We start from the raw sequence: 144,179 nt of genomic DNA on the forward strand, positions 1-144,179 counted from the left end.
ACCACAGGGTGATGCTGATATCTCCCACCAGAAATGATGGAGTAATTGCTGCAAAACTAAGACTTTAGAACCGTGTGTAAAGGTAACACCATGACAGCGGTTGATAACAAATAACAGACGTCAGATTCAGCAACAAAGGAAACACTAGCATTCTTAAACTTTGGCACGACATGCAACTATTGTGGATCAGACACTCCTCAAAACTAGAAATGCAGTCAGACCAGAACAATCGTTGAGAACCAAGCCAAACAAGTTGGCCAACTTATAGAAGAGAAACTTAATTTCATATCTTGTAAAAGTTACATAAGTGGTACGGTATGTTCCAAGATGCTAATAATTTAAAAACAACGACAGAAATTTGAAGCATCCAATTCCAACAGGTGAGACTGGAGCCCAATGTGGGGCCCCCCTAAAAAAAAAAAAAGGCACACACATGGAGAGCATGGAAACGCACCCAGATCTGCCGGCCCAGCAAACTTCTGCGCTGGGGCAGATGCTGAGGGCGATGGCACGTATACAGCTGGACCAGGTGGAGGTGGACAGGCAGATCCTAGGGACGCTACTGGCCCAGGCAGAGAGGCAAATTTACGCCAGTAACCCGTAAAGTTATCTCAGTGTTCTTGACATGAACTGGGTGCCCTGGTCAGTCAGAATCTTTCGGGATTCCGACTCACTCCACTGACACTATGCACTGATGTTTGAGGGGACCCCCTGTGCGTTGGAAGGGGTGCCGGGGTTTGCTGGGGTAGAAGGATTGTGGAACAGAGGGAAAGGGGCTGACCGCGGGGCCGGTGTGGGCTGAGCCAGGAGCTTCTTCCAAGGGGCTGGTGTTGGCCGGGTGGTGTCCCTCAGCCGTTGTGTGTAGGCTAAAGGCCGGTCGTCGTGCCCCAGCGTGGCCTCACGGAACCACTGCCGGTAATCCTCCAGGGTCAGACCCAGCCGATCCATGACTGTTGATACATGATATGTTCGCATATCTTTGCCGGGCTGCTGGGGGCAACCCCAGAGCCGCAGTCTGCGGCTCCCCAGTGATCAGGGGCAGGAGGCGGACCGCCCACTCTGCTGCCGGCCCTCGGAGGTCGGCAGCTCCAACGGGTCCTGGACCTCAGGGTTCGGCAGCTCCGACGGGTACTGGGGTTCGGTGGTCGGCAGCTCCTCTGTTGTTCCTCTGGCTGTTCTGGCTCCATCCCTTCCAGATGCTTTTTCCTTTCCGGGGGCCCCACATTGGGCTCCAGTGTAGCAGCTCCATTGCCAGTACCCGTGGGTTTCCCCCACAAGCACCAAGGATCACCAGATAACAGCCAGATTCCGTTGGATATGATATTTATTATCACACACAACACAGCCCAGACCGCACAACGACACATCTGCTCACTCTCCCTCCCTCCAGCTCTGCTGCCCTTTTTATATGAGCAGCATCGGCTGCTGACTGATTGCCAATCAGTCAGAGCAGCTGACTGATTGTCAACCAGCCAGCAGCCGAGGCTAGATTGGGGACAGCTGCCACAATGTCCAAACTTAATTAGAAGGCCCAACATAGCATTGTATTGTACCGTTAATTTATATAGTTGTTTTATTCGTTGTACTGTTCTCTTCTCTTCTATCTCTGTCTTGTATTGTCCTTGAATAACCCACTGTACCTTCTTCTTTTAAATAATCTTACTTTAGAAATGTTACAGTACAAATGCTGATGGAGTCCTCAGTACTTTTAACAGCGTACCTTTTTTATCCATTTGTTTGGGATTCTCCCGTGATCTACTGTAACGTGTAACATGTTGCTATTACAGACAGTATGTAAAGGTTTTTAGAGCAGAATATTACAACAGAAAGACAAGGCAGTTTAAGAAGTCAAAGAACCATCTTCCTTGTGCATAACCAGTAACAGGTGACATGTATGAGTCATTTGGCCCCATTTAAAAACATGTAGGCTTATATAACAAGGTTATTATTAGCTTTCGTTACTGCACATTTCTCAGCCATACCTGTTCTGAAGTGAAAAAAATACATTGCGCAATACGAACTGTATGATAACTTTCATCTTATCATGGTGAGTTTCTTCATTTGGAAATGCTGAGGATTGTTTGACATTGTTTTCTAAAGCTGATGTCCACATAATTTGAATCAAACCTCGTACCTGTGAGTAAGGAGGGAGGGACGAGAAAGTGTTTTGATTTACAGTTTTGTGTATATATTTTTATTGAACAAAAATGACATTTACTGCAATTAGCTAAGGACATTAATAGTCTACAAAATGTAAAACAGGTGATTCAATATTAGCAGCTGTCATTATATAAAATGTTTATAAAAATTGGGGCTGCACGGCGGTGTAGTGGCTAGACAGCAAGAGGACCGTGGGATCAATTCCCGGTCGGTTCCTCTGTGTGGAGTTTGCATGTTCTCCCCGTGGCAGCGTGGGTTCCCTCCGGGTTCTCAGGCTTCCTCCCACAGTCCAAAGACATGCAGCTCAGGTTAATTGATCTCTAAATTGTGTGTGAGTGTGAATGGTTGTATGTATATGTTTTGCCCTGGATGGGCTGGCGACCTGTCCTGGGTGAACCCTGCCTTCGCCCAATGTCAGCTGGGATCGGCTCCAGTGGTATGGATAATGGAATGGAATAATATAAAATCAGCAACTTAATTAAATAACTTTTGACCGAGTTTCTTATTCAATTTCCCCTCCCCCCCAAAAAACGTTAATTAGAAAAATCATGAAATATGAGAAAAAGATAACAAGGATTACAACGTTTCCCTGAGCGTGGTAATAAAACTATGAAGCGCTTCTGTATCTGCTGCAGTGTCAACAAGTTAGTGAGGATTCCCTGCAACAACACAAAAACAAGACATCATGGCTATTTTAGGAACACTCCAATATAACCAGGCATAATAAATGTCAACCGTGTCACAATTAAACAACTTTTCTCATCTCTGTCTGTCAGCCTAGTTCTTAACATTTTCTGACATACTCACTGACAGTTTATTTCAAAAAGCTGAACTACGGATGACACATGGACATGTTCGTAACATATGCATAAAGGGATAAACACTATATAAGACACTATAATTGATCAACTGTCCCACTGCCAAAGAAACAAACATATTTGTCCATAGTCATCAATATTTAATGACATTTTGACAATGCATTAAGATATCCTCTGTTGGTGATTTAGTATTGAATTGTGTATTGGGGAATATTCAGTCCTATGTTGTTTGTGACTTTCTTGACTAACTTAGCCTATCATAACAGATAAACCTAGTTAAATATTAGAAGAGAGATGTGAGAATTATCATCGATCAGTTATCCGCCAGAATGTTTAGTATAGACCCGTCCACTGGTTAGTGTTATAAGCAAAGCCCTTGGATCCAATTAGGCTCCATGCCAGGTGCAGTGCTGACATATTGAACATCTGTCTATATATCTCATTGACATTAATGATATATGATCATCAACCAGATGCATTCAAGCAAAGCTATTCAAATCATACTTATTATTCAAAATTGCATTTGCTTATTCCTCTTTTTTTTATCATTTCATCCATTAAAAAAACATAACCAGGAAGTAATCTCTGGTTGTGAAGAGTGAAGCCAACATGCAAGTTTTTGTCTACTTTCTTTCTCTCTAATCTCCATCAAGGGTCAGATAACATAGAAGTCTTCGCTAATTACTTCACTTCTCATTTGATGTATTACCTGAGAAAACATTTTAAACATATGTTTATGCTCTCAATGGCTGATGCTCATTAAGTAAATGATGGTCCCATTTAGAGTAAAATAGATGATGAAGCAGAGTGTGGTGTGGGCGTGGCTACTTTGTGATTGACAGGTTGCGACCACGGCCTTGTCCGGAGTTGTCTGTTTCATTATATAACTTTAACCCTTTCACAGTGATTTTTTGAGTTCATGAAATTGTGTTTTTGGTTGCATAAAAATGTAATTTATATAATTATAAATATTGGTCAGCGTTTGTTTGTACTTAGCTCCACCCTCTCGGGTCATTTCTCATTGCGAAAAGTTTGGGATGGACACAATTCTGAACTCGAAGCTTCAGAACTGCAATCCACAAAACAATAGGTGAAGGTATATTGACTGAATCCACTTCTTATATAACAACCATACTTTTGTTCCTGCAAAGACTTTCATACCACACTGACATGGATGGCTGCTAAAAAGGAGGTTGAACCCATTCACAATGGGTTGTCTTCATGAAAAATGGTTAAAATCACAAATCAGCCCTATTCCCCTTATATTTCCCATTGGAACATTTCCCTTTTCCCAATACTACCAGCAGATAGCAGTAAAGCGCCAGTCAGACTACACTGCACAACAGTACAGCTTCTCCAAAGATAGATATTTGCTGGATATCTCTTCCTAAGAGGATCTGTATAAGTTTTAATATGCAGCAGTTCGTACTATCAGGACATGATATTTACCAGCTGACAGTGTAATCTCCCTTTTTTTCCGAATCTCCTCTAAACAAGCATCATGACATCACAAAAAAAGTGTGATGAAATAAATCCATGTCAAAAACACTTCACATACCTGTACATCGTGGGGATTGATCACTCCATTGATATCCCTTGCAAACTATTGCAGCCGCACCCTTTAACTTGAAACCATGGTAACAGGAGTACAGAGCGACCAGTTTTCCATTTGTCGAAGACATAATAAAATCCCCATTCTTTATCGTTGGAGGAGCGCCGCACTGTTCCAAGTCTGGAATTGAGAGATAAAAGGATTTGCGTGTTAAAATTCAAAGAATCGTGTATGAATTTTCAGGACGAATATTAACACGGGCAGTTTTTTTCAAGCCCACCTTGGCTCTTCTCCTCTTGCCAAGCGTCCAGATTTATCGTTGGGACGTGATCACAAGAGACGTAGTCGTCGGGGTATTTCCCGAACCTGAAAGAGTCAGGAGGGACTTCCCTGATGTCACTGTTGTCGCAGATGATCCGAGACAGAGAACCCTTCAAGAGCTCCTCTTTCTGTGGCTGGCTGAACATCCCGTCAGCCTCCCACCAAAACCTGGGAATTAAAAACAGTTGATCTCTCCTTTACAAACAATTTAAGATATAAAAAGTAGAATCTTTTATCAAGTAAATATTAGCGTACCTATCGCCATCCCGCAGTGCCTTCATCTGTTTTCCGATCAGGCAAGCAAAGAGGGGACCAGTTCTTGAGCCTGGCAACATGTATTCAACGAGCCCTCCAAGCCACACGTCAATATTATCCAGATGTTTGTATATTTGTGCGATCTTCTCTGCAACCCTGAAGTCTCTCACAACCTCTTTGAAGCCATCCATTGTCTCAATGGGATCCAGTCTGCAGAACGATCTCCAGTCGTTGTATCCTGAAAAGTAATTTCAGCACAAATTAAAAGTAAGTTGTTCTTTCTTGTTGAGAGATATCACTCTCCCATGACTGTGTGATGTCTAAACCTGGCTCAGACTTCACCAGCAATGTAACTCGCCCACCGACAATTTGGCAAGAGATTCGGATGTGTACTAGCATTGAGCTGCTGGACTCAAGCAGATATGAGGAGTGGGCTACAGAGGTACACTCACTTATACATATGTTTTGTTTTTTCCTTTCAAAGCTTATTTCTTCAAGCCCAACCAAGGATTCATACAACTTATTTTTCCTCACAAATACAGTATGCCTAGAAGGTTTTACTTACTTCCCAAAACCTGGAAACAGACTGCCAAGCCCTTGTTCGCAAAATTACCAGAATTCAACCCCCCCCCCCCCCCTCTTTATCTCTTTATTTAATACCAAGCTGCTGAAAGGTCTTGCCATTGTCTTCTAAAGTCGGTGGGTATCTCCTCTAAACATCACCTCCTTTGTGAATGGTTCGATAGAGGGGAAGGACAAAGTAAGCTTTCAGGATTAACCAGCAGGTTGCTCGTTGATTGTCACACTGATTCGTAAGGCTTAGCTGAATAGCACCGGTGCAGCCGAGCACTTACCTGGGAGGGCGTGATCTCGTCCTCTCTGCAGGTTCAGGGACGCCAGGTCCATGGATTGTGGCACATTCAACACCAGCAACCTGTCTGTTAACTCCTGCGTCAACAGCATGTTTGCGCTAGCAGCCGATGCCGCGGTCCCAAACGCACCTCTCAGGGTTGGTTCAATTCCACCTTGAGAGAAGAACTGCATTGCATTACATTGCATATCATTTAGCTGATGCTTTTATCCAATGATTTTTATTATTACAATCATGTTGAATTCACAACACAGCTACAGGGAGCACGTTTAAGTGTGTTGCTTAAGGACACTTCAACTAGGGTGGGGATTGAACCTCCAACCCCCTGAAAAACGGACCTGCGAACCACTGACCCACAGTCGAACTGCACTAATTATTTGTTCAAAGTAATTATACGATTTTTTTTCTTCTTTTCCTGTGAAATGCAGTGATACTAATGTGAACATTTTGTGCACATCGGATGACACGTTTTCTGTTAAAAGTTGCACGTGACTTGATGTCGCTAAACCGCAAACAGTATGCTCACTTTGACTTGCCTGTAATCCCTTATCCCACACAGAGAAGCAGAAGGTATAGTGTGAGTACAGTCTAAACGTCACTGTTTGCTTTCTTTATGCCGCTCAGAACAAGGTTTGTATATCCCTCCTAAGATTAGGTTATTCTGCTTCCCCTGGGCTCACTGGGGTCCAACAATTTCACTTGAGCAAACAAGATGAGTGGACTGTTGGGGATGAACACTCCGTTTATCATAACAGGAATAGACGTGTGCTTGTTGAAAAGACTACTAAACACAACACTGTATATCAATGCAGCAAAATAAAAACGTATTTGTTAAATTCGTCTGTCGATATATACTCTGTACATACGTACATATTGATTGCCACAATGTACATATTAAAATGCCACTTTGCAGCAGAATTCATGAGCGAAAAATGTTTATAATGACGGGAAATGAGGTTGAAAAAAAGCAGAATTTGCTTTTCATTTGTCAGTTATAAGTAAGACTATAAATGTGCCTCTCCTGTGTGTGACAGATTATTTACTATCTTGCACATAAGTGTAAGTAATAAGTAGGTAAGTAAAGTGATGGATTGATATTTAATGGAAAAAAGGTTCTGGAGGTGTGTCAGATGGAATATTGCGTCTTGTGCAATGAGTCTTAAGGGACTTGGAGCACAGAATCTTGTAGATGTCACATACTAATTATGGTTATTCATACTGGTTATTGATTACATCAACGTTTCTATTTGATGGTCTTCGGCAAACGAGTCCCTTGAATTGCACGTAACTATTACACGGACACTTGATCAAGCTGACCTAAATAGAGTATTACTTAGTGTGCTTGCAGGATACAGTATTAGTTCCAATAGGCAGCTTCTTAAATGTGCACCGACCTTCTTTGACTATTCTCCATGGACTGAAGAAAGTGTTATGCAGCCTCAAGTCGGCGAAGTGCTCGTGCTCCTGGGAGCTCTCGTTCAGCCTCCTGAGGACGGGGGAGATGGTGGCGTGGCCGAACCGGAACGCCGCGGTGGCAAACACGTTGGAGGCAGAGGGGTCCGTGGTGGGATCATACCCCCGGTAGGGCCCTATGTAATAATCAAAGGCCTCCTGGCCGATGATTCTCGGAACATAATCTCTCATGGTTATGATCTGGGAGTCATAAAAGAGAAAAGGGGATCTCAGAGAAGCAAAAAGAATATTTTAAATATAGGCTTGAAAGAAAATCTCAAATCTGAGGATAACGTGCAGCTCAAGAACTCTTTGAAGCGACGAAGTTACAACATGAACCACTTGGAAATTATTAACAATATCTTGTGGTTTTTTAAAGGTTATTCCCACAGGATTTCCAGTGAGATGAGTATTTGTGTCATATCTTGGACAAATTATTGCATGTTTGTTCCCTTACAGCTCACCGGAGAGAATTCCATCTGTCCTTATCATTATTTATAAAGGCCTCAGTTCACCACCTGAATCTTAACACATATCACACAAAGCGCATAAACAAACACACACACACACGCACGTTCTAGTGGGATCACATGTGGTGTTGTAGCTTACAAAGCAAAATGGAGCAGTGGACTAGACACAGTTAACTTTGGTGTTGCTTTTGTGATACTAATGAAACAACATCTGCCTTTAGTGTAACGGCAGTCTGTTGAAGATCAACTTGTTAAGGCAAGAATGATGTCATAGACCGGATAATTTAACTTAATGAGCTGAAAACACTCACTAAATAGCAAGAGTCTGGCTGAAAAGTTTAAGAGCCGACTTATGTTTTCAGGTGGGGTTGTTTGAGGGACTGATCCAGTCAATGTATTAGCAACAGTAGATGGCGGTTAGCCCCCAATTGGAGAGGGGAGCAAAGCAATGTACTGCAGTGTTACTTCTGCCCCCCCGCTCACAGCGTCTGTAGGTGATACACTGGGTATGGATGAGTGTGTTATGCAACCTCACTTCTAAACATGCCAAATTCTCCCTTAAAACGTTTACACTGATACAAAAAACAACAACAACCGTGAAACAGAAAGTCAAATACACTTTTCTCATACAAGTTTTTTTTTGCATTAGTGACGTGCAAGCAGCATTCTGCACAAACTGAAGCTGAAGCACAATGTGTCAGCTGTAACAAGAAAACACAGCTTCGACTCCAGATGGCGCCGGACCGGCTGGCTGCTTGTCGGTGCTGGTTACCTTCTGCCCCCAATGGATGGGCTTAGATCACCCAGTTGTTGGATTACCTCCCCTCCCCCCTTCCTACTCGTTGCAAGTCATGTCTAAAATGTATGTGCTTATGTGCTAAGGTGTTTTTTTCCTGCTCCCACACTGTACCCCTCTCGGGGCATAGTCGGGGGGTTGGTGTTTTTTCTCGCCTTCTTCCCTCATGTTATGCTGTAATCTTTCATCCACCCTTTCTTGTAATTTCGATGCTTTTGTACCTGTACTCTGGCAAACGACAAATAAATATATCAATCAATCAATCAATCAATCAATCCTGAGCCTCAGTGTGGAGATAACTCTGGTCCCATCTGAGGAGCAGTCAGCAGACTGCAGTGTCAGTGTGTCTGACTCTTATTCTTATAGTTCGGGTTCATCCAATAATCCATGCAGTGGTGGAAAACAACTAAGAACTAGAATGGGCACTCGGTAGAGCACATACCTTCGCATATCACAAGATTGGGCATTGAATTATGAAAATGTTGGCATTAGTTGCATGCCAATTGGATATAAATTGACCGTGCTATGGTAAAAAGAAGATTTTGACCTTTCTATGACCTTGACCTTTGACCCGATTGATCCCAAAATCGAATCAAATGGTCCCCGGATAATAACCAATCATCCCACAAAATTTCATGCGATTCAAGAAGATTTTGACCTTTTCATGACCTTGACCTTGACCTTTGACCCGATCGATCCCAAAATCTAATCAAATGGTCCCCGGATAATAACCAATCATCCCACCAAATTTCATGCGATTCGGTTTAATTTTTGTTTTGTTATGCGAGGAACACGCATGCAAATAAATAAATACACGGCGATCAAAACATAACCTTCCGCATTTTCAATGCAACGGTAAATATTTGCTCAAATATGGAGTGCAAAGTATAGCAATTATAAGCTGCTTCAGTTGAACTTATTGTGGTTATTCTCCAGTACATTTACCTGACAACTACTTTTCAGGTCAATATTTGACATTAAAACATGACACATACAAAGTATTGTGTTGCCTAAATTAATCCAGTGTTGTTCTGGATTGTGACCACTAGAATAGAAGGGGGTTTTATGCAGCTTTGATTGATCAGAAACACATTTTTTCCATGAGCATTGTGTTAATGTTGTTTTCCATGAGCATTATGTTTGTGTTGTTTTCCATGAGCATTGTGTTCATGTTGTTTTCCATGAGCATTATGTTTGTGTTGTTTTCCATGAGCATTATGTTTGTGTTGTTTTCCATGAGCATTGTCTTCATGTTGTTTTTCCATGAGCATTGTGTTCATGTTGTTTTTCCATGAGCATTGTGTTCATGTTGTTTTCCATGAGCATTGTGTTCATGTTGTTTTCCATGAGCATTGTGTTCATGTTGTTTTTCCATGAGCATTATGTTTGTGTTGTTTTCCATGAGCATTGTGTTCATGTTGTTTTCCATGAGCATTGTGTTCATGTTGTTTTCCATGAGCATTATGTTTGTGTTGTTTTCCATGAGCATTGTGTTCATGTTGTTTTCCATGAGCATTGTGTTTGTGTTGTTTTTCCATGAGCATTGTGTTCATGTTGTTTTTCCATGAGCATTGTGTTCATGTTGTTTTCCATGAGCATTGTGTTCATGTTGTTTTCCATGAGCATTATGTTTGTGTTGTTTTCCATGAGCATTGTGTTCATGTTGTTTTCCATGAGCATTGTGTTTGTGTTGTTTTCCATGAGCATTGTGTTCATGTTGTTTTTCCATGAGCATTGTGTTCATGTTGTTTTCCATGAGCATTGTGTTTGTGTTGTTTTCCATGAGCATTGTGTTCATGTTGTTTTTCCATGAGCATTATGTTTGTGTTGTTTTCCATGAGCATTATGTTTGTGTTGTTTTCCATGAGCATTGTGTTCATGTTGTTTTTCCATGAGCATTGTGTTTGTGTTGTTTTTCCATGAGCATTGTGTTTGTGTGTTTTTTTTCCATGAGCATTGTGTTTGTGTTGATTTTCCATGAGCATTGTTAGGGTTAGGCCAAATAAAAAAGACAAAAAAATCTAAACTAAGCCCAAAATATAAAAACAAATGTCCGGATCTTTTCTCTCTAACTCCAAAGCTGCTCGTTCAACCCCTTCAGATGTATCGTGTGACCTTTTGGAGGCACCTGACCCCTAGATAGGGAATCATTGAATTTAATTATCTAAGGAAATACTAGCTACACCTCAAGAGTCAAGACACATATTTATGATATATTGATATTTTTTGTATGTTATGCAAATAATATTGATGTACTTTTACCGACGGAGGATTCGTACTTGTACTAAGGCTTGTACTATTCATTAGAATGTTGCATTGATCTTTTAAAGAAAAGGATGTGTCTACTTTTTCCACCACAACACCCGTGTAGTATTTTTTTGGATGCATCATGCAATAATAATGCATGAAAGGTGTGCAAATAATTAAATATAATTATCTGAAGACATTTCTACTTATTGAACAAAATAAATCCCATATAGTCTTCTTTTTTAATTCTGATTCAAGCGATTTCCACCTACAAACCGATCCGGGCCCTTAAACCTGTAAAAGCTTTTTCCTGCTTTGTCCTAACCACTTAATAAGTCATTAGAGCATAACGATAGCGTCCCCCTACTCTACGCACTGGATAAGCAACATCCTTGACTGCCACGCACCTCGATTAAAAAGCAAATCAGAATAATAAACTGATGCTTATGTAAATTTGTGTTTCCTGTTTCCTGCAAAGATAAGGCTTTCCCTCTCGATTCAAGTCTACCTGAGCTGAGCCGCTCCCCCTCTGTGTGTTGCTTCAGATCTTCTCCTTGCTTTGTTAATAGATGAGCCAGCTGAGCAGGATTTATTGTGCTTGTGAGCGTTCCCCACTGGCCAGCTCATGAGCGCCGCTCTGCTGCTCTCGTATGATGGTTTCAGCTGATAACGGCGTCCCGACTGACGTGGGAGTGTAACAACCACCCCATGGAAACCCTGTTAGCTAGAGTGTGTTGGCCATTCGTTGTCCGTGAGTATTTCTCCCTGGTTTACATTCATTGGTATTTCCCGCCACCCCTAGACCTTAGTCGAGGAACGTAACAACGCTTTTTGCGCTGTTTGCGCTGTTAGCGCTGTTGGAAACCGTTAGCTTTCAGAGGTCGGCCATGTTGAGAGCAGGGTAGAGGCAATCGAAATACTCCAAATGTTGAATCTTGCATCTTGAAGTGCATTGAAGAAGAAGAAAAAACATGGCATTATCATTATTATTATGGCATATGCAATCATAAAAGCAAGAGGAATAGAACATCGGCCAATACATTCTTGCAAGAACACGAGTTTGGCGGTTAATGTTGTGTCTCAAATACACACAGCACATTCTTTAAATCGAATAGGTAGACGTCCACTAAAATCCACCTCTATTAACAGTTATCTTTCATTTCCTGCCTAATTACACAGTACCCATAGCCTGGAAGTGTTTGCTGTTTTGTAAGTAATATACTGCCAGAAGATATTTATTCCTTTAAAACTTGCTTTCACAGAGATTTGTTAAGAATAATGCTGAATGAAAACAGCATCTTGCTGACATTCACCCTATGTGAGCTTATTTTCTGGGAACAGCTGTCTGAGGATTTAAATAGGGGCGGGGCTCGGGTAATAGCTGTTGGGGTTCAACCATATGGCTGAACAACAACAACAACAACAACAACAACAACCACAAGACACAACAACGCCACAGAGATCTGAACAGGGCTGCAGAGTTGGATAACTTGCTAACTTCTCTCATTACAGAAATATCAACATTAATACTGAAGCATTATACAATAACACAACAACGCTTCATTAAATGTTGATTTATGTGTTATCTAACATTCTGTAATAGCTGCAGTGTGTAGGTTTTGGCCACTTCAGGTAGATCGAAACCATAGAAAACCTAATTATTATATTTAATTTCTGCCAATTGATTTCCTGAAATATTACACAATGTCCCTGTAAAAAAAAAAGTGAGTGTGGGAAGAATAAGAGATAATAGCGGAACAACAGGGAGGACGTCATTATGAAAATGCGAGGAGCTTAAGTGCTCAGCTATCATTTATTTTTTTATTTCCTTTTTTTAAACCAATACGGTTCCAGTTTGCTGGTTTCCAGTCAAACCAGATGATGCCTCACATGTTACTCCACCTTTTTGGAATTTTCCAAACTCGTCCCGGTTATAGTTACAGTATGTTAATCATCTCCCAGCCGTTTGTACTTCATCTTCACAATTGACGTGTTAGGATCTCTGTCTCCCCTGCTGTTTTTCTCCTCTGTTGTCCCCTTACCTCCGCTCCTCATGTGTGTTGTCGTTGTGCCATGTGTTTTTGTTTTCGTCTCACCCTGCAGTTTCCCTCCTCCGAACTCCGCCCACTGTCACGCCTCCCTCCAGAAGAGCCAGCTGGGGCTCATCTCACCTGATCATCTCCAGCTGGCTTAAATACCCCGGCCCTGCTCTTGCTCACTGTCAGGTCGTTGGTTTACCAACCTGAGGCCAGTCCGTACGTCCACTCGCCCTGTGAGTGCTTCTTCTCGTCGTTACTCTGTAACCGGTACTTCGTTTTGTTTTTTCACTCAGTGTAGAGACACGGTCGTCACCTGAGTGAGGAGCCCACTTTGACTATTTTTTCCTTTTTATTGAGTGTTCGGTCGAGCTTCCCTCCCGACCTCGGAGCAAGAGACTTTGGTCTGAGACCCCTGCCTTTTTGTTATTTCTGTTTTACCTTGGTTTTGGAATAAAGAGCACTGATTCTATTCAAGCTGTTGTCCGTCTGCGTTTGGGTTCAATCTCAATACCAACACATAACAGAACGACCTGACCAACAATGGACTCAGCAGCGGCAGCAGCTTCCTCTGCAGAACATCTGCAGAGGGCGGTTTTCATCCAAGGTAACCTCCTGGGAGATCACCATAATCAGCTGCAAGACTTAAGGGAGTCTCAGCGAGCGATCGGGACACAAGTGACAGACATTGGGGACAGAATGCAGGAGCTAGCGCAGCATCCCATGCCTCCCCAGCAACCTGTTCGTGAGGATACAGCTCGCAACCGTGAGTGTTTTGTTCCCTCGCCAGACCCCTATGACGGAGCATCGGGAGGCTGTCGTGGGTTCCTGCTCCAGTGCAGATTTGTTTTTAATCAGCAGCCCCGTACTTATGCTTCGGACTACGCTAGGGTGGCTTATACGGTGGGATTGCTGCGCGGAAGAGCTCTAGTCTGGGCCGAGGCATGGCTCGACCGTCGTTGTTCAGAGCAGATCATCTACGAGTGGTTTATTGGAGAGTTTAAGAAGGTTTTTGACCACCCGGTTCACGCTCAAGATGCAGTTCAACGTTTGCTCCAGGTCCGCCAGGGAACTACCAGCGCCGCTGATTTCGCTGTGGACTTCCGGATTCTGGCCGCCGAGTCCGGTTGGGACGAGGTGCCACTACGAGGGATTTTTCGTAACAGTCTTTCAGACCGCCTGAAGGACGAACTCGCGGTACGTGATGAACCCGGGTCTCTGGATGAACTCATTTCGCTTTCTGTACGTCTGGACACCCGAATTCGAGAGCGCCATCGGGAGAGGTCCTACAGGTATCACAATCCTGTGCGCCCGACTGTCTCCTCTCCCAGTTTCCGGTTCCCAGACTCACCTCACCGCAACAGCACCGGTTACTCCCGCCCACCACAGCCGGTGGCGCCACCTATGGCTCTGGAGGAGCCGATGCAGCTAGGGCAGACTCGCCTCTCCCAGGAGGAGAGAGATCCGCGCAGGAGTCTGTCTTTATTGTGGTGAACTGGGACACCGCGTTCCAGAGTGCCCGGTCCGCCCAAAAGAGAGGGCTCGCCAATAAGACTGGGGATATTGGCGAGCGACTCTAAGCGAGTTCCCCACCCCAAGTCTCAGTCCCTGTTCCCAGCTACTCTGCACCTACCGTCCGGCCCTATGCACCTGTCGGTGCTCATCGATTCGGGGGCGGAACAGAACCTTTTGGACTCCACTCTTGTTGAGAGAGAAGGGATTCCAGTGGAGACCCTGGACCGTGCCCTGCTGGTGAACGCGTTAGATGGCAGCCCGCTGGCCAGGATCACACACCAGACCCGGCCCTTATCGCTCCTCGTGTCAGGTAATCACCGCCAGGACATCCGATTCTCGTGTTCCCTACGCCACAAGCGCCTCTGATTTTGGGACACCCGTGGCTCAGAGACCACAACCCCCAAATCAACTGGGTTGAGAGCAAGATTACTGGTTGGAGTCCCACCTGTCTCTCCCGCTGTCTCAGATCAGCAGTTCCCCGTCGGACCCCTCAGCTCAACCCACCGGACACCGAGCCTACTCTCTCCTCCGTCCCCTGTGAGTATCTGGACCTAAAGGAGGTTTTCAACAAGAAGCGGGCCCTTTCACTACCTTCCCATCGTCCCTACGACTGCGCAATTGACCTGCTCCCCGGCGCACCACTCCCTACTAGCCGTCTGTATAACCTTTCTAGACCTGAATGCGAGTCGATGGAGACATACATTACCGACTCTCTTGCTGCAGGGATTATACGGCCCTCTTCCTCCCCTCTGGGGGCGGGCTTCTTCTTCGTCACCAAGAAGGATCGGAGCCTTCGTCCCTGCATCGACTTCAGAGGTTTGAACCAAATAACCATTAAGAACAAGTACCCATTACCACTTATCACCTCTGTCTTTGAATCCCTAGCCAGCGCCAAGACCTTCACTAAACTGGACCTCCGCAACGCCTATCGCCTTGTGCGGATACGGGAGGGGGACGAATGGAAGACCGCATTCAACACACCCTTGGGCCACTTTGAGTATCTGGTAATGCCTTTTGGGTTAACCAATGCCCCCGCCGTGTTCCAAGCCTTGGTTAATGATGTCCTCCGTGACTTCCTAAACCGTTTTGTGTTCGTATACCTGGATGACATCCTCATTTTCTCCTCAGACCCACAAGAGCACAGCTGCCATGTCCGTCAGGTTTTACAACGCCTGCTGGCGAACCAACTCTTTGTAAAGGCCGAGAAGTGCGAGTTTCACGTGTCCTCTGTGCAGTTCCTGGGCTTTATCATCGAGGAGGGCCAGCTCAGAAAGGACCCCGAGAAGGTAAAAGCAGTAACGGAGTGGCCGGTACCCTCGTCACGACGACAGCTCCAGCAGTTCCTGGGGTTCGCCAACTTCTACCGGCGCTTCATTCGGGACTACAGCCGCATAGCCAACCCCCTGACTCAACTCACCTCCCCTAAGGTGGAGTATACCTGGACTCCTGAGGCCGACAGGGCTTTCCAGACCCTTAAGGAGCGGTTTGCCTCAGCCCCTATCCTGGTCCACCCCGACGAGACCCGTCAGTTTGTCGTCGAGGTGGATGCCTCTGACACCGGAGTCGGAGCCATCCTATCCCAACGGTCCGGGTCCGACTCTAAGCTCCACCCCTGTGCATTCTTCTCGCATAAACTCTCCTCTGCGCAGAAGAACTACGATGTTGGCAACCGGGAGTTGCTGGCTATTAAACTGGCTTTGGAGGAGTGGAGGCATTGGTTGGAGGGCGCGGTACACCCCTTCATCATTTGGACTGACCATAGAAACTTGGAATATATCCACTCAGCCAGACGCCTCAACTCTCGCCAGGCTCGCTGGGCCTTATTCTTCGCCAGATTCAATTTTTTAATCACTTACCGCCCAGGCCACAAGAACACTAAGCCAGACGCTCTCTCCCGTCAGTTTACCCGTGCCAATGGAACCCCCACTCCGGATACGATCCTGCCAGCTTCATCCGTGCTCGGAGCCGTCACCTGGGAGATCGAGACAGCAGTTCGTGAAGCCCAGCTCACCGAACCTGGTCCCGGAGGGGGACCTCCAGACCGCCTGTTTGTTCCCCCGCCTGTCCGTTCCCGGGTTCTGCGATGGGCTCACGACTCTCCGGCCACCCCGGTATACGGCGTACAATAAATTGGCTGCGCCGTGCCTTCTGGTGGCCTTCCCTCGAAAGGGACACCCGAGCGTATGTCCAGGCCTGTACCACGTGCGCTCGCAGCAAGACCTCACACCGGCCTCCCTCAGGCTTGCTAAGACCACTCCCCGTTCCCCAACGGCCGTGGTCCCACATTGCAGTGGATTTTGTCACTGGCCTTCCCCCCTCTAATGGTCACACTGTGATTTTAACCGTGGTGGACCGGTTTTCCAAGGCTGCACACTTCATCCCACTGCCCAAGCTCCCGTCTGCCCGAGAGACCACGGATCTCCTCACCCTGCACGTCTTCCGGCTCCATGGCATCCCTGCGGACATTGTCTCAGACCGTGGTCCGCAGTTCTCCTCCCAGGTCTGGAAGGTGTTCTTCCGGACCCTCGACACCACGGTCAGCCTCTCCTCCGGGTTCCACCCACAAACTAATGGCCAAACGGAGAGGTTGAACCAGGAACTAGAGGCTTCGCACGGCAGACCGGAACAAGAGGATGGCGGATCGACGCCGTGCTCCCGCCCCCGTCTACCGCATTGGACAAGAAGTGTGGCTCTCCACAAGAGACATCCCTCTTCATACCGAGTCCAAGAAGCTCGCCCCCCGGTACATCGGCCCCTCTCCCATCACATCCATAATCAACCCTGTCGCAGTCAAGCTTCAGTTACCCCGCTGCATGAGAATCCACCCGGTGTTTCATGTCTCCCTCCTCAAGCCCGTTATTTCCAGCCCTCTGAACCCTCGGTCCAAACCCCCTCCACCCCCCCGACTCATTGGAGGAGGCCCGGCCTATACGGTGAGCCGCCTCCTGGAGGTTCGTCGACGTGGCAGAGGGTTTCAATACCTTGTCGATTGGGAGGGTTATGGTCCCGAGGAGCGCTGCTGGGTGCCTCGGTCTCGGATCCTGGATCCGGCATTGATCCGTGATTATCATCAACAGAACCCCGGCAGACCGGGCGGTTCGCCAAGAGGCTCCCATTGAGGGGGGGGTACTGTTAGGATCTCTGTCTCCCCTGCTGTTTTTCCTCTCTGTTGTCCCCTTACCTCCGCTCCTCATGTGTGTTGTCGTTGTGCCATGTGTTTTTATTTTCGTCTCACCCTGCAGTTTCCCTCCTCCGAACTCCGCCCACTGTCACGCCTCCCTCCAGAAGAGCCAGCTGGGGCTCATCTCACCTGATCATCTCCAGCTGGCTTAAATGCCCTGCTCTTGCTCACTGTCAGGTCGTTGGTTTAGCAACCTGAGGCCAGTCCGTACGTCCACTCGCCCTGTGAGTTCTTCTTCTCGTCGTTACTCTGTAACCGGTACTTCGTTTTGTTTTTTCACTCAATGTAGAGACACGGTCGTCACCTGAGTGAGGAGCCCACTTTGACTATTTTTTCCTTTTTGTTGAGTGTTCGGTCGAGCTTCCCTCCCGACCTCGGAGCAAGAGACTTTGGTCTGAGACCCCTGCCTTTTTGTTATTTCTGTTTTACCTTGGTTTTGGAATAAAGAGCGCTGATTCTATTCAAGCTGTTGTCCGTCTGCGTTTGGGTTCAATCTCAATACCAACACATAACATGACGTAGACATCTCGTCTCTTTGTGATCCCGTATGTCTCTTTTCCTGGGTCACCTCCTGATATCAGGTGTTAATCCACTGCTGTGATCAAATGTCAGATCACAAAATCTGACAGTTTACAGATTTATTTCTCCTCAGAAACTTTACAGCCCAAAGTGTATACATTCATCTCCTTCACTAGAAGCCAACTAAAAACACATATTTTTCTGACTAGATAAACACTGGTATTACTTATGGTATAACTTATGGTATTAGTTATGTTATTACCCAAGGTATTACTTATGGTATTACTTATGTTATTACCAAAGATATTACTTATGGTATTACTTATGGTATTATCTATGGTATTACTTGTGGTCTTTTTATAGTTTGGCTTTCTTGAAGAGATGTTACTTTGATTCTTGTTGTCCTGAGTTTGTCCTTGTGTTTGATGCACTTACGTTAAGTCGCTTGGATAAAAGTGTCAGCTAAATGACATGTAATACATAATGTAATATATATGTGTTTAATGTAATCTTACATAATGCCCTGACAAACAGCTATTATAAATAACTCATCGCTATTAGCAACTACAAAACAAACCTCACTTAGAAACCAACACAATAGCAAGTTGACAGAGCAATCCTTTGTGCTCATGACTATTTACAGTATGAAGGATTATGACTTGACAGTCTTCCACACAGTTCTTTTTTTCAGTACCTGCCTTCTCTGCTTCAAATGGATATCAGCTGAGAAGAACATGGAAAGGCACATTTTAGAAACCACTGAGTGAGTTGTTGTCTAGGAAACAAATTGTTTATATCTAACACAATGTTTACACAGGAATAGAATATTGCCTAGCTGGTGGAAAGCAGTACATTAGCAGGGCAGGTATTTATCATATACTCAAAATGATGCTATGAGAGGGATGAAAGAGAGTTAAACCAAGTTACGGGCAGTAAAACCAAAACATAAACTGAAAGACATTAAAACCCTTGGTAGAGCTGAGGGGAACTAGACAGTTGGGTGATACAGTGCGTTTACATGATGGTATAATTCGAATCTTGCTTTAGTCAGACTATGCTATCTTTTGGGGGATCAGCTGTTATCCCAATATACATGGCAGTGAGTAATTCGAATCATTGGCCGAAAGCATGTCATATCCGATACGATAGGTGGCGCTGTTTTCATTACAACTCGTGGTGATACAGCCATTTCCGCTTGACCTCTTCACCACCACCAACAACAACATCAACATTTCGAGAAAGAACCATGAACTTTAGTATGTTCAACTCCTTCAATACATTAAGCATAAATTCTGTCTGCTCTTCGGTCCAGAGATGTGTGGTGGCTCTTGTGTTCTCCATAGCGTTGTTTGCAGCGCCGCCGCTCCCATAACGCGCTACGCGTAGGGCACCACGTCCACAAAATAGGCAACTAAAAAAATCCTCAGTTATAATAATTATAATGCCCCCCCCTTAACACTTCTCGGGTCGCATCGCTCTGCCGTGATGTGCGCCGACACATCCGCGCACACAGACCCTATCTCAGGGGGGCATCATGAGGAGTTATGCTTAGGGCACCAACATGGTTAGCAGCGGGACTGGTTGTTTGTTTGTTTTCTGCCGGCCAGGCTCCCGGCAGTGACAGCTTATCGTCTCTTTCGACTTCCGGGTCACGACATGGGAGGGAGGAGGGCGGCGGGATCTCGAGCATGCGCAAAGACGCAAAGTCCAGTTCCTAATCGAATTCACCGTTACAAGCCGCGATAGTCGAATTATCAACTGGATCGGACCGAGCTATCCAGGGGTGTTAATCGGATCGAAGTCGGACCGCACATAGTCCGACAAAGGTGTTTACATGAAACGGATAATTCGATTTCAGTCCGACTAAGCCAATAATTCGATTGCATGTAAATGCACTGACTGTAATCCCTTGGCTTTGTCCCTATACAAGTGACCCCTTTCACATCCAAGTGGTCCACTACTCGCGTTACATCTTGCCAAGCAGGTTCACTCAACATAGACGAGTCCATTGTGCCCTAATTTCTATTTTCATTCTCCGGGTTGCAGGTTAAGCTAAGTGGCATGTATCTTTGTACACAATCAGACCTTTGACAGATTGATTTATAGCGACAGGTTCGACTCAACCAAATCGAAAGGGTGTTCCAAAAATGTCTACATTGTTTTTTGTCATCTGCTGTTACAATGTTACTGCTTTGCTATTACATCCAATAGCAAAGAGATTAACTAGTTGGAATATCTGAGGTAACAATGCAATCCTTTCAGTAGCTGCTCTGGAACTTTTCATCTGAACATGTGATCTTCGACAGAAGATGTCCACTTGTCATGGAATAGTAGATTCAATTCTATTTTGCCAAAGCACTTAAAGTTATTTTCGTCCATGTTGGTCCGAAAGCGGAGGCTTGGATCTGCTATTCTACGGCAACTGGACGGAGGCCATCAACTGATGAAGATTATGTGATATGATCAAACATTCCGGAATATTTAAGAAATGGAGGAGGTGGTTCTAGAAATGTTTTTCTTCTTAATTAATGTTGTTTGGATTCTCTTATCTTGTACTCCTTCAATATAATATAGCATTAGTCATTGGAATTTCTGAAAATAACTGATTTTATAAAGTGTTAGAAACAGCAAATATACATTATTTTAAGTTGTTATTAATCTCCTGATATTTATTGAAAATGTTTCTAACATTTTATAAAATTATATATATATAATAAATAATGTTATGTTTATATTTTTATAAAATTACTATAACATTATTATAATATTATTATACATATATATAATACATAATTTATAATGTTTCCAACATTTTTCTAACATTATTTATTATATTTAAATGATGTATTATATATATATATCCCCGGAGTTCTTTTGACTTCACGTCTCATATGGTCATCGGACCCTATGAGACGTCATAGATCCTATCTGCCTGATGGATCATCGAGGTCTGGATCATGGAATATGCCTACTACCAACTATGCCATGGCCCTGTTGAGACTCCGCCACTCCTCCTCTCTACCTCCATCTGCCTGATGGATCGTGGAGGTCTGGATTGTGGAATATGCCTCCTACGAGCTATTCACACACTGTCATATTCATTGAATGTGTTTTAACTCTAAATCTGTCCTTCTGTACACATTACATCTATTGCACCTCTCCATCCTGGAGGGATCCTCCTCTGTTGCTCTCCTGAAGGTTTCTTCCCTTTGTTCCCCCTGAAGGGTTATTTGGGAGTTTTTCCTGATCCGATGTGAGGTTTTGGGGCAGGGATGTCTATGTGTACAGATTGTAAAGCACTCCGAGACAAATTTGTAATTTGTGAAAATGGGCTATACAAATAAACTGAATTGTATTGAAATATATATAATAAATTATTTTATCAAATGTTAGAATCATTCAGATTAATTGAAAATTAAAATAATGTAAACTTGCTGCCATATTTGACTTAGCATGTCAACACAGTGCCGTTTAAACACTATCAGCTAAAAAGGTTTCATATGCTGCTATCCGGAAACATTTTCAGTTACTGGTCACATACCTGGTGCAGAGCTCCGATAATCTTGCGAGTTTCTTGATAAATAGTCTCCGGGCTCCAGTGAGCGTTCATGAGTTTCAGTTCCTCTGCAATCCGGTTGTGTTCCCGGAGCCACAGCGTATGCAGACAGGTCAGAGGCAGACCCTCGTTGATCCGACTGTCCCCGGCACTGAAACACTCCACCCTCTTCCCGTGCAGGCTCTGCAGGCAGGCCGATGGCAGAGTGGACACGAATGGAAGGTAGGGTCTTCCCTTGGGATCCCTAAATTGCTCGTTGACAGCAAGTTTCCCATTGAGGCCGGCGAGGTCACGGAGGAAGCCCTCCAGCCTCGGAGTGTGGCCGTACACAACCGACGCGTCAATGAACGACGTGATGGCGTTCAGCTGCTGTTGCTGCACAGCTTGTTGAATATCGGAGCCGACATTGACCAAGCAGGCTGGTCTGGAGCGATGGAAGGGCATGCAGCTGTGTGCACGGGTGGCAGAATCACCGGTCTGTGGAAAACACAAAAGGTTGCATCGCAAGCTGCTTCAATCTTCAATGGCGTCTCTCACTACTTCTGCTCTATCAATCAAATGTTCATTGGCATATTTGCTGAGTTAGATGAGGGGGCTGATTCTGTTCCGATAACCCTTTAACATAAGAAGCTATTAGTGCGTTGTACTGGTATCTAATTAAACTCCAATTTTTGTAGAATTTTTTTCGAATTTTTAGATTGTGGTTCAGGGTGAAATAAGGTTTTATCTATTTGTACCAAAGACCGTCAAATGTAAACACAGTCCAATCACAAGGACGAATTGAGGTGACAAGTACTAGCCAATCACAGCCCAGTAGGGCGGGACAAGGCGGAAATGATGCTGATGTGCAACTACTGCAACTCTTTCTTGGTCGAGACCAGTGCATCCCTGGAGTCTCCACTGGTTGTGTTGGGAGTCAGGAAACCAGGACATCAGCCCATCTAACTTTCAACAAGAGAGCAACTGGGCCTACTTCCCAAAATGTGCAAATATTCCTTTTAAAATACAGGCGTGTAAAAACAGAGCAAGCTCGATACAGTACTGGAGAGCAAAATGACCAGAGACGGTTTGAGCTTACCTCAATGGGAAAGCATGGATGCACATGTTGACATGAGTTGGAACAGTCCAGCCCGGTGCCTTTGCTTTGAGGGGTGAAGGTGATGTCATGGTCGATGTACTGGCCCCACTCCACCAGCAGGTGAGAGTAGACGTCATCCGTCTGTTTAGAGGAGCTCCTTATTATTTTCTGACTGACTTCCCACGGCTGTGAACACAGTGGGATTTGTTATTTTGGTTGACAGTGAGAACTGTTTTTATTTAACTGTGTAATTGCCCCCCCCCCACCTCCCCCCCCCTCCCCCTGCTTCCTCCGCGGCGGCCTCCCATTTATCAGCCGGTGTTTTTATCGTCTCATCATTCACGGAAATGAACATATTTACTCGGGAAGGCCTGTTGTGTCCCAGTCAGGGGTTACGGTAGATGATAGCTTTCTTGTTTGTGTGAATTAGTTAATTCTTTCATTCATTAAGTTGTGTTATGAATAGATAAATGTCTTAAACTCAACAAAGGGGCTTGTGGCTAATTCATCCCACCAGAAATGCTTTGGCAACTGATTAAAAAAGAGTCACGCAACACATAAAGTATCCAATATATGATTGACTCCACCCATTTTGACATTAAATGAGATTATTAATTATCTAAAACACTTTAGGAAAGTATAGCTGATCTACATGGAGGTCAACTTCATGCTGGATACAACGGATGCATAATTGATTAGTTATCCCATTGAAGGATCTCACTCTGTGTAACTAGTGCATAAATCGAATGAAAATATCGGAGAAGCTGTAAAAAAAGAAAAAATACATGTTAATGACTGTAAACCAGCTCATTTCAAGCTACGGAAATAATGTATTTTATGACACAGTCCACAAAATGCGAATGCAAGCGTAATCTCTGTCATCTCCCACACACACATCTGCTGTTCCTACATCACTGTGGACTTTATCTGCTGTAAAACAGGTCAGGGAAATAAATGGGGGAAAAATCAACATTAACTTGTTGTTTTTTTGCAGGGAGTGAGCTCCCTTCTTTTCTAATTTCACCGCCGACACTCTCGTGTCCGTCGGACCAGCGTTCTGTAGATTACCGGAGGAAGCTGGAATCCATTATGGAGCCGTCCTCGGTTCCAACCCTTGGGTTCTCTCTCTCCGTCTTCGTATTCAGCTGGAAGCCACCTGACCAGGGGCGTGTTGGCTGCTCCCCAGAGAGGGTTTTGCCTGAGAAGGAGAATCATGAAGCGTGTCCGGAAAAAAATGCAATTTGTTGTTTTCCACACAATGTTCATCAAAGTTTAGAATACTGCAGTTACCAATAAACAAAAGTGCATCGGCTAGTTGAAGGTTTTGCTATATTTGCTGTATATTTATACATTATAACAGGCTTTGTGTCCATGTGTCGTCTTATGTTCTGCATGTATTTCATTAAACATGCCTACTATCGCCAATATGGAGTTTAAATGAAAAATTAAGAAGATACCACAGACATATACGTTTCCTGTACACGTGAGTATCGACACATTACAGTGAACGTGAAATACATATTCATTAAAAATGCAAATGCCATTTAAAAATGTCAACATTTCATAAGGTTAACCTTGCATTTGCATTGTTTAATCGAAATGGAGGTGTGGTGTGTGTTGGAGTTATGGTGTTTCAACTTCAATATGAAAACAACGCTTATTTTCAATTTTCAAGGTTTACAAAACATTTGATTTACTTTAAATCTAAGCCAATAGGGACGTTGCTTGCACTATTGGTTCCTGGATTGTATTGTTTACTCCACAACAGCAGAGTCCTGGTTCTTTAGACCCGTCGATACCTGTTATTGCAGAGGCCCGATATGGAGCGGTATCTGCTGCGATGACTCTGCAGACAGATGGCTGGGTGTGCTGCAGGAGGACATTTGGACAGCTCTGCGATCAGCTCCACGTCCTCCCAGGAAAGCAGCGCTGGCATCGTGACGTGGCAAAGTTAACACAAACACTCATGGGATTGTTATCTTGCAAACCATTGGAGCATATCAAACCTGAAAGGACACTCACTGTCGTTTTAAAATGCCAACATCTAGTAATGGTTTAAATTTGATACAATCTTTGCCAATTAATGAGTTTAAATTGTGTTTTCGTGGACTATATAGAGTGCAATTAGTGGCAGTGGATCAATTGTAGATGTTGATCGTGTTACGGTTGTTTTGAGGTTGTTTTCAAGGTGAGATCCTCACGATTTAATCAAATAAAATGGTTCTACCTGCGGCCGTGAGGTCTCTTTTATATCTCTGTCTCGCCGTGTTCGTGAGGACTTGCAGCGTTGTTTGAAAGAGCTCTGCAGCTCGGGAAACCTCCAGGGTCTCGGGCTCGCTCTGCCGGAGCCATGTCAACACATGCGTGGAGGACGAGGGAGCGCTTGAGCTGAGCAGGGGAGTGTAAAAGGATGAGCGTTGTGGTTCAGGAGGAACTGAGACAAGTAATGGGGATGACTCATTTGATAAGTTCAATACCGTCGCCGACTCGAGGCTTCGTGGACAAGTCGAAGGCTCTCTTGATGTGAGGAGATGAGCAGTTCTCTGAGAGTTGTGGCTGCAAGATATAAAGTATTGTAACAGGACAGCGTGAAAATAGGGGGATAACATATTATCTGTAAAACAAGGTGCAAGGTAAATATTTACACAAGTGCAGTGCCTACATTTGAATGTTGAGATGCTGGTACTTTAAAATGTATTTGATGCTTCTGCTGCTTCTAATCCACAACTCAGAAAAAAATGTTCACATATGTTTTGCTTACATTGAAAAAATACATTGGACAAGCTTATAAAAGAAGATGCAGTTATACTAGACCAGGTATTGTCCATGAGTTGTGGTTTCAATTTAAAAAATCATGTTTTCATTTCATTATAAACTAAAGAAAGATGAAAACAATTTGTTTTGTTCCTTCTTGTCCTGAGTACTTGGTCTGAGTACTCCAGATACCTTTTGTTAATGTTTCTATACTTTAATCTTATAATGTATAATATCTACCTTGTTGCAGGCTATCAATACATTCGAGTACAGGATCTAAGGATGTATTATAGATTATATTGAGCTACATTTTAATTGTTGCCATACACAACACATGTGGGAGTTCTCCAGCTTTGTACGCAGCATGTTCACATGTAGGCCACGTTGTTAGATTTGATAATACATCTGCTGACTTGCTTTAAAGTGACACAGACATAAAATATGTTTCATGTAACACAGCAAATGTTTTTTGTTTCACGAGATAGATATTGGAAAGAAAGCTTCATGGATGTTTGTAAATGAACATTTCTACAAAGATAGACCAGTAAGCTTGTTTACTCATGTATGTTTTCAGCCTTGAGAACCACCGGTTTCGTAACAGCGGTTGCTTTCATGTTCTTTATTTTGAGGAGTTGAAAATGAAATTGTGATGTTGGTAACATCTGTATTTTGATTTGACATAAGAATGGAAAATAAGAATGCATGTGACATAAGAATGTTAACTATGCTGCATTTAATGGAGTCGGCTAATAATCAAATACGGATAGAAATGATTTATTTTTAAACTATATTTTCTATTGCTAGTTTTTTTTTATTGCATCTTCATATTGTATTAATCACAGTCACAATCACAGATGATCAGAGATGAAAAAAAGTTACTTACAGTTTAAATGCTTGAATTCATCCGTTAAAACCCTCGAGGGAATAATCCAGATCAACATAACAAGGACAATTAAATTAAAATGACAATCCATTTGTAGTGAGCAGTTTACAACTGAAGAACCAGATATTAGCATAATATAAGTAAAGACTTATCTTAGTGCCTGTGCACTGTGCCACCTGTCCTTATATATTCAGAAAAAGGAGGGAGCCCATTGCAAAGGTTAAGTAGGCTCGACCGCCCCCACTACAGTGACTCGGACACTTTGGTTGACTGGTTTGGAAAATAACTTTCTCTTCTGCCCATTGTCTGAGCCACTTGGATTTCTGGTTGGTCCTGGAACTCAATGCAACAATCCCAGTGAAAACGTGGACATTATGTGTAGCCAGTTCCAATTATAACAAGTGTAATATGTCCATAGGCAATGTGGTAAATTTAGATGTAATTAACGCAGCAATCTTCAGAATCAGAATCAGAAACTTTTTATTGCCATGTATATTTACATATACAAGGAATGTGTCATGGTGGTTGGTGCATCAATAGACAATAATTACAGTGCGATAATTAAAAATATAAATATAAGTATGAGGTAAAGTGCACAGACGAGCAGGTTTAAAAAAATGTAACAAGTGTAATTGTATTTAAGTGTATTTAAGTGTATATAGGTGTGTTTAAGTGTATTTAAGTGTATTTAAGTGTGTTTAAGTGTATTTAAGTGTATTCAAGTCTGTTTAAGTGTATTTAAATGAAAAATTAAGTGATGTGCTCAAATTGTACATTTCACTGACAATAAATGCATTATAATCAGAATGACTCATCTCTAAAAAAATAACAAGAATTAACTGTTATCCGGAAAATGTAATTAGCCTAGCCGACAAAATGCCTGTAAAATTGTAAAACAAGATGTGAATTAAAATATTTTTTAAGTTGCATGACTCATAAAGTGCATGACATATATTGCTTCAAGTTTGTGCTATAAAGACGTATATATATTTTCATATTCAATGAAAATTATTTGTTCACAAACTTCTTTGAGAAAACGGACTTGATGTCCTTGTAAAGTATTTGAGAAAAAGTTTGAGTTAGAATAGCTCTCAGCTTTCTCAATACTGGGACATCATTCTTTCTTTTTCTCTACTTTAAAAAAAATCTACTTCAGTAACTTTTCCCAGAGTGAAATGTGCAATCCAAAGTTACTAAAAAACCTCTCCGAGCGAGGAAACCATCTGACTGTCAGTTGGCCAGTGAGCTTGGTCGCTAAAGGGTTAATCAGTTCACAGTTTGCAAAGCATTCGTCAATTTGTGGTGAATTTACAGAAGGAATTAAAGTCAAGCAAATGGTGCAACACAGGTTCCGTTAGCTATAAAACGTTCTCCTTTCAGACTCTTCATCTCTCCTTCAGCATCGTAGTTAAACATCAAGCAAACATTAGTCACTTCAACATGGAAATCGACCAAATGCAGCAATTCCAAGAGATTGTAGTGATTTCACAGTTGTGCAAAAAAATGGTTCCAGTATTAATTCACTCGAGAACAAAAACATGCCATCAAAACTGCCTCTAGGTCTTTGCTTCAACCCTCTCATAATTCTATTCAATCAGTTTATTTTGTATTGCCCGATATCACAAATTACAAATTTGCCTCAGAAGGCTTTACAATCTGTACACATACGACATCCCTGACCTTTGACCTCACATCGGATCAGGAACAACTCCCCCCCCCCCCAAAAAAAAACCTTTCAAGGGGGAAAAAAGTGAAGAAACCTCCAGGAGAGCAACAGAGGAGGATCCCTCTTCAGGATGGACAGAACAATAGATGTCATGTGACCAGATGGACAGCGTTACAGAATTACATGAACACATTCAATGAGTATGACAGAGTGTATGAATAGTTAGTAGTCAGCATAGTCCACGATCCAGAAGGGGGGGGGGGCGCATCAGCAGGGCCATGACAGGAGGCCGGCCCACCAGGCAGGAGGCATCAGACCCAGCCAGGTCCAATGGACCCTATGAGACGTGAAGTCACAAGGACTCCGGGGAGGAAGCAGAGTTAGTAATTTGTGATGGAGAGATGAAAAATCATCCTTAAGTAGAGAGAGAAGAGGTGATACGTGCTCAGTGTATCCTAAACGTCTCCCAGCAGCCAATAAGCCTCTAGCAGCATGTCTAGGGGCTGGACCAGATGAACCTGATTCAGCCCTAACTATAAGACTATCTAAGAGGAAAGTCTTCCGTCTACTCTACATGAGGTGACTGTGTCTGCCTCCCGGACTGAAAGTGGAAGCTGGATCCATAAAAGAGGAGCTTGATAACTGAAGGCTCTGGCTCCCATCCTACTTTTTAAGACTCTAGGGACATAACAGACCTCAGTCTAAAAACAACTCTTTGGAGAGCAACTACATAACAACAGAGTATCCGCATTCGTCATTGCCGTCTTGTACCACCCTCCCTAGTAAGGCCATGGCAGCGGCACTGAAGTTTTCTTGGAAACTTCTCCTCATCACAAATACTTCAGCTCGCCTTCAGGGTCGGATGACGCCAGCCGAGTCTCCTGTGAGAGTCACGGCCCATTGATAGTTGAGCAGTGTCCTTGAAATTCATGCTTCACATGCTGCTGATGCAACTTGATGATGCTGTCTGTGTGTGAGTGTTTGTGTGTGTGTGTGTGTGTGTGTGTGTGCGGGGGATACAGTCGTGGCTCTCTGTGCGAGCTTGTTGTCACGGTGCCTGCTTCAGCTTCAACGCCAAACTGTTCCAGACAAAACTTTCCACAAATGAGGCTCAGAGTTTGTGGAGGATAAAGCGAGTGACATGTGAAAAGATAAACTTCTGGCACAATGCATGCAAACAGTGGCGGCTGGTGAAATTTTTTTTGGGGGGGGCGCAGTTGGGCGACGTGGTTTAAATAGCACTCAACAATGAGAAGAAAAGAGATTTTGAGTAGAATATTGTAAAAACCAAAGCTTTATTTCAAGAACACAGCGTGCTCAACACTGTCCAATAACAACTATCAACACACTGTAACTTTGGGCATGAGAGGTTCAGAGCAGCTTTAAGGAACATTGGGTTGGGTTTTAGAGGTTTGCAAAATAAAAGAGTTTCACCCTCACATGAAAAAGGTTCAGAGCAGATGTTACAGATGTGGAACGGGCATGAAAGAAGTCGGCTCAGATGGTGGATTTTCCCAGCACTTATTTATTCTGAAGAAGACAACAGAACACACACATTTGCCTTCTGATCTGTCTCTGCACTTCCACTTCCCTCAGCAAAATAAAACCATTGTCCATGGAAGACAGGACTACATTAAATCTAAATAATAACAATTCTCATCAAAAACCATGACATGTAACATACAAGGGGAAAACAGAGACCCCTAATGGACAAAATAAATAACTACATGAGCTAGAGTCATTTCAGCAGAAACAGAGAAAATTCTAACTTTGAACAAAAGGGAAACACATACCTGCAGAAGACAACAGAACACACACATTTGCCTTGTGATCTGTCTCTGCACTTCCACTTCCTAGACACGCAAAACACAATTTACACAAGGAAAATATATGTCGGGGCGACCGGATGTAGCTAAACAAACGGTGCCAAAGTGGCTCAATGAGACCGCCACCAACCGTATATGTTGACGGTCTAAATGACACGACAGCTGGACGCCGTGATCGTATTTGCGACCATTACTGTATGTAACATAAACGGTTAATTTTTATAAAAGAATATAGCCAAAATAGTGCAACATCGTTTTTCACTCAACTCACCCTCAGCAATATAAAACCATTGTGAGCAGGGTTGCCAGGTCTGTGTGACAAAACCAGCCCAATGGCCAATCAAAACCAGCCCAAAAACCAGCCCAATATCAGAACTCAAAATATGCCCGTGCCAAACCATATACACTGCTTTTAAAGTCCAACAGCATTGCTATCATTGCCAAATGTATTGTAATATCTACAAAGTAACAACATATGTTTAGTTTGCCAGCATTAAAAGCAGTTTTCCCTCAAGTTATTTCACCTAGGTCCTAAAATGGCCTTGTGTAATTATACAGTATATTATCATAAATAAAATGTGTGTACGTGCTGATCTTGAGTCAGTTTGGTAGGATTTGGGTATGAATAAATTATTTCATTTAAAATATGGATTTTTATTTTTTATTTAAAGATATTCATGTAATTTGCATGCAAAATAGGTCTACCCGAACCAGCGGACAAAAAATTCAACCCGCGCAACACTTCAAAAGTGGCCCAATTCCGCAGGAAAACCGCGGACCTGGCAACACTGCTCTATGGGCTGAGGGAACATACGGGTCTCTGATCTGCCGAATAATCCAATCGCGTGCGCACATTCGTGCGCACCAAGATTCCCGGTTTCATCCGCCAATGTGAAGCCGGTCATTGCCAAAACGACTGAAATGTTGTATCGATGCCGTACACACACGTTAGAACAGCGCCTCGAAAAAGGGGAGGGGCTTCTCTCCGTGATAATGGCGATATATTATATTTTTTCACATTAACTTAAGTGGTTGTTGACAGGGGCTTACGGTCTCCCACACACATTTAGCGCGTCAACACGGTATATTTACTATTTAAATGATTTGGCATATAATGTTTTTTGACAGGATTTTTATATTTATTTTTCTTCTTCTTTTTTTTTCATCTCCAAATTTTAAGAGGGGCGGCGCACTAGCGCCCCCTATGGACGAACCGCCACTGCATGCAAACCTTAAGCAATGTAACGTTGTTCACTATGTCAAATGTGTTTAATCTACTGCATGGTACATTATGCTACTCTAGTCCGTTGTGTTGTCTTCAAATATCCCATTAAATGTCATGGATTCAGTTGTTTTTTACCTCTAGATGCTAACTCTAGATGATGACGCTAGATGCTAACTCTATATGATAACTCTAGATGGTAGATAATAACTCTATATGCTAACTCTAGATGATAACTCCAGGGCTCTCGAGTGTCACGCATTGAGCGTGACAGTCACGCATTTAGGTCTTAAGTCACGCACTCCCGCCACACATCGTATTTCTCACACTGAAAAAAACTCTCGGCTATTTAATGCACGCAAACATAAGCTGGAGGAATCAAGCGCTCCCCTGGAGGTCTGCTGTGAGGAGCCACTTATCAGCCAATCAAAAAAAAGAAATGGGCTACACAATAGCCAATCAGAAAAAAACATATCTGTTGTATCTGGGTAAGATTGAATCCAGCAACCAATGAAAATAAAGCATCCTTGAATTGCGAGCGACTGATATCCGAAAGTTTCGTTTTGGGGGGGAGCGGGGGGGGGGGATGGAGGCGTGGCCGGGGGGGGGGGGGGGGATATGTCACTCTTGCCTGTCTTCAAAACTTGAGAGCCCTGTAACTCTAGAAGGTAGATGATAACTCTGTATGCTAACTCTAGATGATAACTTTAGAAGGTAGATGCTAACTCTAGATGCTAACTATATATGCTAACTCTAGATCAGGGGTCGGGAACCTATGGCTCGCGAGCCATATATGGCTCTTCTGGTGAAGGCATATGGCTCCCAGATAATTTTGAGTTGAAAAAAAAAAAATCTCCGCCGCCACCCTGTAATTTTTTCTATAGCGCCAGATTACAGCAGAAGTAATTTAAGGTCCTTTTCTTAAAGACGTCTTTGTTCTTTTATTAAACTAAACAGCCGTCGGTTATTGATCGTATCTAACCAACAGCATGTCATTTCTGTCTCTACGTGTCGTGTTAACACTTCTCGGCTCTCCGTCTCGCGCGCCGCAGAGCTCCGATGCCCACGAAGATTGGCTTTTGGCAAATCGTCAAGAATGAGCATATCTTGGCCGTCGCTCAAGCGTAACCTGTCAACGGCGTAACGCAGGGGTCGGGAACATATGGCTCTTCCGGGGACGGCATTTGGCTCCCAGACAATTTTTAGTTGAAAAAAATAAATCTCCGCCCGCCACCCTGTAATTTTCTCTATCTCGGCAGATTACAGCAGAAGTAATTTAAGGTCCCTTTTCTTAAAGAGCACATCTTTGTTCTTTTATTAAACTAACAGCCGTGTGTTATTGATCGTCTCTACACACCAGCATGTCATTTCTGTCTCTACGTGTCGCGTTAACACTTCTCGGCTTTTCGTCTCGCAAAAAAAAGTCACCTGCACCCCGCCCCCCCTCCCCGTAGCATCATGCAGCACCAGAATTCGCATTAAAAGCAAGACATTTAATTTATTATACGTTAAAAATACTATATGGCTCTCAATGAAATATATTTAATGGCTCTCCCAGTCAAAAAGGTTCCTGACCCCTGCTCTAGATGCTAATTCTAGATGCTAACTCTAGATGCTAATACTCAAAGTTTAAACACAATTAAAATGTGTATTCAGATCTCCGAGGCTACCTGTTACATATGGTCAGTGAAATAATATTTTTCACGCAGTTTTGTTTTATAGTTGATGTCATATTTATTGAATGTGTTTATGAAACTCTGTTCCTTCTGTAAATGACATCTATTGCTCTGTCCATCCCGGAGAGGGATCCTCCTCTGTTGCTCTCCTGAAGGTGTCTTCACTTTTTTCCCTGTGAAAGGGTTTTTTCTATTTTCTGGGAGTTTTTCCTGATCTGATTTGAGGTCAAAGGTCAGGGATGTCATATGTGTACAGATTGTAAAGCCCTCTGGGGAACATTTGTAATTTGTGACTATACAAAATAAACTGAATTGAATATAATTGAATATTAGAACACTTCATATGACAACACAATCACATTACCAACATAATCCACAGTGTATTTCCCATGCACAAAGAATTGTAAAGGAGCGGTGTGAGACTTCGGGGTGAGGTTCAACTGAAAGGCTTTTGACTCACGATTCCTTTTGGAGAAGCCTGGAGGGAACGTTTCAATGCAAAAGTTCCTTGTTAAAGTCACACAAAGGGATGACAAAATTGAGCTTTTTCCAGGAAGGGGACATAGCATTGAGGACTCTAAGGTAATATGCTTAGTACTAAGGAAGACTGTAATTTCTACAGTTTCTAAATGAAGATTCATCACCTCATGATTTAGAAAATCCAGTCTGTGGCCTTGTTGTCATCAAAATAATTGTTGTGCAAAAAGGCTCTCGGCCACAAAACCAAATGTGAAGCTCTAAAGAGATTTAGAGATTATGGTTTATTTCTCATGGAGCATGAGGCATTCAAGTGCCACTCTTTAAAGTGAGAAACAAGGTTGGACAGTGGAACGTTCAGCGTTTTAAAGTTGATATGTTATTCTTTATGTGACGTCAAAGGATCGTCTAGTTGGGCTCAGTGGTACGTGGTTACAGATGCAGAGCCTTAGATAACATTTGGCACACACAATTTATTAATACTTAAGGAAGGTGAAGTTTCTCAATGTTTGCAAAGCCGAGAGGGCGGCCCCATTCAATCAAATGAAAAGTGACAACCATTGTCCTGTTAGTAAGTCAACAATGTCATAGGCACCTTAAAGAAAAATAGTTTCGCTTTTGGTGTGAACGCACCTTAAGACTGGAGGATCTTTGCTGATCCTGTCCAACAGTAACAGACTCTGCCTACCAGTACTTCTAAACACCACATCTTGATTTAATTCATGCAAAAAACAAAGTTTTACAGGGGGCTATATGTATCTTTCGTTGCCTGACAACCTCATGGTGAGAAAAATAAGTTCATTTTGAAGTATTGTATTAGTAATTGTATGATATGGTAAAATGATCTTTTGCTAAGCACCTTCACCAGCTGCTACGCCTCAAACAGAGATATCTATATTGAGCCCACACTGCCACTAACTTCAAATATCATCACATTTATGGAAATAGGACGTCACTTCAGAGGGAGGCAGACAAAGGTTTTCACATGACTAGCTCCAAATCATCATCATCTTCTTCTTCTTCTTCTTCTTCTTCTATGTGAAGAGTAGCCTATCACTCTAACTTCTAATGAAACTGTGCATAGCCTAATGTAATTGATTAACAAGTGAATGGATGCACAACTGCAGGCGGTAATTTCAAGAAATATTCCAGCACATCTCTTGTAAAGCACACAATAAATCCTGTGGGTAGTTAAAAAAATGTTATTCCTATAAAAGTAACTTTAAACTAATGTTACCTGCAGAGTGTGATGATTAAGTACTAAATTTAATGAGTGTCAACTCAGCACATTTTATACTAAATTACACATAATTACCGAGAAAAGCTAATCGGTTAAAACCACCTATAATCGCACGGCTAAATGTACATCCACTGCGCGCCCTCCATCTGTGGAGCTGTGACTTGTTAATTGTGCTTTATTCGCAATTTATTGCATAAAAACTAAAACCATTACACAATTCACCTGAAAACATACAGCTGGCCCATTGTATTAGAATTGGAGTTGATAAAAGTGTCTCTTTAATCATACTTTCAAACTGAAATGTCACATTGCAGTGAAAGCTCCTCATTGCTCAGAGTAATTGGAAACTTTTGCCTTTATTTGATAGAAAACAATGGTCACATTTGCACAAACACCTTACAATTTAATCAGCGAGATGTGGATTCAGCTCAGTGGATATTTTGAGGCTTTTGGCTGCATTTTATTGTGTTGTTTGTGTTCACAGACATGAGACATGGAGCAAACCAGAGGAACTGGAAACAGAGAAAGGTTTTCATTACTGTTCAACTGTGAATATAAAGTGAGGAAAATCTCTGAGAAAAGTCTGTCACGAATGTGCATCCCTTCCATGACAGGTAGCCAGCATCAGATTCATGATGTCTGTTATCATTATTCTTCATAGATACAGCACTGAGATTAGAGGCAGCTTCTATGTTTAGCGATTCGTGTCCTGTTGTCAAACGTATGGCGGCTCTACGCCATCTGGCAGCACGGACGCCGCCTTTCAAAGCGCCAAGTACACGAGAAGAAAACTGCCGAGCTTCCGCGATGTAACGAGGACAACGATGTGAAAGAAAAGGAAAAGCTGTTCATCTGTTTGGATCTTCTCAGAAATCAAATAACATCTTCATTCCACAATTAATTCATACATTTTCTACTTGTACAATCTTCTACAAATATGTATTATGTTCAGTAGGTCATACAAAAATAGCAAGAACACTATATATACATATATATTGTCTCTGTGCAGAAAATAAAATACTGCTGATATTTGCCACATGTCTTCTTAAGTGTTCATGTAATTTCCAGGTAGGCTTTGACTGCACATGAAGAGAGGGTCCATGGAGGCCACTTTGGCAGCGATAAAAGAATGTATACAGTGAAGGACGGCTGTTAGGTTAGCAAACTCCAGTTCCTGAAAGGAAGAAGAAGAGACGCATCAATATGTACAAGATGGTTGTATTTAAAACTAAAGAGCTCTTGAAAAACTGAATTTATAAAACTCAAACACCAGATAATGGAAACATTCTCACTTGACCTTCTGTAAACAGACCCATTCACTCCGTGATCTACTTCTGAGCAGGTGAACCCAACAACACAATGGTCTATGCTGACTTTTTATTGAAATAGCTTTTTGTGACTCCTCGATCTGTGCTTTTTAAAATAATAGAATAAAGAAAATTGCAATCCATTTCAAGTAAACACATGTGCAATCACTTTGTTAGAACAATGCAAATAAAGTTATATATGTGCAAATTGAGCAAATAAATAGCTTACTGGGACTACAATAACCTGTTTTGCACTGTATATATTTTCAAGATAATAACAATTGGCCGTCGCTCAAGCGTAACCTGTCAACGGCGTAACGCAGGGGTCGGGAACCTATGGCTCGCCAGCCATATATGGCTCTTCCGGTGACGGCATATGGCTCCCAGACAATTTTTAGTTGAAAAAAGAAAATCTCCGCCCGCCACCCTGTCATTTTCTCTATCGCACCAGATTACAGCAGAAGTCATTTAAGGTCCCTTTTCTTAAAGAGCACGTCTTTGTTCTTTTATTAAACTAACAGCCGTGTGTTATTGATCGTCTCTACACACCAGCATGTCATTTCTGTCTCTACGTGTCGCGTTAACACTTCTCGGCTTTTCGTCTCGCAAAAAAAAAGTCACCTGAAAAAACAAAACAAAAAACTAATTTGAATTACCTTCATCTCTATTTGGTTGCTTTCAGCATTCTTGAAGAGGAGCTTTACCCTGGTTTTCCCGTCATCGGAGGAGCCTTTAAGTTGAGAGAACTTATATCGCCACAGTGCGGTCTGAACGGGAGGGAGGGGATCATCAAACCCAGCAGCACAAGGACGTATACAATAATGTAATACCTTGACTTACTACAGCGAGACTTTCATGATCAAGACCTGACATTTCAATGTGCAATTGTACTTTAAAGGAACTGTACAGTTTATGACAAAAGTGTATTCGTACTTTAGAACTCAGTGCTTTGACATTCTTGCAACAATTAAATGGTCAGAAACTGCCAAAATAATCCCTCAAACATGTCTTTAACAATGGCACAGCCTTATCTGAGATACAGTTCCTCTCTACCTTTATTGTGGTAAGTCCACTGTGCATAATTAGTGACAATCGAGAGTCTTTTTGTTGTTGTAATTCTGTGGCTATTCAAAATAAACACAATGGACACGTTAGTGAGTCAGGACTGGCATAAGATGTCAAACTGCATTCTCAGGAGCTTTTAATGAAGGGAGGAACAGTTAATGACCTGGATGACACAATAATTGAGCTAAGAAATACTTCACCTTAGAAGTTCCTTCCGAGCAGGTGAACCCTGATCTGAAATCCAGGGTGAAGCACAGCACGTTTCCCTGGCTGCTGCACATGTAGCTTTTGGACTGTTGAGAGAGAATTGATAATTAATGTTTAGATAATTATCCTTCTGTACATAAAGTATCATGGTACATTTCTCTGTCAGAGCCATACATAAAGACCACATAAGCACATATCACATGCTTCTTCTCACTAAGGCTGTACTGTATGTGAACACACAATACCTTCATTTCCCCGTGTCCAATTTGTGGGTGTGGATTCAGCCTAATATTGGCAGGGGATGAATTCATAATTCACTTGGCATTCATCATACATCTTTGCGTTGGCACTCGTTTACGGAAAGTTATCCAGACGTAGTCGGTGAAAGTGACTGAGCTGCGTGAGCCTACGGATGATGTCATGAACCCAAACACGAGGGCGTTAGATGTTCCAACGTTTATGGGATGTCCACAACAAGTATAAAGCAAAAGATAAGCCCCGCCCCTCGCGCAAGTGAAGCAAAACGCCACAAATGGTCACGAGTGTAAAGCGTTGAGAATATTCTCAACGTGTGTGAGAGAGGCAGAGTTGCACCGTTTACCAAGAGAAGGCCGTTTCGGCAGAACTTGAGCATCCAAAAACGGAGGAAGCTATCGAAGGTTATTAGCAGTGTTGCTCCGTCCGTTTAGTTTACCTTAACAACTAGCAAACAAGCTCGGTTGATGAAAGTTAGCACGTCGAGCTAGAAGAGGGAAGAAAAAGCTTTAGTCGAGCTAACAAGCTTGTTAGCTAGAATGTTAGCGCTAACAATGGCGTGAGTAACAGCTAGGCCGCATGCACAATGCAAGGAATCTACTAGTTATTTAATTAAAGTCATTGTGACTCACGACTGCATCTACTGCCACTATTAGCAACTGGCAAGCTAACTGCTAATGGGCCCGAGGTCAGGAGTTCTTAACCTTTTTGACATTTCCTTCCAGTCACTCCCCTGCATATAACTTAATTCTCCAATTAAATACACTTAAATAGTTAAATACACTTAAACACACTTAAATACACATACATTTTCACCTTAAATACACTAACACTTATTATTTATTTTTTTAACTTGCCTGTCTGTGCACTTATATTTATATTTTTAATTATTGCACTGTGTTTATTGTTCTTAATGTCATTGTCTATTGTTGCACCACCCGCCATGACCCATTCCTTGTATATGTGGCAATAAAAGGTTCTGATTCTGATGTGTATGTAAACCTGCACATACAACAAGACGCCCAACAAATCGAGCTAACGCAAGAAAACATTTAACGGCTCAAGTCAGTGTTACGAAGATTTTACTCAAGAAAAAAAAGGAGGGACTCAAAAAAACGGAGAAATTTAAATTTGATAAATAAATAATATAGATAAAATGGATACATCCCAAATAATGCGTTTCAAATTACATAAACTCTAAATGAAATTAAATACAAGCTAATGAAAATATAGCCTTGCAAATGAAATGCTTAAGCAGTCTTCATATGTTTCCCCTCTCAATCCACACACACTCCACACACACTCCACACACCGGGCTCTGGCTCAGCACCTCGGTTCAAAAAAAATCTTCCTTTGTACAAAAATATTTTTCTTCTTCTTCCGAGGTAAACTTATACTTATTATTATTTTAAAATTAATTCTGAAATACTGGAGAATGAGAAACCCACAAATCATCTCCTGCCTGAGGCCCTGATCCGTGGCATTCAGCCTTTATGACTCAGGCTGACCCACATACGATCTGAAACTATGTTGCGTGACTGGGCCAATGCAAAATCTTGTCTGGCATTTCTAATTAAGTTAAAAATTTAAAAAATTTAAACAAACTGTGCAACATCAACAATGGATCTTAACTCAATGTACGAATCCCTAGCATGCATGCACATACGTTCATGCTCCCATTACGGCTTTGTACCATAAATCATCCTAAACCTTTGAAGTTATAGAATTTTTGGGGCTGTTCAAATTTGATTATATAAATCTCTCATAATTCTCATAAATCAATGAAGGGCATTTAAATGTGAACGTCAAACAGACCGTGTTTGTTTTAAATTGTATTTTCTGCTCATAGAATTATTTGCCTTTACACTTATTTACTTTGCTCATGCGTGGATGTTACACTTGTTTATGCGAGCGTCGTTGTTAAAGTGGCGCTCTGACACGTGAGGCCTTGAAGATCTGATCACCAGAGCAGACCGGAGTTTGTGTTGTCACGCGTGCAAGGGAAGGCAACATCCTAATAATGTCAATTGAGTGCCATAAATCCTTTATATTCATTCTGCTGCTGCAACACAAACAAGAAAGTCTCTCACAATTATCTGTTTCTTTCTGTCTTTAGAAAAGCACTGATTTGTCAGCGTGTTCCTCTCTGTGGAGCGATACCCCTCTAAAGGCTTCGCTTGCAACATGACTTTGTTGTTGTTGTTGTTGTTCTCCACTCTGGAATACCAAGACGTGTATTCAGATGTTCCGTTTGTGTTACATATGACTTTTATTCCCTTCTTTATTTATGTTGTGTGTGCCATTAGCCTGTGTTCAGATAATGATAAGAGTTTTTTAAACCTTTTGCACATAACATGAAGTATTTAAACTTGCTTATGAATATCTGCGTAAATAAGTATTTTACATGGTTTTTATTACAACAAATTAAGTATTGTTACAGGTAAAAAACCCAAACCATGCTATATTTTGCTCTTTAGATTACGGTTGTTGGCACAACTGAAAAATGTAATCCTATTTTATTTCTATTTTATTCCTATCATGGATTTCAATGACAGAAGTGCAGTGAATATGGAGAAGGGATTGTACGGTCCTTTCACGGAAAGTGTTGTCTTCCATCTTAAGGAGCGGCGTGACTTCAGCTGTGACAGGGATACGCCCTGTCACAGCGGCAACTTCTTCCTGTCACCGCACGCACGGCTGTGTTGTGACGAGGTGAACTGTGACGACGCTTCACGGATTGGAAAGAATTAGCGAATTAACACCTCCGTGGCAAAGTCTGAAGGACGTGTGGGGAATTATATAGAAACAAATGAGAGAGGACAGGTATCAGCGAAAATAATTCTCACAGGTGTATAGCATGCAGAACTCTAGTTGCGCCACAATGAGTGGGAGGAGATGCCGGGTAAGGGAGGCAGTGAAGGTGACGATCTAGGATGCGAGAGCCTTCACTGCATCTTTTAAAACTCATACATCCTCCAACAGGAAGCTTCTCAATACATGGTGATACAACTCTGCTTTGAGAGTGGTATCACAACGTGTGGCACGAATAACACAGGACGATTGAGAAGTACACCGCCTCAAAAGACGCAAATGGAGTCCCCCGCACGCTCTTACGAAACCCCAGTGGTTAGCTAGCTACCTTGATGGAGTGAATATGGAACTTTCAGTAGCCAGAATACATGGTGCTAAAGAAAGAACTATCTTATCCTGCTCCACGGCTTTAAGCAAAAATCAACAATATATATATAATTGTAACATAATATAATACATTCCCTTATATAATATCTGGAGATGTATGAGGGGGGTGGGCATCGCCAAAAGTGGAAGGGGGGTAAATTAACAGTATTTATATGTGTGTATGTATTAGGTTATGCAGGTATGTGCATATATATGTTAATATGTGTGCAGGTTTTTGCATGTCTACCCGTATTCATATATATATATTTTTTTACTTATATTTATTTGTTGTTGTTTTTTGTCTGAGTACCTTTGTATGCATACAATGTGTACATCTTTTCCTTTGCATGTGCATATCTTAAAAACCAATATAATATTTGATTTTTTTTTTAAAGACCCAAACTATCATTATAATTTGACGCATCCCTTAAATTGAAAGTGTGTGTTTAATTTATATTGACAAACGCCATGCCGATCCACATTATAGAGCACGAGACTGCAGAGTCGTGAAGTTAGGAGGATCAAGTAAAGAATGCCGAAACTAAAGTCGAAGAAAGGAGGAGCACCTGACTTGAAACCGTAAAAAAATATATACATATATATATATATATATATTCAAAAGCTCTGAAGTGGAGGTACCTCTGCAGGGACTGAAAGCCAAACAAGATGACATATTAAGTCAGTAGAGGATGAAAAACAACACAGAAAAAAGATGCTGGCTCCAAACTACTGCACAGCTCCGTGAAGACAGCAACTAAAGAAGTGCTTGTCACTCTCTGAAAATAGACCTACATGGTCCTGGAGAATATATGTTCCCTCCTCAGAGCAGAACCAGCGACACCTCGCAGTGGATATGACATCTGCCTAGGGTGCTGAAATAAGCCGACTGGGCGCCTATAAATAACACGATCAATCACCAATTATGTTCATTGGAAACCGTCCATTGATGTGCATCGAAGCTTTTCATTATTTATTAATGTATAATAGACGTGGGGAAAGAGAGTCCGACAAAGGTTTCTTAAGAACGATGGGAGCACATTTTCTCTGGAGAAAGAACGAGTTAAATGAGTTCAGTGTTTCCTCATTCTAGCAGCAGTGTTCTCCTGATTATATCAAAGACAAAGGGAGAGGGATCTGAGAGGGAAAACGCCGACTGGACAGTTTTGTCAGTTATACCCCCGACTTCTACCCCATCAGCAATGTTTACGTAACATCTCGTGAGTTTGAAGGTTGTCCTACGCTGGACTGTGTTGAGTGTTCCTCAGACGCCACAGGACGCTCGCCTAATTGGCTGGAGAACAAGCAACTTTAAATGCTTCATCCCCTTCATTGGTTTCCCAAAGGAAGGGGGCCCACATTTGCATCTTTAAGACTGAAAAAATGCTTCGTTATCATATTTCATTCCTTTATACTGATAAGTGTGTGTTTGTGTGTGTGTGTGTGTGTGTGTGTATGTGTGTGCATATTTGACATCGAGAGAAGTGTACTTACTTTCGAGTACAGAGTTATTAAACACTGATGTGGGCCCATGCCAGTTCTCCAGATAAACAAATCATTCAAATACAACAATATATTGGCACATGAGACACTAATCTGATTTCATGAATGTGAAATCTAAATACCCATTTCATTACATTCATTATTTATTATATTTAACATACAGGACTGTCTCAGAAAATTAGAATATTGTGATAAAGTTCTTTATTTTCTGTAATGCAATTAAAAAAACAAAAATGTCATGCATTCTGGATTCATTACAAATCAACTGAAATATTGCAAGCCTTTTATTCTTTTAATATTGCTGATTATGGCTTACAGCTTAAGAAAACTCTAAAATCCTATCTCATAAAATTTGAATATTTCCTCAGACCAAGTAAAAAAAAAGATTTATAACAGCAAAACAAAATCAAACATTTGAAAATGTGTTTCCAGGTGTTTCGAGTTAATTAGACGATTCAAGTGATTTGTTTAATACCCTACTAGTATACTTTTTCATGATATTCTAATATTTAGAGATAGGATATTTGAGTTTTCTTAAGCTGTAAGCCATAATCAGCAATATTAAAAGAATAAAAGGCTTGCAATATTTCAGTTGATTTGTAATGAATCCAGAATGCATGACATTTTTGTTTTTTTAATTGCATTACAGAAAATAAAGAACTTTATCACAATATTCTAATTTTCTGAGACAGTCCTGTAAATCCAATGCCCGTCAATCTCAGTTGCTTAGACCAGATGTTCAAACGGCCCTGAATGTCACTCACAACCCGACAGCTGACATTTATGTGACATCCAGAGTGGATTCAGCCCCATTAGCCGGCGACAAGCTAACCGAGTGACTGCAGCTTCAAACGCTGCATATTATCATATTATCATACTATCATCCCCCCTTTGAAGCTATAGTTGTGTGGAGCAGCAGAGGAGTCCTGCATCGGGGCTTGATATTGTTCCAGTGAACCAGGGCCACGTGTCCTTTCTGTCCGGCTGCTTGTTTTTCAGTTTTTCTTTTTTAATAAATTCGCAAAAAATTCTTCATTTCTGTTTTTTATCATCAAGATGGGGTGCTGATTGTACATTAATGAGAAATAAAATGAACTTTTTTGATTTTAGCAAATGGCTGCAAGGAAACAAAGAGTGAACATATTAAAGGGGTCTGAATACTTTCCGTACCCACTGTATATAATATATATAATTAATAAATATATCAAAGGAGATAATCTATTTAATGTTCAGCTGAGGATCCACTGCCAAGTTTACAATCTAATCGTAACATGGCAGTACTGAATATAATATACTTCACCACTGACATACTCATTAATGATAATAAACCAAACTGCATTATTTTATGGAAACTTGGCTCCCGACTCCAGCTTTGCACAAACGTCGTGAACTTTAGTGACGTAACCCGTAAACGTGACGTCCTGTTGGTCCAGGAATGTCTCGTTTTCAAGCCGGTGTTTCCGAGAAATACCTCGAATTTTCACCACAATAACTTGTTATTAGTAATAATAATAATAATATAATTGTTTTCAGCGAATACATAGGCGTTAATCCTGTCCTGCTCACTCATTATTAGCAATACACATCATAAATTATAAGTCTGAATTCAACACTGATTTGTGTGTCGAGGCGGTTGCCATGACGCTTGAGGCTCCTGCTGACATAACCGTCAGTGCACGAAGGGTTAACCGTCACGCTGGAGGGAACCTTTTCTTTTCTTTTTATCGGCTTCATGTTGAGATTGGACAGGAAACTGGCAACGCTGCACTTTGTAACGCCGTGTTCTGTCTCCCAGGTGTCTCCTGATTGTTAATTGCCTTCACCTGTGGTTTCCCCCTTATGCATACTCCCATTCTTCTCTGCCAGATTGTTGGCATTGTTACCTGTTGTTTAGTCCTGTTGTTGTTACCTGTTGTTTAGTCCTGTTGTTGTTACCTGTTGTTTAGTCCTGTTGTTGTGACCTGTTGTTTAGTCCTGTTGTTGTGACCTGTTGTTTAGTCCTGTTGTTCTTACCTGTTGTTTAGTCCTGTTGTTGTTACCTGTTGTTTAGTCCTGTTGTTCTTACCTGTTGTTTAGTCCTGTTGTTGTTACCTGTTGTTTAGTCCTGTTGTTGTGACCTGTTGTTTAGTCCTGTTGTTGTGACCTGTTGTTTAGTCCTGTTGTTCATACCTGTTGTTTAGTCCTGTTGTTGTTACCTGTTGTTTAGTCTTGTTGTTCATACCTGTTGTTTAGTCCTGTTGTTGTTACCTGTTGTTTAGTCCTGTTGTTCATACCTGTTGTTTAGTCCTGTTGTTCTTACCTGTTGTTTAGACCTGTTGTTGTTCCCTGTTGTTTAGTCCTGTTGTTCTTACCTGTTGTTTAGTCCTGTTGTTCATACCTGTTGTTTAGTCCCGTTGTTGTTACCTGTTGTTTAGACCCGTCATTGTTAACTGTTGTTTAATTCCTGTTGTGAATTCCCCGTGTTAATCTCTCGTGTGACTTCTCCTTCTAGCCTGAGTTCCTTGTTTGACTTTTCCTCAGTAAATAGCTTTGGGGTTCACCTTTACCTGACTCCTGCTTGTTTCCTCTGCACCTGAGCTGTTGCCTCACCTCACCCCGTGGCATACTCGTATCGAACGTTAGGGCAAATAAAGAGGCCGGTTCAACTTATTATTAACTATTATGAAGCCCTGCTCTTCATAGAGCTCAACCACGACGCGCAATAAGCTGTGATTGGATCAGCAATTGTGTTTTTTTTTTTTAGAAACTTGCGTGTTCATAATCGTTTGCCTTGTGCATTAACAGAACTCACCTTTTGTAATTCTGCATGTGGAGTTATTAGCAAAAGCATTGTGAAATTGCTCGGCCATGAAGTCTGAGTTTACAGCTCTTAAAAGGCCGATCTGTCCACTCTCTTCGTGGTTTGTTCGCGGCACATTTATTTTCCATGCAGTGCTCAGGGAAATGTCTGCAGAACGTGGATCGTGCACTTTTTCCCACAACAGCGTGTCGGCGGTCACAGGTGGAGTGTTTCATGTCAACTTTGTTCAGTTTGTATTCATGCCGACGTCTCGAGAGCAACACCACGCTGATTAATGAGATATTTAAACTGTTTGAGCAGTAATGCTTATGAATTGGAACATTATGTTGTCCTCATACATGCTGAGGAAAAGAGGTCAATGTGGGGCCAATACACTGAATTATTATTCTTTCTATATGACTTATTTCAGTATATGTAGGGTGTCTACAGTGATGTCATCCTAAGCCCCATTTAAGACTCATCAAATGTATTGCCGACAGGTCTGGATGCTTCCCTTTTAACAATGAGGTCTTTTCTCAAGACTTATCTGGTTTCTCCAAGTAACACCAGCTACAGACCTACTCTACACACGCAGCTCACTAGGATGCTCGGCACTGTAACGAGACATATTTATAATATAAATGTTCTTTCCTTGTCCCTCTGATACTTGCTGCCGTCCTTGGCATGTTGGTACTTAAGTCCAGGTACACGATTCACTTTCCCACCTTTCACCGCTTCGTAATAATTCACCTTCCACTTAATTCCAGTTGGCCAAACTGGAAAGGTCTCTTTGCTGCCCCTTGTGGCTGATGGAAGGAACGTGCCCACTGCAACTCTGACTGGTGTTTTTTCCGCCATCGGCCACAAGGGGCAGTGATGGGACCAGTGGTTGTGATCTTGCTTGCGGTGCGCCCTCATCGGGATGTAATGCTGACGGTGGTCTGGGTGGGTCTCGATTGACTCGTACACCTGTTTTTTATACTATGTGGGTGGCACTCAAAGGGAGGGGGAAATTGTATTATTTTATATAATAACTGTACTGATCAGGGAGATGTCCACTGTCCTTATAGTTGCCGTTTGCATCCAGGACAGCATATCAATAACAAAAGCATCTAGGGATGAAAAAACTTCAATCAAACGTATATTAAACGGCTTGATTTTACCAATTTGTCCTAACATGGACTATACATTAATCAACGGTACTACTAACCCAGGAAACTCATTTGCTGAAGTCAGTCCAACATAAGAGGTGGAGAACTAGAATAAAGTCGTTGCATTTTACATCCATGTCTAAAGTGTCTTCACTTTATATTCGTATATACACTACCGTTCAAAAGTTTGGGGTCATCCAGACAATTTCGTGTCTTCCATGAAAACTCACTTTCATTTATCAATTGAATTGAAAATTGAATAGAAAATAGTCAAGACATTGACAAGGTTAGAAATAATGATTAATATTTGAAGTATTAATTTTGTTCTTCAAACTTCAAGCTCAAAGGAAGGCCAGTTATAGCTTATATCACCAGCATAACTGTTTTCAGCTGTGCTAACATAATTGCACAAGGGTTTTCTAATCAGACATTAGTCTTCTAAGGCGATTAGCAAACACAATGTACCATTAGAACACTGGAGTGATAGTTGATGGAAATGGGCCTCTATACACCTATGGAGATATTTCATTAGAAACCAGACGTTTCCACCTAGAATAGTCATTTACCACATTAACAATGTATAGAGTGTATTTTTGATTAATGTTATCTTTATTGAAAAAACAGTGCTTTTCTTTGAAAAATAAAGACATTTCTAAGTGACCCCAAACTTTTGAACGGTAGTGTACATTTATGTACAATTGGCATCATAAGCATAAGGATTCTTGAGTCATTGCTAGAAATGTGTTTTTTTAGTTCACATTCACCTTTGAAGTCTACATTGTAATCAATCCCCGAGTCCAAGTGCACATTTGAGCCAAATTGCTCCCTCTCAATAAAGCATTCCCGGAAACGGACCAGACGGACAACATGAAAACAAACCGCCGTCGCCGGCACACCAATAAAAACGTCATGTCGCCGTATATAAAACACACAGGTCCGGTCCCGAGAGAGCCGTTTTAAAGCTTTACGGTTATCAGAATGAACTGGAGAATGTAATTAAGTCCCGAGGACTTGACTAAACTCCCAGTGACCACATGAGTCCCTCGACCGGAAAGGGATTATTCACGGCTCCTCAGACTCTGAGACGCTTTCTGCTAAAGAGCCCGAGTCGTGCTGGCTGACCCCACAGGACAGCCCGTAAAGCAGGAAGTCATTTCATTAAATCTGGTTCCCATGTTGACCCGGAGAGGATTTCAGTTGTGCTGGTGATTCAAATATCATCCGACAGGTTCTCAGCTTTGTATTATTTATAAATGTCCCTATTTAAGGGTCCAGAGTACCAAAACCCCCAGGATCTGTAGCATTTTTTGGGATAAAAAGGGTAAAATTATAACATTTCAGGGAGAGTCTGAGCTGACACGTGGCAAACTTTTCTTGAATCCTGAATACAATGTGTGATCGTGGCAATGTGGGAGCTTTAACTGCTAATCCCAGAGAAATATTTAAATATTTGAAGTTATGCATTCAGCGAGGAAGCCCACACATGTGTGCTCGGCATCGAGCGTACGGTACTTTCAGTCGGGGATGCGTTTCGGATAAAAAAAGAGTCCAAATGATCCACTAAGTGCTACTTGTGTTTTTTGGTTGTATGGAAAGTTATTCAAACCAGCTGTGGAAGGTGAATCCGGTGGATACTATAATATTTGGTAGATGGACGCAGGTTTATTATTCCATTTAAATTATGTAACACTTGATACTCTTTCCTTTTAATTATTGAGCTAATTCAACCGCAAAGGGAATGTGAAATGTGTCTCGGGCACAGAGGGAGCGGGCAGGAATACTAATAGGAACATACAGCTGTTACAGGGTAATCAAGACTTATTGTGGAATCGTAACGTTCTAAAATACTTTTCTAATATACTTCCATTCCATGATATTTCTAGTATACGCCCCGCCTACATTCCTCCGTTTATTTGTGTTGTTTTTGCGTCTTATGTAGTCTTTTAGTGTTCTTGTATTCTAAATTATTAGATAAAAAGTGGATTGCAAACAAACATAGTATTTGAAAGATTAAAAGCAAAAGCCTCTGACGTATCTGTGGTTGCCTTTTGTTTAGCAATATATGTACATATGTATATATATATGTATATATATATATATGTATATATATACATACATATATATGTATCTATATATAAATATGTATATATATATATATATGTATATATACATATATGTATGTATATATACATATATATGTATGTATATATATACATATATATATATGTATATATATAAATACATATAAATGTATGTATATATGTATGTGTATATATAGATATGCATATGTATATATATATATAAATATACATATATACACACATATATATACATATATATGTGTATAAATACATACATATATATGTATATATATATACACATATATGTGTATATATATGTGTATATTTACACATATGTGTATATATATATATATATATATACCCGAGCTAAACGTCTTGATTAGTCCGTTAGGCTGTGTTGCTGCTTTATACACTCATCGTTAATAATGGAGAGGGAACTTGTTTACTTGTCAATAAGGATATTTACACATTTCAATAAACACAAAGTGGCATAATTACAAAGGACGGCAAATCCATGTATCGGCTTGTGTGTGATTAGACCCTCGTGACCGTGTAAGTGGAATAGAAATCGTGTAACGATGTATGTAATTGTAAATGTATTTATCCGAGTCATTTGAACTTGAGCTTAATGACTCTGGTGTTGAAGGATAATTCAAAGTTGTTTTTGTTCTTTTGAATTTCAATAAGCGTGTAGCTTCAGAGGATTGTTGTTCAATATACGGAGGCCGAGAACACTCGTATTTATCACATCTCACCATTTTGGTTATCAGGTTCAGTTGAATTTTATTTTACACACTTTTAGGGCGTTACCGAATTAAAAATCTTTATTAGATTTTCACCGATCATTCTTACAATGTACAATCTGTAGGTAAGGGAGAACCTTAACAGAACCATCCTGTAGTGACGTGCAGCTCTATCCCCGGGTCGGGTCATAACATTAACATTCTGATGAAAACACCGTAAAGATGCATAAAGGACATTTCACCACACAGCAGATGCAAGTGCTACGATGCCCCTAAATATTATTAGTTATTACAACTGGATGCAAACTGATTATATATTGTTTTCCATTATGTTAACTTACATACTGCCCATGCTTCAGTTGTCTGTTATTTACTAAATAGTCAAATTGCTTGCAAGAAATATGCATTCACAAAGTGAACTTTAGCTCAAATTATAAATCGCACTTCATAATTGCGTTTGACCGTTTATTTGGTGAAGGTCAACACATGTCGTTAGCGTCGCAGAGCGTTGCAATAGTTAACGTCATGACGCAGAAGTCGTCAGTGCCGGCCTCACCGGGGTGAGACGCTTTCACAAGGAATCATCACGGATGATTAAGTTCAGAGCACATCTGTAAAAAACTACACAAAGACAACACTGCGCTGTGATCAAGGCCACAGATTACAACATACACGCACACACACAAACACACGCACACCTCCCCCCCTCAAACACACACACAGACAGACGCACACACACAAAAACACACACACGCACACACAGACACAGAGACACACAAGCAAACACACACACACAAACACAGAGACACACAAGCAAACACACACACACACACACAGACATAAACAGACACACAGACACACACACAAACACAGACACAGAGACACAAGCAAACACACACACACACAGACACACAGACACACTCAGCGACCTCTGTGCATCTTTACACGTTTGTGTATGATGTCATAAGCTCTGAACACCTTTAAACACACAAAACACTGCCGGGATCTTAAATTTAACAAACATCAAAGTCACCCTGTGAGGTTGTGTGAGGCTCTCCAGCTTTGAGAACTCCTCCAGGTAGGATTCAGCAAAGTATGATTATTATTATTTTATATTTTCAAACTAAAAACAGGTCAGCTCTTAAAACAAGAAATTGCCATGAAACAAATGTAAATACTGACTCGTATCCGCTGCACCTCCCAGCAGACGGCCCTCTGGAAGGACTTCTCCCAGACGGCCAGGTCCGTAGCCAGCTCCACCCGGAAGGTGTGGCTCTGGCCGTGCCCGACCAGAATACTGAAGCACAGGGACTCCACGTCCTGCTGCTCGAGCGAGTGCTCCAGCCCCAAGTAGAGCCTCGCCTGCAGCCAGCAGTCCTCGGCCATCCACAGCTGAAACACAGAGGATTCATTATGATGACATGCTCTGGGGACTGATCCCACCGTCTCTTTACTGCCTCCTCCTCCTCCTCCTTCTTCTTCTTCTTCTTCTTCTTGAAAGATTTCCTAGTTGGTCGATCACAAAGATGGCCTCAGGTCAAGAGAGTCCCGTTTAGTGCCTGAAACACTTCATCTGATAAGATGAGAAGAAGCAGCCGTCTGCACCCAGATGAAAGTAACGTCCCCGATGCACATCAGCTCTCAACTCACCTTGTGGACCTTGAACAGAACCTCATATAGGTTGTACGTTGTTTCTGCTGGGCCCCAGTCGCCGGCGCTGAGCTAAAACACATAAAACATGAAGGAGCGAGAGATGAAGAGGCAACCAATCAAAAGAAGTTCTGTGGTTGTCTTTTGCTGCACCTCTTTATCCAAACACGTAAGACAAATCAGCCAGGAGGTGTGTGTGTGTGTCTACATACATCATTTTATTTGGCAATAATTTAACAATAACATTCATATATATATATATAGATATATATATAGATAGATATATATATATCTATCTATATATATCTTTTTGTGTGTTATAATTCCGTACAACTCTCATGACATGTTATTTGATCATTTGTGTAATTCAATGTCCGAAGAACAACTTCAGTCACGTTGTGATGGAGGAGCTAATTGCACCACCCAGAGAGGTAAGAGGGGCAGCAGTAGGCGTGGTGCCCATCCCCCACTCCACGTTGTGTTCATCTGGTGTCTTAAATGTTTCCTCTCCTCTCTGCACGGTTATATAAACGGTGATAATCAGGTCACATCTCCTGTTCGGGCGCCATGAGACAATCACAATGTGCTTTAAGAGCAGACGTTCAGCTTTAATTTGAGGGTCTTTACATCCACATCAGGTGAACGGTGAAGGAATTACAACACATGTTATACATGGCACCTCCTTTTTAAGGCAAAGAAGTGTAATGTTCTGCAATGGCCAAGTCCATCACCTGACCTGGATCAGATGGAGCTGCATTTCACTTGCAAACTGAAGGGAAAATGCCCCAAGAAGCATCAGGAAGTGAAGACAGTGTCAGTCGAGGCCTGGCAGAGCGTCACCAGGGATGAAACCCAGCGTCCGGTGATGTCTCTGGGTTCCAGACTTCAGGCCGTCATTGACCGCAAAGGATTTGCAACCAATTATTACAATTGACAATTACAATGATGATTATGTTAGTTTGTCCAATTACTTTTGATCCCTTAAAAAGGAGGGGCCACACATAAAATGTGTTGTAGTTCCTACACCGTTCACCTGATGTAAATACCCTCAAATTAAAGCTGAACGTCTGCTCTAAAAGCACATCTTGATTGTTTCATTCAAAATTCATTGTGGTGGTGTACAGAGCCAAAATGATGAAAATTGTGTCAGTCTAAATATTTATGGACCTGACTGTATCTGACTGGTTTCTCCTGATTTACAGTGGGTACGGAATGGGAAACTGTGATATTTCAGTTTTTCTTTTTTTTTTAGATTTGCACAAATTCCTTTAAGATGGGGTGCTGAGTGTACGAGAAATAAAATGAATTTAGATGATGATTTTAGAAAATGGCCGCAATGAAACAAAGAGTGAACATTTTAAAGGGGTCGGAATACTTTCCGTACCCACTGTATATTTATTTTGATTTGACAAATTCACAAGACAGAACTTTAAGGATAAAATAGGGAAAGGAGGAATAAAAGTGAAGAACAAAAAACAGACCAAAAATTTGCAACAAAATACAGGGTGTCTACAGGAATAAACCAGTGAAATTTAAGACTTTTTAAGACCACGTCGAAATAAAATTTAAGACCTAACTTACGATGGAAATATACATTAATCTAAATAAACTAATTCAAAGTAAACACACTGATGTCTGTTTAAAATTAACAGTGTGATGTAATGCAAAAGGATAACACAAATGTCATTGCTGTTGTAAATTATATTTATTAATAAATTTTCAGAACATTTAAGTCCCATGAACAAATGCTTATATCAAGTAAATATATTTTAAAAATACAGGCAACAAAAAAATCTATAAAATAACATAAATAACAATTCCAGCTGCTTTTAAAATGCAAATTCATTTACATAATAGAATGTATGTGTGTGTGTGTGTTCTTATGTCTCTATGTGATGGATGTTTGTGCACAGGTTCATGTCTACTCCTGAGCTTTTGTGAATATACTAGGAAAACAATCCTTTTCAAACTGTATTAATATAAAAACTTCCAGTTGACATTTGGTCCATTCTCCTGGAAAAAAGAAAGAAAAAAGGCAGACATTAGCCAAACAACAGTCAACACATCTCTTCATGACACCACCACTTCAGATTAATGTCAGACTGGATAAATATGAATGAAAACTATTTTTACAAATTAAGCAACGTGAGCCATCCCTTGAGCCTAGTGAACACTATTTAGACATATTGACAGGTAAACACCACTCTACTTACTACCATTCTAAAACTATTTTTAATTAGTCTAATTAATGTGTAGTGCGCCTATCCATAGCTGTTATTAACTTGACACATGAGTAAAGCTTAACTATATGATACACATACTCATATACATGAGGTTAGTTAATACATATATATTTATGTTAGACTTACTTTGAGATGCTGAAGTAGGTCCTGGGCGTGTCATGGCCCATGAGCTCCAGAGGATCCTGACGGGACCTGGTCATTTCACCAATAGCGCACATGAAGTCCAGCTGTCTGCTCGCGGTGGTCTGGTCCAGAGTCTCGTGGAACAGAATGAAGAACACGGCGCCCTGTTGGACTTCGGTGATGAGCTCTTTGTTGCACGGCGCTGGATTTCCTCCGGTGACCTCCAGCGTTGTAGCGTTGACGTCGTTGCGAGCAGCGGAGCAGGAGCTCGCGGCGGAGCAGCAGCTAGCGGCGGAGCAGGAGCTAGCCCCGCGCGCTGCTGGCGGCCTTCGCTAGTCTCTGTGCTTCTTGCTCTGCTCGTGAGATTCCACCGCTGGAAAGTCTCGCGACACACAACGCAGCTTCAGAAGCATTTCACCGACCGTGACCAGAAACACTCGTTCTTTTCAAGCCGTTGTTGAACTTGCATCCTGCCATGTTTTCTAAACTAGCCGATGCTTCACGTTGTAGGGGATTGATGGGACTGAATACGCGGGGCCCCTTTAAGAGAAGGGGCGTGGCCCCGGTGACACCAGAGACGCTGCAGAGCGACCGGAGCAAAATACGGACCTGGCGGAACAGATTGCCTCATATTCGTAATGACATGACACCCAAAAAATTTAAGACCAAGCCAATCTGAATTTAAGACTTTTTAAGACTTTTTAAGGCCTTATTTTTAGGAAAAGCAATTTAAGACTTTTTAAGACTTTTTAATGCCCCGCGGACACCCTGAAAATAATTAGATAAACCACAGCAAATAACACACTCACACATCACCAGTCTGACATAATTACATCTTTAAGGTTACATGATCAAATCAAGTCAGCATCGGTACCAGTGTTTTTAATCTGGCAGGGTGAAGTCCATCCCGGAGGGGTCCTTCACGTCTGAGACCGGATTCCATATTTTGACAAATTCCTTGACCTTGTCATGGAGGGGGTGAACTCTTCCAGAGGAAGAACTTTCAGAATCCCCTTGTACCAATCATCCGTAGAAGGTCTTTAGAAATCCAGAGTATAAGGATAGTCTTGTGCACGATATAATAGTAATCCACTCAGTTTACGTCGTTGTTGCTCCTTGCACTGCTCACTGTAGCTGACTGCTTCTCTTCTCAGGGTTGATGACTCCGAAAATGAGATCATGTTTTTATAAAATATAAAATGCATCACTACACGCTACCAGTCCCAGCTGTGGAAACACTGGTACATCTGTCTATTTAAAATGCATGTGTAGTTCTTTGTTTGTTTTTTAATTGTGATTTTGTATATATTTTATGATATTTTAATGTTTTGTACTATCTGGACCTTGAGTGTAATACAATTTTGATTGATTGATTGATAACTGAACTATGACGTCACAATTACTGCACTTGACCTTCTCCTTCCAGTCTAGTGCGGCTTGAAGGAGATACTCGTCCTGTCGTGGTGTGGAGGAATAATGTGTTCCAAACACCTCGAGGCTCAAATGAGCGTGTACAGGGGAGTCTTCTGGGCGCGTGCCGTTAAAGCGTGCCCCGATGCCGTGGCTGCACATTCCGGTGCTCTCTGCCTCGGGGAAGCCGTGCTCCAACAACAAAGAGCCGGCGGACCGGCGCTGCACTTCAACACCCAGCAGCTGGAGAAAGCCTCGAGTTCATGGAACCAGGATTTTTGACGACCGTACAACACGCTCACTTTGTTCTGGCCGCATGGGATCTGTTAGAATAACGGCCGAGGACTTCTCCGGTTGACATGATGAGTCCGTATCAAGTGGAAACAATGCTCTGCATTCAGACACACTAGTGTGTACTCGGTCCATTGAGGCTTTTCCTTCATGTTAAGTGTCTTTGCGAATATGGTTCAATGGTTCAATGGTTTAATGGTTCAATGGTTCAATGGTTCAATGGTTTAATAGTTCAATGGTTTAATGGTTCAATGGTTCAATGGTTTAATGGTTTAATAGTTCAATGGTTCACTGGTCCAATGGTTCAATGGTTTAATAGTGCAATGGTTTAATGGTTCAATCGTTTAATGGTTTAATAGTTCAATGGTTTAATGGTTTAATAGTTCAATGGTTCACTGGTTCAATGGTCCAATGGTTCAATGGTTTAATGGTTTAATAGTTCAATGGTTCAATGGTTTAATAGTGCAATGGTTTAATGGTCTATAGTTCAATGGTTTAATAGTTCAATGGTTTAATGGTTCAATGGTTTAATAGTCAATAGTTCAATGGTTCAATGGTTTAATAGTCAATAGTTCAATGGTTTAATAGTTCAATGGTTTAATGGTTCAATGGTTCAATAGTTTATAGTTCAATGGTTTAATAGTTCAATGGTTTCATAGTTCAATGGTTCAATGGTTTAATAGTCAATAGTTCAATGGTTTAATAGTTCAATGGTTCAATGGTTGAAGAGTTCAATGGTTTAATGGTTTAATTGTTCAATGGTTTAATAGTTCAATGGTTCAATGGTTTAATAGTTCAATGGTTTAATAGTTCAATGGTTTAATAGTTCAATGGTTTAATAGTTCAATGGTGTAGTAGTTCAGTGGTTCAATGATTTAATAGTTCAATGGTGTAATGGTTCAATGGTCCAATGGTTTAATGGTTCAATGGTTTAATAGTTCAATGGTCCAATGGTTTAATGGTGTAATGGTTCAATGGTCCAATGGTTTAATGGTTCAATGGTTTAATAGTTCAATGGTATACTGGTGTAATGGTTCAATGGTCCAATGGTTCAAAGCCGATTACCTGCAACGTTTCTGGGGACAGAACCTTTATAACTGAAGTTTTTCGAGTGAAAAATGTCTAACGTTGATGTTTTTTTTCTCCCCTCGAAAGACAGTCTATACCCCCACGCAGTGCGACGGCATCGACAGGCTCGGTTTGAGACGCTTGACCCGGCCCAGGAAACCAACAGCTGGAGTTACCGTCTCTCTCAGAAAGGAGTGTCGAGAGGGGAACTGGACGTCACATTCCACTCAGTTGCTCAGTGAACCAGAGTTGGAGGTGAAAGACGACGTCTACGACCGGATTGCCTCACAAGTAGAGACGGTTTACGCCCATTTAACAGTTTATTGTCGCTACTAAAAAGCTAAATTGTTGTCAGACGATCGTAAATGTGTTCCGAGATGGCATTTCAGTAAACTAGTTCTGACCTTTTCTCCACCTTCATGCATCTGAATCGAGCTGCAAACCAGAACAACTTCCCATGCAGCAAAATCCATCTGCTGCAGATTCTGCATTCACACGCACTTATCTGTTGACTGAGATTACGCCGGATGCCGCATAACACCCTCCAGATATTGCATTTCAGCTTCTCGGCCATCCGTCGTCACTGGTGAAAGACAAGCTCCTTGAGAATGTCGCCTGACAGAGCGTGATGGGGAACAAGTGGGAGTTGGATGGGGCCCAAAGCACAGCGACCGCCCCCTTAATGTTAGCACATGATTGAACACAAAAAGCCTGCTCAGCAACCTTTAAAACGGAGAAACAGCTCGTCAAAAACAGTTAAAGTGTGACACAAGCTCTCGAATTGGAGGAAGGAGAGACTGACCCGGCCTGAGCGTCCGGAGAGCGAGCCATGATTAACCTGCGGAAACGCTCGCCAAGAGGAAAGAGACACATTCTGGACTGCGATGTACAATTATATCTACACTTACACTAATGGGGGACCGGGGCTGATGTCATATCACAAGACAAACACAGCGCTAGAGGCCATCTATCTTCTGCTCAGCGGCGCTGGCAGTCAAGCGGAAACAGTCAGAAGTGATACCGGACCTGCAATAAACATCGTCCGTTGGCCGGCGGCCACCTTGGATCTCTCCGGGGCCACTTGTGGAGAGGAAACACTTTTCTAAATTACACAGTGAAGGTGGTTTTTTTGGGGGTTTCATTGCGCATTTGATCTGCTCCTTTTCATTTCTACAATGCGGAGGAGATTTAATTTTAGGTAACACGGTGCCTCTCAGGGGTTTGATGTCAAGCTCTCCCTAAAAAAAGATTTAATTAAAGTCGGCGTCGGTGGAGAATATCAAGTGTCTCGTTGCGCAACATCTGCGGGCTAAGAGGCTAGAAATCAATGATTATTATTATTATTATTATTATTATATAGTGTATGCCATGACCCATCATAGGCTGTAGTCTTAGAATATTTGTTTAAAAAGTGCTGGCATAAGCAAGACTCATTACAAAAACATTAAATGTCTTATACATGTGTTGTAACTAAATTTAATTATTGAGGCTATAAAGCCTGTGGCATTAATTACTGTGATTGTGTTCGTACTTTGATGATGAGCTGCATCGGGCACCAGAGAGGAGCATTGTGGGTAGAATGCATAATACAGCCAAGAACAGTGATTGGCTGAAACCATCGATGAGAAGGTGACACTGCTAAACTCATAAACAATGGATCATATGACTGATTATTACATCTTCACCTAGAGTATAGCTGGAATATAAACCTGGAGTTTTCGTCTTATTTTGTGTTTTATTTTGAAGTCCTTGTCTCTTGTGTCCTCTGTTTCCCTGCACTTCCTGTCCCTGTGATTGTCTGCCTTGTTCCTGATTGTTTCCTCCTGTGTGATTGCTAGCCCCGCCCTCATTGGGTCCACCTGTGTCTCGTTCCCCGGTGTCCAATCACCTTCCCTGTGTGTTTAAACGCTGTTATGGTGTGTTCACACCGGATGCGTAGAAAAAATTCTCGACGCGTCTGACGCAGCAGTCTCGACGCGCGTCTAAAAAAAGTGTGTTCAGACCAGACGCGTCGCGACCGCAGAGTACTTCCACTTTTTAGTGGACTGAGCTGCACTCCCACTGCACTTCTCGCTGCTCTCTCTCTTCTTCTCTCTTTGATACGTGTCTCTGAGACTTTTCCACCGACGGCGGCAGATCTCCTCTGCCATGAAACACATATGCCGGCGGTTGGTTCATAGTAAAGTACAACAAATAGCTTCTCCGACCTTCTTCCACGCTTCATCTTTATAGCTACGGTTTCGGTAAGTAAAAAGAGTCGTGTCATAAAGTTCGGGGTGCCCACAAACGGCGACAATAATCTTTTCCTCCATTTTCTAAACCGGCAGGACGATGACGAGCGGAGCTGCTCAACGCTGATTGGCTGACGCAACTATGACTCACGCGTTTTTGCTGCCGGAGTTGGGAAATTTCAACTCGCGCGTCGACGAGCTGTCTGTTCGCTCTGTACGCAGCTGTGCATTGACTTTGCATGTAATGTCGACGCGCGTCGAACGTCCGGTGTGAACACACCATGAGTGTCATTCCCTAGTGATGGTTCGTACCGTTTAGTTCATGTCTGTTTTCTGTAAAGAAATAAATCTTCTGTGTAAACGTTGTTGACATTTGAGTACAATCTCTCTCGGATCAATACTTAAGACGTGGCAAAAAATCAAAGCTTGCTTAAAAAGTGCATATTGCTATAATTTTCTTTTCACTTGAAAATTCGTCAATTCTTTTCTTTCTTTCTTTCTTTTTTATGAGGTCACGGAGACCTCGACCTCAACCGCTGACCACCACGATTAATTTGTCAAGTGTAATATGTGTTGACGGATCTTATTAACCTCACATTGTACAAAATGAAAAACAACAATAGTGCATCAGTCAGCTACGATCACAACAAATATGAATACCACACTAATTACAGCTCGCCAGTCTTCTCTTGTTATTCAATTATAACTGAAGCGTACAGTATTTTGCAGCTGCTGCCAAAATATGTCACCGCCCGGTCTGTGCAGCACGCCGGGGGACGATACCAGAATTACACTGAGAATGACACTGGACTCGGTAGCCCCTCTGAAGAAGAAGACATTGAGGTTTGCTCCCTGGTATAACCCTCAGACCACAAACTAAAGCAAACGTCACGAAAGCTTGAGCGCATATGGCGTTCGACTAATCTGGAAGAATCCCGCTTAGTTTGGCGAGATAGTCTTAAAACTTATAAGAAGGCCCTCCGTAATGCCAGAGCAGCCTATTACTCATCAGTAATAGAGAAAAATAAGAACAACCCCAGGTTTCTCTTCAGCACTGTAGCCAGGCTGACAGAGAGTCACAGCTCTGTGGAGCCGAGTATTCCTATAGACCTCAGTGGTAATGACTTCATGAACTTCTTTAATGAAAAGATTTTAACTATTACATTAGTTAAAATCTTTTCATTAAAGAAGTTCATAAAGTCATTATTAGAGGCAAGATTAACCAGTGCCAATCTGTCCTCAAGTGGAATGGCCTTGGAAACCGCTGTAAAAGCCATCTAAATATACACCGCCCTGGTGTATATTTAGATGGCTTTTCTCCCATCAACCTTGACCAATTATCTTCAATGGTTTCTACTTCTAACACGTCTACCTGTCTCTTGGACCCCATCCCGACAAGGCTGCTTAAAGACGGTTTGCCTTTAATTGGCAGCTCTCTATTAGATATAATCAATGTGTCTCTGCTAACAGGCCACGTACCACATTCCTTCAAAGTAGCTGTCATTAAACCGCTCCTGAAGAAGCCCATTCTGGATCCAGAGGTGTTGGCTAACTACAGACCGATCTCTAACCTCCCCTTCCTCTCCAAGATCTATGAGAAAGTGGTCGCAAATCAGTTGTGTGACTTTTTACATCATAATAGTTTATTTGTATTTGAGGAGTTTCAGTCAGGATTTAGAAAACACCACAGCACCGAGACAGCACTGGTGAAAATTACAAATGACCTCTTAATGGCAGCAGATAAAGGACTCATCTCTGTCCTGGTCTTGTTAGACCTTAGTGCTGCATTCGACACCATTGACCATGACATCCTATTACAGAGACTGGAGCAGTCGATTGGCATTTCAGGCACGGCACTAAGTTGGTTTAAATCCTATTTATCAGATCGATCTCAGTTTGTATTTGTAAACGATGACGCCTCGATAACCACCAACGTTAGTCACGGAGTTCCACAAGGTTCTGTGCTTGGACCAGTTTTATTTACCTTATACATGCTTCTTTTGGGAAATATTATCAGGCAACACTCCATAAACTTTCATTGTTATGCAGATGATACTCAACTATATCTATTGATCAAACCAGAGGAGTCTGACCTGCTCAGTAAAATTCAAGCATGTCTTAAAGACAGAAAAACATGGATGACCTGCAACTTCTTGATGTTAAACACAGACCAAACTGAAGTAATTTTACTCGGCCCTGAGCACCTCAGAGATCAATTATCTGGTGATGTGGTTTCTGTAGACGGCATTGCCCTGGCATCCAACACCACTGTAAAGCATCTCGGCGTTATCTTTGATCGGGACTTGTCCTTTAACTCCCACGTAAAGCAAATCTCAAGGACTGCATTCTTTCATCTACGCAATATTTCAAAAATCAGACACGTCTTTTCTCAAAAAGATGCAGACAAATTGTTCCACGCGTTCGTTACTTCTAGACTGGATTACTGCAACTCCTTATTATCAGGCTGCTCTAATAAGTCTCTTTGGTCCCTCCAGTTGATCCAGAATGCTGCAGCTCGTGTTCTCACTAAAACCAAAAAAAGAGATCACATCACTCCTGCACTAGCTGCTCTGCACTGGCTCCCTGTAAAATCAAGAATCACTTTTAAAATTCTTCTCTTAACCTACAAAGCCTTGATTGGTGATGCACCATCATATCTTAAGGAGCTTGTAGTACCATATTGCTCCACTAGAGAGCTGCGCTCACTAAATGCGGGGCTACTTGTAGTAGAGCCTTCAGTTATCAAGCTCCTCCTCTTTTATGAAACCAACTTCCACCTTCAGTCTGGGAGGCAGACACAGTCATCTCATTTAAGGGTCGACTTAAGACTTTCCTCTTTGACAGAGCTTATAGTTAGAGCTGAATCAGGTTCACCTGGTCCAGCCCCTTGATATGCTGCTATAGGCTTATAGGCTGCTGGGGGACGTTTAGGATACACTGAGCACCTCTCTCCTCTTTTCTCCCTCCTTGTGGATGAATTTTCATCTCTCTATTGCACATTACTAACTCTGCTTTCTCCCCGGAGTCCTTTTGACTTCACGTCTCATAGGGTCATCACAAATCCTCTGTTGCTCTCCTGAAGGTTTCTTCCTTTTTTTTCCCCGTTGTAACGTAATTCAGAATTGAACAGCCTGGAAGAGCTTCTACAATAATACGAGTCCGCTGTAGTTCTCTCCTTTAAGGAGACGTTTATTCACTGATCAAAAGCAAAGTACAAACCACGGGGAGCTCTCCTCAACATGCAAGTTGAAGCCCGACAACCACACTTCCTTAGCACATCAAGATTCCATCTTTTATACCCAGATCTCGTCACAGGTGCATATCCCATCCCTCGTACCCCCGGGTGGGGGCTGTCTGTTGGCCGTGTGCCCCTCTTGGTATGTGTAAATATTGATAACAAGTGTGAATGTTGAATACTGTCAGGCGTGTAGCTGCCCTTGAGCTGCAGACACAATATCTCTGTCTCCTCACAGGCAAAGTGCCGTCTCTTCTGATGCTTTGCCGGAACCTAGACATTACGGTCCCTTCAATAAATCAGATTAATATTAACACCGTGAAGGGTTGTTTGGGAGTTTTTCCTGATCCGATGTGAAGTTTTGGGACTGGGATGTATATATGTACAGATTGTCAAGCACTCTGAGACACATTTGTAATTTGTGAAAATGGGCTGGACAAATAAACTGAACTGAACAGATCAGTGAGCAGCAGCAAAAATCATAAAAACACACCCTGAACACATCGTCCTTATGCTCAGCTGAAGCCACAGTAGGAATCATGTGTGAGTGTAAGTTATGTGATAACCTTCAGGTATTTTGGACAAAACTCATTTTTAAATGAGCTTAAAATCAGATCTGAATGAATAAAAGTACAGTTTTAAATCAGAAAAAAAGGATGAAGGCATTAGTTACCGGGGGGCTTGTGAAGATATTAAAATATGGTCCTCTCAGTGCCAGATACTTGAATGCCGAGGTTCTCCCAGCGGCGCTGCCCTCGTGGCTTTCACACGCCCAGCCCATGTGAACAATCTGTGGAGAAAGACAGGATGACATTTACACAAGCTTAATATTTGATATAAAAAAAGAAAAAAAAGAAGACATGTACACAATGGATACTCAATAAACAGAGCCGGGCACATTTGACAGAAACCCCACTGTCCAGCTGCTGCAGAGCAACAGCTGACCTTTCATCTCCCTGTGAGTGACTCTGGATGTTCCTCTGAGCGCCTCCACTGTGTGTGCTCCTCCGCCTGCTTCATTCTATGTCCACTGGACCTTGTGATGAATAATGCACATCCAATATTTGACACGTTGCTTTTGACTCCATCCTGTCCATCTGCCGACTGAAGTGTTTTAATGGAGTGTTTCTGAGCTCTTTACATCCAGATCTGCTTGGACCGCTGCGGGTGCGGATGCAGATGATAAGATGTTGTACCCCTGAGCTGTGGAGGAGGAGGAGGAGGAGGGTGCGAGTGAACAGCCTCGGGCTGCTGTGTTGTGATTATGTATCTGGGTTCAGAAACATCTGTTGGACTGGTGTGTTGAGATCCAGCTCACCTGGTCATCTGAAGAGCAGAACTTGTTGATGATCTTTATCTGTGAGAAGAAGGAAAAGGAACATCAAGAAGCGATTAAACCTATTATTATGTTAAGGGATCACATGGGAATTAAATTGTCATAAAGACCCCTTATTTAACATTGTTGCTGCTCCCTGACAACATATGCAGATCTAAAGAAACACAACAGATACAGATATAACAATTATGCATATTCTATGGTCAATGGAATTATTTTAAATGTTCCCGTGTCATTCATGCACTTAAGAGCTCAAGATAATGTCCAATATTCAAAATATAACATATTATAATTCGTTTTCACATTTATGTGACCTAATAACATTTTACTATTAGGTTAGTAGTTTAAATAACATCAATAGAAGTACCCAGTAAAGCGGGTTTAGCCAATTCTCTTCTCACAGAAATAGCTGTGTCGATGTGTCACTGAGGGGTAAAAACAGTGCAAAAATAGTATGCATGAGTGTTTTATGTATATAAGTTATTAATCCTTCAATTCACAGTCAACAGACAGAGGACGTGTAAAAAAGGAGGGGTACAAATGTAATTCAATTCAATCTACTTTCCAATTGTACTTCTGTACAATCTGTACACATACGACATGTTCTGTCCTGGGACCCTCACATCCCTTCAGGAAGACCCCCCCCCCCCCCCACGAGGTGAAAACTCCTGAGGCTCCAAACAAGTATGAAGTTCGATTCTCAAAAACATTGTTAAGCTCCTCCAAAGTGTATCTTGGAGGTGAAGATGATGAAAGATGTTGCATAAGAGTGCTCAAGAAACCTCTCAGACTGAATGGACCCCCCACCCCACCACCACCTGCTGAGTCAGCATATCACACTCAGCATGGGGGCGGCTCCTGTCGCGCCTTGCCTCCGGCACAAAGTCAAGGTAGTGTCACTTGAAGTCCTCGTCTAATTACGCACGAACAAGATCCCCAAATCCTTCTTCCTGTAACAGATCACACGGCGTCGAGTCGTCCTCGAACACACCGGTGGCGTCTCAGGGCGTCTCCGAGTCTATTTAAAGGTTGTAGGTCATTAAAAACAACAACAACAAAAAGTTCCGCTCTCTCTCCTGAATCGGGCGCACAATTACATCCTGATTGGCCGTTTAGCAATCACACTCCACGCCCGTGATTAGTGACGCAGCCGTGAATTCATTAGAAACTTTTAAAGGCAGCTGTGCGATCGACGGCATACAGTACGGGGAAAACCTGCGTCACATCATCAGCGGGGCAATCAAAGAGAAATGGGAGGAAATTAGAGAGAGAGAGAGTTATTTCTGTTGTATTATTATTATTATCCATATGAATTGTATGTTTTGTGTGGCTGTGTCTTGATGCTTTGGCAATATTGTTGTTGAAACATTCATGCCAATAAAGGCAATTGAATTGAAAGAGAGAGAGAGAGAGGAAGAGGGTGGGAGGCAGAGAGAGAAAGAGGGAGGGAGGGAAAGAGAGAGAGAGAGGGAGAGGGTGGGAGGCAGAGAGAGAAAGAGGGAGGGAGGGAAAGAGAGAGAGAGGGAGGGAGAGAGTTGCAGAGAGAGAGAGATGGAGAAAGAGGGTGAAAGAGACAGAGAGAAAGAGGGAGGGAGGGGGAGAGAGAGGGGTAGAGAGAGGGAGAGGGAGGGAGAGAGAGAGGGAGGGAGAGAGAGCATGAGAATTGGAGGGAGAGGGAGGGAGGGAGAGAGAGAGCGGCAGAGGGAGGGAGAGAGAGAGGGAGGGAGAGAGAGCATGAGAATTGGAAGGAGAGGGAGGGAGGGAGAGAGAGAGCGGCAGAGGGATGGAGAGAGAGAGGGAGGGAGAGAGAGCATGATAATTGGAGGGAGGGAGAGAGGGAGGGAGAGAGGCAGAGGGAGGCAGAAGGAGACAGAGGGAGAGGGAGGGAAGCAGAAAGAGGGAGAGAGAGAGAGAGAGACTGTCAGCAGAGGGGGGGGGGGCCATGGAAGGGTCTATCGTGCCAGTGCTCTGTCGTTTACGAGGCCGTGGGAAATCAAAGGGGGATAAAGACGAGAGGCAACTGTGGGCAAAACATATTTATTGCAGGTTTTTCTGCGTCATGCACCGATAACAGGAACTCACTTTGAAGGATTTATAACTGTGAACGAATCATTTTGCCATTTGCGATTTCTTAAAGTGGCACAAATTCAATCAAATGATGTATTCTATCAGCTTCTTTAAGAACACGTGACAAAATATATGCCATGAGAGTTGTATCTCTCTCTCTCTCTCTCTAAAATGATCCCACATACCTGAAATAGGTGGTTTTTTTCCTCCTTTTTCACCTTAAATTTTAATACAGACCGAGGCGAGTCTCTCATGTTTTAGAAGTGGACTTACGTTCTCCCGTGTCAGCTCATGGATGTTTGTGGATATTGCTTGCAGCCAGTCGGTGCTTTCTGCAGCGGTGCAACATTGAAGAATATTGGCGCCGGCTCCATCCAAGGCGAAGACTTCAAAACAGTTGGACCTGGAGGAGAGAGCGGGGCCAGATTACAGACGCTGCATTAGGTGCAGTCACACTTCTTACGTGAGCTGGATGGGCTTTTGACTAACTCTACTTCTGGAGACGTCTTCCCAACAGAGCGAGAGGCGCGTCATGAGTCCTGAGGAGCGACGGAAGTATTGGCGAGACAACATTTCTCTCTCTGGTGAAGGATTTAATGTCCCGACTCGGCTAATGGCTCCAATTCAAAGGAAAAAGGACGTATAACAGCGAGTGGGAGCCTTTTAAGTTACTGGAAAGTTGTAGCTGAAGTCAAAAGGTTGAAGACATAGTTCAGCATCTTGGAGAAAATACACATAGATGAGAATATCAATATACCCCCCCCCCCTCCCTTAAAGAAAACCATGCAAACAGGTTCGGACATGTCCAAAGACTCCTCCCCCGTGAGGATTTCATCATTTCACTGTGCATGACATTTTGTATTTGACATTTTTCGACACACAATTGTGTTTCTCAGTCGACGGGGCCCTGATGAGGACGTCGGAAAAAAAGTCATCAGCGAAATGCGACGGTCTCCTTTTTTTTGGACGTCTCATTTCGGTGCATTTTCACTCCGCTGATAGATTTGGCCTCAGTTGTCGCTTCATGCGGGAGAACTTTTAAAAAAGTGACAGGGCTGGAAGCACAGCTGGACAGCGGGTGAGCGGGCAGGTGATGGGCAGCTACACGTGAGTTGAAGGCTGGATGAACAGAAACAGGAGAAGTGACCCTCACACACAGTATGAGGGGAATCGTCTAAGACAGCTCCTTCTCCCTCACACACACACACACACACACACACACACACACACACACACAGCAGCTCCTCAAGGATGTTACAAGGTCAGCATTCCTAACAAATACTTTCGTACTGTATCTGCAGCCGGCTCATTAAAACCATATGTTCCGCTGGCCGGGTACTGACCCGCCGGCTTTCCAGCGGTGATGTTTCACTGGACTTACATAGTTTTTGTTTTTTATTAAATAGTGGGACCAATTATTTCTGTCAGTGTGCCTTGAACCCAAATGAGCTTTTATGCTGCTGCGATTGGTACGACTGCAGCGCCTCACTAAGAGATGTTTGGAATTATTTTTCTCCGCCATTTCTCATCTCTCTTTCTCCCTTTTTTTATCGAGAGCTGCAGAGATAACGCGAGCGACTGATGACATGACGTTCGACAACATCTACGGCGTGTCGGTTAGATCCCTTTCAATTAATTGAGGTCGTGCTGTAATGGGGGAGGGGGGGGGGGGGGTTGGAATGCAAGAAGGGATGAGAGTGCAGTGAATGGAGAGCTCCGAAAGGCAGAGATTAGTCAAAGTGACAGACAGCTGGCGGATCATGAGAACACAACCTTCAGTGAGCACGACTGAAATGCTCACTCTGAGCGTCTGCATTGTTCCCAATGACACAAACTATTGGACCTTACCTGCTGATGAGGTGGTTATACATCCAATGGAATGGATCTATGTATCACCTGGTCAACATGCATGAAAACAATATAGTATATATATATATAGTATATATAATATATTTATATATATTATATATAATATATATATATAATATATACTGTATATATAATAAATATTATATTTTAAAATGCTGTGAGCAGTTAGTTCTGCTGAGAGGGATATTTTTTTCCATGTTTACTGTTTCGTGACAAAGGGAAATAGAGAAGCTTTGGGGCTTTTCAGTCTTTTAATTATATTTAAAAAAGTGTTCATTCTAATTAATGACAGACATGTTTTGCTTTTGGGGATGCACGGTAGTGCGCTGGCTACCACTGTCAACCTCCCAGCGGGAGGGGCCTCCTCGATCCCGGGTGATTTGCACGTTCTCCCCGTGGCGGCGTGGGTTCTCTCCGGGTTCTCTCCGGGTTCTCTCCAGGTTCTCCGGCTTCTTCCCGCAGTGCAAAGACATTGGACTCTAGACTGCTCTAAATTGCTTCTCTCCATCCTGGAGAGGGATCCTCCTGTGTTGCTCTCCTGAAGGTTTCTTCACTTTTTTTCCCCATGAAAGTTTTTTTTATATTTCTTGGGAGTTTTTCCTGATTCGATGTGAGGTCAAAGGTCAGGGATGTTGTATGTGTACAGATTGTAAAGCCCTCTGAGGCAAATTCGTAATTTTTTAATAATGGGCTGTATAAACTGAATTTAATTGAATCAATCTGTAGGCGTGAATGGTCGTCTGTCTCTCTATGTGTGACTTGTGATAATTAAAGTTCCTTTGCTCACCGGTGAAATGTACGAAGGAGCACTTGACCTACAATGTTTGTCCAGCTCGCCGCATGCTTGGCTCCTCCCCTAATCTCACAACCGCCATGTCTCGTCATGTAAACAAGAGACACGATGCACCATCAGTGTTCAGGCTGCGGAGCCCCAACGACTCTCACTTCTACTGGAGCTCACAGTGTGTTACTGCGTGTTCCTCTGAGATCATCGAGTTAAACATTCCGCACCGATCCGCCGCGTCTCGCTGCATTCTGACGAGCTCCCGTCGGCCATGTTTTCGCAGAGCAAAGCCGTGATATCGAGGCGCTCTCGCCGCCTCGGGCGCTCCTCATCGACGCGGCTGCATGCTGGCCCACGTTCGGCGCCGGGTTGTCGAGGGCTCAGCGCGACTAAGCTCCACGTCTCATCGATACATCGGTTCAATATTTCCCTCTGCGGCAAAGCAGTCATTAAACGGTTGATTGGACTGAACACATGGCGGCATTAATATGACTTCATCGATGCTTTCATCCAAATACAAGTCACAGAGGCTAGGGGGAGGTCCGAGGTGCTGACACCCAGAGGCGGTGCTTTAACACGCTGACCGTCTTCCAGCTTGCACACGCGCAGGTAGGCCATATCAACAATGTTGTGTGTGACCTTAGATGACCTTAGGGAGTTAGCCGAGTGCGGTTCCCTCTACACCAGGGGTGCTCAATACGTCGATCGCGATCGACCGGTCGATCGCGGCGACCTGCCAGTCGATCGCGGCGTAGTATTGGTAGATCGCATGACATAAAAAAAAATTGGCCCGCCCCCCTGTCACTTTCTCTATAGCGTCACATTACAGCAGAAGCACGTCATTTCTGTCTACGTGTTGCGTTAACAGTCCTCTGCCCGCCGTCTCGTGCGCCGCAGAGCTCCGACACCGGTTTGCGCGCATCGGGACGGAGCAAAGAAAAAGTCACTAGCACCCCGTCAACAACTCTTCTCGGCTCGCGCGCGGCAGGTGAGCACACTTACTAGCCCCCCCGTCGGTCGATCGCCTTGACTTGGTCACATAATAAGTAGCTCGCATGCTGAAAAAGTGTGAGCACCCCTGCTCTACACAGTTAACTCTAGCGTCTCTCTTTTATAGCAGCTGGCAGAGTGCGCCTTCTCAGACCTGGTTTAACGCTTCTAGCCGAGACCTTTTGACCCCCCTGCCTCTGTGCTCCATCGAGGGAGGCGGTTAAGTCGGCCAAGCTGCCTTTGGAAGTGGATGTGCTGAGATGTTACGTTAATGACTCAATAATAACACATTTGTTGTCGTCGTTTTGTTGTAGTGTACTTATTATTAATTTTTTTTTAAATTTAAACAATTGTGAATTAAGGGAAGCGGAGCTGCAGCTGAACACAACCTTTCACCTGGAGGACATTCTTCTAGACTAGTGTCACGTCTATCCAGTCTCTGTATCAGTACATGGAACGTCTTGTAGCGAAGGACAGCCTTATCCCTCCCCCCACAGGAAAAGTGGGTGGAACCTAAAAAGTTGATAAATTAGAGCACCTGTGAGCAGGAAAAGGAGGGAGAACCAACAAACATTTGGGGAAAAACCAACATGGTGACCAGAGCGAGGAGCGAGAGTGGGTGAAACTGGAAACTCAAGATTTGAGAAGCAGATGATCCAAGTAGCTGTCAGGAGCCCCTCCCGACCAGATACTGCTCGGATGCCGAGAATCTCCTTCCCGAAAGAAATACGCTACAGATAAGTCCTGTACACCCTCCTCTCCAGGCCCGACCTCTCTGTTTCTACCAACAATCCCACACACACACCAACACACACACACCTTCCCCATCTTCTGAACTGGACTCTACAGGACATTTCCACCCTCCTGCCATTGCACACATCCCACTGCCCCACACACTTATTTCATCGTGGTTTTGGAAATGAGATGTTATTTAATTACCGGGATAAGAGAAATATTTCAGTTATCTGTAGACTCCTTTTGAGTCGGGTTTTCCGTTAAAGACAGTGTTCGTTCTTTTGACCGGAAGAACTATATAAAAACTTGAAAGACACTGAATGAACTGTATTCCGGGTTGTGTTTTTTGTGTTTTGCTTTGTGTCCTGCGTGTTTTTTGTAGTGAAGGAATGGGCTAGCCAGCTGGGCCCTTATTGTTGAGTTAGTAAACTTAAAATACTGGGTAAATGAGATCCTACGCTACAGTCTCCTTTATTATTCCTTTTTTAAAGTTTGACATTGAGTTCACGTCAACTGGAAAGTGCTAAAGACTTTCCACTGCACCTGGGAGGATTATCAAAATGATAACTCAGGACCAGGTTTGGAGTACCCAGTAGTTTAAAGTTTCTCCATTGCAATAGCTGGTCCTTGACGTGTTTGTGTGAACTGAGATTTTCTAGTCTGACATCAATAACAGTAACAGGTCATGGACTCAGTATCAGCTTCTCCTCCTGCATGAATAGCATCCTCCCAGAGTCAGGTTTACTATTAATAATAAAGCCATTTACACATGTTCAGGGTTCATACACATGTTGGCCAATGGATTTCCATGACCTTTCCATGACCTTTCCATGACTTTAAACCAAATTTACATGACTAAACATTATGTGAAATCTCGGTGTATACAAGAGCATAATCTTTAAATGACACAAATGAATGAGGGACAATAGTTTGATTAAAAGAATACACATTTATATAAAATGTTTATTCTTTTAATAAAACTGTGTAAATGAACATTTTAATATAACACATTACCATGACTTTTCCAAAACTTTTGGGATAACATTCAAGAACTGTTCCAAGCCTGGAAATAACCATTTTAAAACTCCATGACCTTTCCAGATCTTCCATGACCTTACGAACCCTGATTCTCTGTCTCTCTTGCTATCTGTCTCCATCTCAATCCATCTTTTATTCTCTCTTTCTCTCTCTCTCTCTCCCTTGCTATCCTTCTTCATCTCAATCTCTCTCTCTCTCTCCCTCTCTCTCTCTAATAAGGACCACTTGTGTGTGTGTCAGGGAGATGTTAAGTGTTACTACTTTGTAACAGGTGTGCCTTGACATTTTACATATTTTCTAAAGGGTACCTTGACTGGGAAAAAAGAAAAGTTGAGAAAGGCCGTCGCCTCTGGATTTATATTGGACAACACCCGTAATTAGAAATGTCCAGTAAACATTTATAATTAACTCCACCGTTTCATTCTATGTTTATAGACACACCCGAAAGAGCAGAAGTCGTCTGCTCAGTGTACAAGAAATGATAAAGAAATCTGACGACGGTGAACCATTAATAATTTGAATTTTTTCTAAACAATTGGAAAAAGATTTAATCAGATATTTCATTCAGCTAATTTTTGCTAATTAGTCATTGTTGCTCAGTCTTTAAACAAATAATGCCACTATTTAACAGTGAGTATTAGTGTATTATTAAAACCAAACAGTTATAAAACAAGTTAATTATGTAAATGTTCCGATCTCTTATCGTCAGACTTTGATAACAACAATGTTATAACTTGTGTCCGTCACAAGTTGTTTACATGAATACGGACGTGTGAGTTGGAATAACTGAATGTGACTCAGCATGCTGGGTGAGATCTGAACGCCGTGGCGCCATCTGTGATGTCTGAATAACAATCCGCCTCTTAAAACGTGCTGATCGAAAAGAGAAGAAAAAAAAGAGAAGCATAGAAAAGAAAACATCTGTGAAACTACTGTAGTCACGGAAATCAATACCAACAGGACGGGCATAACAATGAAATGCATTGACGAGCTCGCCCCGGCGTCCTCACAGTCACGCCCTCTGAGCCCCGAGCCGCACGGTGACCTTTAAATCTGTTTATGCCTGCGCATAGATATTGGCGTTAACGTCCCCTCGCTTCAATGAAAAGTCCTCGCTAAGCCAACGGCTGTGCTCGGTGAACTGCGCACCTCGGAGGTGACTCGTACCGCGCTGGATTACCCTTACCTTAATTGATCGGTGCCGGCTTTGTATCTGGAGACTCTGGCCATCAACAAGGGCAGCGAGACGGCGTCCAGCCAGCGCTTCTCATACTTTGGCCCGTTGGCTGAGGGCGAAGGCGGCGACGGAGCCTGCGTGGGACACATGAACAATGACGATGAGCTTCCTGCTCCTTTTGATGGCGGAGGGCGTGGTCTGTATGAAACACTGCCACCATTTACATGATCAAAGAATGTGTTTCTTGACCCGGATTAATCGGTGGTTATATTAATGTAGCAGTACGGAGACATCACGGGTCAAATCTGCACCGTCAGCCATTATTGCCTCTTTAATGTGTTGACCGGCAACACGTGTCTCACACCTTTTTTTAATGATTCGTCAGGACGCCCTATAAAGCAAAGGGGTTATTGTTAATTCAATCAGGAGAGATTAACAATAATTTATTTACAATAGCATTTTGAAATAATACAAAGTATTTTTGGGGATTGGACTCTATCCTGAATTTGGATAAGCCAGGGGTAGAGATGCTGATATCTGCGCAGGCAGAATCCCCCCCATGGAGTCCAGACACTGGTGGTGGTGTATAAGAAGAGTTTCCATAACGCCGATTGTAGGAGCCTGGGGTGGAGGAGGGGGGAGGAGCCTGGGTAGGAGGAGCCTGGGTTGGAGGAGGGTCGCAACGACTTCGGCTGAAACGACAACTGACAGCAGCAGAGAAGAAAAGATTTTTAAGTTTTTCCAACAACGCTGTGATTGGCTTACTGAACATCGCTGCCTCTAATTGGTTGGTTTATTCATCGTGCCCGCCCCCAATCAGCTGATGGAGTAATTGCTGCTTCTGAGACTGCTTATGAATGAACCAGCATGCAATGAATGTCTTCCTGTCTCAACTTTCGCTGATCTACATTTTATTTGTGTTGCTTGGAATGTTGGTAAAAAAACAATCAACACTATGTACAAGAGATATTATCTGATCTCACCATCTTGTGATGAAACACTCAAATACATAATTAATGCTACCGATCTTCTGGTTCTCACACTGCACACGGATAGCTTTCTGACCTAATGTATAGTTGTGCCAAAACACTTTCAAAGTACAATTTCTGTTTTTACGGTATATGGGATTGTTACCTTCGCATTGAAAATGCCGGAAGGTTATGTTTTGATCGCCGTGTATTTATTTATTTGTATGCGTGTTATTCGCAAATCTCAAAAAGTATTGAACCGAATCGCATGAAATTTGGTGGGATGATTGTTTATTATCCGGGGACCAGTTGATTAGATTTTGGGATCGATCGGGTCAAAGGTCAAAGGTCATGAACAGGTCAAAATCTTTCGCAGAACTCAAAAAGTATTGAACCGAATCGCATGAAATTTGGTGGGATGATTGTTTATTATCCGGGGACCAGTTGACTAGATTTTGGGATCGATCGGGTCAAAGGTCAAGGTCAAAGGTCATGAACAGGTCAAAATGTTCTTGAATCGCATGAAATTTGGTGGGATGATTGGTTATTATCCGGGGACCATTTGATTAGATTTTGGGATCAATCGGGTCAAAGGTCAAGGTCAAGGTCATGGAAAGGTCAAACTCTTTTTTTACCATAGCACGATACATTTTGTCCAATTGGCATGCAACTAATGCCAAAATGTTCATAATTCAATGCCCAATCTTGTGATATGCGAAGGTATGCGCTCTACCGAGTGCCCATTCTAGTTTTATTTTGTTATTGTTCTCTGGCGACCATCTATGGAGACATATGGAGGTCTGGATCGTGGTCCATGCCTACGACCAACTATTCATACACTCTGTCATTGATTGTGTTGTTACTGTGTTTTAATTTGTGTGTAATCTGTCCTTCTGTACACATGGCATCTATTACACCTGTCCATCCGGGAGAGGCATCCTCCTCTGTTGCTCTCCTCAAGGTTTCTTCCTTTTTTTCCCGTTAAGGGTTGTTTGGGAGTTTCTCCTGATCCGATGTGAGGTTCTGGGACAGGGATGTCTATGTGTACAGATTGTAAAGCACTCTGAGACAAATTTGTAATTTGTGAAAATTGGCTATACAAATAAACTGAATTGAATTGAATCGTGCGTCTTTGGTCCAACACAATTATTCAACTGTTATTTTTGGTTTAATTCAAAAAAATGTTGTCACATCCAATCATTGATTTGCATGCTAACTCAGTCGTCACACCGTTAAATATTGTCATAGAAATGTTTTTGCCATGATTACAAAATGCCAATGCTGTTTCAATGTGATTGCAAAAATATACTTGTTTGTCAAATGTTTTCTGCTAAATTTCCAAATTATTCACCACGTCTCCTCCAGAAAGTTTTGAGGAGTAACAAAATGTATTTTTTGGGCAAATCAATTACACTCAAAATACAAGTGTGGCGATGACAGCCAGGTGTATATAACTTAAGATGTGCAGGATTATTTACACAATATTAATTTATGTGTAAAATATGTAATACAAATCATATATTTTTTTATATCCAGTAGACCTTAGGGACAGGTGTGATCAAACGTGTTACATCTTGTACACATAGAGCATACGGTACATATGATGCCAAGAAGACAGCTTTGAAGCAGACTGAACAGCTCTTTTATGTAAATAGTTCAGAACTTCTATAAATTTGAGAAAATTTGAGGCCCAAAGAATTAACAGGTATGTCCAATACTTTCCGAGTTGTGTGAACCAAACATTTCGAATAACTCCAGGACCTTTTAATTAGATATTCCAAAGTCCAACAGTCAACATGTGGTGAAAAAAGATAAAGATACTAATTTATAAAATGTTCACAACTACAATATCAACATCGAATCATATTTCATTTTTTGCAGCCCGAGACAACACGTACAAAGTGACTTCATTCACTCCACGATGTCCTCGTGTAGGTAACAGTCAATATTAATGTGCAGAACGTTACATACGGCTCCTTTAAGCTCTTTAATTGTATACACAAAGAGAACGGGTCGAATGTGTGCGTGTTCATGGTCCGAAGCAGTTCCCAAATGTGTTCGCAGAGTAACAAGAAATATTACAAGTATTGTTTCCAAATTCCCATAATGGTGCATAAAACATAGATTTGTGCGTTTGTGAACGAGGCCCGATGTCTCTGTACGTCTTGCAGTGTTGTTAATGGCATGGTCGGGAGAGAAAGAAGACACTGCTTTTCTAAATTGATGGATCACATTAATCTTGGCAGCAGTTTGTCTCCGTGAGCTGTTAATGGGTTTTTGGGGAAAACAGCGGCGGGTTTCAGCTTCTGGCTGTGGCAAACAGACAGGTGCTTTAGAAAAAGCTCAAATTGCAGCCTAAATGTTCCTGGCTTATAGCGAGAACAAATGTGCTAATGCGCCACGGTTATGGGTACTTCCTGATGGCGGCGGGCAAGACTTCAGAATGCACTTTACATCATTACGCCATCACCGTAATGGCCAACACTTCATCAGCAGTCTCCTGCTCATATTACATTTTAAAAAGGCCACTCTGTGCTTGTAAACAGTGGCTCGCGCTCAACTTTTCGGTGCTAAAGTTTTCTTTTTGACAAAAGCTTAAAGCCTTCATAAAACAGAAATAAATTAATGATTCATGACTGTGTGAGAAAAGGCTTTTATGCCCTAAAGCAATGAGTTAGCGTAGATGTTTTTCCTGGGAATTTGTCCATGTTCAGTTTTTAATCAGACATGTATTTAGGGTTTGTTAAATCACCAGAATGTAAGAGTGCATTATTTGAAGAACAGGAAGCCAGCGTTTAGATAGGAGCATCGCTTTGATGAGATCTGTGAAGGGTTACGGTCGAACTATCGAGATGACTGAAGTTCTTTATATCTTGATATCATCTTAAAGGTGATAGCAATCCGTCATTATCTACACATGGCCGTCTAAAGAGTTCTGGCTTGGTTTGAGGTATTTAGCAACGCAAGCAGAGCGCTGCCTTTCAATCGTTAGGCTTATATGCTGCTGGGGGACGTTTTAGGATACACTGAGCACCAGGCACGTGCACAGATAGAGCCCTAGTGGTGCTCAAGCACCAGCCCTTTTGCCCTGGATGAGAAAAGTGCCCTTTTTGCTGGAGACACATTTTTTACATTCATCAGTATTTAAGAATAAAAGTTACTCTCTCTGTCATCAACTCCCCACAATGTGTTTAGGAAACAGTTAAATATCCAGCAGACCTTAGGGACAGGTGTTATATGATCAAACGTGTTAGATTGTGTACACATAGAGCATACGGTACATATAATGCCAAGAAGACAGCTTTGCAGCAGACTGAACAGCTCTTTTATGTAGTTAGTTCAGAACTTCTATCAATTTTAGAAAAAGTGTATTAGAGCATATTTATACTTGAGCAATCTTTTCATCTCAAGCTATTTCACTACTACTTAGACAAAAGTGTGGCTTCACAGCACAGCGCAACATGTTGTGTTTCAGAGGCCTCTATGAAAGTTGAATGAAACCCGCTCTGAGACTGATGACAGTGCATCAAAAAGCATCCAATCTTAAGGTCCTGAAGCACAGCACGTTGCCAAAAGCTTTGATATCTGAACGTGTGCCACATTTAAATGCAAATCTCAACGCACGTAATGAAGAACAGATGCATTATAACATATTATCTAATGAGGTACACGCTCAGGGATCAAATGAGTGAAGCTACAGCGGCATCGAACAGTGAATCACTCCTGCAGATGAAGATTATTCAACAGCACAAAATCCCCAAACTCGTCCAAATCACGGCAAACTACTGATGTACCCCCCGTAGCATTATCCCAGGCAGGTGCGGTTGTCACAAAAGAACCAAATCACCTGCCTTCCTCCAGAGTTTAAAACGGCTGAACATTTCAAACGGCCTCGGGGAGGAACAGTGACAAGCGGAAAACTGCCTACGTTTGCAAAATGAGTCACACGTCTCTGCTGGAGTACAACACGTCGCATGCAGAACCCCGTTAGCTCCTGGCCAGTAATTAATACACTTTCTGAAGAAATTATTACCCGTTGTTCCATTTTTGTTAAAGCGGAACGAAATGTCTCAGTTAAGCTTCAGGTGGAGTCGGTGAGGTGGCAGGAAATAGAAAACTATCCGTGGATCAGTGTGACTCAAGCCACATGCTGCTCTTCACATGGTTCAAACGCTTATCCATCAATACTGATACTTCAGTGGGGGGCCGTAATTATTTCTAAGCATGTCAATGAATCAGGGAGGTAAATTGTCAAGGGTGCAATGGAGGAGTAAAATCATGTCGGCTAGAGATGCACCGATCAGGTTTTTGGTGCCGATCACCGATCACTGAAATCAGTGTCTACCGATCCAATAATACCGAGCACCGATCACGGTGTCGATTGAAGCATTCTATTTATTGTGTAGCATTATTGCTTAGGACTATGAGGAAATACATATATAAAGCAACTAAAACATTAAAGAAATTACCGATTTCTTTAAACATTTAGGACTTTTACTTTGAAAAATGTCCTAATTGATACATTAAAATTGTTTGATTGCTATTGTAGGGGATTTCAGATATGTATGGAACACATCTGCATTATTCATTTCCTGGAACTCTTGGGGAAATCTATTTACAGGACTTTTTTTAACATACAAAAGTCTGACTTATTTTTATAAACTCTTCCTTGGTACAGTAAAATGTTTTAATGTTAGCATAATTTAAGCTAAATCTCAGAAAAGATCTATAAAGATACCAAATCAGTTCATAGTTTACTTTTATATGTTCGTGTATGATTTGTCGACATCTTATTTTGATAATCGGATGTCGTTTCACGTGGTTCTTTCCGCTAACTTTGCAAAACCGGATGTTGTCACTTAAATCCTTCCGCTAACTATCAAAACCCTCGCGCGCTCCCGATCGAATGCGTTTACCGTGAACATCAGTCTCTAGGGGCTCAGACATGTGAGTGTCGGCTGAGTCGACCCGGAGATTCAACTCGGGGGACGGGGACGCCACTCGGTGCGTGAGGATCCCCTCGTGGACCTCTCACTCTGCGGCCCTCGCCGGGCGCATCGTCTCCGTTGAGGTGCGCCGTGATTGAAACGTCTGATAGTTCTCGCAGATGTTACGTCATCTGATCGGCCGTTTTGATCGGCCGTTTTGAGAACGCCGATCAAAACCGATAATGGCAATATCGGCCGATATGGATCGGCGCCGATCAGATCGGTGCATCCCTAATGTCGGCCATTTTGATGTTGAGACGAAGCTCAGTGATTCCTCATCACCTACAGACGAGGAAGACGCCAACGACATCAACCGTGACGTTCTCTCGCTTTGTTACAACAACCAGTCACAGTAGAAATCTGAGGACGAACGCGTGTAGTTGTGCTAGTGGCTCTGTGAGGCTGTACTTTGACAAAGCGCCACTTTAAAGGTAAATGCTAACATTAGCCGGCTAACGTCAGCCGGCAAACGTCGCTCGCAATGCTTCATCTACCATGCCTGTTTTTTTACACGAGGTACAATCTTTACCATGGATAACATTTTGGGGTCAGCCGGCTAATGTCAACAGACTGACGTCAGCCTCCCTAACGTCAACCGACTTACGTCAGCCGGCTAAAGTTAACCGGCTAACGCCAACCGGTAAACATCAGCCGGCTAACGTTGCTCGCAATGCTAATGCAACCATGCTTGTTTATCCCACGAGGGACAATGTTTACCGTGGTCAACATTATTGGGGTTTTGCACATTCGCATGCTGATTGACACTAAACACAACTGAGGTTGGTTACAAGATAATGATGTGTTGGTCAAAAAAACTAAAAACTGAACAAAGATTTTTTTAAACATTTTTAAATGATTGTGAACTTTGTGATGGAGCTGGACATAAAGTTACGGTATGGCCAAAGCCTTACTCATCATACGCTGCTGAGTGGGACATGAATGTGTGTACAAGCTTTCATAAAAATCAGTGCCAGACGTCACTAATAACCAGATGTAAAAAAAATCTTATCTGGCAAAAAATTATTATCTGGCAAACATGATCGGTGCCATCTGGGAGAAGTTTTGATGGACAAGTGGAAACATATTAACTTGTTGATACTTGAGGGAAAAGTTAGGGAATCACCACATTCACCAACATTGGTTGCCCAAACCAAAATGTCATATTGCCCCTCAAGCTATTTCGAAATAAATAATAAAAAAACATTTTAAAATCCAGGTGGCGGTAGAGAAGTCAGGAATTTACCAAATTCAGCACCCAGATCCCAAAAGTTCTGTCAGAAAGCGTATTGTTATATGGTTGAGGTTGAAAATGTGATCTTAAAAGAAAGGTCACGTTTTGATCAGTGAAATATAAACCTTTAAATGAACTCAATTTACCTATTGCTACTTTTTCCTGCAGGAATAGTTTTAATTCTTAATTGAGGGAAACCATTTTAGAGGGGTATGGGACACATTCGTGAAATAAAGCCATTCTTTGCTGGGATGCATGCCACTTTTTAGGTTTTACACTATAAAGAAAACTAAATATTGTATAGATAATAAGGAAAACATCTCAAAGTAGTATAAAAGAAGGGAGAGTATTCTGTATTGAACTGCTCTGAGTGCCCAGTGTTCTCCACATGTCACACGACTCTGTGGAGAAGTCTCGCAAACAACAGGCTCAACCTCAATGCCTAATGCACAGTCATAGAAGCAAATTAAAAAGAGAGAGAAAATGGATAAAAGCCGACCAACATTATTAAGTTCCTGGTAGTTTTTTTTTTTTTACAGCAAACATGTAAACCAATACCATTATCTTGTCTAATGTTGCAAGTGGTCGTAAATTAGCTACTCCAATTTGGTCGTATTTGCTGCTCAAAATAATGCGAGCTTGCTGTTGGCTGAGCATGTCTGATGTTAAAATGAGGTCCTATTTCCACCGGTGCCAGCAAACACAAGGCATACTAATAATAATTAAGTATGAGTAATTTGGTGAAAAACCGTTGCTTATTATGCTCAAACCAGTATAAATGTATACATGTCTAAGTTCCCTCTATCAAAGGAACATACCATTCTTCAAAACATCTGGAGTCATCTTTTCAGTTCAAAGAAGAGGGCTTCTCTGTGGGTTCATTTGATAGGATCCATGTTAACAGTACATCAAGCTGTGTGCTGACACCTCCTTTGAGACTGTTGGGAGATTCCTACACAACTTGAACTTGTAGGTGAAATAAATTCTCAGGAAAAACTGAGAGCGGATGATGTCCTCGTTGGCCAGCAATGCAAAGTCATGTCCTACGTGTTTTCGCAAGGATAACAAACTCTACCTCAGAAGCTGTACCACATTGCATCGTCCCGACAACATGCAGGAAGCGGTTATTGGCACGACTAAGTCCCACGCTCCGCTTTTCACGAGTACCGGCTGCACTGAGGGGATAACTCAAAAGCAGCGGTCCAGTCTGAGAGTTAGTGCATGAGTCATCTCTGGACATTTTTTAGGCTTTGGTTGTTAGTATTTTCTGCATGTATTAAAGTGTGCAAAGCACATAACGCACATCAAAGTTTTGCCCGGTAAAAGTGCATCACGTCATGGAAAGTTACTTTCTGTACCGCCCCTTAAGCCCTCCAACCAACCAGTAACACCTCTAATCTGTTACGGTTGGATGGGGGTGCAAGGCAGAGCAGAGGCCCTTCAAGGAGACAGTAAGGAAATTTTGGACCCGGTCTCGGAAATAATTTTTCTTTCTAGCCTCATTATGACAAATTGTGAGGAAAACAATTGGTTTTTTTCAATGTGGACTCATATTTGCATAGTTATTACTGTTTGAAAATAAGCATTAATAATGCAGCACACAACATTTTGGTATGTAGAGTCCCTCTCCCTCTCGCCGGCGTGAACGCAATCCTGCGATCGTAGACATGATCTGAATTTGGAATTGAGGACCTTTAATGCGTATAATATAATATTTCATTTCATACACAGTATTTGATTTCATAATGGTAAATATCCCAGGGCACATTTCTTCATTCTAATCGGCCATATTTTGTATTGAACTTTTCTGAACACACAATGTCGTTTAACTTTTGGCAAATTTTATTGAATGAGCTCATTTTCGTTTTTTTAATGGAAGCAAATATTTTCTTGAACTTCATTTACATGTTGAGAACAATAAACCATGTTGAACAACCGTTGCATTAATAAACAAAATGTCGTGAAAAATTCTATCGCGGCCCTCATAGATTTAAATCAGACATTTAAATCAGCAATTAATAAAAACAAGCGCTTTCAATTTGGTTCCAACGTCAGGCATCGATCCTCTTGTGCCGCCGTGGTCGGCTTCATCCTCTCGGGTCCACGACGTGCAAAAGTTAATGACAATAACAAAAGCTATTTCAGACTGGACCAAAGAAGTATAAAACGCTTTATGAGAAGAAACATGCTTTAAAAACGTCCACGCAAAACTGTTATTATTGAGATTACAGGTCAGTTCCTACATGTATTCACTGAGGGAAGCCTGTGAGAAAGAACCCATCACGCTCTGTTACGGGGCTACACGTTGTGAAGCTTTCTGCATTACATCATCCCGTGGGGTAAAGTTATCGAGGTGTTCATTGCTGCCATCTTTTGTTCTGAGATATGGCGATTTATCTTGTTGTTGTCCCCGTTGCGACTCCTCTTCCTACATTTCCAGAATGAGTCTCGATACCTCCCGCTTCCCCCTGTGGAGAACCTCAGCTGGCTTTGCAGCCTCCAGCAGTTTAATTGAACAGCAATAGAGAGCGATATGAGCTTTAAAAAAATAAAAAAAGGCAATGCATTTTCCTGTCAATAAAACGGAGGGGGGGGGGAGGGGGCATCATGGCCTCACCCCACGGTGCCCTTGTGGCTGCGCTGCATTCGGCTTTATTGGCTCTGCTGTCAGTGGAGAAATTGCTGTCTCTTACTCTCTCTACCAATCATGTGTGATTGTTGGGCTTTAATATAAAAAAATCTCTCAAAGAAGTCCTTCCTCGAGTCAAAAGCATTTACTGCCAATGTTTCAAAAAATGTCTTCATCATTTGCGGTGACATTTGGCTTCTTTCTTTTTTTAAACAACACAATAGCCCCGGGGGACGCACGGAGCATTGCTCATACCTCTTTAGGAGTGTTAGGATGTCTCTAGGGGGATAAGTGCTTTTGTGAATATCATCAAGGTTATGTAAAAATGCATCCCCCCCACCCCCACACACACACACACACACACACACCACCACACAGCCGCGGGCCAGGCAGGTGGCCTGCAACGTTACTCTGGGAGGTAAAAAGAGAAGAGTTGGCACACAGCCGGTGGAACCATCAGCTCCAACACGAGCCACCTCAATCAAAGAGGAGCATTAAAGCTCCGGCACCTGGAGATGCATTACAGTCTCTCTGTTTGTTGAATTGCATTTTAGCTAGCACTCAAACTATTTGGTGAATGATTTAAAATAATAGACTAATCTTGGCAGTCCTGCTGTGGGACGGAGTTCAAATATCTTTTTTCCCCCTGTGTTTCATGAATGCAACTAATAATTGCCTTGACAAGTATCCTTAAAAGGACACATGTATAGATCACTCCCTAGTTATACATTGTTTTCTTTTTGTGTTTCTTTCTGTCTCTTTTTTGTTGTTTATCCTATGTTTTATACTTTTTCATATAAATATGTATATAACTAAAATGAGCATTATCTAGAAATCTGCACATGAAATGTCAATTATCTGAAAGACATCTGTAAATGTCTAATTGAGCCATACAAAAAATACAAGAAATTAAATAAAAGGACACAGATATTTTAATTAAACACAATGAACTATGAACTGAAGATTATAAAAGAGGCAAACGTAATTAAAGCTGTACAACGTTATAATACTGACCATATGAAAGCAGCCAAAAAATGCCACAAAATTGTGTTTTGTTTGTTTTTTGTGCTTTTTTCTTTTAGTTGACATGATCAAATACATTACATCTCTTCCTATGAAGTCGATACGTCTCACGTGTTTGCCGACACAGAATAACATTTCATTTCCCTTCGACATGTTTCTGGCTAAACATGCGTTTGTGAATGTTACGCGACTCATTCGACATACTATGGATCCTGCATGAACCCCCGTACTGTGTCGGTTACAGCTCTAAAAACACTGCTGATAGGAGCACTGGGAGTGAACCCAAACCATTTGAGTTGTTGCGGGCTGTAAAATGAACCCAGTGAGCCCCGTAGAGCTCAGAGTTTGGTGAACATTCTCAGTTCAGTACAACAAAAGAATCCTTTCACATGAACCCACTCTGCTCCATTGTTAGCAATGCAGCTTTACATTCGTCCAACAAATTAGAAAATACATTAGAAACACCCAGTTTATCTTCTCCAGTACACAGAATGTATAGTTTTGTAGTATACGTGTGAGGTCCTTTACAGACCAACCTCAGGCTTAATGACCCTTCCCATTGCAGACTATTTCGTAGGATGCAGAATGTGTAATGGCATGCAATGTCATTTCTTTCTTTGGTGGAAAAAAAAGAAGGAAAAGTTATGAGTTGCCCTACTTTCCCTTCCTATCATTATAGTCGGAACATTAAAGTGGATTCAGGGCACTGAGGGGGGGGGGGGGGGGGGGGAGAACAACACAACAACCAATTACTCAAACAAAATTTTTTTTTAAACACACTGACATAATAGTCCTTATTTGTGAGGGGTAGAAGCATCTCACTGGACTTTAACTGGAGGCCGGCTCTTGCTAGTCTGTTTTCTTTGCTGCTTAAATCTTATTTCCGTGGGGAGGAAAGCGCCTGGCTAATTGTGTTTGTCGGCCAGAGTCTTCAACTTCAACCAGAGAATTATTGGTAAAGATTCCTGCTTCCCGCTGACCCGATACATCGCACTGAGTCATGCCTCGTTGTTTTTACCTCAGATAAACCGAGTGCACAGAGTGGACTGTGGCCTCCAGCTCCTGCGAAGGATTTTAAATGGAAACACTTGGAATCTAGATTGTCTCCGAAAGGTTAAAGTGGCCACCTGCTGTCCCCAACGCGTCCTCTGCATTATTCATGTGGAATGACGGCCGAGAGACGCCGTCTTCGCGGCTACCCTTTTCATTATAGATAACCATTTGAATATGCAATCTCCTCAAGACTTACCATTAAAACTGTGAGAGATGGGCTTTAGGGAAAGAAAGCAAACATTGTAACTTCGTATATTGCCCGCTGCATCTGGCTAAACGTTACATACAGACGGCACGACCCGTCCGATTGATTTTTCTGCAGCATGATGACTTACAGATACCATTTGGTCATTCCGCATTTTAGCTGGACAATTTTCTCTTGGATGGGTTTTGCAATATCGGGGATTCAACAATATCTTTTCGGAGTGCCGATTTTGTCCTGTTAATCTGTCGTATGAGCCGACGCGTGTTCCGTTAAGATTGCAATGTCCCTCTGTGGCTTCAGCTGCTCCTGCATCATCCCAGCAGCATGCGCTGTAATCACAGCCATCTCCACTCGTATATCACGCAAGGTCAGGCAGCCAATAACATGTTTGCAGGAGAACACGGAACAAATTGAACCATTCAGACTTCTTCCGTTAAACCCTCGTCGCTGATTGGCTCATCGATCAAACGGCTGTAGACACGAACATTAATAACGAGGTGGAATTCCCCACTTTCCACTCAATGTAATGATCAATGCAATTAACTCCCGTTGTAAGCGTCTTTCAGCTGTGTGGCTATGAGAACAGGGCCAGTTAGTAGAAACAGCTAACATATAATCTTTAAAAAACAAAACCCTAGTTCACTCATATGACCCTCTGACCTATCAGGAGGGAGACTTTGAGATGAGTGTCTTGCCCCTCCCACTGTCAAGAGATCAGCGCCACAGCAGTCAGCCCATCTGGGGTAGCCCCCATATTTTAAAGAGCCAAACATTGTGCTAGCGTAGAGGACGTTATGGACTACTTGACATTTAATAACACGTCAAAGTCAAATTTGAGGTTTGTAGGAGCCACGGTCCAGAGGCTGCTGCCCCACTGGTGGTTAGATAGATAACCTTATTTCTAAAAACTCTCTGTATTTCTTTGTCCTGCTGCCTTTTAAGTGAAATTCAGTCAATAATGCAGTGAAGCATAATGTAAAGTGATGATTTGTATTTGATTCTGCTGCCGACACCTTTCACACTTTCTTCACTGATAAACTATGACAGAGACCAGTAATGTTTATACTGAATGAAGAGGATCAAAAACTAGATTTACAAGAAAAATTAAAACGGTTACGAATATTATACGTATTACTTAACCCCAAAAGTATGTACTTGTTTTACTTTACTAGCCCCCGGATGTTAGCGTCGCACTGGTTCTCACTACAAAGACAGGCAATGGGATTTTTGATAAGCGTGGACATAAAAATCAAACGTGTAAAGTCCAACAGTAGAATAGCGAGAGAATAGTCGGGAAAAGACAACGTTCATGCCACATCACGATATTTCAAAATCCAAAATCTGAACTGATACCTCATCTCCTATCACAATGTCGATATAACATTAATATTGTCACTAGGGATGGGTATCGTTTGGGTTTTTCCCAAAACCAGAGCTAAACCGGTATTTTAAAGTACCGGTTTAGCACCGGTATTGTTTTAGCTACCGGTGCTAAACGGTGCCTGATCCTATACTAGAAGCACAAAACGACGATTGACAATGACGACATTTAAAAACCTCTTCGGCCAAATTCCCTGTAAAAAGCGTTCTCATGGAGCGCGGACAAAAGAAGGATATCAGGCTGTCGCGCTCGTAGCTCGCGCTAGCTCGTAAGTAGCTTAAACATGGTTATAATGGCTAATTTATGATTTGTTGGCCTACTTTTATGAATGCAAGACTTGCAATCAACGTTCCGGTTCTAATCTGAGTTCAGGCTGCTCTTGTCATTATTGATCTCCACGTTTTCAGGGGGATCGGTGACGGTCTCCCCATCGCGCCCAGCCTGACCGCTGGTGTGCTCGGCACGGCTCACGTAGACGGTCAAACACGGCGCACGCCTCCGCTGTCAAAGTTAAATGACAGGCTATCGTAACCTGCTGACAGGGCGGAGTCACCAGAGAAGTTCAAAATAATTGTTGTCATATTGGCAGCGGTTTGTGGTATCCAACCCTAGTTGTTACATGAATCCCGGCTTCATAAGCAGTTCAGTGAATATACATCATCCCAAAAGTTAGTGAAAGCACTTGTGGACACACACACAAACACACACACACATACATACGCACACACACACACACATACATACGCACACACACACACACACAGAGGTACAAAAGGAGCAGGCGGATATGAATGAAAGGCACAGGAAGTCTTAATGGGCTCTCAATGGGCTCCTTGTTGGGTTTAAGTGAGATTCTTAGAAGTGTGTAGCTCTCCATCCGGTCCAAACCGGTAACACAAAGTGAAGGCGCTACTTTACAGCATCACACGTGAAACATCAAACAGATTACTGTCTTACTGTGTTGTTCCCGTTTCCATTGAGATGTAAGCCGCTGTCAAAGAGGAGCGAGGACACTCGGCTGTGATCGGAGGACGGCCCGGGAGAACCTAAGGGGAACCAAAAGGCATGTTCTTTACCGGAACGGGCTTCTGAAGAGTCTCTGCACAAAAAAAACATGTAGGCACATCTTCATACAACAAAGGAAAACGAGCCTCATGGCCCGGTAGCGCCTTCATTGTGCCGCCCGGAGCATCTCACAGGCAGAACCCCAGAGACAAACGCTGCCCTTTAATATGATACGGGCTCGGCATTCGACCTGCCTTCGGCGCCTGGCTCCCGGCTCCCGGGCCTCTCCCGCTCGCCATTTGTGCCAAAGTGAAACAAAGGGCGGCTTAGAGACAATACGTTTTCAACCTTTTTGTTCCCGAGGCGACAAAACACGCCTCATCGGACAAACACCCTCCGGCAAAAAAAATAAAACCGAGCTACCGACGACGGCCTTCCATGAATGCTAACTCGCCCGAGGAGATGAGGGCCGGACAGCTCGGCGTGGATTTGAGAAGGTTGGCAGTTAAATGAGCTATAAATATTCATGCACGTCTATCAGTATTAATATTTTTCTTCTACATCGTGTGCTCTTCATAATGTTGGGTAAATGGTGCAAAATAATCACCGTGCTCGCTGGTGGCGACTGAAATGATTTGTGCGGCATCTCTTCGGCGTTGTGCCTGCAGCCGATTCACGAGACAACAACGTGGTCGGTGGTTTCGCGGCTGTGAACAGACGGCGCCCCAGATGTTCAGTCCCTGTGAGCCTCCCTGTCCCATTAGTCATGTTAGCTCAGAGATAAAAGGAATAGTGTCGAAATAAACACACCATGTAAAAAAATCTGCACCTTTTTAAAGTAAACTAATTATTACGTTATATCAATTTGTCAATTCGTGCAAAAATTGAAGTGTGAAAAGTTGGTTACTTTGGACAGCCAGGTAACCGTTTCATTATCAACATCCATATATCTCTTTATGTATTCATATTGAGTAAACAAACCCTCAGAACGAAGGTGAATTTCAAACTTTTACTCTAAATTTTTAGTGAGAAGATTCACACGATCAAAGTTTTACTTCCTGGATTGTTCTAAACTGCATCTCACAGTCTTGACTCGGTTGTCATGGCGATAGCTATGAGCAAACTTTCGTCGCTAGTAAGTTAAAGAAAGAGTTTTTAGTATTGTATTGATATTTCATTAGAAATCAGAGGAGAGTTGGTGGGTATCTGCCACGGCCGATCGAATGGAAGTAGTATATAGGGGACATGTATGCGCGTATACGTACGTGCACGCGCGCAACCTCACATGCACTCTCACGCACGCATATATATGTCCCCTTATTATGCATATTTTTATGGAAAAAAATAAAAAAATTAAATAAAAATTTAAATATATTATTTAAAATATAAAATATGATGACAAATTAAAAATCTACAAAAGAAAATAATTCCCTATAGATAGGAGCTATTGTTTGTACCATTTAAACATTTATAAAACCCTTCCCTGTGTCTTTAATAATACATAGTGTTTAGCAACGTGTTGAAATGACTAAGGGGGTGTGTCACACATGCACTAATGTAACTCTGACAGCATACAGGCACGAGCGGTAGGGGGGCGGGAAGCTAAGGTATGGGGGCGTGTTTGGTGGGGAAAAAAAAAAAAAAGGTGTGTCCTAGAGGAGTAGGGAACGATGTTATTGGTTGCATACTACTTATGAATAAGGGGGAGGGAGGGAGGGAGGGAGGGAGGGACTTATACCGGTATGCATATATATAGAGAGGGGTTTGGGGTAAGAGGGCAGTCTCCAACAGCCTGGTCACTTGTGTGTACTTAGTAGTTGGCTCCTATTACTATTGTTACAGCTATTGCTAACTGCTAACTCTCCTGCTGCTGCTGCTGCTACTGTTTGTGGGAGTGTGTTGGATATCTGCCAGGATTATTTTTCGTCTTTTTTATTTTAATTTTGATCTATCTCTTTTTGATTTTGATTTTATTGTTTGTTTTATTTTTGAGCTATCTACATACAGTCATTATGTCTGACATCGACAACGACAACACCATCAACAACGATACCATCAACAACGATAAAGACAACCCTGCTGGTTCTATAGGTACGTTGGGGTCCTGTAATCCTAATAATATAGATAAGCCAGCAGGTGTCGCTGCAGCCGTGTATACAGATGTGGATACAGTCATACAGGGGCGGCGACTCTGATGATGGTCCCCGTGGTTGCTGAGCACCTAGGGGTCTATGGGTATGTTTACAAGGTTACCTATGCTAACGGTACTGTAGGGCTAATGAGTACACATATGGGGCGTACCAGATCCCAGGACTACGAAGGGCATGTTATTGTCTGTTAGTGACTGGAGACAGTGTCGTTCAGTAATCGGTGGGTCATTTGAGCCGGATAATCCGTCTGATAGTATGACCACAGCCCACTGGTATAGTGAAACAGGGCTCAAATATACCATATAGATACAGGACCCTCCCGATCACCGCTAGGGTTTCTATTGGTTAGCAGTTGTCTGAACCGTGAATACACGTTGGTGTGTAGAGGTATGACGGGTTATGGTCAGACAACCCACCAGTTCAATAGTAGCGAGTATGATAAGTGGTTTCAGACCACATTCTTTGTTCAATGGTGTGATTGGCAGGCCATGCAGGGTCTGTTCAGCCAGGTTGACAACGCTATCAGGGCAGACAGAGTCTATGAGACTTACGGGGCTCTTAGAAAACGTCTTGTCTACGATGATGCGCCAATTGGTATGCAAATTGGGGTGTCTGCTATCATGCGGACACGGAACTGATAAAGTCGACAAGCCCATGTCATCTAAACGGGGGAAATCAAGGTATGTTTCAACATGTGTATGTTTTTATATGTTAATGTGTTTAAAATTTGATGCATAATTGACACAAATGTTTTTTATTTTATTTTCAGGCGCTGAAAACACAGATGCCAACCACTCATGGGCCGATCAAGTGAAGAACCCCCCTCATACTGACAATACGGACACCGAGGTCACATGCACTGTTGACCCGGTTGCATATTTTATGGCCGGGCATGCTATGACCATACAGCATCATCAGGACACGTGGGAGACCGTGGCAACGAACACCCGAGGGCTTGACATCATCGGACCTCCCGACTCCCCTAAAAAAGAACACCCGTGTTTCACAGAATGTGTTAAAACGGGAGTTCTACGTCTGCTGTCTGCTGCCGTCCAGTACTACAAGGAGAAAAAATGTTACGGATGTTATACTGCTCATCCCAGTCAGATCCACCATCCATGCCTGTGGCCTATACCAGAAGACTTCTACACTGAGCACTATGAGGAGTTGATGTATACCTTGTGGACCGACGATTTCATACCAACAGTGCAAATGTATGTGTCACTCTATGGTATTGAAACAACAGCTGATAGGATCAATGGAGCTGCAGCCATGATATGCCATAATCTGCTTACCGTTGATAATGTGCCCTTAGCGCTTGTAAGCTACGATGACCCCATGCCATCTGAGTATGAGCCCCAGGGTACAATTGGGCCCTCAGGCTTGAGAAACTATGTGATAGGTGGCTAAAGTCTGTACATCGCCACCCTATAACCGTTGAGTATGCTATTGTTTCTTCTTATGGTATCAAACATGTGTTGTTTATGTGTGGATGCAATAAAACAGCTTGTTACAGTTACTGCCGTGATCATTTCTAACAAACCTTTATCATGGATAGGACACTACAGACGATTTATTACGATCCAGCTCATCCGGGGCTTAGGTAGTGTAGCAAAACTTCAGAATGCCGTCAGAGAGCAAACAGGTATTATGCCACAATTATCCAAGGTCAACAATTTTTTATTAGAACAAGATGTTTATACCCTCCATGCCAAAGCAGCTATAAACTTCCCTAGGAATAGAGTACTGGTTAGGGTATAGACCAACAGTTTCAGGCCGATCTTGTAGATATGATCGAATATTCAGAGGAAAACGATAATGTACGATACCTATTGATGTGTATAGATGTCTTTTCTAAATATGCCTGGGTGAGATGTCTATCTAACAAATCAGCTGCTTCTGTGACAAATGCATTTAAAGACGTTTTGAACGAGGGTCGCGTCCCTGTGAAGTTGCAGACAGATGAGGGGACAGAATTTTATAACAAAAAATTTCAACAGTTAATGGATCAGTATAAAATCAAGCATTTTTCAACATCAAACGAGACAAAGGCTAGCATCATAGAGCGTTTTAACAGAACCTTCAAGACACGCATGTGGAGGTATTTAACGTCTGTTAACTCACGCAGATATGTAGAGGTGGTTCAGGATCTTGTTAATGCCTATAATAACTCTCATCATAGGTCTATAAATATGACACCAAGCACTGTAGATAAAAACAATGAAAAAATAGTATTCATGCATCTGTATAAGTTGAAGCCTCAGAAACCCTGGTTTTTAAATTTAGCAAGGAGACAACGTAAGAATCTCAAAACTCCGTGGGGTGTTTAGGAAAGGTTATAAGCAGACGTTCACAGATGAGCATTTCATCATATCAGAGTGTCTATCCAGGATCCGCCTGTTTATAAACTAAGCGATAGTGCCAACGATCCTGTGAGGGAACCTTTACGAGGAGAACTACACAAGGTCATTATAGGTAAAAACAAGACGTTTAAAATAGAAAGCGTATTGACCAGAAAAAAACATCATGGTAAAAATATGGTGTTTGTAAAATGGCTAGGGTGGCCCCAGAAGTTTAACACATGGATCCCTGAAAAAGACATGGTGCCTGTATAGAAAAGGGTAGGGCCCATCGTTCAAAAGGTCACACACTTGAGCACCATTCATCAGACAACATCGGTACAGTATAGCTATGGATAAGAATGGTTTCTATGTTACACTTCCTAGTAACGCTTCCCTCCTGGTATATCCGAATAATAAGATATGGAATTACAGAACCAAATTAGCAAAAACTATAGTCTTGAGAGAGCCACACGAGGTCGGACTGATTGAGATTCAATATCCCAAAATGTGGAACAGCTTCAACGATAGCGACGCCAGTATTCAAATATCCTACGATATAACAACGGGGGACCGGGCTTCTATCGTCATGACGGTGGGCTATTATGGGTCTATAGAGGAGCTGGTTTACGAGTTTAACGTCCGAATCCGTGCTTTAACCAAAAAGCCTTACAAGGAATACATGTACTATGATAGCTTTAAAAATAGGGTCTACATCAGCGGCCTGGCAAATAGGGACATTGTCATAAATGGCCGTTTGGCTGAGATTCTAGGCTTCGTTCCTAGCACGGTTTTTCCCACAGCTATGGACCCTCTACACCGAAATTACGCCCCACATGCTGCCGATATTCATGGGGGCTGTTATAACATATATGTATATAGCGATATTGTAGACTATCAACTGGTTGGCGATAGCCATGTACCACTCCTGAGATGTATAAATGTGTCTGACGAGGTGCGACGTATACCCACTCTAACTTTTGACAAGCCACACTACACGTCGCTCTCCAAAACGGTGTTTGATGACATTGAGTTAGCTTTAAAAGACGACCAGAACAGATATATACCTTTTTTATACGGTAAAGTGATTGTAAAGCTACATTTTAGACCCATAAAACAGTATTTCTAAAACTATTGAATGATGGGTCGAACCCCCTACGTTCGAGACGATGGCCGTTATATGACATACTACATGAATCAGGCTGGTGGCGACCTACAGGGTTTTATAGGTGCTAGTACCCAGTATGGAAACGGATTGGGAGGTATGTTTCGAAGTCTTTTCAGAATGGCCATACCTCTTTTAAAAAGAGGATTTAACATTGCTAAACCACACCTAAGGACAGCGGCTTCTAATATCATGGGTGATGTTGTCTCGAAAATTACTAAACATAACATGGATAAGCAGGAGGGGCATGGCATGTTAGTGCATATGAAGCGCCCACTGAAACGACCACCAGTGAATAGGGGGCGTTCCCGTACCACAAATAAAAGACGTAAAACAGGCGGTAGAACCAAGAAACCTGTCAAAAAGAAAACAGCAGCCAAACGAAGCAGATCACAGGGAAAACGTGCTCACTTCACTGCTAAAGACATCTTTTAAAAAGAAAACGAGAAGAAGAAAAAAAGAAAAGAAAAAACAACAAGACCTAAATTAAGAAACTAAGAAGCTATGTCTCTTATACATAAACAATCTGCAGAATGTGTCAAGACAGAGCTGGATCTGTTTACGGTTCCTTACACTCAAACATCCCTCGAGAAATCTACATTTTAGAAATTCCTCCAGTGTCTGCAATAACGGAGACGGACCCTTGGAGTTCTACAGCTCGTCGAGGGCACAAGATTATCTTGATTTGAATGATTCATATCTGGCTTTGAGGGTGAAGATTACGAATCCTGACGGGTCTGATTTACCCGCTGCCGCAGATGTAGGATTCATAAACTACCCAGGATGCACCTTATTTTCCCAAGTAGACATCATGCTGGGTGATAGACTCATATCACAATCATCAAATACTTACCCCTACAGAGGAATAATAGAATGTCTGCTCAACTACAGCAAAGACACTCTGGATACACAATTCAGCACCGGATTATTTTGCAAGGACACAGGCTCACATATGAATGTGACCACCATACAGGGTGCTAACACAGGGTTATTGGAGCGTGGAAGCTACACGGGGGCTAGCCGGACGGTTGAGCTAATAGCACCGATACATTCTGATCTGTTTTTTCAAGAGAAGTTGTTGCTTAACGGCGTCGATATTTCTCTGAAATTCATACGATCAAAAGATGCATTTGCCCTAATGACAGCAGCGGATACGCTGTACAGAGTTAAGATTGTATCAGCCAGTATTTTTGTGAAAAAGGTTACTGTGGCACCTCCTGTCAGATTGGCTCATAGCCGCGCCCTACAGCACACAAATGCTAAATATGCTCTTGACAGAGTCGCTTTAAAAACTTTTTCCATACCAGCGGGGACAAGAGTATGCAATCAGGAGAATTTATACATGGGTCAACTCCTAAATTCATGGTATTATGCTTTGTGGACAATGAAGGATACACAGGTAGCTACACAAGAAACCCTTTTAATTTTGAACACTATGATTTAGAGTATTTGAGCATCTCTGCAGACGGACAGTCACACCCATCAAGACCATTCCAGCCCTCATTCCAATACGGTCTCTACACTAGAGAATATTACCACATGATTCAAACTACAGGGAGGCATTTAAAGGACAGACCGCTGGCCGTCACCCGCCGTGATTTTGGGAATGGTTACTCAATGTTCTGCATTAATCTGGAGCCTGATGAAGGATGTTCGGGGAATGTGACTCTGATTATAACAGGCAACGTTCGTCTGGAGGCTCGATTCCGTGTACCTCTGCCTAGAACAGTGACGTTGATATGTTATTCAGTGTTTGACTCTGTACTTGAGATATCAAACCAGCGCCAGGTATTGATGGATGCATATTGAGGGGTACCTGTTGAAATACGATGAATACCATAGAGTTGACTAGTATAGTCAGAAAATGCATGATTAATGGAACACGTTTGTGGGGTCCTGGCCTGTGATCAATTACCTCAGGCAGAATTATACACGTACCCTGCAATGATGATTGTAAACACCCACGTCTGACAAACCTGGAGAGCATTGGTTGGCAATTTATATCACAAAACACAAACACGGTTACTTTTTCGATAGCTTTGGGCATGCCCCCGACTATGTGGGGTTCCCCAGAGAAATAAAAGAGTTCCTCAATGAAACATGTGAGCACATATCTTATTCGAGAAAACAGGTGCAGAACCATCTAGCCACTACTTGTGGGCAGCATTGTGTGTTTTTTCTGTGTCATATACAAAAAGGCTGGTCTTATTCTAAAGTGTTGGCCCTTTACGGTAACAATTTGTTTATTAATGATGCGGGTGTTACTCGTTTCGTTAACAAAAGACACTCTACAGATTGTTGTGGCGATTATTTTCCCTGTGTGCAGTGGTCGAACATCATGTAATGTATTATCAGATACATTATAAATAAAACATGTGACACCCTGTTATTGCTTAGCCTTTTATTCAGAGTATATGTAATGTATTATCAGATACTTTATAAATAAAACATGTGACACCCAGTTATTGCTTAGCCTTTTATTCAGAGTATATGATATGTACAATTAATACGGGTAATGATAAAACAATGAGGTAGAGTAGTTAAAACAAAAACAATTAATACATGTAATAAAACAACGAGGTAGATCGGTCAAAATAAAAATAGAGCAATACATACACTCATGGATATACACACACATACATACATGCATATATATATATTATAAAAAGACAGGTACAAGTTGTTATACACTGGTAAAAGCTTAAAAGTCACCCAAGGCTTAACAGGTCGGCGTGATCTACCCTTTGAGGTCTTGGGGTCTTAAAAGGTGTCATATTCATCAACACTACGTTTATGGGATGTATGTGCTGTGTCCTCATCTGTACTAAAGTTATTTGGGTCATTCATCTTATTTTTGGCTACAATCTGGCGGACCACAGGATTGGGTATAGCCGACAATGGTACATTTAAATCGGCGAGTGTTTTTAAAAAAACAGCCCATCCCTTTGGTCTAGAGCTGTCTAAGACGTTATGGGTAGCTGTGACACCTCTCACCAAATCATGCAGGTGTGATCCATGAATAATTTGTTTATTAATGATAAGCTCCCCCCTCTCGTTCCACGACACATCGTTTGAGCTGTTTAACGTATCCAGAATACATTCAGCATGTTTTTTGCTTTTTTTAGGCAAATGTTTTATAACACTCCCCAGAACAAGATCCTTTTAGGCACCATGTCGTAAGTACCGATTCCTCTTTTGATGCTGTGGGGTTAGCACCAGCATGATTCTCTCAGGCGGCAGCGACAGAGTCAAGACGCTCTTCTCGCTCACCTTGTCTCACAAAATTCAAGTATCTTTGTAAAATACCGCATATTTTTAGCTTTTTCATATACGTCCGTGTCCGCGTTTTCTAACACCTCGCTCATGGTTCTATCAAGGTCGTTTTCCACAGACTGTCTTATAGATCCTTGTCGCTGGTCAGGCATAGTGTGCTTTAGAGCGTCCAATTGTTGCTGCGGCACCAGAAACATTTTCTGCGTATGATCCATCTACTTTGCACTCACTGACCACCTCTGATAAGATTAATTATAAAAGGAATAGCCGCCAACAGAGAGAATAAAAAACCACCTGTCTGATTGAGTTTCTTCTTCTTACTAGTGAGTGAACCCTTCTTTGATGCCACCAGTCTAATAAGCTTCTTCTTCTTCTTTAAGAGTTTGTACTGCTTGTCAGTCAAGGGGATATTACCGCTCAAAACATTTAGTGCAATCTCACACAGAGACTTGACAAAATCAGCTCCGCATTACACACAATGACTCTCCGCACCTTAGAGACGATTTATATATCAACTCTAACAGAGCAATATTCCTTTGCATACAGAGACATTATCTCTTGTGCTTCTTAGCCATGTACACCACGGGGTGGTCTGACAACACAGATGTTCTGAGTCTTAAGTGTTCCGGTGTCATGGCTTTATAGTCTATGAGTAAATAACCAAAGGGTAGATGTGTCGCATCATTAAATGACTCTAAAAAATGTTGCGTGTTACCAGGAAACATTTGTCGTGCCAGTAACATAATCTGACATTTATCCCTAAGATTCTTAAACAAAATGAGGTAGTTTGTGTTTAAACTAATAGTACGACTAGCCTTTCCTGAATGAATACATTTTGCACTAAATATATACAGCTTAGGTTTCTGTGATGTACATATTTAGTAAAAACATTTGAACTTCTAGGCTGTTACAGGCATCATTCATTACATCGTCTATGATTAGTAGATTGTTTTGGGTTACGGGTAACAAGTCATCATCACACAGAGATTCGGGTAATCCGTTTACAAAAGTGATCTTGCGTATCTTCAGTAACTGGTCGTAGAGAGGCTGCCAACACGAATATATGTATACCACATTGTCAAAACGCTGCGAAATAACCCTATCTGCGTTGGCAATAATATCCTTGACAAAAAATGTCTTTCCACAGTTTGAAGGACCGCTGACTACCAGACTGAAGGGATGTTGAAAACAGCGTCAAAACCCAGGGTTATATCAGTAGCCATAGGGGCGTGGTGTAATCCGGCATTACTCTCCGCTTGTTGTATACAACTCGCACTTTCTTGAAAACTGTCTCATTTCGCAGATGAAAGTGCCTCTTATCCCGCTTGATGGTGTCAGTGGCAGTCATTAGGGTGGAGCTGGAGCTTGCTGATTGGCTACAAAAGCGTGTACCATACCTATTAAAGAAGCCGGTGTGACAACCGCAGCGTTTTGTGCCGTCAAAGACACGCCTTTGCATTTCACAGTGGTCTTGCCCTGTTTCGTTGTGTATGCATAACACTTGGGACCCCCCGAGACAAACTCTGTGATGTAATCCTCCTCAGGGGAGCCACACACGTCACCACTGTTGAGTTCATCGGTTAGATCTCCGAGATAGGGCCCCAGCGGTGGTACAAGGTCGCCAGCCCCCGATGTGAACACAATGCTGTCTGTGTCACAGTACAACACTCTCTCCTGTAGGGTGTCTAACACATCGTACAGCATCAGTCTAGCATGGGCTGTTGTCATAGCACCTATAAAGACATTTACATCTTTAATGCGAGAACCCCGACTGTCGGCATGTCGCCACTGCACCAACGCCACATCGTCCGATATGAAACAGAACTGACGGACGTCAAACTGGTCGCTGAACATCAGTTGGGTGAATCGTGTCGGATCGGTGATCAGTTCACAGGACGGCATGTTGTTTCTCATGCTGAAACGTCCCCATAAAGAGTTGAGAAGAAGCTTGTTACAACTCCTCATGGCTTTATTGACACATATTTTGGCTGGATCGAGCTGAATGCCCTCTTTCTCAAAATAGTCCGCCACGTATTTTGCTTTTTCAACATCGGTCTTGACGTGACCAGGATACCCCGATGCCTCCTGCTTGCACTTGAGAAACGTGTTTACATATCCCCTAAACAGGGTGTCTGTCTTGGTGGGAAGTGCCACACTTCATCAATGTGTACTATCAGGTATCCTTTTTCAAGGGCCTTCTGGAGCTCCAATGATACCCATACGCCAGAGAGTTGTCTCTCTACATCACTGTGTGTACATGCTGTAGACTGGTTCAAATCCTCGGCACATGTCCTGCACAAGGGGAACATGAGTTTTCCATGACATCTGTGGGGGAGGACAGGGTGGAACAAGCCTCTTGGGGGGAGTACCACACATTTTACAAACCCAAAATAGTTATCTATAGAATCAAAGTTCTTGAAGATAATCATAGGGTGTCCTACAGGATAAGGCTTGGTACTCTGTACCATGGGATACAGACTTGTAAAGTCGTAGTATCTGATTTTCTCGTCATTTTCAGCACTGACCTTGTGGTACAGTTTCATGGCATTTGTTCGGCCTCCAAAGAGCGCCTCTCGGGGGTTTAGCCGCTCAGGCTTTTTATACGTGGCCATGAATGCCTTCACGGAGGCATTGTGACGTTTTAAGGATGCCCACTCGCACTCCCAAATCACCGTGACACGTACACCATGGTGTCTTTGCAGGCTCTGCACTTTGTCCTTAAAGGCATTGTACATTCTACCATAGGTGACCTTGGTAACAGGGTTCACGTCCCCCTGTACGTGACATTTGACACATCCATGATAGAAACACCCTGCAAACTCGTAGCACATCCGCTCCTCAGCATTATAACCATCAACGTAGAAGGGGTCAAATGCTTGCTCGCCATGATTGAGGGCGTGTTTGATGTCACAGTTGTTTGACAGCGACAGGTACTCGAGCCATTGAATGGAGGCGTCGGAGAATGTTTTGTTCTGAGTTGTGTATGCCCCATCATACGTCAAAGCTACAGTGTCGCGGGGCAGAAACAGTGTCTTGAACACACCCATACAGGCGGAGGCGAGGGTGGTGTAGCTGAAGGGGTCTAACTCTGTACATTGCATGAAACTACTACGATAGGTTGTGCATGCCCTTCTCAATAGTTCAACGTCATTGACGCAGTACCGTGCGATCTCCACTTGGAAGTCAAACGTGCCTCCACAAACTGAGTTGTACCATATCATGAACGTGGCCTTGTCACTGTCGATCATTTCATTGTACCCATAGTCAGACGGTTCAGGATATTTTCCGACATAGTTTTCATGTTCGCGAGTGTTAAACCGATGGGGAAAATGTCCTTTGGCTAGGTCGACAAAGCCTAAGGCTTCAGGAGTCCGCGACAGACGCATGGGCAGAAAACTAAAGGAGTCAATCCACCGTTGTTGATAGGCCTGATCAAACATCAAAATGACACGGCTCCCTCTCATAGTTACACTAGGTGTGATACCTTGCTTGACAAAATACTCTAGGAGTATGTAGTTGTCAAAGCCCGACGCATTGTGTGCTATGAATGTGTAGCCTCTGTACTTTGGCATTCGATAACGCCGGACAAATGCCCCAACACACTTTAAAGTTGTGAAACAAAAGCGGTCCCAGACATCTCCATAGCACACAAAGTTTGCTTCATGTTTCCCTCCGTGAAACCGGGTCTCGAAATCGAACAGTATATAGTTTGTCTGTGCTACTTTCTTCTCAACAGGTTGAATAAAACAGTTGTGCTCTTTGACACTTTCCAGTCGGGGCTCCCCACAGTGTGTACACTTTTGTGCAGCACACGTGTGGGGTTTTTTGGCCAGTCTGTAGAGCGTCCCGCAGTCGTCACAGTGTTTCAAGGTCTTGCAGGGGATATACTTGTGAACCATTTCAGGTTTTTTGTGCTGTTCGAAGCAGAATTTTGAATTACAGAGGCGTTTACAATCACCACATTTCAGCTTTGCCTCGCCACGGGTCCGACACTCTATGTTGAAACACACATTGCATAGCTGTGAGCAATTGTGATACAATATGGTACTGTATGTTTGATAACAATAGTCGCAAATGTATCTCGCCCCGAAAAAACCCTTCTTGTTTTCGATCAGGTAGTAATGATTATTGTGTAGATATAACCATACTGTTTGAGGGTGTGGAGTGTCTTGGGTCTGAAAACATTCGAGACGTTTACAGCCTACCCGGTTGTGAAAGACTATGATCTTTACACCCAAAAGTCTTTCAAATTTACCAACGTCTGTGAGTGTGATAGGATGGTTTATATCAAAACCGGCTGCCTGATGTATCCGTGTAGCGTAGGTCAGTCTATCAACAGCTGAGGTCTGGGGTATTTATAACGTGCTATACACATGGCAAAGCACAGTTGATTGTCCAGGTTACCCGCATGGTAGAGAAATCGTCCTTTTTAGACAGTATTTCGTCATAGGTCACCCTCCCAATTTTAGTCGTTCCCAACACTCCCACTCCTGTTACGGGCTACTGTCACAATCAGGTCCAACGAATCGTCAGATAACGAGTCATCATTGCTTTGCAATACCCTGGATATTAGCTCAAGAAACAAATCCGCATTGTATGCATCATCGGACCGTAATATGGCTTGCACATCGCTGGCCAGCGACGGCCCTCGCAATACGACATTCAAAACACTACCTCTAGGAGCTGTATTCACAGCTTGGTCGATAGCCCCACCCACAGCATCACGAATCATGGCGGGAATCATTTCAATATCCTGAAGCCGTATGTCACGAAAATCAACACGTTGGCGTAGCTCAAAAGCATTAAACAATGGTATATCACGGATAGGTAAACTGCCTGTAACACACCCCCCTGCTGACGCTGTTGTTGTTGCTGATGATGACGAAGGCTGCTCAAGCACACCCCCTCCCTCCTGTGTGCCGTTTGAGGCATTCTGTACGGGTGTAGACCCTCTTTGAACGCACATAGAGTTTGTAGCTTCATCAATCCCTGGGGAGTCGTGTGTCATATCAGGTGGGGTGTCGTGTGTCATATCAGGAGGTGGTTCGACAATGTATAACTGCTCATCTATGGATACAGCACCGTCATCACACAAGGACCCGTCAATCACACAGGCATTAGGGACACCCCTATTCACTATGGTCGGTGTATTGGGTTCGTTTCGAGCTAACCATTCATTCCATTCATTCTCAAGAGATGACAAAGGCTTTATCAGAGTGTCAATCATTCCTCGTCAGGGACACTCCTATTCACAATGGTCGGTGGATTGGGTTCGTTTCGAGCTAACCATTCATTCAAGACATCGTCAAGAGCTGTCAAAGGATTTATTAGCGTGTCAATCATTCCCTCGTCAGGGACACTCCTATTCACAATGGTCGGTGGATGGGAGTCGTGTCGTGCTAACCATTCATTCCATTCAATCTCAAGAGCTGACAAAGGATTTATTTGTGTGTGTATAGGGCACGCCAGCTCATCATCATCATCAGGTGTATCTGTTAACCTATCAACAGTAAGGTCCTGAGGGCTATAACGATAGACCTTACGTGGTGGCGACATTATGTGAACAAGCAACACAGTTGAAACAAAGAAAAAACTACATTAGATCGTAATAGCGTATTAAATTTTTTTAAAATGGAGGCAACAAAAACAAACAACAACAACTGTGGCTCCCCCCCTGTGGAGGTGGCTGGTATAACACTGCCGCAGTCTACATCTGTTCAAACATGATTGTGTATTGTGGTTATTAGAGCACGAGTGATTGTGTTGTTGGCATTGCTTCTGAGGACTACCTGTTGCGCAATTCTGACGAGAGTTACACCGAGGGTATTTACCGCATCAATAATGGTTTTATTCTCGACACGGTAGTAGTCAGACAGACCAACCCCAAGGGCACTGATAGCCTCTAAAAGCGTAGTGCTCACGATGGCGATGCTTGATCCTCAGCCCTGTAACGGGCAGATAGGGTGGAGCCTAAGGTATTGAGTGATGTGTTTAGCACACTAAACTCCCTGTGTATGTCGGCCGACAGACCAACACCGAGTGCATTGATGGCCTCTAAAAGTGTAGTGTTAAAGGCGGCCGCGTTTTATCCGCAGACATGTAACGGTCAGATAGGTCGGCTACCAAGTCAATGTGTGATGTGTCTAGCGTACTAATGCACACCTGTATGTCCCCAAGCAAACCTCTCAATTCTGTATGCTGATTATCGACAACACCCCTCCCATCAACCAGTGGCTCTGGACAGAAGCTGGCCAAAAGCTCTAACACTTCGGATGGTATATCACAGGCCTCTAAACATAGATCTGTTGATGTATGAACCATAGGTTGTATCACCATCTGTGGGGACGTTGCGTCAAAACCTGAATTTATCTCAATGTCATCGGCGCAGTAGTCGTAGGGTGTATTGTTGACGTTACAGCTGCTGCTGCTGCTGCTGCTGCTGCTGCTGCTGCTGCTGCCTGTGTGGACTTGGGTAATGGAGGCTTTCACAGATCTGTGGAACAATAACAATAAGTTATTTCATTTTGAAAAAAAATAATTAAAAAAAAAAAAAAAGTCAACAAGTTAATTAAACACACACACCTTTTAATGGCCTTCTTGGGGACGGTTTGAATCAACTGCTTCGTCTGTGTAGCATATGATGTTGTTGGCTCCTGTGAGGCTTTCACGGTTCTGTGGAACAGCAATAATTTATATTATTACATTTTTCATTTTTGAAAAAATAATTTAAAAAAAAAAAACACACCTTTTAATGGCCTTCTTGGGGACGGTTTGAATACACCGCTTCGTCTGTGTAGCAATTGTTCTTGTCGTTGGCTCCCGAGGTGTTTGTGTCTCAGAAGAGCATGTATTATCAATGGTCTGCGTCTCCCTTGATAATGGAATCGCCGCTCTATGGGGGGTGAAATAGCATATATATATATTATATACTGTTTATAAACAAATATGACATGTCATTATGTCTACCCATAACAGACCTGTTATGTATCAGCTTCTTCTGCTTCTTCTTCTTTGGCTGTGGTGATGAGGGTGTATACAACTGAGCACAGCTCAGGGGTTCATCATCTGATGAGGGGATGGCTGATGCTAGGACTGGTCTGCACTGAAAATCCTCTGAGAAAACACATATCTACATCATATATATATATATATATATATATACGGTGGTAATAATACAGGAGCAATATATATATTACCTGATAGCTGTGCACCAATGTCCTGACGGTATGCTACAGGATGTGTCAATATTTTACCACCCACATGTCTCAAAGGGATCTTTACAGCCTCTGAGAAAACACATATCTATATATATATATATATATATATATATATATACGGAGGTAATAATACAGGTTCAATATATTACCTGATAGCTGTGCACCGATGTCCTGACTGTATACAACAGGATGTGTCAATAGTTTAACACAGGCAGATCTCATAGGTGTCTTGAAAGCTGAAGAAATCAAACAAGATAATACCACTTTTTTATTTTTTATTTTATTTTTGCACCATACCACACTATATTAACGTATGGATAATTAGGCAGCCATCATGTAATTAAACCAAATACTCACTGACATCCCCGGTAATACAAGCTATGGCCGCATCTAGTTCTGATGCAGCGTCATTGACCGGTGGGGCGGAGTCAAACGGCGTTGGTGCGCATGTCTTTACGCCTGGAGGAGGACGCCACGTTTCAGCCTGTCTACAAACACGATAAATCATACATATAGTCCGTGACAAAAACACTATTAGCCCATATCATCATTACTATAATTATTTAATACTCACTACCGGAACATACAGCAGCTGATGGAGGCATATTTTCGGTGTTACCAATATTTATATTATCCATGATCTGCTAATTAATAAAAACACAGCGTCAGTGTATGTTTTATACTAAAAGAGTGATTGAATATATATATTTATATAAAGATGAATTACAATCGAAATATTATACAACAGTATAGTGACCACGTGTCTCCTTGTAGTCCATGGGACTATCTGTACGGTAGCTAGCGGGCACACACACACATCCCAGGCCGTGCGGTACCCTCACGAACAAGACCACTAGACTATTATACAGTAGCACCGGGGCTAACGACCATAGACTGTAGCGCCCCTCAATGCGGAAGACGCCACTATTCCAATGGAAACATTATACAACCGCATCGGGACCACATGTGACCATATAGCATCGGAGTGGCTCGGGACCACGTGTGACCATATAGCATCGGAGTGACTAACGGACCGGAGGTTAACGGTACTAGACTGCCGTGCACGGCACAGGACCCACAGATATATTATACACCATCAGTGGGGGCTGAGCTATGTCATATAGAGCCGGAGGGGCTAACGGTCCGGTGTATAACGGTTCTAGACTGAGCCCCGGACATTCAACCGACGCCATGCGGCACCCTCGCTATCCTGTACACAACCCTATTATAATAGATATATTATACAACATTTTATCAAACATAACATCACTTACCTTTTTTTTAAATTTTTTTTTTTTGGAGAAAAATTATTCTCAAGGAATGGTCTGCTCCAACGGGTATAGCGACGTGCTTAGCAGGCAGATAACTGTAGACTGTTAATGCTTGAGCTGTCCTTGAGGTACATTTTAATGAACACACCTCCATCCCTCCCTTCATCCCTCCCCCTTATTCATAAGTAGTATGCACCCAATAACATCGTTCCCTACTCCTCTAGGACACACCTTTTTTTTTTTTTTTCCCCACCAAACACGCCCCATACCTTAGCTTCCTGCCCCTACCGCTCGTGCCTGTATGCTGTCAGAGTTACATTAGTGCATGTGTGACACACCCCCTTAGTCATTTCAACACGTTGCTAAACACTATGTATTATTAAAGACACAGGGAAGGGTTTTATAAATGTTTAAATGGTACAAACAATAGCTCCTATCTATAGGGAATTATTTTCTTTTGTAGATTTTTAATTTGTCATCATATTTTATATTTTAAATAATATATTTAAATTTTTATTTAATTTTTTTATTTTTTTCCATAAAAATATGCATAATAAGGGGACATATATATGCGTGCGTGAGAGTGCATGTGAGGTTGCGCGCGTGCACGTACGTATACGCGCATACATGTCCCCTATATACTACTAATGGAGCTGCAGCTACTAATCATATTGAGAATGGATTTTAACGGCTGATCCGTGAAAATAGCCCCAAATTTTCATTTTCCGTTTTGTGTTGAGAGCTGCTGCAAGTGTCGCTGCTCGTCTCACCTTCTACCGGCTGCACATGGGGGAATTTAAAATCAGTGTGTGTAACCCTTCAAGCTGCTGGAGTACAGGACCAGGGGGAGTGCAGCTTTGGGTGTTTCTGACATTCCCGCTCGCCTCGGGCCGCCGAGCACGACAATTTATTACTTTTGAAACGAATGCTCGTCTATTGAACGGCTTCAAAGCAGCGAGGCGCGCTGGAAGACAATTTCCCATATACGTGGCGGATTCCTTTATCGCGAAAAAAAATTGCCCGTCGCACCGGAGTTTATTGTGAGTTTATTTCTGAGTTTATTGTGAGTTTATTTCTGAGTTTATTGTGAGTTTATTGTGAGTTTATTGTGAGTTTATTTCTGAGTTTATTGTGAGCTTGCATCCCATCAAAAACTACGAGGCTCTTACCTAGAGGCAGTTTGAGAAATGATGGAACTTCTCGCAGGTAGCGAACGGTGATGGTGACCTCATCGCCTGCGGTGCGCAGGAGGTGAACCTGGAGAGAGAGAGAAAGAGAGAGAGATAGACGGATTGAGATGAGACGGATAGCAAGGGAGAGAGAGAGGGAGAGAGAGAGAGACACGGATTGAGATGGACACAGATAGCAAAGGAGAGAGAGGGGGAGAGAGGGAGAGAAAGAGAGAGATAGAGGGAGAGATGGATTGAGATGAAGAAGGATAGCAAGGGAGAGAGAGAGAGATGGAGAGACAGGGAGAGATGGATTGAGATGGAGACGCATAGCAAGAGAGACAGAGAGAGAGAGACGGATTGAGATGGAGACGTATAGCAAGGGAGAGAGAGAGAGAGAGAGAGGGAGAGACGGATTGAGATGGAGACGGATGGCAAGGGAGAGAGAGAAAGAGAGAGAGGGAGAGACGGATTGAGATGGAGACGGATGGCAAGGGAGAGAGAGAGAGATAGAGAGAGAGAGAGGGAGAGACGGATTGAGATGGAGACGGATGGCAAGGGAGAGAGAGAGAGAGGGAGAGACGGATTGAGATGGAGACGGATGGCAAGGGAGAGAGAGAGAGAGAGAGAATGATTATGAGCGACGCAGCAAGATAATAATGTAATCTCTAAAATGAAACGAGCCACATTGGTATCAAGACGCCGGCGTGGCTTCACTTAAACTCATCACGGCAAAAGTGACGGATGACACCAAAATATAATTGCTCTCCAGAATGTGTGATTATTTGATTATTTGATGTCTTAGTGGTGTAAAATATGTCCTCAAAGATGTAGAGTCCGAGAGGCGGTCAGATAAGCTTAGGATGAGAGGATGAAAATGTCTCTATCATGCAAAAAGAGAGAAAATAAAAAGGCGCAAATGAGAAAGTGAAGAAACCTTCAGGAGAGCAACAGAGGAGGATCCCTCTCCAGGATGGACAGAAGAATAGATGTCATGTGACCAGATGAACAATAGATGTCATGTGACCAGATGAACAATAGATGTCATGTGACCAGATGAACAATAGATGTCATGTGACCAGATGAACAGCGTTACAGAGTTACAACACATTCAATGAATATGACAGAATGTATGAATAATTAGTAGTAGGCATGGACCACGATCCAGACCTCCACACTCCATGAGACAGAAGGAGGTAGAGAGGGGGTGCATCAGTAGAGCCATGGCAGGAGGCGGGCCATCAGAGTCATTAGGCATGGCCCTTGAGGCGACGGTGACGAGAAGACGTGGAAAGAGTGCGCGTGGAGAGAGGGGGGCTGCCGGCACAGAGTTGAGGGATTGTTTGACGAAGAGAGGAGCTCAGTTTGAAAGAGGGAACAAAAATGATTACAAAAAGAAATGCTGCCAAATATTAGCACCCTCAAGCACAGCTTTTTATATCGATTTCTTTTTCAATTCCTGCAATTTTCCAGTCGAAAAACAGCCTCTTGTCAACAAGCCACTTGGGATTGAGGCTTGTTGGTTGTTGAATCTGGCTGAAAGGTGGAGAAGCAATGGATGGATGGATGGACGGAGCGGTGTGTCGGCGTTAATCACAAATGTACTCACAACTTCCTCGTGTGTGCAGGGCTCCACATTTATGCCATTGACCTAAAGAATCCCACAGAGAGGGAAAAAGCACATGAGGAATTATGCACTGGAGAAATGGTTTGATTACGCAACTCTATGCTTGTTTGCTGCAGTGCCAGGCACCAGAGGGGCAGCATGTGATTGGCAACCCCTGATGCAACCACCCGTCCCCACAACGTTCCAGTAAACTGCATAATATTTCTGGATGCCGCCTCCGGGCCAATGTCGCGGTTGACTTACACTTTGTCCAAACACCTTCTATTACCTTGTTTTCATACATGCCTGCTGCCTCGACTGCTCACTCTGCTCGCCAGTGATAACACTGAGTGCTTCTGCGACCCTCAACTACTCCCCGGTACACGCACTGCTACGAACGTCTTGACCCCACCGCAAACACACACAATAACCACAAAGACACGGACATCATTTCCAAAGAGACGTGCAAAGACCAACAACAACCACGACACGATGCAACACGCCCACTAAGATGCACTAAATTACCACAAATGCACATCGACTTCAAAATGACGCAACATGCCGACAAAGAGATGCAAAACGACCACAGAACACTCACACTGACTATTATGTCTCTTAACCTGTTCATGGCGGCCATATTGGAATATTAAGTGTATTATCGCTCCTCTTCTATGCTTACCCCCCCTCCTGATTCCCTCCGCCCCCCATGGCTTACGGGTATGCAAATAGATGCAATATTCAGCAGTGTGACAATTCAAAGTCATTGCAAAATAAATATGACCCACTTGATCTAAAAGGTGGAAGCGGTGGCAATTCAATTTATAATATCATTGCTACTAACTTCCAATATGAGTATTAATATTGCTTGGCTGTCTGATGAGGGTTTTCTAGAGAAACAGCTCGCCAAATAAACCCGCCAGACAGATTCAAATCAACCTTTTAAAAGATTAAAATTAAAAGCGTCATTATATACCAGACACTTGTTTAGAGCATAATAGACCGTTCGATTAATCCGGCACAGAATTAAAGAATTAGTTTGACCACAAATTGCTCTCTTAAAAAAAAAAGCAAAGACACATGACAAGAATCATTTGAATAACATCAAGCTTTATAAATAGCCCCCCCACACTTGGTAAATGAAATTACACTCTGTCGAAAAACAGAAGGGGGTTGAAATTGAGATGCAACCAGTCGTCGCTCTCGGCGGTGACCCGAGGCAAAGGAGTCGCGAGCTGATGTACCGACCTGCAGCACGGCGTCCCCGACGAACAGCGTCCCCGTCTGATCGGCTGCAGGGCGTCGGGTGTCGAGTGTCAGAGGTTAATGAAAACATTAGAAAATAATTGCTCATTTCAAACATGGTAATTGTGGTGGAAATAGCAAAGCGGTGTGTCTCTGTCGGACTAATCGCTCTGGCAGCGTCGACTCAGAGAAGAGAACACGGAGAGAGCATGAAATATGAAACTAATCGGGATATGAACTCATTTGCAGAGGCACGGGAGGAAACAATGAGAGGCCTGTTGTGAGAAGATCTGTAAGGCTTCGTAAAAAGAGCCCCCCCCTGGGGATATGAAGATATGAATTTCTTGTATCCCAAAAAAAGGTACTCAGAGGGATGTGTGCAAAAGGGGGGGGGGGTGAAGTAGTAGTAGTAGTAGTATTAGTAGGCTAGTGGTAGTAGTATTAGTAGTAGTAGTAGTAGTTGGGGCGACTATGGCTCAGTGGGTAGCAGGTCCGTCTTTCAATCAGGGGGTTGGAGGTTCAATCCCCGCCCTAGTCGATGTGTCCTTGAGCAAGACACTTAACCCTGAGTTGCTCCCTGTAGCTGCGTCTACAGTGAATGAATGTAACAGTATTGTAAGTCGCTTTGGATAAAAGCGTCAGCCAAAATGACATGTAATGCAATGTAGTAGTAGTAGTGGTAGTAGTAGTAGTAGGAGCAGTAGTTTTTACTGCTCACTTTCCTCACAAATTCCCTTAACTTTTAAGACGCTTTTTATCGGGGAGATTGATATGAAAACTCTCTTTCTTACCCCATCCCTCCCTCTTTCTTGTAAAGAGAGCAACATTTAATGTTTCTATTTTATTTCCTCTCATTTAACCAATTGTTTTTTTCTCTGACTTTCTCGTGGAATACGTCCTCAACCAATACCTAAATACATTATCGACGCACTCCAGTCCATTGTGAATTTAAATGTCACCTGTATAATAACCGGCATCTCTTTCTAAAGCCATTCACATTTCCATAATCAACTAGATTAATGACATTTCACACTGCATCGACCACCAATCAGAATCCACTTTGAGGTAGAGGAATAAAAAAACAGTTTCTTACCTACTTGATCTTTGAAAATCTTTGAAATAACCACCGGCACGTTGTGCTCTGCACCTCCCTGTACAGCAGGAGAGAATAAATGAGGTCGGTTGCTGAGTTTCGCTGATGAAATTCGCTCCATAATCCCTAAACACAGACGCTTACCTTGATGCTTAAGCCCAGCCCGCCAGTCGCCTGTCGTCGCAGTACAACAGTTCTGTGCTTTAGAAAGCGGGAGTTTCTTATTGGCAATAGGATATTGGGAACATTGAGACATTGAAATGTTCTGGAGTCATGCGTCGTGAAGTCGGGAGCCCTCGGCGCACTTACATTTACGGGGGATTCACTTTCACTGGTGCAAACCACGTCCAGCTTCTGTATGGTTAATACCTCTTTGGTCAGTTTCAGGCAGACGTCGTAGGTATTGTTGGTCTCCTCGTTGTACAGCAAAGCAATTCCAGATTTTGTCTGTTGGAATTGAGAAGAGTTATTTACATTTTCTTTTTGCCAAGCAGAGCAATTATGTACACAATGAACATTTTAATCCTCTTTTTTCCTCAACGTGTCACTCGCGCTCCCCGTTCCACTGGTCTACTTTTGCGGTAATTGGTTTTGCCTAACATTGGGCAAAAAGAAGCGTGAACTTTTTGTGTAAAAATGGATTTTTATATCTTTAAGTTAATAAAAAAATTAAAAAATGAGTGGTACACGGACAAAAAAGTCAAGGGAAATTGCACTATGGGGACAAAAAATGACCACAGCTGACTCCATACAGACAGAACAGAGCAGTTTTAGTTGGCCCTTGAATTAAATTCACTATATTCTGACCTTTCACTGCTCTGTTACTCTCTGCCTTACTAACTCATTAATTAGAAATTGCCCACACCCCGATTAGATGTGCTCACCTACCCCTACATCGAGGCGACATAACATGGTCCAAAAGTCTCCTTCTGCATTGAATTTACTGGATATATTTCTTTATTTTGGAGGTTCCATAATTAAAAACCATGCTCTGTGAGTCCACTGGCCTGAATAGGGCGCAGCTCTTTAAGGTGTACTTGACTAAGTTAACTCCTACGGCTCAGAGGTACGGGGGTCTCATTCTGTTGAATGCCTGTTGTCGCCGAGGAGGCAAGGAAAAGATTCAAGGAGATTCCTCAGAAAGGAAAGGAAAAAGCACCCAATGAAGCCCAATTATATTTTGATCTGCCCTCCAAATAGCAAACCTATTCTTTTTATCTTTACTTTTAGTGCATTCGGCAGCTGGCCACACAAGGTACTGTTGCACGCTGTACGCATTTAATTGGGACACTTTGTCAATAACATTGCAACTTGAACTTTGACCTTCTTGCTCTATATCTATTGTGCAAAGGATGGAGGGTCGGAATGGCAACAAAAAAAATCCTACTGGCTCGCACACTGTGAGCGAATGCAGTAGAACATCCTGGTATTTTTGGCATACTTCATTTGAACATACTAAGTATTGGGACATAATCAATCTTCTTCTTTTTTCTGGCATCATAAATAGCCCCAATGAAACAAACCGTATATCATATTTTTTTTTTTAAAGGCTGAACACAGCGGCGAGAGGCTCAATTCCCTCGTGTTCTGAAAACACTATTATTTTGCCGAGCTTCATCAAAATCCTGCCACCGAACTGAATGTGATTGATGGACGGTGTGACACCTAAACAAATGCAAAGGAGGACAGCTCATGTTTGATGGAAAAAAAACAATTGCCACTTTAACTGAAGTGACTTGACTGCAAGTTAGAGAAAAGGTCTAATATGCAACTAGAACTATGACACAGTCCAATACCCAATGGCCTCCACCAGGAAATTAAATTAGCCACCTGTAAATGTTAAGTCTTACTGAAAGTCTATAAGTAAGATGATTTATTCCATATTTCTACTCCACCTGACTCAGAGTTTATATTTCCAAAGCGTTGCTGGGGGATTTCAGACAAAAGCCATTGAGTGGCCTAATTTTGGGCCCTGGCCTCAACGGTTGCTGTAGACTGAAGCTTCACAATAGGTGTGATTTATTGCACTGTGTTTCTCCTGTATGTCCGTTATTATTATGTCGGCTTTCATTTCATACTGTAGCAGGTTCTACTCTGTAGGTAAAGTATCATTCGCCTCCTACGAGCCTGTTGATAAAAGAGAAGTCGCGCGTATCATCTTCACACTTTATCTTATCGATGCTTTACATTTGCTTATCCTATAACGGAGGGATCGATGAAGACTGAAGTTATTTTAAGATCATTTGTGGACATGCATTCTCAAAGCTCATGGATTATTTGATTTTTTTTTTAAATGAAGAAAAAAACAGAAGGCATCATTGACTTTACAAGAGAAGAGGTTATTCTCCCAACTACTCAGAACATGGATAGAAAGTAGTTTATAGAATAGCCAAAGATTGATCTTTTCAGAGACGATGGAGAAGGTGAAATGGGGAGTGAGGTTGACTCTGGGGTGAAGGTTGTGCTCTCCTTGCTGCTGATGAATGGTCTTGACGGACATAACAGGGGTTTCCTGTTCTACAATTCTGTTGTACCCTTTTTCTTCTTAGCATTGGTTGTCGATGCGTCTGGCTTCCTGTGTAGCGAACATGTACATAGTCCTCGTTGGGGGAGGGGGCATTCAACAAGTAATCTGTTAGGGAATGTCTGGGAGCCACGGGAATAGGATTACAAGAAGCGGTAGTCAGATTCAGGAAGAAAAAAAAAGGACTTCACTTGGCAAAACCTTCAAGACGAACTGACCCAGAACAAGGGTCGACACAGACTAAATACTTCGGGGAACGAGACACAGGTGGAAACAATGAGGGCGGGGCTAGCAATCACACAGGAGGAAACAATCAGGAACAGGGCAGACAATCACAGGGACAGGAAGTCCAGGGAAACAGAGGACACGAGAGACAGGCGGCGTTTCTCAATTCAAAGTACACGAGTAAAGACTTGTGTTCTTTTGGAGTCTGGACTTGGGAGTCTGGTCTTGGGAGTCCAGACTCCAGAGGACGGGAGGACGGGAGAACGGAAGGATGGTCTTTCTGCGATTGGAACAGCAGCTGACTTGATGACGTCACCACATCAGCTGTTCTTGCTCCTGAGTTTACTCTAATTATTCACTGTAAATTATTTTTTACAGTCAAATAAACAAAACATCCTAAAATTACATTCCGTGACTCAACAACAGTCGTATTTATAAAAAGTCAACTGTCAGTAGTTTATTTTCTCCTCCGCTACTGTTTCCGGTTGCTGGTGAAATGCATTCTGGGAGAGTACGCACAAGTCTCCTCTGATGCATCCTCCGGAAAGTGGGAGGATCAAGTCACATCCGGGCATTTTGACCGTGCTTTGCCAGAAGCGGACTTTGAATTGGAACATGTACTCGGCAAGAGACTGATGAAGTTTCACGAGTCACGAGGACACAAGTAGAGGAAAGTACGCACAAGTACGCATATTGAGAAACGCCGAGGGACTTCAAAATATGACACACAAACTCCCGATCATGACATAATCTGGATGAATTGAGAATAAAATGGTGGTAAGAATGATATAAATACAACTGTTATAGTAGGTTCAATATGGAGGATGATGATTTATGTCTGTGTTTTTCTGTCCTTGTCTGATTGTTCGTATAGTTGGTCGTTATGCTTTTATGTCATTTTTATTTATTTGTTGTTGTTTTTTGTTGTCTAGTAATGTGTAACTTGTAAAAACTCTAAATAAAACGATTGAAAGAAAGGAAACTCTCTTTTCTAGACGTTATCCTTTCTCTTGTCAACAGGAGATCACGTCGGACGTTCACTCAGGCCATTCCCTTCACAATCTGACATTTTATATCTATCTTGTTATTTGTATATCACATGTCTGTATGACCAGAGTGTGCGTACGTGTAGCCGGAGTCAAATTCCATGTCTGTGCACACATACATGGACAATTATGACTTTGGTTTATTTGATAAGGGACAGTGAACATTAATAAAAACATTTCTGTAAATGTGCTAGAGTTATAGCCAAGAGGCTATTTCTCATCTGTAGTCCATAAAAACAGAGATAAGATTACATATACAAGGTTTATACAATATTGATGCTTTTCAATAGGTGCACAAACAATTAATAGTGAGAATAGTGAGTATCCTAAAGTAAGTGAAGCACCAGGAATTGAAGCTCTTCTGGACACATTGTAATTGGCCACTGACAATTGAAACAAAAGCTACTAAGACAATGACAAATTGACTTTATCAAATACAATACAAAATCAAAACATAATATCACATATATGAGGTCTGCTCAGCTGCTGTAGTCATTTGCCATCAGCACAAATAGACCCAGAGAGTGAGAGCTCACGCTGGCTCCACTCAGCTGGCGTAGAGAGACGACATCATCGGAAAACCCACTTCCTGTTGGAGTCGAAACGAGGACAAAAGAGAGGCAGCGTGTGGAATGTTTTGAAAATGTATCCGTCCTGACATTCGGAGGCTGTGCGGTGTGAGGTTGACGGTGCATCGCCATGGGAGATGCCAACCCACGGGAGTGAGAATGCCTCATCTTCATCGGATAGCACTAACCCAATTAAACCAGTGGACTCATGTGTGCGATTGAAGGGAATCATCGCCTTGCTTCACGAAGAAAACACACGACTGGAGCGACGGGGAGAGCTGCAGTGGGACTCCTCATTTAATGAAAAGGAAAACAAACATTTTATTTGATTTTAAGCGTAGCATGAGGCCCCTGTAGATCACTCTGGTTACCGTGGACTGGTTTCATATTTTCAACAAAGCCTTTGGTTAAGGGGGGGGGGGAGGGGCTTCAAGAAATAAATCCATAGTGTTGTAAAAAAATATGTGGGAAGTGAAAACTGATTTTAGAAAAAAAGCACAAAGGCCCGATGCTTCCTCCAGCTTCCTCAAATGAGACTGTGTGCAGCCATGTGGGATCCTGGAGCATCTTCTAGAGGCTGCCTTGCAACCTCATTACATTTGTGCAGATTGAAAACAATAGACGGGATGAAAGCCGCCGTGTGGGACACGTGCACATAATACAACCTTGTTAAGGGAAGCTCACGCTGGGCGTATATTCTACTTAGTCTAGTCAGAAATTCTTTAATCCAATGACACACAAACAAAAACTGTTCACATTCATATCACACAGCCACCGCTGCAGAAGCAGAATGTTTTTGCAGTGTATTCAACGCTGAAAGTGAGTTAAAATCTTGTGACAGCATGTCGGATTCATAAATCCCAAAAGTTTTGGAAAAGTAATGCAAATGTTGTTATGGTCATATGCAGCATTATGGTCTGTCCTCTCCCTCCGCTCTGATCTTTTCTCTGCTGCGCTCAACTCACTTATTGAGTGCCGTAATAATCGCGCGACACAACGAATCGATAATGACATTCGTTTAATATTTTAATAATTGATTTTTATAGATTTTATCGATTCGTTGTTGCAGCCCTACGCGGTTGTTTGTCCTGCGTGGATGAAGCTCAAGTCAGATCGGTTTGAAACTCGTCAGAGCTGTCGCCCTGATGGAAGTGACCTTTGGCCTCTGCGATTGTTAAAGAAAACACAGCCGTGTCATCTCCTCACAGATCATTTGAGAGACAGAAGAACGTCACATTCGACATATTTAGTTTAATTCAATTCAGTTTATTTTCTACAGCCCATTATCACAAATTACAAATGTGCCTCAGAGGGCTTTACAATCTGGACACACACGACATCCCTGACCTTTGACCTCACATCGGATCAGGAAAAACTGCTAAAAAATAGAACAAAAACTTTTCAGGGGAAAAAGGGGAAGAACCCTTCAGGAGAGCAACGGAGGAGGATCCCTCTCCAGGATGGACAGAACAATAGATGTCATGTGACCAGAAGGAATCATTACAGAGTAACAACACATTCAATGAGTATGACACAGTGTATGAATAGTTGGTAGTCGGCATGGACCACGATCCAGACCTCCATGATCCATCAGGCAGATGGAGGTAGAGAGGAGGAGTGGGCGGGGCCTCAGCAGGGCCATGGCATCAGACCCAGCCGGTCCAATGGACCCTATGAGACCATGTGCTTGGTTCCTAATGTCAACGACATGAACCAGGACCAAACCTGGTCCCATTTAGTCTCCATTTATTTCAATTTAGATTCTTTTATAAATCAGCTGAAGTGGAACGGAGCGAAGTGTGTCTCATGTCTTGGAGAAGTCGAGACCCGAGTGAAGACTGCCTTCTGTCTATTTTGGGATAAAGCAACAAAAAAAAGAAGACTAGAGCCATTATAATATGTGTAGACGGCTGGCTGTATCATAAATAGAGACATAAAACAACAACAAAACAGTTGGAACAGTTGGCTCACACGCCATAAAAGATATTATAGTGCATTTACAGAAAGAAGTGCTGGTTAAAATGTGTATCTGTAACTTTTGAATACATTAAAAAGCAACGTGGTGATGATTGTTGTGCTGTGATTTCAAGTCTCCAATCAAATCCATTTGTCTTCCCTTCTGAACATCTGTATCAAAAAGTCTCACATGCAACCCCAAAGACATCCTCGAGATGTGATCTCTTTGCCTGTCAAGGCAAAAGCACTTCAGTTTGGAGTGGCAGTGTAATTTATTTTTTTATCATAACTCAGACATAGAATGCGAGATGAGCAGAGAAGACACGGCATGCTGATATGCCACGGAAATACGGCTGTAGCGTATTTCTGATTTTAACCATTTAGTTGCTCTTAGGGGTCCTGATTCAACACTAACAAGTGGATCGGCTTCAAATATGAATATGACATGATGGAAATTTTAACTGGGAGATTCAAACCGCTAATGCGTCCCCGGCAATTAACGTCGTACGAAAAAAACAGACCATCCGCTCAAAGTATTATTACCTTCGCATTGAAAATGCGGAAGGCTATGTTTTGATCGGCGTGTATTTATTTATTTATTTATTTGTATGCGTGTTACTCGCAGAACTCAAAAAGTATTAAACCGAATGGCATGAAATTTGGTTATTATCCGGAGACCATTTGATTAGATTTTGGGATCGATCGGGTCAAAGGTCAAGGTCATGAAAAGCTCAAAATCTTCTTTTTACCATAGCGTGGTCAATTTTCATCCAATTGGCATGCAACTAATGCCAACATGTTCATAATTCAATGCCCAATCTTGTGATATGCGAAGGTATGCGCTCTACCGAGTGCCCGTTCTAGTTAGTAGTAGTATTAGTATTAGTATTATTATTAGTTTCCCCGAGTCATGCTTCTTTAACCTCCCACGAGTTCATCAACCAGCTGTGCATGATCCAAAAGCCTCATTAATCCTTTAGGCAATCAACTTAACCCATAAACATGATTGACAACCGCTGTAATCGGCACAATTGAGAAGTTTTGTTCCATCGAGCAGCTTTAATTCCATCGAGTCGTCCCGTGTCCGCTGCACATTTCATGACCTTTGCGTGATGAAACCCTCTCGAGTTTTCCAAAAGTTCCCGACAGCGTGCCGTGTCTCCGCTAGCGTTTAAAAGACCAAATGAACTCAGGGCGTCACGTACAGAACGTCTGCCGAATGGCCTCATTAAATAAAGATGTCGTGGAGGCGGGGAGGTCACCAACTCCTTCGTAGACTCTGGGAATCGGAGTACAACACTGAAGGAGGATCAGAGCTACACCCAGAGGTGAGGAACGTATGAATTGTGGGGGGGGGATCTTCAGACCCAGCAGGTGAGCGAGCTCCAACAGAGATCGCGGCCTCAACACAACGATCTAAATTATGAACAACAACAGCAAAGGGATTTTTAAAAAAATAATAAGTGTGTCGGGGGGGGGGACAGACACAAAACACGAGTTTTAAAATTAACGGTCCCGATGTTGCCGAGACTGCATGAGAGTCGCGTCTGGAAGGTTTTCTTTGAGATTCTGTTAGTCTGAAGTATAATAAGACTTGTAAATGTCAGCGGGGGGTGTGTGTGTGTATGTGTGTGTGTGTGTGTGGGGGGGGGGTTGCGCCGAGTTAGTTAAAAAAATTACGGAGCTCGTGGCACAGATGCTGCAGAGATATCTGAACTCACAGAGACGGGAGAAGGTCGGATGCTTGTTTTGTTGACGTTTGAAGGCTCCCGGAAACACACTCACTTCACACACACACACACACATAATAATTATAATAATAACTTAATTTATATAGCACCTTTAAAAACAAAGTTTACAAAGTGTTCTACAGAGAATAAAGGCAAAACCAATAGAATGGTAAGATACAAATATAAAATTTAAAAAACAGACAAGCTAAATTAGGGGAACCAAAGCACTGCATAAAAGGACGACATCACTCAAAAGCTGTTCTATAAAAAGAACACGCATACACACACACACTCTCTCTCTGTGAGTAGGAGTGCAAATTTGACCCGACAGTTGGCGATTAGCCGTATTGGTCACAGACCGGAGCAGCGCTCATAACCACGGCGGGGGCGGAGATGACATCAGCGGTGCGTCCGAGGCTTCATTCGGGGATTGGACTCGCGTTGCTAAACCATAACGAGCTGGCAGAGTGCTCATAGAGTGAAGAAGATGGATCGGATAACATGTTGAGAAAAGGTGGACACCTCTTTATTGACACAGTCCATTGAATGTGTAGTAACTCTGTAACGCTTCATTCTGGTCACATGACATCTATTGTTCATCTGGTCACATGACATATATTGCTTCTGTCCATCCTGGAGAGGGATCCTCCTCTGTTGCTCTCCTGAAGGTTTATTCCTTCCTTTTTCTTCCTGTGAAAGGGTTTTTTCAATTTTGGGGGGAGTTTCTCCTGATCCGATGTGAGGTCAGGGATGTCGTATGTGTACAGATTGTAAAGCCCTCTGAGGAACATTCGTAATTTGTGATATTGGGCTATACAAAATAAACTGAATTGAATTGAATGAAGCGATATGGCACGTGGCACTACTTTTTATTAAATAATCACTGTGAATCAGTGAAAAGATCAAACTGTCAGATCCCATCACAAAATAGACGTTTAGTTTTTTTTTAAAGAACAACAGCTCCAAAAATGACAAATAATTTTGACATAAGAAAATAAAATAATAGTTTTTATATATCAGCCAGTCCTTTAACGCATTGTAATAACAAAAGGCACATTTGGATTGTTTGTGCGGCCGACCAGCATGTCAACAACCACTTTTCCTCTTCTCCTCTCGTCTCTGAGCGCTCACGGAGGTTTATGAATCCAGCCTCAGAATGAGCACAAATGTTGTTCTGAATATATTTTTCTTTCTTTCTGAATTTTTTATCAGACAAAAGATAATACATAGGCATTACACCTAGAGGACGACAAAACAATGGAAAAAACATCATAAAGCCAGAGTATTGAAGAATGTTGTGTGTGTGTGTGTGTGTGTGTGTATCTGAGCCTTTTTTAAATCAAAGAAACAAAACACGTGATGAGGGCAGATGTATATGTATGAGTGTTTGCATGTACGTGGAATTTAATTGGTTTTCAGGCAAGGGAAAATAAAATAAATAAAAATTAAGATGAATTAATGAATCAATAAGTTTGCTGGTGTGAAGTTTGTAAAAACCATCGTGAACGAGAAAAAAACCTATAGTTATTTTCTGCATTCTATGACTTTGTGACTTTAAATTTACAAAAGAAACATCATCCAATAATAAAAAATGCCATGTACAGCGGAGCACTTTAATCCCTACAAGTTTCTCCCGTGTATCTGCCTCTCTGTCGGCTATAGCGGACAAGGTTCAAGAGACTTCTCGTCTCGTCTCACCTCGCGAGACGGGCGGCTGAGAGAGCTGCCTGCGTCTCCTGTGTTTGTGGGAGGAGGGTATAGAGTACACCTCTCAGAGCGGTAAGACAGATAGATAGATACACTACCGTTCAAAAGTTTGGGATCACCCAGACAATTTCGTGTTTTCCATGAAAACTCACACTTTTATTTATCAAATGAGTTGCAAGATGTATAGAAAATATAGTCAAGACATTGACAAGGTTAGAAATAATGATTTGTATTTGAAGTATTAATTTTTTTCTTCAAACTTTGCCAAAGAATGCTCCTTTTGCAGCAATTACAGCATTGCAGACCTTTGGCATTCTAGCTGTTAATTTGTTGAGGTAATCTGTTGAAATTTCACCCCACGCTTCCTGAAGCACCTGCCACAAGTTGGATTGGCTTGATGGGCACTTCTTGCGGGCCATACGGTCAAGCTGCTCCCACAACAGTTCATGGTGACTGTGCTGGCCACTCCATTACAGACAGCATACCAGCTGCCTGCTTCTTCCCAAAATAGTTCTTGCACAATGTGGAGGTGTGCTTTGGGTCATTGTCCTGTTGGAGGAGGAAATTGGCTCCAATCAAGCGCTACCCACAGGGTATGGCATGGCGTTGCAAAATGGAGTGATAGCCTTCCTTATTTAAAATCCCTTTTACCTGGTACAAATCTCCCACTTTACCAGCACCAAAGCAGCCCCAGACCATCACATGACCTCCACCATGCTTGACAGATGGTGTCAGGCACTCTTCCAGCATCTTTACACCTGTTCTGCATCTCACAAATGTTCTTCTGTGTGATCCAAACACCTCAAACTTTGATTCATTTGTCCATAACACCTTTTTCCAATCTTCCTCTGTCCAATGCCTGTGTTCTTTTGCCCATACCAATCTTTTCTTTTTATTGGCCAGTCTCAGATATGGCTTTTTCTTTGCCACTCTGCCTAGAAGGCCAGCATCCCGGAGTCGCCTCTTCACTGTCGACGTTGACACGGTACCATTTAAAGAAGCTGCCAGTTGAGGACCTGTGAGGCGTCTATTTCTCAAACGAGAGACTCTAATGTACTTGTCTTCTTGCCGAGTTGTGCACCGGGCCTCCACTTCTCTTTCTGCTCTGGTTAGAGCCCGTTTGTGCTGTTCTCTGAAGGAGTAGTACACACCGCTGTAGGACATTTTCAGTTTCTTTGCAATTTCGCATGGAATAGCCTTCATTTCTAAGAACAAGAATAGACTGGCGAGTTTCACATGAAACTTCTTTTTCTGCCCATTTTGAGAGTCTTATCGAACCCACAAATGTGATGCTCCAGATAATCAACTAGCTCAAAGGAAGGCCAGTTTTATAGCTTCTTTCATCAGCAAAACAGTTTTCAGCTGTGCTAACATAATTGCACAAGGGTTTTCAAGGGTTTTCTAATCATCCATTAGTCTTCTAAGGCGATTAGCAAACACAATGTACCATTAGAACACTGGAGTGATAGTTGCTGAAATGGGCCTCTATACACCTCTGGAGATATTTCATTAGAAACCAGACGTTTCCACCTAGAATAGTCATTTACCACATTAACAATGTATAGAGTGTATTTCTGATTGATTTAATGTTATCTTCATTGAAAAACAATGCATTTCTTTGAAAAATAAGGACATTTTTAAGTGATCCCAAACTATTGAACGGTAGTGTATATACTTTATTAATCCCCAAGGGAAATTTGTCATAGCAGTAGCAGCACCAATAAACCAAACACACATGAATAAAAATAAAAATAAAATAGAAAAACAGGGATGAAAGATATAGAAGCATACAAAGCAAAATATAAAATAAAATATATATGTCTATATACAACATATATGCACACAATACTAATGACAATTAAACTAAATATAAAAACACCAAATATAGACAGTGTGCAAATGCAAAGTGTGTGTATGTGTAGTGCAAATGAAATGTGTGTATGTAAGAGGTGCATCGGAGTAGATTTCACATGACTGGTGCCACTGAAGTGGATTTTACTCAGTGGATCATTTTACCAGAGTTTTTTTTTTGAAGTTTCAAAGTTTACTGGATATAAAGCAAGTCTGCAGCATCACAAACCACAGTGTGTGTGTGTGTGTGTGTTTTCAAGTACTTCAACGGCTGGAACAAACAACACACTTTCATCAACACCTGGATACGAGCCAACTATCTCAAATTCAACAGAAAGAAATCTAAAAATCTTCCTCATCAGCACATCTGTAACCTTGCTGTCATCTTTGATCCCACGCCTTTTGAACGTCAAGCACATCACAAATAACAAAACACCTTCTTTCATCTTAAAAACATTGCCTGTCCTCGACTGCAGCAGAGACCACATCCTCTAGTCCTTCATGAGACCACATCCCTCTAGTCCTTCATGAGACCACATCCTCTAGTCCTTCACCAGAGACCACATCCTCTAGTCCTTCATGAGAGACCACATGCACAATCACATCAGCTCTGAAACCTCGCTCTCTGTCGGAGGCTTGAATTCCTCCTGTAGCTTCATCAATATATTTTTTATTAATATTGGCCGCCGTTCATACTCATGCAGCGTATTACACTATGGGAAAAAAAACCTATAGTTATTTTCTGCATTCTATGACTTTGTGACTTTAAATTTACAAAAGAAACATCATCCAATAATAAAAAATGCCATGTACAGCGGAGCACTTTAATCCCTACAAGTTTCTCCCGTGTATCTGCCTCTCTGTCGGCTCGCAACGGACAAGGTTCAAGAGACTTCTCGTCTCGTCTCACCTCTAAATTGTGCGAGACGGGCGGCTGAGAGAGCGTCTCCGCCGTCTCCTGTGTTTACGGCGTTTGTACCGAGGCGCCGCGGCCGAGGCTCCGGTGGGAGGAGGGTATAGAGTACGTAGAGTACACCTCTCAGAGCGGTAAGACAGATAGATAGATAGATAGATACACTACCGTTCAAAAGTTTGGGATCACCCAGACAATTTCGTGTTTTCCATGAAAACTCACACTTTTATTTATCAAATGAGTTGCAAGATGTATAGAAAATATAGTCAAGACATTGACAAGGTTAGAAATAATGATTTGTATTTGAAGTATTAATTTTTTTCTTCAAACTTTGCTTTCGGCAAAGAATGCTCCTTTTGCAGCAATTACAGCATTGCAGACCTTTGGCATTCTAGCTGTTAATTTGTTGAGGTAATCTGTTGAAATTTCACCCCACGCTTCCTGAAGCACCTGCCACAAGTTGGATTGGCTTGATGGGCACTTCTTGCGGGCCATACGGTCAAGCTGCTCCCACAACAGTTCATGGTGACTGTGCTGGCCACTCCATTACAGACAGCATACCAGCTGCCTGCTTCTTCCCAAAATAGTTCTTGCACAATGTGGAGGTGTGCTTTGGGTCATTGTCCTGTTGGAGGAGGAAATTGGCTCCAATCAAGCGCTACCCACAGGGTATGGCATGGCATTGCAAAATGGAGTGATAGCCTTCCTTATTTAAAATCCCTTTTACCTGGTACAAATCTCCCACTTTACCAGCACCAAAGCAGCCCCAGACCATCACATTACCTCCACCATGCTTGACAGATGGTGTCAGGCACTCTTCCAGCATCTTTACACCTGTTCTGCATCTCACAAATGTTCTTCTGTGTGATCCAAACACCTCAAACTTTGATTCATTTGTCCATAACACCTTTTTCCAATCTTCCTCTGTCCAATGCCTGTGTTCTTTTGCCCATACCAATCTTTTCTTTTTATTGGCCAGTCTCAGATATGGCTTTTTCTTTGCCACTCTGCCTAGAAGGCCAGCATCCCGGAGTCGCCTCTTCACTGTCGACGTTGACACTGGCGTTTTGCGGGTACCATTTAAAGAAGCTGCCAGTTGAGGACCTGTGAGGCGTCTATTTCTCAAACGAGAGACTCTAATGTACTTGTCTTCTTGCCGAGTTGTGCACCGGGGCCTCCCACTTCTCTTTCTGCTCTGGTTAGAGCCCGTTTGTGCTGTTCTCTGAAGGAGTAGTACACACCGCTGTAGGACATTTTCAGTTTCTTTGCAATTTCTCGCATGGAATAGCCTTCATTTCTAAGAACAAGAATAGACTGGCGAGTTTCACATGAAACTTCTTTTATTCTGGCCATTTTGAGAGTCTTATCGAACCCACAAATGTGATGCTCCAGATAATCAACTAGCTCAAAGGAAGGCCAGTTTTATAGCTTCTTTCATCAGCAAAACAGTTTTCAGCTGTGCTAACATAATTGCACAAGGGTTTTCAAGGGTTTTCTAATCATCCATTAGTCTTCTAAGGCGATTAGCAAACACAATGTACCATTAGAACACTGGAGTGATAGTTGCTGGAAATGGGCCTCTATACACCTCTGGAGATATTTCATTAGAAACCAGACGTTTCCACCTAGAATAGTCATTTACCACATTAACAATGTATAGAGTGTATTTCTGATTGATTTAATGTTATCTTCATTGAAAAAAACAATGCATTTCTTTGAAAAATAAGGACATTTTTAAGTGATCCCAAACTATTGAACGGTAGTGTATATACTTTATTAATCCCCAAGGGGAAATTTGTCATAGCAGTAGCAGCACCAATAAACCAAACACACATGAATAAAAAATAAAAAATAAAATAGAAAAACAGGGATGAAAGATATAGAAGCATACAAAGCAAAATATAAAATAAAATATATATGTCTATATACAACATATATGCATACACAATACACAATACTAATGACAATTAAACTAAATATAAAAACACCAAATATAGACAGTGTGCAAAATGCAAAGTGTGTGTATGTGTGTAGTGCAAATGAAATGTGTGTATGTAAGAGGTGCATCGGAGTAGATTTCACATGACTCGGTGCCACTGAAGTGGATTTTACTCAGTGGATCATTTTTACCAGAGTTTTTTTTTTTTGGAAGTTTCAAAGTTTACTGGATATAAAGCAAGTCTGCAGCATCACAAACCACAGTGTGTGTGTCTGTGTGTGTGTGTGTGTGTGTGTGTGTGTGTTTTCTCCTTTCTGAGCTCAAGTACTTCAACGGCTGGAACAAACAACACACTTTCATCAACACCTGGATACGAGCCAACTATCTCAAATTCAACAGAAAGAAATCTAAAAAAATCTTCCTCATCAGCCCCAAGTCACCACAACTCCTCCCTCTTTGTCGATGGCCCCTCACTTCCTGCTTCCTCACACATCTGTAACCTTGCTGTCATCTTTGATCCCACGCTCTTTGAACGCCACGTCAAGCACATCACAAATAACAAAACACCTTCTTTCATCTTAAAAAACATTGCCTGTCTACGCCCCTTAGAAAGACTCATCCTCGCCTTCATCGCCTCTCGACTGCAGCAGCTTCCTGTACGGCACCTCAGAGACCACATCCCTCTAGTCCTTCATCAGAGACCACATCCCTTTAGTCCTTCACCAGAGACCACATCCCTCTAGTCCTTCATGAGACCACATCCCTCTAGTCCTTCATGAGAGACCACATCCCTCTAGTCCTTCATCAGAGACCACATCCCTCTAGTCCTTCATCAGAGACCACATCCCTCTAGTCCTTCATCAGAGACCACATCCCTCTAGTCCTTCATCAGAGACCACATCCCTCCAGTCCTTCACCAGAGACCACATCCCTCTAGTCCTTCATGAGAGACCACATCCCTCTAGTCCTTCATCAGAGACCACATCCCTCTAGTCCTTCATCAGAGACCACATCCCTCTAGTCCTTCATCAGAGACCACATCCCTCCAGTCCTTCACCAGAGACCACATCCCTCCAGTCCTTCATGAGACCACATCCCTCTAGTCCTTCATGAGACCACATCCCTCTAGTCCTTCATGAGAGACCACATCCCTCTAGTCCTTCATGAGACCACATCCCTCTAGTCCTTCACCAGAGACCACATCCCTCTAGTCCTTCATCAGAGACCACATCCCTCTAGTCCTTCATGAGAGACCACATCCCTCTAGTCCTTCATCAGAGACCACATCCCTCTAGTCCTTCATCAGAGACCACATCCCTCTAGTCCTTCATGAGAGACCACATCCCTCTAGTCCTTCATGAGAGACCACATCCCTCTAGTCCTTCATCAGAGACCACATCCCTCTAGTCCTTCACCAGAGACCACATCCCTCTAGTCCTTCATGAGAGACCACATCCCTCTAGTCCTTCACCAGAGACCACATCCCTCTAGTCCTTCACCAGAGACCACATCCCTCTAGTCCTGCACCAGAGACGACATCCCTCTAGTCCTTCACCAGAGACCACATCCCTCTAGTCCTTCATGAGGGACCACATCCCTCTAGTCCTTCACCAGAGACCACATCCCTCTAGTCCTTCATGAGAGACCACATCCCTCTAGTCCTTCATGAGAGACCACATCCCTCTAGTCCTTCATCAGAGACCACATCCCTCTAGTCCTTCATCAGAGACCACATCCCTCTAGTCCTTCATCAGAGACCACATCCCTCCAGTCCTTCACCAGAGACCACATCCCTCCAGTCCTTCACCAGAGACCACATCCCTCCAGTCCTTCACCAGAGACCACATCCCTCTTGTCCTGCACCAGAGACCACATCCCTCCAGTCCTTCACCAGAGACCACATCCCTCCAGTCCTTCATGAGACCACATCCCTCCAGTCCTTCACCAGAGACCACATCCCTCCAATCCTTCATGAGAGACCACATCCCTCTAGTCCTTCACCAGAGACCACATCCCTCCAGTCCTTCACCAGAGACCACATCCCTCCAGTCCTTCATGAGAGACCACATCCCTCTAGTCCTTCACCAGAGACCACATCCCTCCAGTCCTTCACCAGAGACCACATCCCTCCAGTCCTTCATGAGAGACCACATCCCTCTAGTCCTTCATGAGAGACCACATCCCTCCAGTCCTTCATGAGAGACCACATCCCTCCAGTCCTTCACCAGAGACCACATCCCTCTAGTCCTTCACCAGAGACCACATCCCTCCAGTCCTTCACCAGAGACCACATCCCTCCAGTCCTTCATGAGAGACCACATCCCTCCAGTCCTTCACCAGAGACCACATCCCTCTAGTCCTTCATGAGAGACCACATCCCTCTAGTCCTTCATCAGAGACCACATCCCTCTAGTCCTTCACGAGAGACCACATCCCTCCAGTCCTTCACCAGAGACCACATCCCTCCAGTCCAGCAAAGGATCCATCCAAACCCTTCAAAACCTCTTCCCTCCAGACCTTTCTGACCCAATGATAGTCTAACAATTGTGGTCTAACAAATAAAGTCTTATTTAGGATATTAAAATCCAAAGTTAATAACACCTCATATCTCATTTTGAGGTGAAAGTCCTTCACACAGCCTCAATCTGTTCGACTTCATTTGCAGCCAACTAGCATTATAAATAAATCTCTGAGGATCTTCAGAGGCCCGGAGCTGTTAGCCGCCTCACGATGTTCACAACGTGGAGCGACACTCTGTTAATGAGACGAGCGGCATAAAGCTTTACATGTTGATTAGATAACTATTAATTTGATATGCGTTCGATTTTATTATTTTATGGAGATTAGTGAAATTTCGGAGGACTAGTTTCATCAAAGCGGCGATACCTTTACTTTGGATGTCCTCTTGCCTCTGTATGAAACGTATATATAGACTATTACCAGGGTTTTTCCTGGGTCAAAATGGGTTGTCGGTGCTCCCAAAAAATTCTTTTTGCAGCACGGTCTGTGTTGCCATGTCACCGTAATTAGCAGACATCTATGTATTTTTTTTCTTCTTTTTTTCCATAAATCAGTCTTGATCAGACAAGAAGACACACTCGATCTGTCTATCAACGCGATTACTATTGCTCAAAACAGAACGAGGGTTCGGCAGTACCTGAAAAATACTATTAAACATATTCGCGGACATGCATTGCACGAGTGATTAACAGCTCCTATAGAAGTTATAGCGAGCACATAGAACTTTATATATTCTAGGGATGCACCGATCTGATCGGCGCCGATCCATATCGGCCGATATTCCCATTATCGGTTTTGATCGGCGTTCTCAAAACGGCCGATCAGATGACGTCACATCTGCGAGAACAACTATCAGAGACGTTTCAATCGCCGCGCACCGCAACGGAGACGATGCGCCCGGCGAGGGCCGCAGAGTGAGAGGTCCACGAGGGGATCCTCACGCACCGAGCGGCGTCCCCGTCCCCCGAGTTGAATCTCCGGGTCAACTCAGCCGACACTCACATGTCTGCCCCGATAGACTGATGTTCACGGTAAACGCATTCGATCGGGAGCGCGCGAGGGTTTTGATAAAGTTAGCGGAAGGATTTAAGTGACAACATCCGGTTTTGCAAAGTTAGCGGAAAGAACCACGTGAAACGACATCCGTTTTTCAAAATAAGATGTCGACAAATCATACACGAACATATAAAAGTAAACAATGAACTGATTTTGTATCTTTATAGATCGTTTCTGAGATTTAGCTTAAATTATGCTAACATTAAAACATTTTTACTGCACCAAGGAAGAGTTTATACAAATAAGTCAGACTTTTGTATGTTAAGAAAAGTCCTGTATATAGATTTCCCCAAGAGTTCCAGGAAATGAATGATGCAGATGTGTTCCATACATATCTGAAATCCCCTACAATAGCAATCAAACTATTTTAATGTATCAATTAGGACATTTTTCAAAGTAAAAGTCCTAAATGTTTAAAGAAATTGGTAATTTCTTTCATGTTTGAGTTGCTTTATATATGTATTTCCTCATAGTCCTAGGCAATAATGCTACACAATAAATAGAATGCTTCAATCGACACCGTGATCGGTGATCAGTATTATCGGATCGGCAGACACTGATTTCAGTGATCGGTGATCGGCACCAAAAACCTGATCGGTGCATCTCTAATATATTCTAATCAGTGTATTTATTCCCAGGTGTTTTGCAATTTCCTTTTATTTTCTTCGTGCCTACACTATATATTATCATTCCATGTTAATAATACCAATGGAGGCTGCGTTGGAAATCGTTAATCAAACTTTTGTCAGCATTTTGAGTGGAAATTTTATTTGCATTTGTCCAGGTGTATTCGTGCACGTCGGGCTGTTGAGTGATCAGCAGCTGGCCGCTCTGTCCATTCGCGCACCTCACAGTTGCGTATTGATCAGACAAGAAGACACGCTTATCAACTCCATTACTATTGATCAAAACAGAACGAGGGTTCGGCTGTAGCCTACTTGAAACATACTATTGAGAACATATTCGCTGACATGCACGTGATGAACAGTTTTTTGGGGTTTTTTTTTTCAACGCTGACTTTTTTTTGCCTTAGGCGCTCGGGGTTTGTCATAGGCGTTCGGGAAAACGGCTTCGGCGCGCGCCCACATTTTCTCTATGCAGGAAAAACCCTGCTATTACAGATTGCATTCGTTGACCCCGACTCTGTTGTTGTTGTTGTTGTTGTTGTTCGACAACGAACCGAGACACTAGAGGGGTTTTCCGGAGCAACAACAGACAAACGTTTCACTTAAGTTGTTAAAGAGTTTCAGTGGATGAGGCACGGCGAACAAGTGAAACTTGAACACCCCCCTGTACACCTGAATCAGCTGAATCAGCTGAATCAAGAGTCGCAAGAAGACTCGGAGTCGCCAGCGTCTTTTCAGTGTCATTTACTTCCTGTTCCTGCTTTTTTCTCATATAGTTTTTATAAAATACATGAGAAGTGATGATTTTTTATCTCCAATACACTTGTTCTTCGATTGTATTATTAATACAAATCTTACATATTGAATGTTCTGATGTTATTGTCAGGTTACTCAAGTTCAGAACATCGACACGGAGCAGTATGAATATGTGGCTGAGAAAAGTCCCCGGAAAATATCCTGACGTCTGCTCCTCAAGAATAGAAACGCGCCTCATAACACACACACACACACACACACACACATGTTATCGGTGTTGTTACACAGGGTGTCTACAGGAATAAACAAGTTAAATTTAAGACTTTTTAAGACCACGTCTAAATAAAATTTAAGACCTAACTTACGATGGAAATACAAATCAAGATACATGGAGCATGGAAATATACATTAATCTAAATTAATTAATTAAAAGTAAACACACGTCTGTTCAAAATGAACAGTATGGTGTAATGCGAAAGGATATCACAAAAATGTCATTGCTGTTCTAAATTTTATTTATTAATACAACATTTTCAGAACATTTAGGTCCCATGAACAAATGTTTATAAAATCAAGTAAATATATTTAAAAGAATACGGGCAACATATTAGTTCCTTTCGAACTAAAAAATCTATAAAATAACATAAATAACAATTCCAGCTGCTTTTAAAATGTAAATACATTTACATAATATAATGTATGTGTGTGTGAGTGAGTGAGTGAGTGAGTGAGAGTGTGTGTGTGTGTGTGTGTGTGTGTGTGTGTGTTCTCATGTCTCTATGTGATGGATTTGTGTGCACAAGTTCATACGTCTACTCCGGAGCTTTTGTGAATATACTAGGAAAACAATCCTTTTCATACTGTATGAATAAAAAATTCCAGTTGACATTTTGTCCATTGAGATATAATTCATATGTCTGAAGTCAAGCTGCTGCACACTCCTGGAAAAAAAGAAGAAAAACAAATGCAGACATTAGCCATACAACAGTCAACACATCTCTTTATGACACCACCACTTCAGATTAATGTCAGACTAGATACAGGACTGTCTCAGAAAATTAGAATATTGTGATAAAGTTCTTTATTTTCTGTAATGCAATTAAAAAAACAAAAATGTCATGCATTCTGGATTCATTACAAATCAACTGAAATATTGCAAGCCTTTTATTCTTTTAATATTTAATAATTTTTTAATTGCATTACAGAAAATAAAGAACTTTATCACAATATTCTAATTTTCTGAGACAGTCCTGTACATATGAATGAATACTATTTCACAAATTAAGCAACGTGAGCCATCCCTATAGCCTAGTGCAGTGGTCCCCAAACTACGGCCCGCGGGCCGTATCCGGCCCGCCTCCCCATTTGGACCGGCCCCCTGAACAATACCAGAGACGAGTTCCGATTTATTATTTTTTTCACCTGGCCCGCTGCCGTTGAGATTGCAGTGAGACGCGGAGAAAATGTGGAGTGTTGCTCTTCGCAATAGAACATCTTTGATGGGACGTGTCGCGTCTCGGCCAATCAGCGTTCAGATGTCCACAGCGTTTGGGAAGTTAGGTTAGCTTGGATGTTAGCCCACTACATCTGCTGCCGTCACGCTGCACGGTGTAGCGATACTAACAAAGTACCCGTACGTTAAAAACGATGTGATTTAGCATATTTTAGAATCGATACTTCATTAAAGAGCGATCAGGCGCACGCTGCTGCTCCGTTAAATGCTGTCTGCACGCGCATGCACTCACAGCGGTGGCGGCGCATCCAGGATTTTTCCTGGGTCAAAATGAGTCTTCGGTGCTCTCAAAAAAAAATGTTGCGCGCTGTGCGCGCACCGTCTGCTTGTGCAAGTCGGGCTGTTGAGTGAGTGATCAGCAGCTGGCCGCTCGATCCATTCGCGCACCTCACAGTTGCGTATTGATCAGACAAGAAGACACGCTTATCAACTCCAGTGTTATCCCTACTATTATAACAGGGTGAAATCTCCACTCGCCACTCTGTAATTCCCCCATATTTTTAGTATCGATACTACATTAAAAGAGCGATCAGAGCGCACGCGCTGCTCCGTTAAATGCTGTCTGCACGCGCAGCGCTCACAGCGAGCGTGAGTGATGCGCGCGCACAGGTGAGCACACTCTCACTTCTCACTAGCCCCCCCCCGGCTGGCCCTCCATCAGACAAGGCAAACGTTATGTGGCCCTCACAGGAAAAAGTTTGGGGACCCCTGGCCTAGTGTATACTATTTAGACATATTGACAGGTAAACACCACTCTACTACCATTCTAGAACTCAATGTTAACGTGTAGTGCCCTGTCCATAGCTGTTATTCACTTGAGAAATCAGTCAAGCTTAACTATATGATATACTAACATATACAAGAGGTTAGTTAATACATATATTTATGGAAGACTTACTTTGAGATGCTGATGTAGGTCCTGGGCAGCGTCATGGCCCATGAGCTGTGCTCCAAAGAATCCTGACTGGACGTGGTCATTTAACCAATAGCGCACATGAAGTCCAGCTGTCTGCTCGCGGTGGTCTGGTTCAGAGTCTCTCGGTGGTCTGGTTCAGAGTCTCTCGGTGGTCTGGTTCAGAGTCTCGGTGGTCTGGTTCAGAGTCTCGTCGAACAGAATGAAGAACGCATCGCCCTGTTGGACTTCGGTGATGAGCTCTTTGTTACACGGCGCTGGATTTCCTCCGGTGACCTCCAGCGTTGTAGCGTTGACGTCGTTGCTGGCGGCGGAGCAGGAGCTAGCGGCGGAGCAGGAGCTAGCCCCGCGGGCTGCTGGCGGCCTTCGCTCGTCTCTGTGCTTCTTGCTCTGCTCGTGGGATTCCACCGCTGGAAAATCTCCCGACACACAACGCAGCTTCAGAAGCATTTCACCGAACGTGACCAGAAACACTCGTTCTTTTCAAGCCGTTGTTGAACTTGCATTCTGCCATGTTTTCGAAACTAGTCGATAATTCACGTTGATGGGGATTGATGGGACCGAATACGCGGGGCCCCTTTAAGAGAAGGGGCGTGGCCCCGGTGACACCAGAGACACCGCAGAGCCGACCGGAGCAAAATATTAGACCTGGCGGAACAGATTGCCTCATATTCGCAGTGACATGACACCACTTGTAATGTAAGACCAATCCAATCTGAATTTAAGAGAATTTAAGACTTTTTAAGGCCTTATTTTTAGGAAAAGCGATTTCAGACTTTTTAAGATTTTTTTAGGACCCGCGGACACCCTGTTACAAGAGGGAGGGGTTGGAATTCTTGGGATTGTTCTCCTACGGGACGGTTCAGCGCCATTCGGCGGTCAGGATGACGTGATGTGACGATGTCTGTGTATTAAAGGCTAAACTTTACTTGGGGGAGAGAGTTGTTTTCCTCTCCACCTGTGTGGTGACTCGAGGGATGGACTGCCCTGTGATTGCAATCGCAGCGAGCGCTCGTACTTTGCTTGTGATCAGAGAATAAATCTACCAGAACCAGAGAAGTTGTTGGCTGTTCTTCCCACTGAGCATCCAAAATGTGAAACACGCTTTCAGTATGAAGTATTGTTCAGATCTGCCCGACTTAACAAATCCTATAACGACTACTTGCCAAGTTCTCTACCGGTAAGACTCATTTGAATACATTTGCTCATCGTCTGGGAAGTGGAAATAACAGATTATTGGCTGTGCCTCGTTTCCGCCTGTTAGTTTTGTCGTTGGGCAATTTGGAGACAAGGCTCCGCTTGTAAACACCAGCCATGTTGTTACTCTGTTGTACAAGGATGCAGAGGGAAACAACGAAAGGATCAGCCTTTCTGAACAACTCCATTACACAGTGGCGTTCAAGAGCATTTACATTGGGTACGGAAAGTATTCAGACCCCTTTAAATGTTTCCTTGCAGCCATTTGCTAAAATCAAAAAAGTTCATTTTATTTCTCATTAATGTTCACTCAGCACCCCATCTTGACAGAAAAAAACAGAAATGTAGACATCTTTGCAAATTTATTAAGAAAGAAAAACTTAAATATCAGAGTTTCCCTTTCTGTACCCACTGTAAATCAGGAGAAACCAGTCAGATGTATAGAAGAGATAAGTGTTCATTATTAACAGGTGATATGTGAGGATAAATGATGAGTGTTTGGCACTTGGACTCTACAGGGAGATTAGTAATTGAGGGCCGTCTGCCCCGATTGACAGCGAGATTACCCCCCCCCCCCCCCCCTTGGAGTCCAAACCTGGTGGTGCTGATGAGAGAATGATGAGTTGATGAAGCTGAGGGATCTACAACATGAATTACATGGAGAGGCAGTCGTATTTAAAAGGAGACGGCAGCAAGTTGATAGAGGAGACGAGCTGATTTAAACAGCTGGTGTCCTGATTGACGGCCCGAACAATGACAGTGAGTAAATAATGAGTGAGCATCCGTGAGAGGAGACGTATGAGAAATAAATTACAGGGTTAGGCGTGCAAGAGTACGGTCCTCCGACTGATATTACACTAGAGCTTCATTTATTTTGACTGGAATTATTTTACAGGTCTCTGCTTGCAAAGACACCAGAACCAGACGACAGCCACGTGTTTCAATAAAGTGAAGGGTCTGTTTTTCTTCGTGTTTTTTAAGGTTATTTAGGTCTATATTACCCTATGTGCTGAAACAGCTTGTTTTCTTCAAGGTGACAGAACACACATAGAAAATGCAACAACAACAAAAAAGAGACAGCGGTGGTGGTGGAGGTGTCGAGTGGGGCGCACAGCTCAGTGTTGCCCCACGGGACTTGAATGCCTCTCTCTGGCCAAGTGTCAGACCGATCAGGCCGAGTCAAAGTCAACTACTTTTGACACAAAGTCACATCTAGGCCTCCTGGCCTTACTGACATACACTACCGTTCAAAAGTTTGGGGTCACCCAGACAATTTTGTCTTCCATGAAAACTCACACTTTTATTTATCAAATGAATTGAACATTTCATAGAACATATAGTCAAGACATTGACAAGGTTAGAAATAATGATTAATATTTGAAGTATTCATTTTGTTCTTCAAACTTCAAGCTCAAAGGAAGGCCAGTTGTATAGCTTATATCACCAGCATAACTGTTTTCAGCTGTGCTAGCATAATTGCACAAGGGTTTTCTAATCAGACATTAGTCTTCTAAGGTGATTAGCAAACACAATGTACCATTAGAACACTGGAGTGATAGTTGATGGAAATGGGCCTCTATACACCTATGGAGAGATTTCATTAGAAACCAGACGTTTCCACCTTGAATATTAATTTACCACATTAACAATGTATTGAGTGTATTTTTGATTAATTTAATGTTATCTTTATTGAAAAAACAGTGCTTTTCTTTGAAAAATAAAGACATTTCTAAGTGACCCCACACTTTTGAACGGTAGTGTATATATATACAGGACTGTCTCAGAAAATTAGAATATTGTGATGAAGTTCTTTATTTTCTGTAATGCAATTAAAAAAACAAAAATGTCATGCATTCTGGATTCATTACAAATCAACTGAAATATTGCAAGCCTTTTATTCTTTTAATATTGCTGATTATGGCTTACAGCTTAAGAAAACTCTAAAATCCTATCTCATAAAATTTTAATATTTCCTCAGACCAAGTAAAAAAAAAGATTTATAACAGCTGAGTGTTTGTCAAGGCTCAGGAAACCCTTGCAGGTGTTTCGAGTTAATTAGACAATTCAAGTGATTTGTTTAATACCCTACTACTATACTTTTTCATGATATTCTAATATTTAGAGATAGGATATTTGAGTTTTCTTAAGCTGTAAACCATAATCAGCAATATTAAAAGAATAAAAGGCTTGCAATATTTCAGTTGATTTGTAATGAATCCAGAATGCATGACATTTTTGTTTTTTTAATTGCATTGCAGAAAATAAAGAACTTCATCACAATATTCTAATTTTCTGAGACAGTCCTGTATATACAAATTTATTTTAAATTTATTTTAAATTTATTTAACCAGGAAATGCCTCATTGAGATTAAGAATCTCCTTTACAAGTGTATATATATATATACTTGTTCCCTAAACCTAAGCAGGGGTGTTGCCTAAACATAACCGTCAACATATCCCCATCCCGTGGATATGTTGACGTTTAGACTTTGCTTTCTTGGACTACAGGGGACGGAAAAACTTTCACCGATCAACCTTCAACTGTCGGGCAAAACACACACCAGGGACACCAGGGACACAGACTTAGCCAGCGGCCGGAGTTCAGACACTCACGCACACTCACTTCTCCTTTTTTTTGACGAGATCAATCGGATAACGTCCGTGATCAAACCTGCACCTAAAGCTTGTGGTTGCATTCCACCTCCATCCCTCTCCGAAGAGTCACACTTTAGCCGTGAATCATTACACGAGTTATGATGGTCTGTCTCTGGCTGCACACCTGGCTCATAAGAGCACATTAATTTAAACCTAGGGGTTGGTGATGAGTGTGAAACATGACTGGACTGAAAGACGTACACCAGCTCACGAATAAAAAAGCCCGAAAAACTCGCTGAAGAGTGAAAACCAAATTAATTGATTGGAAACTCTGAGTTAGATATTGATTGTGGTCAACCAATGAGCTTAAAAAAGGTAGATTTATAGATCATTTAAAGATATTCGCATTACAACGAAGAAGAGGGTGAGACGCAAAACCCTGGACTTCAAAGTAAAGTCAAACTACCTAACATCGCGTCAGCAGATAAACTAGCCGTGGATTTTAGGTTGAACAGAAGCCTGTTGATTTGACTTTTCAATTAGCCTGGGATTCTTTTACGAAAGATTTTTTTTTTTCATCATTAATCATCGTCGGACTTTAAGTGGAGAGCTATAACTATGCATAAAGTCACATAAAGTATTCTCTGGCTTCAGAAATAGATGGATAAGGAGCATTTCCTCATGTATTTGCGATAGTAAATATGCAGACAGCTCCGGCCTCCACAGCAAAAGTGCAGGCGCATGTATTTTGCAAACTGTGAGCGTGCATTTTTTTGCCAACGCGCACATTTTCCCCCCAGATTTGCAAACATGCACATTTTAGAAACCGTGTCAAACTGTGTCAAGAGTTACCTTGTGTGTGTGTGTGTGCACCAATAGGCGATGTGGCCTAGCAAGTTAAAGGGGTAAAACATAATAATGGGGCAAGATGCATTCAGAAACAACAGCACATGCAGCTGCACTAATGAGCATAATAAATCAGCTTATGGTAATTTTGCCAAACATGGCTTTACCACGCTCCTAACATCCACATTTCGTGGATCACTGTGGTGATTCTTACAAAGTTTTGTTTTTATTAAATTGCATGAGAGGAAAGTCAACATCTAATTTACAGTGACGGATTACAGTCATCAAGGCATCAGCACGTCTGCACTTAAGCAGTTTTTAATGTATTTTTGAAAACAGCGGGAGCTTATGACTCACCGGGGTCAAAGGTCAAGCAGAGCCTTCGGAACGGTTCCATCAGGAGGTTTCTGCACGATTGCAGAAACGCCGCAAAATAATCAGCATCACCGGACTGAAGTCTGCAAATGACATTCAGTCAAAGAGGAAGAAACGGATCAGAGTGTCACACCGTGGTGAAGCTTGTCTTGTCTTGGGTTTTTGTCTCGTAACTTCCTGTTTTATTTTGAAGTCTAACTGTCCTCTCGTTTCAGGTCACTTGCCCTTCCTCATGTGTCACCGGTCTGATTGTCTCCCCTGATCCCTGATTGTTTCCACCTGTTCCCCATTACCCTCATGTGCTTATAGTCTGCGTCTTCCCTCTGTCCTGTGCCAAAGTGTTTCGTCTCATGGTCGTTAAACCAAAGCCACGTTCATAGCCGTAAAGCCTTTTTGTAAACCAAACCTCGAAAGAGTGATTTTTGTTGGAGTCCCAGCGGTCTGAACAGGACGGTAAGATGCATCCCTGCGCCTTCTTGTCGCAGCGTCTGTCGCGGGCGGAGCGGAACTATGATGTCGGCAACCGGGAGCTGTTGGCGGTCAAGCTGGCCTTGGAAGAATGGAGGCACTGGCTTGAGGGAGCTGAACACCCGTTTATCGTCTGGACCGACCATAAAAACCTGGAATATATACGTAAAGCCAAGAGACTGAATTCTCGCCAGGCAAGGTGGGGGCTCTTTTTTAACCGCTTCTCTTTCACCCTCTCGTACAGGCCGGGCTCCCAGAACGTCAAGCCCGATGCCTTGTCACGTCTCTACGACCCAGAGCCTGTTGCCAAGGAACCAGAGCCAATCCTTCCACGAACCTGTGTGGTTGGAGCAGTGACTTGGCAAATAGAAACACAGGTCAAGCAGGCAAACGGTGAGAGTCCGCCACCTAGTGGGTGCCCTGAGAATCGGTTGTTTGTCCCGGCTGAGCTGCGCCCACAGGTGATCCACTGGGCTCACACCTCGCTACTTTCCTGTCATCCGGGGGTTCGGCGGACCATGTTTGCGATCTCTCTGAGGTTCTGGTGGCGGTCCATGGAACGGGAGGTTCAGGAGTACGTCGGGGCTTGTTCGGTCTGCGCCAGGAATAAGACGTCCTCTGGGCCGCGTATGGGACTTCTACAACCGCTCCCCATTCCCTCCAGACCATGGGCTAACATCTCCATGGACTTTGTCACGGGCCTCCCGGTCTCTGAAGGTAACACCACGGTTCTTACAGTGGTGGACAGGTTTTCCAAAATGACGAGATTTATAGCCTTGCCCAAACTGCCGTCAGCCAAAGAGACAGCTGAGATTATGATTAACAATGTCTTCAGAGTCCACGGTTTCCCTAGGGACATCGTTTCCGACCGGGGGCCCCAGTTCGTGTCACGCTTCTGGAAGGAGTTTTGTCGGCTTATCGGAGCCACGGCGAGTCTCACGTCAGGCTATCACCCGGAGGCCAACGGCCAGGCCGAACGCCTCAACCAGCAGCTGGAGACCGGTCTCCGCTGTCTGGTGTCCCAGAACCCCTCAACCTGGAGCCGGCACCTGGTCTGGGTCGAGTATGCCCATAATACCCTGCCCACCTCGGCCACAGGGTTCTCACCCTTCAAATGTGTGTATGGTTACGAGCCTCCTGTCTTCGCGGACCAGGAACCGGAAGTGTCGGTGCCCTCCGCCCACGCCATGGTCCGCCGTTGCCGATGTATCTGGGCGGCCGCCCGGCAGCTCCTCATCCGCCAAGGAGACCGGGTCAAAAACGGCCGCCGACCGGAGAAGACGGCCCGCCCCTGCGTACCAGCCGGGCCAGAAAGTGTGGCTCTCAGCCAAGAACCTCTCCCTCAAAGGCCTCTCAAAGAAACTGGCACCGCGTTTCGTGGGGCCATTCCCCATCACCAAGATTATCGGGCCTGCAGCGGTTCGCCTTAGTCTGCCCCGGGCTCTCCGGGTCCACCCGACATTCCATGTCAGTCAGGTCAAGCCAGTCAGGGAGAGCTCCATGGTCCCACCCCTCCCGCCCCCTCCTCCTCCTGAAGTGATAGACGGGGGTCCTGTCTACAAGGTCAAGAGTTTATTAGCTGTGCGCAACCGTGGTCGGGGCAAGCAGTACCTGGTGGACTGGCAGGGGTATGGCCCGGAGGAGCGTCAATGGGTCCCATCCCGGTTTATACTGGATCGGTCCCTCATAGAAGACTTTGTGAAGGACCATCCTGAACTGCCTGGGCCGTCAGGAGTCGGCCCTTAGGGGGGGGGGGTACTGTCACACCGTGGTGAAGCTTGTCTTGTCTTGGGTTTTTGTCTCGTAACTTCCTGTTTTATTTTGAAGTCTAACTGTCCTCTTGTTTCAGGTCACTTGCCCTTCCTCATGTGTCACTGGTCTGATTGTCTCCCCTGATCCCTGATTGTTTCCACCTGTTCCCCATTACCCTCATGTGCTTATAGTCTGCGTCTTCCCTCTGTCCTGTGCCAAAGTGTTTCGTCTCATGGTCGTTAAACCAAAGCCACGTTCATAGCCGTCAAGCCTTTTTGTAAACCAAACCTCGAAAGAGTGATTTTTGTTGTAGTTTTCATAGTCCAGCTTTTTATTTCTTAGTACCTTGTTTAGCCTCCACCTCTTAGGAGAGTTTTTGTTTGGAATTATTAAACTGCTCACTGACGCCTCAGCATTTGAGTCCTGATCGGAATCTCGGCCTGACACAGGTCTCGGATCAGGGGCGTTTTCGCTCTTCTTTGAGAGGGAAAACCATTTTTGATGAAAAATTCCCATTCCCAAAAGTCTAATACAATTTGTTGGCATCTCAGATTTGAGCATATATTTTCATAAACTTGTGTTTTAATTGTCAGTCTGCTCATGCAGATCTTGGGACCGCTCGAGTTGCTGAACAAGACTCATCCGTCTCCATGGTGATGGTCTGATGACCAGGGGTTGAACATTTCCACAGTCCGTCCATAAACAGCTGTTTTCTTCATCTGACATGTGGGCATACACTGTCACATCAGCCGATACATTGATATGCGTTTATTTTCTATTAAATATTCAAGTGCATATATACAAGTTTATAAGCCGAGCGACGCTGTCCATGGTGCTGAACATGTGGTGTTTTGATTCTGGCATAATATATTTGCGTTGAACATTTAGTTCAGTTGTGTGATGGAATCCCCCGTGTCTCTGCACAAGGACACGAGGGAAGAGAGTGAACGGTCGCTGCTGGATCAATTGAATTAAAAGAAATACGTTAGTATGTTTCATGAAGTTAGATTACTGCAGTCTCTCCATTCATCACAGACACGTCTACACCAGTCTGACTGCAACAGAGATGCAGCTAAGTCTGGTGTACTATTAAAACGAGCGACTCTGATCCGTTTCTTTACCTTCTATTTGAACAAATGTCATTGGCAGACTTCAGTCAGGTGACACTGATTATTTTGCGGCGTAGTACTCCCTGACGTTTTCCAGCTTATTAAATGTACGTTTTGTTTTCATACAACTATGACCGCTTTAAGACTGCAAACAAGCGGCAACGTGTTCAGAATTCATTTATTTTGTTTTATATAAAAAATTACGGATCGAACATTTCAAAAGCTAATGTAAATAGGATCAATAACTGCGTGTTATACCCACATGGCATCCCCCATATTTCCCCACGCACAAAGGAAAACTGCTGAGATCGGCCATTTCAAATCCAAGACGTGAATGTTGTAGGTTTGTTAATGCATCAACATTATGAGCCAAAGTATACAGTACTGGTTGTTTTCTTGTATATTCCAGAAGGCTTCATTTTCACATTTTCACCACCACAATCTTCCTCCTCCCTGATTTTCGTTTCATGTCTTTTTCACAACTCTAGAGTTTTTAAAAAACGCGCCCGCCCGTCTGTGGAGGTCAGGAACTGTTTGCATCACCGCACACAAAAGTTAGGCACCGGTGAAAGCTGTTGAGTGGCCTCTAGTGGTGAAGAACTACGGTGGCCTTCAGGGAACAGGCAGTGAGAGGCCCTCGCTGGAGCCAGCGTTTGGTTTGTCCATTATGGGCTACTGTAGAAATCTGGCGGTGCAACATGAAGGACATGTGAAGAGAAAGCTCAAGAAAACACAATAATTATTAGTTACATGTGATTATACACTAATGCTAATGTGAATTTCTGCCAATATATCAACAAACATACTTTACGCTGGTCCATGCAAATTCAGTATTTGGGAGGGGGTAGAGTCCAAAAACACAGAGCTGCTTTCCATGTCCCGTCTGAATCAAGTACTTTGTAACCTCCCGTACTTTTGTTGCATAAACTACTATTTTTGTTTTCATAAACTAGTACTTTTGTTGCATAAACTTGTACTTTTATTGCATAAACTAGTACTTTTGTTGCATTATTTTCATCTTCTAATTCTATTCTTCTTCTAAACTAAACCATGTTTTGCCTCAACCGAACAAATTTGCAATTTAAAACGTTAACCGTGTATCCCAAACTGCTTACAGTTGAGACTAAAAAGACAATATTCCCTCAGAAGGTCATTGAGAGGTCAGATGAGTTGTGTGGGAATGTAACGCTGTGTGGCATAGTGCACACTTATCATTCAATGTACGGGTTTTAAAGGAATCAGAACCACTTTGGTATTTACAACCCAAAAGACAAACACTGCAACGTGAAGGGAAAACCTACATATAAGCTCAGAAAAAACACGACCCATAAGAAGGAGCTAAAAAGAGACCATACTCCTTATTTAAATTGCTTTAAAGCGCGATGGGAAGCAGAAGAGCTCTGGAAGAATGTGACGGGATGTGCAGGTAACGGTTAATAACAAGTCCTCCCTCCTGGAGAGAAGTCAGCTGAAGGAATGAGACTCTCCTCCTCTGCAGAGACTAACGGCTCGAATCAGCCTGTGGAGGTCCAGTGGGAAACCACTTTCACCTTCCCTGTAATTGTCTCTCTGTGGCTCCGTCTTGACGAAGTGTCTGCCATGTCCTGGAGGCCATTATTAAGACACAAAAAATCCATATTAATTTTTTTTTAATTGGACCGTTGGTAATCTGGTACAGGCTTCACTGATAGATACATGTTGAGTGTTTTGTTACGGTTAATGGTCCGATAAAGGCTTGAGGATGATAACCACAAACCAAGCATGAATAAGTGAATCAAGCTTTATAGTTTATAGCTTAAATAATGATGTAAAAGTTAGAATTTCCTGTGATAATAACAAATTAAATGTCTTCATTAAAATTTAGTTTTTTTAACAATAGGAAGATCTGAACGAGGGATTTTCAACCGGCCCCAGTGCACACGGCAGATACTGATTTCAGTGATCGGTGATCGGCACCAAAAAACCTGATCGGAGCATCTCTACTAAATAGTCATCTCTTAATAGTCATCTCTTAATAGTCATCTCTTAATAGTCAACTCTTAATAATCATCTCTTCACTCAACACGCATTTGGAGGGCCTGCTCGCCTAAGCCCCTCCCCCATCCCACGGGCCCCAGTGCGACCTTACTCTATTTACGCCCCTGCTTCATGGCAAACGTGGTTGTTTGATGTTCTCCTATGTCTCAACTTCGGGGTGAAATTGCCCCGCTGGTAAGATATCTTATACATACTGAAGATCACGTCTCCGTGTATCAGTCGAGCCACTGTGTGCAGAACAACCGCGCTGTGTGTCAATATCCTGGAAGGGACTCTGTGCACACAGAGCTCACAGAAATCATCCTGCTTCATCCCCCCCCCCCCCCTCCCCCCGGAGTGCCTCCGTGGGAAATCAAAGCCACTTGATGCTTTTCCTCTCCTCTGTAATTATTCATTGTTTGAACAGGCTCGCCTCGTGTTAGACTTCTCGATCGCGGCAAATTCCTCCCAAAATCCGTAAGAGATTTATCGCCGGTGGTTGTGCGAGCGCAAGGGACAAGATGAAGGGAATTCGTGGACGAGCTTAAAAACTAGTCTGAAACAGTACCTTTCCTTTTCTTTTTAGGACTTAAAATGTCCTTCACTACATGACCAATCCTGTTTAACTATGAGGTTCGGACTGCCCCAGCTCATTTGCATACAAGGACACATAAATGTCACGCATAAATAAATGAAGAAATACGTGTGGACACATAAATAGAAACATAAATAAATGAAGGAATACAGAAATGTAGAAATAGATGTATTTAATGATGTCCTGTTTTGGTACAACTTATATTTATTTATTCCTATATTTATTTATTTATTTAAAAAATTAAGCATTTAATTATTTACTCCTGTTTTTATTTATTTATTTAAACATGTATTTAAGCATTTATTAATTCCTGTATTTATTCATGCATTTATTTATTTATTTATTCATACTTAAGACATTTTATGTTAATGCAGTCACAGTGGGGATTTATGGATGAGTGGGGAATGGCTGTTCTTATGCTGGCACTGTGGGAGCAGTCATTTGGGGCGACGGTAGGTTTTGGAGGATCCAATCTGGGAATATTTCCCACATTCATTTATTCCAATTTCAAGGACGAAAAAATAAGCCATTGCCTCTTTCTTTTTTTTTAAGTGCAATTTTCATGACCGGCAGGTAAAGGTAGACATCTTTGAATCTCACTTGGAAAAGAACGAGGACATTAAAATTCATAAATTCCCGTCCTCAAATCTAAATAGGAACGCTAATGAAATGCTGTTGGTATTAATAATGCATTCACTGGGGCAACTTTTGGAGATCGGTTTCGAGCGGTGACAGAGCAACTTGTCTCGACGCGTCAGGGTTTATGACAACGTGTCCAGGGTTTTTCCTGGGTCAAAATGGGTCTTCGGTGCTCCCAAGAAAAATTCTATGTCGCTCTGTCCATTCGCACACCTCACGGTTGCGTATTGATCAGACAAGAAGACACGCTTATCAACTCGATTACTATTGATCAAAACAGAACGAGGGTTCGGCTGTAGCCTACTTGAAACATACTATTGAGAACATATTCGCTGACATGCACGTGATGAACATTTTTTCTTTTTCTTTTTTCCATCGCTGACTTTTTTTTGCCTTAGGCGCTCGGGATTTGTCATAGGCGTTCGGGAAAACGGCTTAGGTGTGCGCCCAAATTTTCTCTATGCAGGAAAAACCCTGCGTGTCCTCTCGACACTTTGAACATCAAAAAACGCCACCTGATTAAAGCTGTAATTACAGCCTGCATAACACTGTATTACATATGTAACTTTGCACTTCCTACAGGGATTAATTAGAAGCTTAAAAAAAAAGACAAATGTATGATGTAACAATGGAGTCTGAATATTTAGCCCATTCCACATCTCTCACGGCTCCTCGAGTTCCTGTCATTAGTTCACACGCCTTCAAAAATGAAACTGTGATGCATTGTGGGTTACGTTTGTTCAGTGTCGAAAGGACTAGGGAATAAATACATTTAAATGTATTTGGCTCAATGCTATACATAATCGGAAGGTCGTGGCAAATATATTTGACTCATTAGAGATTCGTCTGGCCACTCGCTGTGTGGAGGTGTGTCGCTAAAAAATAATACACCTGAAAGATCCGAGTGCTAAAGAGGGCTATATAAATGAGTATAACTAGTTTAATAACATGATTAGAGTGCTTAGGGATGGAAAGAGGGCTATACAAATGAGTATTAATAGTTTAATAACATGATTAGAGTGCTTAGGGATGGAAAGAGGGCTATACAAATGAGTATTAATAGTTTAATAATTTAATGCGCGTGGGTTCTTGGGGGTTAATAAATGGGAGAAGGTGGATGGGGTGCAGACTACAGTGTGTAGAAAGGAAGGAGGATGAGTGAAGCCCTCTAACAGGAAATAGTGTCTATATATACACATACTGTATATATATATAATGTTTTATGTAGAAACATTTAATATAGCAAAAGGAGGAAAGGCTTGGAGAAGTCAAACGTATTTCCATTCTTAATCTAGGATCATTAAATTACATCGTTCATTTTTGAAAGACTCCAATGATGGGAACTCAAATTGAATATTGTTGAGACAACGAAAGGATTACCTTTTTTCTTTTTTTTAGGAAACTGACGTTTTTTATATGTGACAATAATGAGGTCTGATTGTTTTGTCTCATTTCTAATTACCTGAGTGTCTCTGGGAAAATGAAAGTTATAAAAAAAAATGGAAATCGTGTTCATGCTCCAGCAGAAGTGATTTGGTTCAAATATGATTGACTTCCCCAACACAAAAGTGTCGACTTTCACACTCAGCCGGGGTATAATTATGCCTCGGCGGCGGCTCTTGTCAAGAGACCGTCAGCCGAGTGACTACAGGGGGGTTTGAAATCGTAGATGACACGCATGGCACGCATGTTATTTCATCCCGCCTTGAGAAAGGGACACAGGTTTGATAATCACAACACATCACGCTGGACTTCATCACAATTCTAGTGATCCCAGTTCCGGGTTGTCCTTCCCGCTTATAAAGGTTATATTGACCAACGAAATAATTACACCAACGACCAGGGCAATGCTGCAAGGCACGAGAGAATCGTCATCCATCACTGTGAAGCCTTTTAGTGTCAGTGTAGTTATGTATATTTGCTCAGAGGATGATGTCACGCTTACTTCTCAGGCGGATTGTTGAAATGAGTCAGCATTCCTGCACTTTTACCTCGTCTTTTTTTGGTTTAGATGCCTGAACTAATGTCGGTGGTGAAACCCAAGTTGAAGAAATTAAATTTGTTTTGTTCTACAATATAAAATAAGCCCCTTCCTTGAATTGTGAAGCTTTTACGCGTCTTACAACAGGCGGTTACTGTCGTCGCGTCTTGCTGTTCATCGACAGCCAACGTTAACTTTTTACTCTTTTTCTATTGCGTTCACGCTTACAAAATCACAACCGTGGTTTCCATTTGTGAAGATCGTCTCGCTGAACAAAGACGTGCAAGGATCACAAACTTGTGGTTGCAGCAGATTTAGTTTTCTCCAATAATCCAAAATCCAATGGAAAAACCCCATTGGGCTTTTTTTCGAGAGAACCAGTGCGATGCTAACTTCCTGTTTGGCTGACAATAATGCGTTCTCCCCACACCAAACTACAGGAAACAAATGTTTAAATAAGGTTGAGTTGTGTCAAAAAATCTAACTTGCACAAACACAATATGTTAACGTATAGGGCTCATACCTAAATAATAATAAAGGGTTGTTGAATCCAGTGTTGCCTGATTGGACGGACAATAAGAAGCACTAGTGAAGTCTATAGTGCAACTCTCCTAATCGTCACAGAGTAGCATCATTGTGAATATTCATTTCAGACACACACACACACACAC

At 42.6% G+C, this 144,179-nt stretch overlaps 2 protein-coding genes and 3 long non-coding RNA genes across 7 annotated transcripts; all 5 read right to left on the reverse strand.

Moving 5' to 3' along the window:
- Window positions 1-2,188: 2,188 nt before the first annotated feature.
- On the reverse strand, window positions 2,189-34,113 carry LOC130201641 (thyroid peroxidase-like). The gene is made up of 12 exons (XM_056426723.1): window positions 34,101-34,113; window positions 25,305-25,383; window positions 25,055-25,209; window positions 24,627-24,756; window positions 23,896-24,025; window positions 21,735-22,226; window positions 7,372-7,630; window positions 5,961-6,131; window positions 5,107-5,344; window positions 4,811-5,019; window positions 4,537-4,710; window positions 2,189-2,819 (listed from the first exon to the last, which is right to left on the reverse strand). The coding sequence occupies exons 1-12, from the start codon at window positions 34,111-34,113 to the stop codon at window positions 2,806-2,808; spliced, it is 2,064 nt and encodes a 687-aa protein (XP_056282698.1). The 3' UTR covers window positions 2,189-2,805.
- An 806-nt stretch (window positions 34,114-34,919) lies between these two features.
- LOC130201642 (gamma-2-syntrophin-like) lies at window positions 34,920-109,003 on the reverse strand. Its single transcript, XM_056426724.1, has 17 exons — window positions 108,980-109,003; window positions 108,401-108,538; window positions 108,236-108,292; window positions 108,092-108,149; window positions 107,002-107,045; window positions 105,760-105,801; window positions 104,151-104,238; window positions 85,519-85,607; window positions 71,093-71,217; window positions 64,764-64,893; window positions 62,406-62,444; window positions 61,761-61,877; window positions 50,487-50,558; window positions 50,019-50,228; window positions 37,144-37,236; window positions 36,535-36,645; window positions 34,920-35,745 (listed from the first exon to the last, which is right to left on the reverse strand). The coding sequence occupies exons 1-17, from the start codon at window positions 109,001-109,003 to the stop codon at window positions 35,617-35,619; spliced, it is 1,566 nt and encodes a 521-aa protein (XP_056282699.1). The 3' UTR covers window positions 34,920-35,616.
- LOC130201624 (uncharacterized) lies at window positions 52,173-53,562 on the reverse strand. Its single transcript, XR_008833220.1, has 2 exons — window positions 52,856-53,562; window positions 52,173-52,499 (listed from the first exon to the last, which is right to left on the reverse strand). It is a non-coding gene; the product is annotated as an uncharacterized LOC130201624 (long non-coding RNA).
- LOC130201626 (uncharacterized) lies at window positions 100,582-101,376 on the reverse strand. Its single transcript, XR_008833224.1, has 3 exons — window positions 101,239-101,376; window positions 101,076-101,165; window positions 100,582-100,986 (listed from the first exon to the last, which is right to left on the reverse strand). It is a non-coding gene; the product is annotated as an uncharacterized LOC130201626 (long non-coding RNA).
- On the reverse strand, window positions 101,514-102,143 carry LOC130201625 (uncharacterized). 3 transcript variants are annotated; one of them, XR_008833222.1, is made up of 4 exons: window positions 102,068-102,143; window positions 101,860-101,946; window positions 101,690-101,722; window positions 101,514-101,622 (listed from the first exon to the last, which is right to left on the reverse strand). It is a non-coding gene; the product is annotated as an uncharacterized LOC130201625 (long non-coding RNA). The 3 variants fall into 3 exon arrangements; XR_008833223.1 differs by having other exon boundaries at window positions 101,690-101,779; XR_008833221.1 differs by having other exon boundaries at window positions 101,543-101,606; window positions 101,690-101,779.
- Window positions 109,004-144,179: the final 35,176 nt, after the last annotated feature.

The sequence above is a fragment of the Pseudoliparis swirei genome, chromosome 11 (genome assembly GCF_029220125.1).
Source record: "Pseudoliparis swirei isolate HS2019 ecotype Mariana Trench chromosome 11, NWPU_hadal_v1, whole genome shotgun sequence".
In the NCBI taxonomy this organism is placed as follows: domain Eukaryota; kingdom Metazoa; phylum Chordata; class Actinopteri; order Perciformes; family Liparidae; genus Pseudoliparis; species Pseudoliparis swirei.

Excerpts from the sequence above, each read along its gene's own strand:
- LOC130201641 (XM_056426723.1), bottom strand. Across the intron at positions 24,757-25,054 it reads AAGAGACCTCACGGCCGCAG|CGCTGCTTTCCTGGGAGGAC; the intron begins GTAGAACCATTT and ends TCACGATGCCAG. Across the intron at positions 4,711-4,810 it reads GCAAGAGGAGAAGAGCCAAG|ACTTGGAACAGTGCGGCGCT; the intron begins GTGGGCTTGAAA and ends TCTCAATTCCAG.
- LOC130201642 (XM_056426724.1), bottom strand. The coding sequence starts at position 109,003 with ATGTTATGTCGCCTCGATGTAGGG. Across the intron at positions 108,150-108,235 it reads GGCTGGGCTTAAGCATCAAG|GGAGGTGCAGAGCACAACGT; the intron begins GTAAGCGTCTGT and ends CCTGCTGTACAG. Across the intron at positions 61,878-62,405 it reads TCTGCTCTTCAGATGACCAG|ATTGTTCACATGGGCTGGGC; the intron begins GTGAGCTGGATC and ends CTTTCTCCACAG.